The 144,179-nt window shown below is 38.8% G+C and overlaps 2 protein-coding genes, 1 long non-coding RNA gene and 2 pseudogenes across 4 annotated transcripts; 2 read left to right on the forward strand and 3 right to left on the reverse strand.

Moving 5' to 3' along the window:
- The first annotated feature begins 24,931 nt into the window (after positions 1-24,931).
- LOC140523610 (H-2 class II histocompatibility antigen, A-R alpha chain-like) lies at positions 24,932-27,781 on the forward strand (annotated as a pseudogene).
- Positions 27,782-42,218: 14,437 nt separating this feature from the next.
- LOC140525901 (DLA class II histocompatibility antigen, DR-1 beta chain-like) lies at positions 42,219-47,946 on the reverse strand. Its single transcript, XM_072641674.1, has 6 exons — positions 47,716-47,946; positions 44,884-45,153; positions 44,237-44,512; positions 43,549-43,659; positions 43,061-43,084; positions 42,219-42,572 (listed from the first exon to the last, which is right to left on the reverse strand). The coding sequence occupies exons 1-6, from the start codon at positions 47,813-47,815 to the stop codon at positions 42,559-42,561; spliced, it is 795 nt and encodes a 264-aa protein (XP_072497775.1). The 5' UTR covers positions 47,816-47,946; the 3' UTR covers positions 42,219-42,558.
- Positions 42,219-114,277, reverse strand: LOC140525900 (HLA class II histocompatibility antigen, DR beta 5 chain-like). 2 transcript variants are annotated; one of them, XM_072641673.1, is made up of 6 exons: positions 114,083-114,271; positions 111,389-111,658; positions 110,717-110,992; positions 110,050-110,160; positions 109,553-109,576; positions 42,219-42,572 (listed from the first exon to the last, which is right to left on the reverse strand). In XM_072641673.1, the coding sequence occupies exons 1-6, from the start codon at positions 114,180-114,182 to the stop codon at positions 42,559-42,561; spliced, it is 795 nt and encodes a 264-aa protein (XP_072497774.1). In that variant the 5' UTR covers positions 114,183-114,271; the 3' UTR covers positions 42,219-42,558. The 2 variants fall into 2 exon arrangements, with proteins under 2 accessions (XP_072497774.1, XP_072497773.1); XM_072641672.1 differs by lacking the exon at positions 42,219-42,572 and adding an exon at positions 108,715-109,063 and having other exon boundaries at positions 114,083-114,277.
- LOC140523611 (uncharacterized) lies at positions 52,409-80,113 on the reverse strand. The gene is made up of 4 exons (XR_011973427.1): positions 79,964-80,113; positions 64,344-64,421; positions 56,015-56,075; positions 52,409-52,441 (listed from the first exon to the last, which is right to left on the reverse strand). It is a non-coding gene; the product is annotated as an uncharacterized lncRNA (long non-coding RNA).
- LOC140530391 (H-2 class II histocompatibility antigen, A-U alpha chain-like) lies at positions 69,159-78,381 on the forward strand (annotated as a pseudogene).
- Positions 114,278-144,179: the final 29,902 nt, after the last annotated feature.

The raw sequence follows: 144,179 nt of genomic DNA on the forward strand, positions 1-144,179 counted from the left end.
TGTTTTTCTTTGCTTCCAGGTTAGAGGCGAGAACTTAAGATCTGGGGCAAGAGGCACCATTTCCCACACCTCAGGGCCAAAGGTGATTACAAAAATTACGTTATTATCATAAAAAAGGCACAGGTAAAGGAGGAAGAATCCAACCATAGGCAGTTATTATGGGAATAGAGATGACTGGAAATCATCTTCAGAGGAGAATATTGAAGAAAAGAAACCCCCAAAGAGTAATGTCAAATGATCACCTGCCCCCCCAAAATTATAGAAGATCTTAGACTTTAAAATTCAAATGACAGATGTGAGGAACAAGTCTCCAACTGTGAGAATCATGCTCACTTTAGACAAAGAACAGTACTTGTGAAATCAGGAAACCCTTTATTAATTTTTAAGTTTTTTTCCCCTCTGAATGAATAGATAGCTCCTAAGGGACTACTCAATTTGTTCAGACCAGTGCAAGCCCCTTCATATTATTCCAAATTGTAATCTCCCACATCACCATCTCTTGGCTAGATGAAGCCTCCTGAACACCTCATTTCATACTCTTCTCTCTGATAAGCTCTCACTCAAACAGTTCATCAAACATGGTCATAATTCTCTGATCTCTTCACTGATCATGATAGGTCATAACTCTGATTGGCTGCTGTCACTTAAAGCTGGGAGGAGTTTTAATCCTGAGGAAACAGAATTGCTTCTTTTGTTTCCCACAACAGAGATGGAGAAAAAACTAAAAAAAAAAAAAAAAAAAAAGAATAATCCAAGAAAAAACAAGGAGGTCATGAAAGGAAAGTCAACCAATTAGGAAAGAAGATCCAGAATCTTAAGGAAGAAAAGGAGACTTTGAAAAATAGAATTGGACAAAGTAAAGGCAGTGCAATTATAAGAGAACAAGAAATAATTAAACAAAATAGGAATAAGGAAAAAATAGAAGAGAAAGTGACACATTTTATATGAAAAACAACAGATTTGGAGTATAGATCAAGAAGAGAAAATATAAAAATCAGACTAACTGAAAGTTATGATAAAAAATCTTTGTACAATAATATGAGAAATAATTAAAGAAAATTGTATTGAAGCATTACAAGTGGTGGGGGAGTAGAAATAGAAAAACTCCATCAATCACCACTTAAAAAACATCTTCTGAGGAAAACTCATAGGAATATCACAGTCAAATTCTGAAATCCCCAGCTCAAGGATAAAATATTAAAGGCATCAAGATTAAAACAATTTAAATACAATGGAACCACACTTATAATCACACAAGACCTAGCAGCAGAGATCTTAAAAGACTACAAGTCTTCTAACGCAATACATGAAAGAGCAAAAGAACTGGGGCTTTGGTCAAAAATATCATAACCTGCAAAGTAAAGTACTATTCTGAATGAAAAAATGGACATTTGAGAAACTCTTGGACTTTCAAGACTTTGTTAAAAAATCCTGAACTTAATGGAAGATTTGACATCCAAGAACCAAGAGAAATATAAGGTATATACCAATGACTGATTATAAAGGATTTATAAGGATAGACTTTACTTTTTATATACGGAAAATATATGTCTAAGATTCTTATTAATAATTGTGTAGCTCATAAAAATCATTGGGGTAAAGCTTACTTTGATATTAATTTTAAAAGTAAAACCATTTAGGAATGTCTAAAAAGAGTAATTATTTTTTTACAAATGATGTGCAAGAGGGAGAATTGATACAAAGGAATTAGATGGGAGAGGAGGGATGGTAGTTCTGGTAAACTACTTTAATTGAGAATGGATTTAAGAGGGAACAATACGTATACATTTAGAAGAATGTTAAAATCTTCTGAGTTCAGAGGAAATAAAATGAGGGAGCTGAGAGGACAAGGGAGGGATCTTTAGAGGAGAGCGTGAGGGAAGAGGAAAAGGGAGGGTATAGAAGAGCTTTTAGATTTATGGGAATGGGAGGATAGAGAAAGGGATCCTTGGAGGGGGATAGGCAAATAATAGGAGGTCAAGGCAGTGGGTAGAAATAAAGTAGAAGAAGCAGGAGGGATAGAAAACAAGAGATCTAGAAAAACATAAAAGGAAAGATCAGAAGAATATTTTTGGGAAAGTATATGTCTATATATGTATGTATATGTGTATGTATATATCTATAACTACAGAGGAACATTTTCAAACTTTATTGTTGCCTTCAGGGCAGGGAGGGAAAAAAGAACAAAGTCAAAAATGTACACATCAGAGAACAAAAGAAAACTCACAAGGAAGCAAAGAATAAATGAACAATTCTCAACACTGCATGTATTATTCATCACAGGCATTCCTGAAATGGAAATTTATTGGTACATATTTGGAATCCTCTCTTATGTTCTGCTGTGCACACAATATGCTTTTTCCCCTTCTTTCTTAGTATTTAAGTTCCAGTATATAAGTTTATGATTTGTCTTGTTTCTTTCTCTATTCTGTATTTGTGTTTTGGCTCTTGAGTTCAAAATTTAAAAAAATAAAAATTAGTACCATAATGTTTTTAAAAATGACAGTTTTTTTTTTCCCACAGAGAGTACAACCAGAAAAACAGCAGCAACAGCAACAATAACAGTTAACATCTACATGTTGCTTTAGGATTTGCTAAGCACTTTACATATTTTATGGTATTTGACAGCCCACAACATATTTCCTGAAGTCTGGTCCAGAGGACTTTAAACTAATAGGGAGGGAAAGTGGGTGGAAATTCTCTCTCTCTCTCTCTCTCTCTCTCTCTCTCTCTCTCTCTCTCTCTCTCTCTGCATATATAGATATATATATGTATATGTATACATGTATATATATGTTTGTGTATACATGTATGTGTGTGTATGTACGTATGTATATAAACACACACATATATGCCAAGCCTGATGTTATACAAAGCAAGAGCTGCAACATAGGAAAAACAAAAGTCAAAGAAACCAACATAAATTATGGAATTCAACATCAAGGGGAGGGATAGCAATAAAATCCATGAATTCAGATATCTAAAGATGAATGTACAAGGTCCAGGGCTGAAAGTAACATCTGAAAATAAGGAGGCAAAGCACAAGCCAAAAGACATAATGTGATGGGCCTCAAGACTAATTTACTTCTTGAAGAGTATAATTTATTCAAAAGTAAAAGATCAGATGAGGAAGCTAGATAATGGAATAGACAGAGTTCTGGGCCTGGAGTAAAGAAGACTCATCTTCCTGAGTTCAAAGCTGACTTCTTCCTAGCTGAGTGAACTTGGGCACTTACCATCTGTGTGATCCTGAGCAAATCACTTAACTCTGTTGGCCCCAATTTCTCAATTTGTAAAATGAGTCAGAGAAGAAAATGGCAAACCATTCCAGTGTTTTTGCCAAAAATTCTAAATGGTGTCACAAAGAATCAAACACAACTGAACAACAAAAGATTACATAAAACCAATGGTGCAATAGTACTGAGTAATGAATTGGGCACGTAATTTACAAAAAAAAAACAAACAAACTAGAAAACAAACAAATTAAAACCCCCCAATTCAATAACACTATAGAAATCCTAAAAGAAAATTAACAAAAATGAAAGCAAAAGAAAACCCTATCAATGAATTAATAAATAGAAGGAGGAACTGTTTTTAAGGAAAAATAACCAAAAAAATAGATAGACTAGTTGACTTGGTTTCAAAGAAGTATAAAACTAAGTTACCAAGATTAAAAATGAAAAAAAAAATATTTTATAACCAATGGAGATGAAATAAAAGAAATTATTAGGAACAATTTCATTAAATTACTGCTAATACAACAGATGATCTAAATGAAAGGAAAAACTATTTATAAAAAATATAAAATATTTAGGTTAACAGAGCAAAATAATGCAGGAGTTAAATAATTCAGTCTTAGAAAAAGAAACTGAATAAGCCATAAATGGATTCCCGCAAAATACCACTGATTGTTAAGGAGATATATTTTTAAGAAGAAATTCAGGAAAAGAGGAAATAAACACAGTGGTGAGTATTAGGGTGAGGATCAATAGGGGAAAATCAGAAATACTCTATTGTTTGGGTACAGGGCAAAACACCTAGAAGGAAGGAGGAATTAGACAAGGAGTTTTGGAAACAGATTAGGAATCCACCTTAGAGAATTGCAGTGATATGGTCATAATGCATAGAGGCCTGTACTTGGATTAAGAAAGAATGGGGTTCAAACTCCACCTCTGAAATTTACTGACTCCTAACAATGGGCAAGTCACTTGATAACTCCCTGCCTCTGTTTTATCATCTTTAAAATGGGATAATAATACAGGGTGTTCCAAAGATTACTAAAGTAGATGGTACTGTACATAGAGTGCTTACTTCAATGGGTTATAGTATAAAATCAGTCATTAAAACATTGATTAAATATCTATTATGTGGCAGGTACCATGCTAAGCCCTGGATGCAAAATGAGGCAACCGACAGTCCCTGACCTTAAGAAGATCACAGTCTAATGGGGGAAGCAACAAGAAAACAATATTCACAAACGAGCTATGTAAAGGTTAAATAAGAAATAATTAAGAGAAGGAAAGGACTAGAAATTAAGAGGGTTTGGGATAGACTTCCTATAGCAGATGGAATTTTAGTTATCACTTAAATGAAGCCAGGGAAGCTAGTAGGTGGCGATGAGGAAAGAGAGCCCTCCAAGCATTAGAGAGAGCCAGAGAAAATGCCCAGAACCAAGAGGCCAGTGTCACTGGATCGAAAAATAGATGGTGGAGAGGAAGGTGCAAAAAGACTGGAAAGATAGAAAGGGTTAGGTTAGGAAGGACTTTAAATAACAGAATGATCCTGGAGGCAAGAAGGAGCCACTGGAACTTCTTGAGTGTATGTGGGGAGAGTAAGGGTTGACATGAAAAGACTTGCATTTTAGTAAAATCACTTTGGTGGCTGAATAGAGGATGGATTGGAGTAGCTGTAGATGTGAGGAGGGCAGATCCACCAGTAGGTTAATTTTTTGGAATGTATGATTTTTTAAAAATGCATTTATTATTTGTTTTTACATTTTTAAAAAAGATGTTGAGTTCCAAATTCTTTCCTTCCTGCCTGCCCATCCATCATCCACTGAGAAGGCAAGCAATGTTATATCATTTATACATGCAAAATCATGCAAACCATATATTCATATTAGTCATGTTGCAAAAAGGAAAGTAAGAAAAATGAAGTAACAATGAAAAAATATACTTCAATCTGCGGTCATACTTCATCAGTTCTCTCTCTGGAGATGGATAGCATTTGTCATCATGTGTCCATCAGAATCATCTTGTATTCCTGGGTTGCCAGACTGGCTGAACAGGAGGATGGTGTTGGCCTATAAAGTAATAAAAAAAAAAAACTAGGAACTACAGGAGGTTTCGGGGGAAAGATAATGAGTTTTATTTTGGGCATACTGAATTTCAGATGTCTACTGGACACCCAGTTCTAAATGTTTAAAGGGGCTGCAAATTTGGAAGTCAATTATGAAGTTAGGCCAGGATGTGCAGATGTAAGAATCATCATCATAAAGATGTTAATTCATCCATGGGAACTGATAAGATCACCAAGTGAAATATTATAAAGGATGAAGAGAAGAGGGCACAGAACAGAACCCATTAGGACACCTATTGTTAAAGGTATGTTCTAGAGAAGATCCATTAAAGGGAACTAAGAAGATGGTCTGATAGGAAGGAGGAGAAGTAGGAGAGAATGGTATCCTGAAAACCTGGAGAGAAAAGAGCATCAATGAGAAAAGGCAGCAGTGAGGTCAAGAGAAATGAGGACTGAGGAAAGGCCATTGGGTTTGACAGATCATTGGCAACTTTGGAGAAAGTATTTCAGTGTTATTATAAGGTTGTATCTTAAGCCTCTGAGAAAAGAGTGGGAGGAGAGAAAGTGGAGTCACCTATTCTAGATGGTGTTTTCAAAGAGTTTAACCAGAAAGAGCACTGAAGTAAAATTTATAAAGCAATTCACATACTTTCAGGTACCATATAACTACGTTGTTATTAATAAAATCTGTTGAGCACTCTCTTTGCCAAAAGGCAGAGTAGTTGAAGTTCATGATCATTTCATCCTTCTAAAAGTGAGGGAAAAACAAGGCCACTGTTACTTTGATCCTGATCCTAGTTGGTAAAGTAGAAATGATAAGAAACTTGGTGGTCAATGACCCCTGCCTCATATAGATGTCATAGAGAATGAGAGAACTATGCAGCCTCAAATTTGAAAGACTGAAAGACTGAAGAATTAAACAGATTCTTGGACTAGGAACTGCTGAGGAAGGCAGACTTAACTTTGACTATGTCTGTGAAGTTTATAGTTTACGCTCTGGTGTCTCTGCTGGCTAAATTCCTCTAAATGGCTTGTAGAAAAGGAAAGTCAGAGGAAAGCTCATGCCTAGAGCCGCCATCAAACACAAATCTTCTATTTATGGAACAGCCTTATCAGTACTCTTGAATGAGGTAGGTAGAGAAGTGTGGGATTGATTGGAAGGGATGAGGAGTACCTAGTACAAGTCCCCGTCCATGGCACAGAAGCACGAACATCATTAAACTTTGCAGATGAATCTGACTTTCTCTGTGTGTCTATTCTTTATCTCATCCATCCCAACTTTTCTTGGTCTATCCCCCAGCGCCTGATCCCCTGAATGTTGCTTCCCATGCAGCAATGTACCTAGCCCCTGTCAGGGACAAAGGAACAGAGTAGTTATCTTTTAATAGCAAAAAAGGGCTTCTGAGTTTCCAGATGGGAAAAGAGGTAGATTACAGAACTGGTTTTAGGGAAGACAAGCCAAACCCTGAAGAGGAATTGACTTGGAAATAGGAAAATTAGTCAACACCATGAGATCATCTCATGATGTGAGGTTTCTAGGGCATATCATGCCTAGTAATAGCTTCCCCAGTGACATGATAGCAGTGGTAGCTTCAGATTCACCCCTGAGGTGGATTCCAAGCAAGAATGTGCTGGTAAACTTAACCAACAGCTGTCTGAAAAAAATATTATTTACAAAAATTATGCAACACACTTTTAATTTTAATCTGCATTATTAAGATGTTCTTCATTACTTTCTTAAGTCTACACCATCAACAAAACAATAAATCAAGCCTTGATTTGTAGCACTTGCCAATTTCCAACTTGTACATATAGTGAATATTTAACAATAGACTTGAGAACAAATTTGAAGTGGCTCAAGCACACCCTCCTTTCCAGCCATCTTACTCTAATTTCTTTCCATTGCGATTTTGCACCCTCTGTGTGTAAAAAAGAAACAAACTTTTAAAATATTTAAATATAAACCCTTATCTCTTCACACATTCAGATCCCTCTGTTTTCCTGGATCTAGATCTTTATCCATCCATCCATCCTTCTGTCCCATGTACCATGTCCATCTTCTGAAATAATTGGCTTTTGTGGGTTTCTTGGGCTGGTGGGAGGTGAGACTTGTGACATCAGCCCAAGGTTAAGGGAATAAATGGAAGGGTGATAACTCAAGATCCTAGGAATTTTTCCCTAGTCTTTTGTCCTTCATTCATTGGCTTTTCCATCTGTTTCCTGAAATAGTGACCTAGCCCTCTGATAGACAGAAAATGTTTCTCTTTGGAATCTTGAACATCAAGTCACTCTGAACAAGAGTGCTGGTTCTGCCTTCATTGTGACCCCACACCCAAGAAATTTCCTTTAGAGTAAAATTCACCTCTTTCCTCCTCTGGGAACATCCTTCTACCTCTATTCTCTTCCTCCACCTAGAAAGGGAATACTCATCGGATTCTAGCCATCACCTAGTTTCATTTGTTCAAATTGCTATTGATGCTGAATAAAGCTTGGGACACCTTAAAATCTCAAAGTCTCTCTACCCTTATCTCATGAAGAAATGATCAGTGTCAATGATCAGTCATCAGAGAGGGTAGAATTAAATTCTACTTTGGAGCTGTTTCTCATCTGAGAGAAAACATATGTTAGAGAGATGAGGTGGAGGAGGGGTATCCAGTAGAAACATGACTGAAAATTCTTTCACCAATTATTTCACCTGGGGTAAAAACATTTAGGGGTGGGTGACTGGGGGAGCAGTGGGCCATAACACAGGGAGATGAGCTAGGTCAGGGGTAGAGAATGTGTGTCCTTCAGACCTTTTATTTTATTTATTAAATTAATTTTAAATTTTTTATTAAGTAAATTTATTTGATTAAAAAAGGATGTCTTTTCCAAAATTCATATTCAATCAAAAGGCCACATGTAAGGATCTAGAAGGACTTGTGTAATTTTAAGGCCACACGTTCCCCACCTTGAAGTAGGTCTTCTCACAGGGAGACTAGCTTATACCCACTGAGAGATTGGGAAGAGTATGTTGGGGTCCCCAGGAAAGGAACACCACAGCTGTGGAGATATGGTGGGGATAGGCAAGGAGGCTAGCAAGAATTATGAAGTCATACTAGGTGGTATATATGGAAGTCCCTGATGTACAGAGATGGCAGTCCTAGGGAAAAAGCACCCCCAGATGTCACAGTCTAAGAGAAAAGCCTCAGTTGTACCATCGTAGTTGCAACTATGGGATCTGAGAATCAAAGAAAAGAGTTGGAAGAAGTCTTCCTTTCCCAATGTGAAATGAAAGAACATTTTAGTCCCTATAGCTTCTACTTTTCCAGTATAAAGCTGCAGCTTTCCTAATGATCTGGAAAACTCTCTCATAGGAGCATAAATTTAGAGCTGGAAAGTCATCGAAGTCAACATCTTAACTTTGCACATGAGGCAGCTGAGTTCCAAAGAGGATAATGACTTGTGCAAGGTCAAACAGGTAGGTAGGAGCAGAACTTTGAAATGAAGTCTTCCATTTCTGAATCTCTTGGTCTTTCTTTGGTACCAAGCTGCTTCTTATCAGTCTTACTTTCCTTCTGTTTCTTCTTTCTGATTCCAATTTTCTTCCAACATCTTCAAGTTAAGCCTTTTAAAATACTATCTCTAAGATCTGTTCTAGCTCAAATACTTCATCCAATTCAACATTCATTAAGTATTAATTGTGTGCAGAGGACTGCCTACTGGAGCTTAGTAGATGAATATGATGCCATACAGAATAAAAGCTATAGGACAAAATGATGTATGATAATGTTTTAAAGATATGCAATAAAGTGCTATATGAGTTCTAAATGATGGAGATCAGGGAAGGTTTCCTGGAGGAGGTGATATTTGAACTGGGCTTTATAGACTACTAAGGTTGATGACCAACTATGATCGACTTATCTCTTCTCAATGATAGGATGATCCAAGACAGTTTTAAAAGACTCAGGGTGGAAAATGCTATCCACATCCAGAAAAAGAATAGACAGAGTGTGAATGTACATTGAAGACCTTTTGTCATGTTTTTTTTTCTTGTGTTCTATTTCTTCTTTCACATGACTAATTTACCCAGGTGCCTAGCTATCTCAGCTGCTCCTCTCCTGTCTGCCTCCCTGTCCCCTTCCTTCTGCTCTCCAAAGGAAGGTAAAATTTGGATGGCCAGAAGATGCCCAGTTGACTTGGGTATTACTGGCTAGGTTCCTTGCCTTGCCTTGCCTTGCCTTGCTTTTCCTTTCTTTTTCAAAAGCCTTAAACCTACTGCACTCTGAAACTTGGACAACACTGGAACTCTGCCTAAAGCTTCTCTTCTGGACCCTCCTGGCTTAAGACTGATTATCAGTAGTAAGTGTTACTGTTTTCCTCCCAGGCTGATGTCTTTCTCTTTCTTTTCCTCATTAAAGGGGCCATGCCCTGGCTACTTCTTTTACAGGCCTATTCAATGAATGTCCATTACCTCATTCTGGGTCATCTTCAGTCATCGTGATGAATTCAAATGGCTCTGGAGGAGAAGTGAGGCTAGTGACCTTGCACAACCTTCCCTCACTCAAAACAAAGTCAAGTGCAAGTCGTCATCATTTCTCTGATGGCATGGTCTTCTTTGGCAATGAAGGATGAACACAACAATGGAAATATGTTTTAGATTATTGCAAATGTATAACAAATATCAGACTGCTTGCCATCTTGGGGGTCGGGGTAGGGAGGAAAGGAGAAAAATTGAGAACTCCAAATCTTTCAGAAAAATAAATGCTGAAAAGTTTCTTTACATGTAATTGGAAAAAAATTAAATACTATGAAAAAATAAAAAATGGACAGGAATTCAGCAAGTATTTGGGGGAAGGGTATGAGGGAGAAATTGTGGCGAGTCAAAGTCATTTCAGGCATGGGAACAGTGTGAGGACAGAATCAGGAAAGTGCAAGATATGTATAAAAACCATGTAGTTCATAAAAATCATTCTTTCTTCTACTGTTCTCCCTGTTTCCCATATTTCTTCCCTTACCCATTGCATTCCTTCTCACTTTTCAAGGAATCTTGTCTTCATATAAATTAGTTTCTCATCTCCAGAGACTTGCTAACTGCCTTGTGATCCTGGAAAGTTAATCAATCTCTGTGGGTCTCAATTTTCTGATGCTTGAAATGCAGCTATTAATACTTGTACTAATTCTTGTAAAGTTCTATAGAATGTGAGCCATCCTGGTCAACTAGGTGCTTAATACTTTATTCATTCAATTAAGTAAGCTAGCTATTTTTCAGTATTTTAGCATCTTGGTTCTTCACACTTCCTCCTAGTAATAGATAGCATTTGTTGTCAGTCACATCCAACTCTTCATGACCCCATTTGGAACAGCAAAAATACTGGAGTAGTTTCCTTCTCTAACTCATTTTACACATGAGAAAAACTGAGACAAACCAGAGTTAAGTGTCTCGCACAGTGCTTTTATCCACTGTACCACCTAGCTGCCTCCAATAGCTAGCATACTTAATACTTATTACTTCATTTTATCCTTACAACCACCTTGGGAGGTAGGTGCTATTATTATCCTGACTTTTAATAGATGAGGAAACTGAGGAAAAGAAAGATTAATGGACTTGCCCAGGGTCACACAGCTGCTAAGTGTTTGAGGCTACATCTGAACTCTGGTCTTCCTGATTCGAGGGCCAGTGCTGTATCCACTGTGTCACCCAGCTACCTCTTCATTAATAATCCAATATGGACTCTTATCAGAATATTCTGACCTCCTCATTCCAGACTCTCCTTTTGCTCAGTTCTGGTCATTTTCTGTCTCCTAGCTCTGTCCAAAGTTCTGCCCAGTACTTCTCCACTGATTTTATTCAGACTTTCGCCTCAACAGTGGCCCGCCCATCCTAACAATCACCTCCCCTCCTCCTCTATTCTCACTACTTCTCAATCAAGTTTTCTTTCAAGTCTGCTAACTTTCCCTCAATATTATACTATGCCCTGCTAGGCAAGTCACATCCTTCCGCCGTAGATAGAGCTTTTTCAAATAATGGCTTCACCTGGCAACTGGTGATATCACAGATTTCTAGCTGCTAAATGGACAGAACTACCTCTAAGTTTTAAGGACTGGAAAGGCCCTGCTGAGATCTAATTAGGGAACTTAGAAGTGAATAAGGGCAGAGATGTAAATAATCCTTGGTTTCTGCAATCCCACACCCTGCTATCTGCTGCAGTAAGTCCCAGCTGTTTCTGAACCTTTCAGCATGAGAACTTACACCCCAGAAATCTGCAAAACTATGAAATCAGGGTTTGATTTATTGTTTGTTGATTTCTTAGACTTAACAAAGTGATGGAGAAAGTGCCAATGTAGATTAAATTTAAAAGTATGTCACATGCACATTATTTTTTAGAGAGGTAGTTGTCACACATTTACCAGCCCATCACCACTTGTCTTCCAGCTTCTTCCACCTGGTCTCTGGTATTTTCCAGATATTTGGAATTCATCCCCATTAGAGCCCTGACTTCTGAGCTCTGCTCAATCTGTTCTTGACCACTTTCCCACCCGACTCTGTCCTGGTGGTTGTTCTGACTCTGGGATGTGGGGCCTCAGAAAGTGGGGGAGAGTATTTGAGACCAACAGTGTAAGAAAGAAAGTAAGAGGGGCAGAGGCTCTAGAGATGGGGCATTTCAGTTACCCTGAGAAGAAGTGAAGCTCTTCTGTATGGGGCATAGCTCCACTTAGAATAGAAGTAGCTCTCCTTGGGAGGCTGGTGCAGGAGGAAAAGTACTAAATTTGGGATCAGAAAACTTCATGGTGAAGCAGACCTCCACTACTCAACCTCTGAGCAAGTCACTTGATGTGCTGTGTCTCCATTTACTTGTCTGTGTTGAACCAACAGACCAGCTAATAATCAGTTCTGAAGTTTGAATTGCTAGGTATTAGCAGTCATGTACAGGAGAAATTAGCAAGGCTAAAAATGTTTATTGAAGGATTCACAGAATCAAGTAGAAATTCATTCCCCCTAGTCCTGAAAGTTTAACCCTATTCAACACAGCATTTCTCAAGCTCCAGAGATTTGCTGTCATCACAAATGATTATGAAATACGCATGATGACAGTAAGGATAGCTTCGCAACACTAAACGAGCCAATGCCTGCCCTCCAAAGGGAGGTTTTTATTCACAAAAGAAGGGATGAAAAACATAGTTGTTCTCTCAAGACTCCTCCAGGGTTACTCTTAGGCAAGAGATTTTAGGGTGACACAGGAGGAATGGGAGCAACTCAAGACGTGAGTGCATTGAATGATTCTATCTTTGGAATGAGCCTGAAAGAACAAAGAATGACTGGCAAGTGCTTGATGCAAGGGGGTTCATAGACTCAGGCTTTGGCAGGGGTGTGTTGGATCAGGAGACATGATTATTAATAATTTTCAATAGTTAAAAGATCAGCAAATGATACAAATTGGGGCCTGATTGTTTTGGTAACTGAACTCAGTAAAATGATGGACAAAATGTTAGAACTGTAGATTAACCTTAGAAATGTGTCATATGCATTGTTTTTCAGAGAGTTGGTTGTGGAACGTTTATTAGCACACCCTTGGCTCTTGAGCTTATTTGCCATAAGACAATTATATAATGTGGTCATATCTTCTTGTTCTTATATCTGGTCCCTTTATCCCTCTTATCTAGTCTGTGACTCTTAGTCTGGCTTCAATTGCTTCCATTCACAGATTTGATCTTCTGCCTCTGACCTCCTTGCCCTCATGTTCCAATTCTGCTCAAGCCTTGCCTGAACTTTAATATCAGGTTACTCACACCATCTGTCTTCTTCTTTACTATATGCATGCTGCTAATGTCTCACAATTGTACTGACTGAGAACTAGGCCTTCACCAATGTGTGGAAATCCTGTTATTTTCCCCAGTTGATGTTCTATCATATTCCCCACAGTGGCTCTTCTAAATACTTTCTTCTTTGCCTCTAATGTCACACCTTTTCTTCCTTTTCAAGCAGAGAGTCTAACTTTCTATTTATTATTATTGTTGTTATTATTTGCTGTATATTATCTCCTTCTTTGATCTCTATGGGGACAGACTTTTCAAAGAGAATTACTCTGCCATCCCCATTGATCTGATCTTTCTTTGGTGTGAAACCTTGTGGCCCATCAGCCAGAAAGCAGATGGACTGAAAGTACTAAGCTAAGGGATGACAACAAGTCCTCACTCCCTCCTCCTCTATCCTTTATATAGGTTGCTTCTAAAGGAGCAGGGATTTCTCACTCCTCACAGTTAAATGCAGCCCATGTTCTTGGGCCAGATTCCAGTCCAGTCTACCTGCCTGAAAGCTAATGGACATCACGAGGAGATTCAGTATTACTCCAGAAACTTATGCCATGCTCACATACCAAAAAGGGCCTTTCTGGGATCAAGGTGCCCTGGCCTAGGTCTACTGGTCAATGGAAGACTTGACTGCCCTTGTAGATGCCTACTGCTACTCAGATTGCCCAAAAACAGAGTAAAAGACCAGGAGATCACAGCCTGTCACCCCGTAACACGTAGGCAACAGCAAGACTGAAACGACAAAAGCTTGACCCCTATCTCCTCTTTAGCTCTGTCATGGATTACAGGATCTGAAAGAGAATGAAGGAATAGCTACAGGACAAACCCCATAAGAAGAAAAGCCAGGATTGTGAAAGACAGTGGAGAATGCTAAAGTATCTCACTCCTGTAAAAGTTTGGGTCCATGGAGGAGAGTGAAAATAATCTATCTCTCTCCCTTCTTTGCAAAAGTGTGAGACTATAGATATATGAAAGTATATACACTGACAGTTTGTTAAGTGATTTTGGTGAACTGTGTTTTCTTCTTTTTGGTTAGGGAAAGAGAAAGTCAGAATTAAAGGTGGTATAAAAACAAGATTTAACAGGTGAAAAGATGACAGTCAGTTCACACAGACAGGCTTCTCTAATACAACCTCATCAAGAACTAAAAGTCCTAGCCTTCACTTAATCCTGACCATATAGTTCTATTTGCCTTAGGAAGAAAGCAATCTTCTTTCTGTCAGAGAGGGAAAGAAGGAAGGAAGGAAGGAAGGAAGGAAGGAAGGAAGGAAGGAAGGAAGGAAGGAAGGAAGGAAGAAAGGAAGAAAGGAAGGAAGGAAGGAAGAAAAAACAGTTATTAAGTGCTTTATAGGTATCAAATGATATAGAAAGGAACATCTGATTAGTGTATTATGAAATATTTAAATTCCCAACACCAGAGTGTGATTCTTTGCCCCAAGAACCCAGTTAGAACTTCTCACCCACCCAGATTCTTAGCAGCAGACCCCAGAAGGTATTGACTCTGGATGACCATGAGACCCCTTCCCCCAAGTTCAGATGACTTATTTAAAGAAAACATATTATTTGTTCATTTATAATATTAATATTTTAAAATTTGGGATTCAAAATTCTTTCACTTATTCCAGACCCTCCCCACTCACTGAGAAAGCAAGCAATATGGTATCAATTACACAGTCAAAATCTTACAAAATATATTTCCATATTAGCTATGTTACAAAAACAAGCAAGAAAAATAAAGTGAAAAAGTATGCATCAATCTGCATTCAGTATTCATCAGTTACATTTTTTTGTACACAACTATAGCAATACTGTATGATGATAAACTATGAATGACTTAACTATTCTCAACAAGAAAATTTCAAAGGACTCATGACGAAAAATGCTATCCTTCTCCAATTGATAGGCATCCTCCAATTTCCAATTTTTTGCCACTACATAAAGACCAGTCTTATTTTGATTCTGTATGTCTATTTTTGAAAACAACAGCTTTGTTTTCTTATGTATTCTGTCACCCTCTCACCTCATTAGACTATCTTATCCATTCACATTTAAAATTATTAGTGTTATTCTTGGAATATTTTAATTTTATATTAATTTAATTTCATATTAATATTTTAATATTTAATATTTTAATTATTTTAGTATTTTTAATACTTTAACATTTTTATCACCTTTCTCTTTTAAAATCAGTACTTTGTCTCTGCCAGTAGTTTTGCTTAAATTACTTGAACATTGCTCTGTTTCCCTGGATTCTCTCCTTTTTCTTTGCTCCTATCTGACTGTTTTTATCTTAGTCTTTGGGCTCTACATGAATCATAAATTTCTTTTATTTCGTTAGGTATTTTTGGAACTTGTCCCCCCTACATAAAGAAGATAGATCAGAATCTTCATTTCTCTCTTACCATAAAACTTTTTTTGACTTCACCTAAGAAATTTTTCTCTGATTTGTTCTCTTCGTTATTCTTCTTTCCTTCTAATCTGTTATAATTATGGCCTGTAATCAATATAATAAATGTAACAATCAAAAGTCTAAGAAAGGTAATTGAGACGTTTGTGCTTAGGTCCCCAGAAAGCTGTATCAGAGGTTCAGCCCTCAATCATATAAGTCACTTGAACCTCAAAGATAGCATCAATATGCTTTAAGGAAAAATCTAACCTCCCTACATGGATGGGATCTTAGGCTACTGATCCACCCATATTCCACCCCTTAGTGGCAAGGTCCTAAAAGTCTTCTCATGGACTTCCACCACTTAAATATCCTTAGGGCTTTTTATTAAAAGAAAACCTAGACTTCAGAGATGGGGAATATCGGGAAGACTGATGTCACTGAAATGGAAAGGAAAACTTGGAATAGAGTATTCTAAAAGGCAAAAGATATAGACTGGTAAAACTGAGTACAATCCTATATAGGAAAAGAAACAAAAAAAGGAAATAGAGGAATTCCAAAAACTACCAAAGAAAAGGTTAGAAATACATAGATTTTTGAAATGGAAACACTGGAGTTAAGAGAAGTGCAGAATGATAAATTGCAATGCTTGAAAGGGACCAGGAAATGAGGAAGAGTTTACATTCTAATAAAAAATGAAACAATAATCTAGTCAGAACCCTAATAAATTCAAAGGTCATAGAAGCAATTAAATAAGATAGGCAGAATGAGGGGAAAGTAATTTTGTTCTCTTTGGAAGGTCTTATAAGAAAAAAATAGGCACAGCCCAGGATGCAAGAAGCACAGCCTGACATGGCAGTGACAGGATCCTGAACAGACTTCAGGGAGCCACCAGCAGCACCAGTTCCCAGATTGCTCAACTCACAAACAGCTTCAAAGGTGAGTGGGAGGGCTTCATCACTCAAGACAGGGGAGCGCTCTCTGGAGTGGCAGCCCTGGGAGACATCAACCTAAAGCCCCTGGGGGAAGTGAGTATCTGACTTGAACCTCAGCCCTTAGTGGCAGCCCTAGGAAGGCTCTGCCTTAAACCCCTGGGGGAACTGAGCCACTACTCTGAATCTCAGCCCTGAGCTTGGCCCTGAAAAAGAACTCAAATTCTAGTACCTGACTGGGAAAATGCCCCAAAAAGAGAAAAAAGGTTACTTTCTTGGTGAGCAGGTATTTTCTTCCATCCTTTGAGATGAAGAGAAACAATTTAGGTTTTCATGTGAAGACCTAAAAGTCAAGACTTCTGCATTCAAAACCTCCAAAATAAATACGGAATGGTTTTAGGCCATGGAAGAGCTCAGAAAGGATTTTGAAAATCAAGTAAGAGAGGTGGAGGAAAAATTGGAAAGAGAATTGAGAGAGATGCAAGAAAACCATGAAAAGCAAGTCAATAGCTTGCTAAAGAAGACCCAAGAAAATGCTGAAGAAATTAACATCTTAAAAAGTAGAGTAACTCAATTGGCAAAAGAGGCCCAAAAACTGATGAGGAGAAGAATGCTTTAAAGAACAGAATTAGGCAAATGGAAAAGGAGGTTCAAAAGCTCACTGAATAAAATAGTTCCTTAAAAATTAGAATGGAGCAGATGGAAGATAATGACTTTGTGAGAAACCAAGAAATTACAAAACAAAACTAAAAGGATGAAAAAAATAGAAGATAATGTGAAATATCTCATTGGAAAAACAACTGACCTGGAAAATAGATCTAGGAGAGACAATTTAAAAATTATGGGACTACCTGACAGCCATGATTAGAAAAAGACCCTAGACATTATTTTTCATGAAATTATCAAGGAAAATTGCCCTGGTATTCTAGAACCAGAGGATAAAATAAATATTGAAAGAATCCACCAATCACATTCTGAAAGACATCCAAAAAGAAAAATTCCTAGGAATATTGTAGCCAAATTCCAGAGTTCCCAGGTCAAGGAGAAAATATGGCAAGCAGCTAGAATGAAACAATTCAAGTATTGTAGAAATACAATCAAGATAACACAGGATCTGGCAGCTTCTACATGAAGGGATGAAAGGGTTTGGAATATGATATTCCAGAAGTCAAATTAACTAGGATTAAAACCAAGAATCACCCACTCAGTAAAACTGAGTATAATACTTCAGGGGAAAAAATGGTCATTCAGTGATACAGAGAACTTTCAATCTTTCTTGATGAAAAGACCAGAGTTGAAAAGAAAGTGTGACTTTCAAACACGAGAATCAAGAGAAGCATGAAAAGGTAAACAGGAAAGAGAAATCATAAAGGACTTTCTAGAGTTCAACTGTTCACATTCCTACATGGAAAGACAATATTTATAACTCTTGAAAATTTTCTCAGTATTTGGTTAGTTGGAGGGATTATACATACACACACATACGCATACACACATTATATATATACATATACATATGCATATATATGTGTATATATATACACACATTATATATACACATATACATATGCATATATATGTGTATATATATGTATATATATATGTGTGTGTGTGTGTGTGTGTGGAGAGAGAGAAAGACAGAGACAGAGATGGAGACAGAGACATAGAGCACAGGATGAGTTGATTAAGAAAGGATGATATCTAAAAAATAAAAATTAAGGGGTGAGATGGGAGTATATTGGGAGAAGAAAGGGAGAAACAGAATGGGGCAAATTATATCTTATAAAAGAGGCAAGATTAAGCTTATTCAATGGAGGAGAAAAGGGAGGAGGTGAGAGGGAAAAAGTGAAGCTTACTCTCTTCACATTTGGCTTGAGGGAATAACACACTCACTCAATTTGGTATGAAAATCTTTTATACTACAAGAATGTAGGGGACAAGGGGACAAGGGTGGTGAGGGGGATGATAGAAGGGAGGGCAAATGAGAGAAGGGAGCAATTAGAAGTAAACACTTTTGAGGAGGGACAAGGTCAAAAGAGAGAATAAAAAAAATGGGGGGCAGGATAGGATGGAGGGAAATATAGTTAGTCTTATACAACATGACTCTTATGGAAGTCATTTGTAAAACTACACATATCTAGCCTATATTGAATTGCTTGCCATCTCAGTGGGGATGGATGAGGAGGGAGGAAGGGAGAGAAGTTGGAGTTCAAAGTATTAGGAACTAATGTTGAGAAATGTTTTTGCAATCTGCATAAAGCAAAGTAAGTAACATGAACCATATCTGTACTCAGCTTTAACTGTATACAATCTGTAGTCTGTTTCCTCTCATTGTTACAAAATTTACTTGTGTACTTAAAAAAAGAAAGAAATAGCAGTGAAATGGGAATACAGTAGTTAAGAAAGGAGGAAGAAAAGGAAGGACTTTATCTTACATACTAGTAGTACATGAGAATAAATGTACACAAACACAGTGGAAGAGATGATAAGAATGGGCATTGAATGAACCTAACTTTCATCTACAGACAAGGAATTCAGTGTAGAAATATGTGAAACTCAACCATGAAGTAGGTGGAGCAGGAGATGAAAGGTGAGTTTAAGGAGGAAGGGCAGAATTGTTGTTAGAAAAGTCAAAAGCAAAGCAAATTCCAATATTTGAATGTAGAACACTAAGGGGAGATTAAAAGACAAGAAAGAGAGAAAATAAAACTCCCTGTGTTGAACTCGGAAGAAATAGAAGAGGGATAGATGTTAGCCCAAAAGTATCCAATAGTGTTTTATAAAATGGTAATTTATGTATATGTGGGTCTACTCAGATTGCAAAATCCACGGTAGCTGTAAGGCATAAAACTAGTAAAAGCGTTTGAACCCATGGAACACCATTATCAGAGCACAAAATCCCCAGGTACAGATCATATAATAGGCAAGTTTTATTGTTTCTAGAATTAAAATATCGTTTTGGTTTTAGGAATAGGACAGTGGATGGAAGGAGAGCAATAGCTTTTAACTAGTAGATTAATTGAAAGTCATCCAAAAGACACTAACACAATATGTGGTAAGCATAAGTACAAATGTACCATATGACCAGCAATGACTTAGTATGGAAATTATATAAAAGCATCATCCAAGGAGTAGAAACACACAAAAGGTGATCTGGACATATAGTAAGAGTAAGCAATGGCAGATAATGATAATTTTCAAAGATTGTCAAGAATTTTCAAAGATTGTCTTCTGCATGGACAGGGGAACCTAGATAACATTTTTGGGAAATGCTTATAAGAAGAGATCAGATTTTCTTTTCTGTTTTGCAAAGAGTACTCATAATGAGAACCACATGCATTCATCAAAGTATCAAAGAATTCTTCAATGGTTCACAGTGGTTGAGTAGGAGTGTGATGAGTGACTAAAGCAATAATCTCAGAAGAAGGAAGAAACTGAATCTGAGCTGTCCTTACCCTTTCTGCCCTGAGCTGGGGCAGCTAGTGTCTTGAATATAAAACATGTTTGTACCCATTCTTACAAATCAATTCTCAGAATAGGTAGCTCAGATTATATTGTGAGGGTTAACATTCACTCCAACAATAATTCACAAAATTTCTTTACTTTTGCTCTGGTCAGACAGATGGGTGACTCAAATGAAAGCAAAGACATTTCAACTATGAAGAGGAAGATTTACAATGGAACTTTCTGCTATAAGCACAAGACATACTATCCCATGAAATACACATTATCAATAGTATGAGTCAGCCTATATGAGGGGAGACTTGTGTGTAGGGGACATTGATAACTCCAATGCTGCATCTCCCCATTGGTTCTATCACTGCTGATCCCAAGGTGTCTCCACTGGGTGGATTGATCCTTTGCTCCTTAGTTTCAGCTGACTACAGCTCTCAACTGCTCTTCCAAACTTTGCTTTCTACTTCTGTGTGCATCTCTTCCAAACCATCTCAGCTTTACTGTCCTAGGGTATAATGAACAGGACCTCTCTCAGATAAGGACAGACTGATAGCACTTTAGTGGTAATCTCTACCTCACTTTAAAAAAAAAGTGAGCCAAAGTGTCACAGACTAAGATTAATGAATACTGACAGATATGTAACCCTCAATAAATATGGAGTAAAAAGATTTATTACACAATACACTACATAAAAGACTGGCTGAAAATGTTGTTTAAGGGCTTGTGTGACTAGAACACATTAAAAAATCACCAGTCAGTGGCACCATTGCAGAACAAGATCTAGTGTCTTGAACTGCCTACTACAACTATACATACTCTATTTTGACCCTTCTGCTTATCCACACCACTGTATTAATACTTTCTTTCAATAACCTTGAGAAACTGGACTCTGTGGGGAAAAAGGGAGAGGGGTGGCTGGGACCAGGACAGAACAACATCAACACCTACAACAAAAAGACAAAGCATGAGTGAGAGTAAATTTCTACCTCCTGGCTCTCCTAACCCTTAATTCCTGATATTCTCCTGCTGGTTCGACAAGCAGGGCATTGGGGCAGAACAGAATCAATTTTTTGAACTGTTGTAGAATAGGAAGTGTAATGGAACCAATCATTATGAAATGAATGAATGAAGTCCAGAACTCAAGTGTCTGTGGAGATGCAGGACTTACACACTAGCCCACCTATGCCACCTGACAATGTTCACAGCAAAGAGCTGAGCCAAATTAAAACTGTTAGAGAAATCCAAGAGAAACAACCCCAAAGCCACAAGAAAACTGCTTGCATTTTTCTCAGTCACTGATCTGACTCCTATAGAGGGGTCTGATGACCTCTTAAAACTTTTTCCAGGTAGCTGCTGTGGAACAGGGTTCTGCACTCATTCAACTGTTTTCTGATGTTTTGTGGTGTTGGATGTGAATCCTAGAGAATTGTTGTGCCCCTCACTTTAACAAGAGCCAAGTTTAGAAAGTGCTTGTATAAGAGCACTGTCATTTACAGTCTAAATCATGTGAAGACTAGTTTTTCCAAATACTAACAGAAGCTTTTAAAAGGCTGGTGGACATATCTAAGTTGAAATTCCTGAACTCTTGCAAGGGAAAAAGCTAAACAAATGTGCAGGGGATAGTGTAAGACAGAAAGGTGCATGTGCAGGCTGAGTTTGTGTGGGGGTACAGAGACCCTTATTAATGAATCAGAGACTCAGAGATATTAGCAAAAAGAGTAGTTCATTTATTGACTTTCTCAAAGGCTCCCTCAGAGTGCCAGAACTGTGGCACCAACTGAAGAGAGTAGAGCTGTGCTTAGCTCAGCAGATTATATAGGTCTTAATTGAAATCCCCCTCCCTAACCCCCTTCCTTAGGGTTCATTGCTGCAAGCCCGGAGGGTACAATCTATTTGCATAATCTACCCCAGCAACACAGAACAAAGACAGTTTTCACACATTAGTCCTAAGAAAAAAGGAGGGAGGGGAAGGTGTTATTCCTCCTTGCTATGTATCTACAAACAAGGGAGAGAAAGACTGGGAAAATACAGAGGGCAGTCTGGGAAAGTAAAGAGGGTAGTCTTGGGAAAACATAGGGAATAGTCTGGGAAAGTACATAATACGTTGAAACATTTCTTGTACAAGGTCAACCTGCTGCAAATGTTTCAACAAGACAGGAAACAACCCCTTGAAGAGGCTTCACTCCTCAGAGACATCCTTAGAGATCATTTCTCACAAGTTGAACAGTACAGGTTTAGAAATTAACTATTTCTCATTGGGGTTGGGGGAAAGGGGGTGAGGAATACCCTAAGCAAATGGAGGACCTGTGTTTTGGGGTTTTTTTCTTCTTTATCTTTAGTAAGACCACGTAAAAAGGGAATGAATGGTATGGTTCTACAGATAACCAGCACAGGCATTGCCCACCACTCAGTCTGAGCACTAGATGAAGTGTAGCTGAGTATAACATGGTCCCTCCCATCCTCCCCCTCCTGACCACGTGATATTCTCAAAAAGATTAGGGTTCTTCTGGGAAATCAAATTGAAATTGCAGATTTGGTTACAACACTTGGAGACTATAAAGAAGTTGTGCTTTTGCCGAGTCTTTTTCAGAAATAGAACAAAAACAAAGAATTAGCTTTCACAAAGGTTAAAAGCAACAATGTGATATAATACTGTTATTCTTTTAAGAAACAAATTCAGGAGAAACTTATTTGGCATTTTCCCTGCTTAGTACTGAATATTTTAAGGCCCAGAGATTCATCTACTTTCTTCTTGGGACCACAGGGCTTATTTAAACCCTAATGCCTCAATTAATTTTCTCTTTTAGCCCTACCAAAGTTCCAGACTTTTAACCTCAGATTTGTTTCTTCTGAGATACGACTCAATTATTTTCATACAACTGAATTAGAAACCAGTCCAACTGACAGTTTTTTCTATATACCCCTATCTTGCCACCAGGTCCATCAGTGAAAACATACCCTATAACAGAGGTAGCAGTGAGGACAGTGAACATACAGATATTGACTAGAAAAGGCTTCCAGGTAGCGGCCATATTGTCTTCATCCTCTTCTGGGGATGACTTTTCTTCTGTGGATGTGGCATAGTGGTATTCACTAACAGATCTCATTGTAACTCCACTGTCTTGACTTTCTGTAGTCAGTGGTACAGTTAAGGAATTTATATTTTCTTCTATAATAGGGCCATCTTGTTCTTTAGCTTCCATCTCATTCATTTTCTACTGGTGGTTTGAGAAGAAGTCTTTTTTTTTTTTAATTAATTTATTTATTTAACTTTTAACATTCATTTTCACAAAATTTTGGGTTCCACATTTTCTCCCCTTTTGTCCCCTCCCCCCACCCCAAAACACGGAGCATTCTAATTGCCCCTATCACCAATCTGCTCTCTCTTCTGTCATCCCTCTCTGCCCTTGTCTCCGTCTTCTCTTTTGTCCTGTAGGGCCAAATAATGTTCTATACCCCTTTACCTGTATTTCTTATTTCCTAGTGGCAAGAACAGTACTCAACAGTTGTTCCTAAAACTTTGAGTTCCAATTTCTTTTCCTCCCTCCCTCCCCACCCCTTCCTTTTGGAAGGCAAGCAATTCAATATAGGCCAAATCTGTGTAGTTTTGCAAATAACTTCCATAATAGTCGTGTTGTATAAGACTAACTATATTTCCCTCCATCCTATCCTCTCCTCCATTACTTCTATTCTCTCTTTTGACCTTGTCCCTGGTTTGGGAAGAATTCTTTGCATTTTCCCTTGGTGGTACCAATATCCAATTTGGTGGTCTGGGTGGTGGAGGTACTCTGGAGGGGGCTCCAAATCCTCATTGGAGAGCTCTTTCCAATGCTCCTGAACAGAAGAGTCTCCCATAATATATTTGGTTTCTTCAAAAACAGCCAGATAAGAGAAACGCAGTTGGTTTGCTGTCTGAATCAGCCCCATTCTATATTTCCACATTTCTGAAAGTATTACATGTCTACAGAAGAAAGATCTTTCCTCTTGTCCATCAGCAAGAGACATGTGTCAGCCAGACAGAATGTTGCTGATCTCCAAATCCCCCACAGTTGCCAAGTGTTTATTTTTAATGCACATGTAAGACTATGTCATTCCTGGTTCAAGAAGCACTGTTGATCAGTGGGGTCTGACTTTCACTTCAAGGATTTGTCCTTGAGATTTTCTTGGCAAAGGCATTGGAGTGGTTTGGCATTTCCTTCTGCCATTTTGCAGATAAAGAACTGATTGCAAATAGTGGTTAAGTGACTTGCCCAGAGTCACACAGCTGGTTTGAACTCAGATCTTTCTGGTTCTGAGCCCAGTGCTCTATTCACTGTGCCAACTAGAAAGAAGCCCTAGACTTTTCCCATTTCTTTTGGATCAATTGCAAATTCTTCATTCGGCAGTCTGGCTCCAGTCTACTTTTTCAGCATAATTTTCATGTTCTCACATCCCACCCTGTGTGGTACAACCAAACCAGCTTATTTACCCTCTCCTACACCCTCCATTCCAAATTGTCTGTCCCACTTGCCTTGAATGCTCTCTTTTACTACCCCTAAAAGGTGAAAAACTTATAGAATCACTTCAAAGTTCTACAACCACCTCCTACCTAAGTCATTTCTTTATTCTACCCCTCCACCCCCCAGATATTTATGCCAACGACACCTCACAAATTGCCTTGTATTTACTTTGGAAATATATTTTTAATTACTTGTAGCATTTCTCCTCTAGCAAATTGTAAACTCCTTAAAGTCATGGATCGCTTGACTTTGGTCTTTGTATCACCAGTGCCCAGCATACAATACACATCTAATATATGTTTGTGATTTGGTTGGATGATTGATCCATAAGGACTAACTAGACAAAGTGAATTTCCTGAATTGCCCTACAGGTCTCTCCCAGTACCTTTTTACCCAGCAAGAGAGAGGTAGCTGAAAGAGATTTTTCTAATTGACATGGGCATGACTGATCAGGCTTTGGCTCCTCCCTGTGAAGTCTTGTCCCACCCTTTCCCTTCTACCAAATATCTGCCTCCCTCTTTTGTATCTCATTACTTGGGGCTATACGTAACTGCTAAGTCCCTGATGGAATGGTTGTCCACAGAGTCCTGATCTTAGGGACCCTCTCACTGACTATGCTTCCCAAGGAACTTCTGAGTCCATTGAAGGTAAGTTTGTGACCAAAGTCACTGATGGGGAGAGCAAGAATGAAGACAGAAGGATGAGGAGGGAGCTGTCAGTAAAGCAGATTGGAGAGACAGAGCCCCCACATATCCCTTTCTGTGGGTCCTGAGGTTCCTTAGTATTTGTTGACCCATGGGATGTCATTCCCTCAGGGGAGGCCAGGGCTGTGTGATAAACTCATCCCAGGCTCTTAAGAGGCAGATAGATCTTGATTGATTGAGATTAGGGATGTAGGGCATAGAAGGGTGGCTTAGCTCAGTCCCCAAATGGCCTTACATTCTACCACCAGTCCTAAAGGAGAGGCCAACATGAAACATGTGGGCAAGAGCACATAACTGGCATTCATTTTTCCAACTTCTTTGTTTTCAGTTTCATTTCATGCCCCGGCCCAGCCATTCCCCACTCATGGGTCATTTCAGGGTGGAAGGCATATCCCTCTACTGGAGTCTGAGCTCCATATGGGAAGGGATATTATCTACCCTTTAATCTTCAGTAATGACCAGTGAAATGCTCTATGCACAGAGACAACATAAAAGACAGATTTTTTGAGGATTAAATGACTTATTCCTTACTTTTCTGCCCCTCTGTCCTCCCTCTGACTTGCTCTCTACTGAGAAATATCATTCAAATAGCCCAGAATAGAATGTTATAGGATGAAAAGAAAGGAGCTACCTAGGCCATAGGACTGAAGGATCCAGGACAAAGCAGGGAAGGGAACAGGAATAAGCATTTATATAACACCCACAATGGGCCAGGCCCTGTGCTAAGCACTTTTGCAAGTATTATGTCATTTGAGCCTCATAAACAAGTCATGGAGGTAGGTCTGTTATCCCCATTTTACAGTTGAGAAAACTGAGTCAAACCACTTAATGACTTGCTGAGAATCACACAGCTAATGTCTGAAGCTGGAGTTAAATTCAGGGCTTCCTGGTTCTAGGTCCAGCACTCTTACCAACTGCCCCAAGTCATTGGGACATGACTTATGCCTGTCCCCAGGTGACAGGTTTCTTATCATCTACACCTATCTGGTTCAGGTGCTGTGGTAAACACCTTTCCTAGTGTCCTTATCCCAGAACTTGGATCCTTGATGTATTATGATCACAAGTATAATCATGTCTTTTATCTTCTCCCCTGTATTCCATTTTCCAAATGACCATCTTGGGGTCTACAGCACAGGTATGTACCAGTCCTATGGGCCTTCAGGCCAGTACACACAGGAATTTGATGAGGATGAGCTATTTTATGTGGACCTGCAGAAGAAGGAGACTGTATGGTGGCAGCCAGAGTTTAGCCATTTTGCTGACTTTGACCTACAGGGAGGACTGAGAAACATAGCTGTCATGCAGCACAGTCTGGACATCATGATGAAATGCTCCAACAGAATCAGGGCCATCAGCAGTATTGATCCCTTTCATTACCCTCTTTCCCTGTCTATCTACCCTTCCTATGGTTCTTCACTGACTTCATACCACTCTGCCACCATGGTTAGCACCAGCAGCCATTAGGGCACCTCAGACCTCCTCTCCCCATGTTCCATTCATCATTTCACCCCATCACAGTTGAACATCCTGACACATTTCCACCCTCTACAAAAGGCCTCCTTCCCCAGCATTCACACGGATTGTCTCCATGGGCCTTTAACTTATACAGAGTAGTACTAGCAGAGGGGTTGGGGAAGCAGAGGAAGGGATTACAAAATAAAAGAATTAAATGAAGCGTTGGAAAAGGAGCTTTCAGAATAAGTCTTATTTACAGGGTTCAGTGGGATATGGAAGCCCTTAGGTGAGCACCTCCCCTTCCTGGTCTCAGTGCCCCCTGAGGTGACTGCGTTCTCAGAGAATCCCGTGGAGATGGGCCAGCTGAACATATTCATCTACTTGGTGGACAATATCTTCCCTCCAGTGCTTGACATCACTTGGCTTCATAATAGCCAGTTGATCACCTCTGGTGTGTCTCAGAAAGACTTCTATTCTCGGCCTGACCACAAATTTCGCAAGTTCTCCTACCTCACCTTTCTCCCCAAAACACAGAATTTTTACAACTGCAAAGTGGAACGCTGGGGCTTGGAGCAGCCAGTCCTCAAGCACTGGAGTATATAGCTTTTGTTCTGGCAAAGTAAAAGTGTCCCTGGGGTAGGAATCCAAAGAGCTGAGCTCTGATCTTGTCCCTTCCACCAACCAACTACATGATCTTTGGCAAGATACTTAATTTATTTGTGTCTAAGTCTCCTCTTCTATAAAACAGAAGAAATGATATCTGCTGATCTACACAGGGTCACTGTCAATGTTGATGATAAAATTCTTTCTATACATACATATATGCATACATATTCATATATATATATATATATATACATATATATATATGTATATTACTGTAACTCCTCTTTTTCTTGTCTCTCCCTTTTTCTCTACTTCCCTCCAAGGACCCACTAGTCCCATCTGTACTTTTCCTCTCATGAATAGTCTTTCCTATGTGAATAAAGAGTCCTATATGAATAAAGTATCCCAATGCTACCTTCCTCCAAGAATCTGAATTCCTGTATTCTCTACATCTCAAAGATTAGATTCCTCTTGCCTCATGTTTACTTTTCCTCCTCAGAACCCCAGATTCCATCTCCAGTGCCAGAGACAGGAGAAACTCTGGTCTTTGCCCTTGGACTGTCTGTGGGCTTGGTGGGCATCATTGTGGGCACCATCCTCATAATCAGAGGCATGTGTTCCAGCAGGAGGATCCAACATCAAGGGCTTCTGTGAATCAACTGAGAGAAAGGGAGGGAGGAAGTAAGGAGATCTGGAGGTAAGAGCAAAGATAAAGCAATACTGTGACGATGGGGAGAATAAGGAATCACAAGAGTAGTGGAGGAGGTGTTGGAGGAATTACCATGGGAACACAGGCTGTTCTATAAATCACCTCTTGCTGCAGGTAACAGCTTTCTGAATGAGGAGAAACACAAGGAAGAGCCCAGCTCCCTGTCCCTGACCTTGGTCTGGCGGAAGAAGCTGCCTTCCATCACTTGTTCAAGCATCTCATCTATCTGTTCATCCCTCCATTTAACTGCCTGGACTTCTGATTGATTCCACCTATACCTTCTCTTTGCTGCCTTCCCATTAATGTCATCACTTTATGAGGGAGACAAGCTAGACTGGTCTCTAATTTTCCTGTAGACTCTTTAGGATGATTCATGTCTAGGGCCCCCCTTCTTCTAGTCCTGATATTTTCCCCAGGTGAGTAAACTTAGTCTTCTTGCCAACTTCCCTGGATTCAGTTATCACCTCTATACAGATGATGTGCATCCCTAGTCTCTTGCTGACCTGTAGTTTCCCACATCACTAACTGCTTATTTGACATTCCTACTGGATATAATCAATTTATACTCAACTTGCCCAAAAGCAGAGCACATCATCTGTTCCCCAGAGCCCACCTCCTTTTCCTAACTTCTCTATTTTTGTTAATGGCGCTGGCATCATTCCAGTCACACAGATTCATAATCCCAATCATCTATTTTTTTGTATTCCTCATTCCACACATTCAATCAATTGCCAAGTTTTGAAGATTCTGTCTCCCCAATATATGTTATTTCAGTGCCCTTCTCCCCACTCTTGTGGCTTACAGACTAGTTTAGGCCTTTATCATCTCTTACCTGGATGACTGCAATTAAATCCCTTCCTCCCCATTAATCTATCTTCCATACAGCTGTCAAATTTTCCTAAATCACAGGTGGGACCATATCCCTGAACTCCTCAAGAAACTCGTAATAACTGCCACCTCTAGAGGAAAAATACAAGCTCCTCGGGATTTAAAAACCCTTCACAATTGACATTATGTGCTTTGCTTTGCAGCCTAACAGCATTTTTTGCTGTTCTTTACACAAGACATTTAATCTATGATCAACATTTCATGTCCAGTCTCCATGTCTTTGCATAGACTGTTCCCTGTGCCTAGAAGCGTTCCCTCTCACCTTTGTCTCATAGAATCCTAGCTTCCTTCATAGCTCAGCTCATGTCCTCTCCTACAAAACCCTATCCTGATATTACCAGTTGCTAGTGCACTTCCTCTTCGAAATTAGTTTGTATATCATTTATATTTTATTCCCCACGTATATGGTTTTTCCTATCCCTGACCTCCCTCCATCCCCAATGAAGTAAGATTTTTTTTAGGACAGAGACTGTCTTGAAGCTTTTATTTTTGTTATCTTTGTATCATAAGACCCAGCAGAGTGCCTGACAGATAAATAAATAAGTAAGTTCTTGTAAAATTGAGTAACTTCCTGATTTGATGCAGTTACATATATATAGACTTCTGAGTCCTTCTTGGTAGGGTTAGATGAGATGACTATGGCTTAGGGATGAGGAGTACTTAAATCTTAAAGAGTTACCAAAGTAATTTATTGAGAACTAGGAGATGAGGGTTTATATCTACCCTGACTTTATCCTTGGGTAAGTATTACCCCAGTAAGCTGTAGCGGTATTCATGTTCTCACAGCTTCCCTGGAACCAGCAACAGTGCAGGGACCTCAGAAGAAGACCATCAGTTGACCACTGATGGATTGACATGGCATCTAGAATCCTCTCAGAGAGGAAGTTGGAAAGAGGAATTTGGGTCACAGAGGTGATCAGATGTAATAAACCTATTATCTTCCCAATTCAATCCAATTCAAGCATTTTCAATTTGTAGTCAATAATATAATTACATTTATGTTTAACTTTCAATGACTCCATATTTGCCATCCTATCAAGTCTGACCTGGGTGCAGTGCCTGCCCTCTCCCATCATTATCTTACCTTACCCTACTTAAATCATTGCTCCCTGACACACATCTCTGTTTTCACCAGACTGTTCTCATTCTCACCCATGCCCACTCCTTGTGCTAATTCCCATCTTACTGCCCTTGATCATGGAGTCCACTTGCCTGGAATTTCCCCTTCCTGTCTCATTCCACTTATCCTTCCCATCCATCTAGGCCCAGGTGCAATTTCACTTGCTTCCTGAAGCATTTCCTGACTAATCTAGTCACCCCTAAACTTTGGAATCCTACAGCTTTAACAAAACCATACAACATGATTTAACAATTAATTATATTTTGCACTGCATTATTTGCTGTTGTTATATCTTGGTTTTTGAGGCTGAACTCATGCTTCAGACTTCTGTTTCCTCCATTGCTCGTAGAGTAGAATGGAACATTAATGAAGATGCTTAGACATCTGGTTGATAGATTGACCTGTGTCTGCCCAAGAGTATCTCTAAACACATAAATTTTAATTAGATTTATACTTGAAGCTAATGGGAGGGATACCTGGATTCTGTAATTCTGTAATATTTCTCTATAATTATCTTGGTGACTACACTGTGTGCCTTACATCCTTACCACATGCAATAACATTCTTTAAAACTCAACTCAGTAAGACTGACCAGGAACAGTGTGTTTCTACTGCAAGAACTTACCATAAAAAGGGAAAGTGAAGTGTTATAATCCAAGGTCCACAGGGATAGGGAAAAGAATCCAATCTCTTTGTGAGTAGCACTGAAGGCAGAGAGGAATTTTGCTCTCCTGGTCATTGATGGTAAGAACTGGATTCAGGTAAAGAGAGCAGGGATAAGGGTCTTACACAAGGGATATAGAAAAGGAAGGTGAATGAATGGGGAGGAGAATGAGGAAAGTTAATAGATTTAGAGTAACGGAGAAGTATATATTGAAGGGATAGATATGATTTATCATAGCTTTGCTCATTTCTTGGTAGCATCTCATGGGTTTGTACAAAGCATTAGCAGATATTCTCTGCCTGCTGCTGATGCACAATGTGGAAGTCTGAGTGGCTGGCTTCCAGTCATGTATGGAAGGTCCTCTAATTGACTCCTCAGCTGAAAGAACTAATAACTCAACTGATGCCACACCTATTAAAAGAACACATTTTCTGGTCAGTCACCTCATGACTTCAGCACCCCTTATAGCAAGATATGACTCCAATGAGGGAGGGAAAGAACAGATCCTTTTAGATTCTACTCCATGGTGTTCTGTTCATTATGGTAACAGTGTGTTGGGGAGATAAGGGGAGAGGTTGTAACATAATCAGATGAGCTTGAGCTGGGACCCATGGTTGCCTTTGCTTGCATGGTTGCCTTTCCCTTAGCAAGAAATGTGGTTACCTCAAAAAATCTGGAGATCTGTGAATAATGGCACCAGATTTATGAACAACTACCTGAGTTGTTGCAATTCCAGAATGTTGAGTATTCTGGCATCAAAGACAACACGTGCTAAAACAGTTATTGTTATGGCAGCAACAGGAGAAAGCTGGTGCTCAGAGAAGATTTTGTATTAGAGAGAACAGCTGCTACTAGAGATGGCCCAAATCTGATGTTTTACCAGCAGTTTGATCAGATAATACTCAGGAGGTGAAATCTGACTGGCAGTCCTGGAAGTTTTTTAATATCCCTATAAGCCTTTCAGCTAATTATAAGTTACTGAATACTGTTTACATCATTCTCTAACACATGATATGATCCTTTCAGGCATATCTTGGCTATTTGCAAATAAATGACCAATCATCAGTTATTTTTGATGAAATACTTATTATGTCCCAGACACCATCCTTCACTTGCCTCATATTGTGCAATAGTACCTGTTTTACTTTCCTCTTTTCTTGAAAACCCCATCCCATAGTCAAAAGTAACATTATCTCTAGGATTCTAAGACTTTTTTAGCAAGTCCCTGAATGTAAGAATGAGAAGTCTTGTGAGGATTGGAAGCTCAATTCCATGTGGACGGTCTAGGGCGGGTAAAAGTGGGACTTCTAAATCTTAGAGTCTTACGAGGCCCTCCATGAACAGCGGGGATTTGAGAAGGTCAGACTGAGCTAGCTCGGCTAGCTCGGGTATTTCCGCCTCTCCCCGGGAGATACGTGATGGGTGGAGTCTCCCTGCCCTCGAGGTCGTCCCGGATCTGGGCACACTATTGTTATCTAACAGCACGGTATTTAGATGCAAACTGTGCGGCTGAATGTTAAGTAGGATTGAGGAAGCCTGAAAGCTCTCTTAGCACGTGAGGAGCCAAGAGGACAGTAGGCTCTACTTCTCTTCTTTCCTCTCTCCCCTCCCCCTCTCTCCCCGCTTGTACTTCTACTTCCAATCCCTTAAGATCTTAGCCTCCTTAGGAAATCTCCCCCTCTTCCTCCTAAGGAAGACCCCCCTGCACTTGTAACTAGACCCTGAAATAAAGCTCAACCCTTGTTCGTCTCTGGAACGTCCTTTCTCTCATATGTGCATCCGGCGTGGCCAGCCGAAGACCTCGGAGGTGAGGTAAGAAAGACTCGGGTAGCCCACACAGGCCTCTAGGCCTGGCAAAGTCTAATTCTCCTAATTAGAGGTCAGGGTCCCCCTGCAATGAACCCAGTAGAACTGAAAACCTGAGTATAAAGCAATTATTTTGGCAAATTATCTAGGCCACCATGAGTCCAAATAGGAGCTGGCTCTCTGTGAAATGCTTTTTTTTTCTTTTATTTAAAATATATTTTCTGGTTTTTAAATTTTTTTCTTTTATTAATCAATTTACTTTTTAGTTTTCAATACTCACGTTCACAAGATATTGAGTTCCAAATTTTCTCCCCATCTCTGCACTCCGCCTGCCCCAAGACCAAATGCATTCTGATTATGCCTTCCCCTGATTTGCCCTCCCTTCTATCACATAGCTCCGTTTTCTTATTCCCTTCCCCTCTATTTTCTTGCAGGGCAAGAAAGATTTCTATAACCCTTTGCCTATATGTCTCATTTCCCAGTTGCATGGAGGACCAATTTCAAACATTTGTTTTTAAAACTTTGAGTTCCAGCTTCTCTCCTTTCATCCCTCCCCACCCACCACCATCGAGAAAGCAAGCAATTCAATATAGATTACAGATGTGCAGTCATGCAAAACACATGCATGAGATTCATGTCAGTAAAGACTAATTATATTTGCCTCTATCCTATCTTGCCCCCCCCACTTATTCTATTCCTTCTTTTGACTCTGTCCCTCCTCAAAAATGTTTCCTTCTAATTACTCTCTCCTATGTTTTATGCTCTCTTCTATCATTCTGCCCACCTCCCACTTAACCATATCCCCTCTACTTTCCTGTATTGTAATATAGGTTTTCATACCAAATTGAGTGTGCATGTTATTCCCTCCATAAGTCAAACCCAATGAGAGTAAGGTTCATTCTTTCCCTCTCACTTCCCCTCTCTTCTACTCTCTTGACTAAGCTTTTTTTTGCCTCTTTTATGTGGTGCATAATTTATCGCATTTTCTTTCTCCCTTTCTCCTCCCAATATATTCCTTTCTCATCCCTGAATTTTGTTTTTCTTAGATATCATTCCTTCATACTCAACTCACCTCCTGTGCCCTCTATCTATATAATCCCTCCAACTCTCATGATACTGAAAAAAGTCTCAAGAGTTACAAACATTATCTTTCCATGTAGGAATGTAAACAGTTCTTCTTTACTAAATCTCTTATGATTTCTGTTTCTTGTTTACCTTTTCATGCTTCTCTTGATTTTTGTATTTGAAAGTCAACTTTTCTATTCAGCTCTGGTCTTTTCATCAAGAATGCTTGAAAGTCTTCTATTTCACTGAATGGCTAATTTTTTCCCTGAATTATGATACTCAGTTTTGCTGGGTAGGTGATTTTTGGTTTTAATCCTAGCTCCTTTAACCTTTGGAATATCATATTACAAGGCATTCAGTCCCTTAATGTAGAAGCTACTAGATCTTGTGTTATCCTGATTGTGTTTTCACAATATTTGAATTATTTCTCTCTGGCTGCTTGTCATATTTTCTCCTTGACCTGGGAACTCTGGAATTTGGCTACAATATTCCTAGGAGTTTTCCTCTAGGGATCTCTTTCAGAAATCAATCAGTGGATTTTCTCAATATCTATTTTATCCTCTGGTTCTAGAATATCACAGCAATTTTCTGTGGTAATTTCTTGAAAGATAATGTCTAGACTCTTTTTTTGTCGTGGCTTTCAGGTAGTCCAATAATTTTTAATTTTTTCTTCTGGATCCATTTTCTAGGTCAGTTTTTCTTCCAATGCGATATTTCACATTGTCTGCTATTTTTTCATTCCTTTGGTTTTGTTTTACAATTTTTTGATTTTTCATAGCCATCAGCTTCCATCTGCTTCATTCTAATCTTGAAGGAATTATTTTCTTCAGTGAGCTTTTAGGTTTCCTTTTCCATCTGGCCAATTCTGCTTTTTAAGGCATTCTTCTCCTCGTTGACTTTTTGGATTTCTTTTGCCATTTCAGCTAGTCTAATTTTAAAGGTTCCTTTCTTTTTATTTTCTTCCTAACTCTCTACAGTACGGTTTTGATCTCAACATTCAACCAAAACTTTCCTCTCCAAAGTTCCAATTGCCTCTTAATTTCCAAATCTAATGATTTTTTCTCAGTCTCCATCCTTCATGAACGTTCTGTAGTCCCTGACACTGTTAATCACCCTCTTCTTTATATTTTCTTCTCTCTGGATTTTCATGACAACACTCTCTCTTGTTGTCCTCCTAAATATCTTCCCATCCCTTCTCTCTTTTGCTGGTTCTTTACCTTTCCCTTGCACTGATTTATTTGGAATAATCTATTTGAGAAATCCACCAAATACACAAAATTTGGGAGGATATTTTGATTACAAATGAATTTGCTCAATGATTCTCATTATTACTAAGGAAAACAACCCTTTTATCTATGATCTCAAACACTCTGAAGCATTTTGGCACTAGAGAGCCAATGTGTTTGGAAGTAATAGAGAAGTACCTTCTGTTCTTCCCTCCCCCTCATGTTATCACACAACTTGTCTATTTTGAAAAATGAATTTTGCTACACTTGTAACAACTTGAAAAAGTATATATGGCTCCTTATATTTCTCAAGACAAGTGACTGTCTGTTAAAATGTAATAAGTTTGTAGTGTACAAGGAAATCACATTAAAAAATGGTTGCTGTTATTCTTTATTTAATATATTAAGATTTTCATTTTACATATACATTCTCATTTTTTCTTCCCAACTCTTTGAAGAAGCTATTGCTATTATCTCTATTTTGCTTATAAGAAAATTGAGATTAATTATTTAATTAATAAATTATTATTAAATGATCCAGGTAGAGGTTATTCAGAATCTAAAAATCCCATGCAAAAGCAGAGTTGGGGTGGAGAGTGGCTCTGTTAAAAAGCTGCAATTCAGAAATAAAGTTGGAGAGATGAATAAATCAAAGAAAAAACTGAACAGTACCAAATAGTACTGCAAATCTAGAGATTCCTGCAAATGGAAAGTGACTGAAACCACAACAGACTCAAATGAAGCAAAAAAGGGATTTTCCACAAGCACTAGAACATGACTTAGAACAAAGAAGAATAAGGAGCTAAGGGGAAAAAAGAATAAACCATATACATAACAGGACTACCATAAAATTAGATTAGTTGAATCAGAAATGAACGATTTTATAGCATAAAAATGTTAAAAAATGAAAAAATTCAGTTTCATAGACATTCTTGTTCTTATGTCCTTCTATGTGCATGGAAATATCTTTCTTTTGGTACTAAAATTGGCATTTTAAAAATTTTAACATCTAAAAACTACATTGGATCTGACTTATGAGTGCAGTCTTTAGGAATATGTGGAGTATGCGCCCAGGACAAAATCATGATGGGGAATTGAGTAAGCTTGGATATTCTGTAATTAATTCCAAATTAATACCTAGACAGTGGTAAGGAAGCTTTATGATTGGTTGTATCATTGAAAGTGGGGTGCATTCAAAACTCTCCAGTCACCCAGGGCCTGGATCTCTATCTTTCTTTCCCCTCTTTCTTCCCTTGCTACTATTGAAGGACAAACCACAATGTCGGGGGAAAGTTCGGGGCCTTTTTTTACCAAGGAAGTTATGTGACCCATGGAAACTAGTCTTAGTTCCTCGCCTTTGTGTTTTTTTCATCCGGGTTTTAAGTGAAGGAGATTAAAGAGCATATGACCTTATGAACTTTGAAAGGTCAAGACATTAAGCCATTAGACTCCTGGAGCCAGAGTCCATGCCAGGGTTTGCATGCCAAGGTTATGAGGAAAAAGGTTATGAGGAAACACCTTTGGGAATTAACTGGGAATTAACCCAGAAGTAGCAGAAATGGAGATTCATCCATCCCTCAAAAACGTCACATTTAGAAGGGAACTTGGTGAGGTAAATAGTGTGTAAGTCTAAATCCACTCTTTCAAGGGACTGAGGACTTACTAGGGAACATGCACCCTAAAGACTTTGAGGGTGTTTGTGTATGTGTATATGCTTGCGTGTGTGTGTTGGAGAGTAATATGCTAACTTCTCTTCTATCCCTGTAATGAAAATGTCCCTTTGAAAAAGCAAATCAGTGATCACTGAAGAAAAAGAAAAAAACAAATGAGGAATTAATTATGCTAGGAAGAGAAAAATACTGAGGAGCTTGGTTGAAACTATATTATTTTAACAACATTGTTTAACTTTAAATTGCAGTCCCCCTTCAAATGCAACTAGCAGCCTACAATAGCTCTCAGGAATGTTATGAGCTTACCCTGGGTAGCGTTGTCAATATTATTAATAATCCCATCATTATTAATCCCATCATTATTAATACACATCAGCTCAACTTTCACCAAATTATTTAGTAATGTATTAAATAGTCACTGGACTGCATTAACTTGGAGTAAATGCCTTGAGTACATTGAATTTTATTTGAATTTTGTTTGCATTGATAAAAGTGATAAGTAGGATATTAATTATACATTTATGTGTATACTAGAAATTAATATTGACCATTGTTTTGATTGTCCCAGTTTCTACACTAGAGGTCTACACTCTAAAATGAAACAGTTTGGAAAACTTTCTTCTACATTACTTCAAAACTCTGCTCAATATTTTGTCTCAAATGAAGCTTTTTCTGATGCTCCCAGCTGCTGGTGACCCCCAACCATTTACTGAAATTGTCCTGTATTTCTTTTCTATATATTTGGATTTGATTGCTATGTGTATGCCATGGGTGGAAATCATGAGGCCCCCTAATGTGCTCTGTTTAGAGTACTCCCCACTGGCACAAGAATGGAACTGAGCTGGGTCCTCCTGGCCACTGAAAGGAACATATGTTCAATACTAAAGAACTTTACAGTGACATAGACATCTCTTTAACGGCATCAGAGAGACAGGCTGTCTCAAAGAAAATTGACCACTGAGTAGGGAAGAACAGCTCACTCAGAAGAATGGAAAAGCAAGGACTGTATTGTCTGACATTCTCTCTTCTCATTAGGCAACATGTAGGGACACTTTTAAGTCTCTCTTTTGGACTGCCCATGGCGGTAAGAAGGTATGCTTTTCCTCTCCACACCTGTCCTATGACAACTGCTTTCACATGACAGAAAACACATAAGCTGCCTGGAGGCAAGGGGCTGAATGGGGACTGGACCTCCTGGCATCCTCTGCTTCTGTGTTTCTTTGTCTAAGCAGAGGTGGGGGGAAAGGTGGAGCCAAGAGGGTGGAGTAAAGGCAGGGACTTCCCTGAGCTCTCCTTGCAACCCCTCCCAATACCTTGAAATAATGACTCTAAACAAATTCTAGAGAAGGAGAATCCACAAAAAGAGAGACCAAAACAATTTTGCAGCCCAACACAGCTTAGAAAGTCAGCAGGAAAAGTCTGTTCCACCCAGGTGGGAGAGATGCATAGTCCAGTACAGATGCTTAGCTGTGCAATTAGCAGTCTTCATGTTACAATCATTTATTTTGTATGATGGAAATCATTTCATGTCCTGTGTCACAGCAACGTTATACACTGACTGCATGCCATATTTCACCACATAATTGTTGCGGATTTTATGATAAATTTTGGGGTGTGACCATTATGTGAAGCTGTAAAATTGTGTCTGTATTACTTAAAAATCATTTTTTACTAATCTGCCTTTGGTGCAAGATTAGGATGCACACTATGCTCATGAATATACATTAGAACTGAATACTTAATAGCAACTTTGCCTGCTCATTTGCTTCTCTTGAGCTTATGGCTCTTCAGTGAGTTGAGTGAAAACAGCAACATACAAGTAGGCTTTTAGAAATATACTGCCAAATATACTGCCAATTGATGTGCACTGAGAATCCTAGGCTCATGGCTTTCAATGTGGGAGAGATAAATGCAAAGCCATATGCCACTGGTGAATACATTGCTGCTCTGCTTACCTTTTAAGTGACATGAACAGAAATATACTATCTGATGAAAGGTTATAAACGAATTTTCTGACTAAAAAAATCAGAGTGTGATGACTATGTGGTGGAGACAATTACGCAGTGAAACATATTACTTTCTGCTCTTTTGGAGGGAGAACTTTGACTTATGTAAAACTTAAGATTGAAGTGATTTTACTTTGGGCTCCATAATGGAGCTTAGAGGCAGGGCAGTGAAGACCCTGACTCCTTCTTTCAAGGCTACACTACTCCAGGATCGTACCCAGTACGTGAGACAAAGCCCAGAAAAAAGGGACCCCTTTCTGGGAAAGCGCATCTGTAGGTTTCTACCTTAGCTCAGGTCTGTTGTTACTTCATCATGTTCTTTCCCTAGATAAATTAGAAATTTCTTCAGGACAGGGATTGCTTAATTTTTTTGTATCATTTTATTTATGGCAACTGTCACAGCAGAAGGGACACAGTAAATATTTAATAAATGCTTTTTTGATGAATTTATGGTCTAGTTCTGTGAAAATCTACATCCTTTCACAACAACTGAAGGAACTGGGGTCATAGAACATCCAGGACCACACAAAACATTTATTGCTGTGACTTTCCTTAATGCACAATAATACACTATTAACAGTTTTGCTGAAACTGAAGGAATTAGAATAGACAATAAGGAAACAAAGCCATCACTTTTTCAGATGATATACTTAGAGAATCAAGTAAAAAAACTACTTGAAATAATTAACTTCAGCAAATTTGCAGGATAGAAAGTAAACCCACGTAAATTATTGGCATTTCTATATATTACTAACAAATCACAGCAGAAAGATAAGGAAAGAGCAATATCACTTGAAATAAATGTAGACAATATAAATTATTTGGGAGTCTGCCTGTTAAGACAAATCCAGGAATTATAACTACAAAATATTTTTCATAAAAATAAACTGAGATCTAAATAATTGGAAAAATTGGAATTGCTCATGGGTAGGCCTAGCTAATATGATACAAATGACAATTCTACCTAATTAATTTACTTATTCACTACTATACCAATCGAACTACCAAATATTATTTATAGAACTAGAAAAAAATAAGAAAATTCATCTTGAAGAACAAAAAGTCCAGAATATCAAGGGAATTAATGGAAAAAAATGCAAAAAAATGCAAAAAGAGGTGGCCTAACTGTACCTGATCTAAAACTATTATACAGAAGAAATCACCAGAACTATCTGGTACTGGATAAGAAATAGAGTGGTGGATTAGTTGAATAGGTTAGGTACATAAGACACAGTAGTCAATAACTATAGTAATTTATTGTTTGATAAACCTCAAGAGTTCAGCCTCTGGGATAAGAAGTCACCATTTGACAAAAACTGCTGGGGAAACTGCAAAATAGTATGGCAGAAACTAGGCACAGACCAACATCTTACACCACATACCAAGATAAGGTCAAAATGGGTGCATGATTTAGTCATGAAGGGTGATACCATAAGCAAATTAGGAAAGCAAGGAATAGTTTGCTTGTCAGATCTATGGAGAAGGGAAGAATTTGTGACCAAACAAGAGACAGAGAACATCATGAAATGAAAAATTGGATAGTTTTGACTACATTAAAATAAAAAGGTTTTGATTTTATGAAATTAAAAAGCCAAAACAACCAAAATAAGAAGGAAAGTATAAAGCTGGGAAATAATTTTTACTGTCAGTGTATCTGATGAAAGTCTCATTCCTAAAATATATAGAAAATTGAGTCAAATTTATAAGAATACAAGTCATTCCCCAATTGATAAATGGTCAAAGGATAAGAACAGGCAGTTTTTAGATGATATTAAAGCTATCTATAGCCGTGTGAAGAAGTGCTCTAAATCACCATGGATTAGAGAAATGCAACTCTGAGGTACCACCTCACACCCACCTGATTGCCTAACATGACACCAAAGGAAAACGATAAATGTTGAGAAGAAATATGGGAAAACTGAACACTAATGCATTGTTGGTGGAGTTGTGAACTTATTCAACCATTCTGGAGAGCAACTTGGAATTAAGCCTTGAGGGATATAAAACTATGCATACCCTTTGATTCAGCAATACTATTACTAGGTCTATATCCCGAATGCATCATAAAAAATAGAAAAGGATTCACATATACAAAAATGTTTGTAGTAGCTTTTTGTGATGGCAAAGAATTGGAAACTGAGTGAATGTCCATCAAGTGGGGAATGGCTAAACAAACTGTGATATCTGAATGAAATGGAATACTATTGTGCTACAAGAAATGAGAAGCAGGTGGATTTCAGAAAAACCTGGACTTACATGAAGTGATGCTGAGTGAAATGAGCAGAACCAGGAGAACATTGTGAACAGTAATAGTCATATTGTGTGATGATCAACTTTGATAGATTAGGTTCTTCTCAGTCCTACAATGATCTAAAACAATTCCAAAAGACTCATAATAGAAAATGCTATCCATATCCAGAGAAAGAGCTATGGAATCTGAATGCAGACCAAAGCATAATATTTTCACCTTTTTTGTTGTTTTTTATTCTTTGAGGTTTTTCCCTTGTGTTCTGATTCTTCTTTCACAATATGACTAATATGGAAATGTTTCATATAATTATACATGTATAACATATCAAATTGTGTGCTGTCTTCGGAAGTGGGGAGAAGAGGCAAGAAGGGAGGATGAAAGAAACTTGAAACTCCAATCTTATAAAAATGAATGTTCAAAACTATCTTTACATGTAATTGGAAAGAAATACTATTGAGGATAAAAAAGAAAAAAAAACAAAAAAACTATTTTCTTGAAATTAATTGATTTCCATAACTGCCAATAAGGTATTAACTTTTCAAATAGATAAAATTTGGGGCATGAGGGCCAGTCCTAGACAACATGCAAAACTTATTTGTCTTTAAATTTACCCACACTGTTCAGTCTCCTTTAGTAGTAGTAACCTTAATTAAGGTTAATTTAAGATGGGTTAAAGTGAGAAATCTTGAGTAGTTTTTCATCACCTGCTATAAATGAATGACATGGCTGACTTCAGACAGTCCAGGTCTCTAAAATATAGTCCCAATATCTTTGTACCTTGAACATATTCCACTTCTCAAAACGCTGTATTCTAATCAAACTGGAAAACTTTTTAATCCTCATTCTTGTCCTATCCACAGGAAAGGCCATGTCAGTGTCTACACTGTTCTCCTTGGAGTGGAGGTCACCTTCCCTTCTCTCTGATCCCTACCACCTAACCCCAGCATATTCCCAAATCCATCTCTCTTCCTCCAAAAATCCACCTCAGATGCCTCCTCCTCCATGAAGTTAGCCCCAATCTCCCAGGTAAAAGTATCCCTTTCTGAAGGCAAAGACTGTCATTTTAATATGAGAATCTCTAAGACCTTCCTTCCTAAACTGAGCCTGAACAGTAGGTGCTTAAGGTTGACTGGATTTGAACTAATTCTATCAGTGGGGGAAAAGGCCATACCTAAGGGAAAGGAAGACTAAATAAACAAGGAAAAGATAGAACATGAGCTAACTGGCCAGAGAGAGATGGTTCACTGGTTTTACACATGAAATCCCATGTCCTAAGAGAACAGTTAATGAGACTGGGAGCATTCAGTTGAAACAGGGATGTGAGAGAGAAAAATTTTAAACCAACTTGGGTTTACTCAGTCCTCCCCATTTACGGGATCCCTCCCAATTTCACAGAATAACAAGGGAAATGTGGACAGACATAAAAGGGGGGCTCTCTTACAAAATCCTTTCATTCAACTAGCAATTCTTAAGCACTGACTGTATACAAAGCACTATGCTAGGAACTATGGACCAAGGCAGGGCCAGTTGCAGCTTGTGACACTTGAGGTAGTCCAAGTCTCAGTTCCAGATTCCTTTTATCAGATGCCTCTTCCCTCTCCTTGCACAGAGCATGGCCTGTTCCTAGCTCCTCCTCCTTATTTTTTTAATATGACTCCTTCAGGAGTCCCAGGACACAATGAATGATACAGATCACACCTTATTTATTAAGGACAAATATGAGAAAAAAATACAGTAAATGCAGAAAGGATAGCAGTATAACTAAGAGGGAGTCTGTATGAGGACAGCAGAAGAAAACTTCCTTCTCCCTGAGGCCCTGTACCAAGGGAGTGTAGAAAACATCCAGAACAGGAGGTGAAAATTACAGGGTCTTTTGGGAGAAGGAGGATGGTAAAGAGCCCATAGGTGCAAGAGAATGCTGGCTCCAGGACAATGACTGAACTGCTTCTCCCTCTTGGATGCCTGGGGTCCTTGGACAGGAGAGCAGGGAGGGGGGTACTCTCTTTGAAGGACAGAATCCTAAGGTTCATCTCAGCAGTCCTGCAGTGGGGAAGAGAGTAATTACAGGCTACAGGATCTATAAGCAGCATGTCTTCTAAGAGGATGAAGGAAAGCTTGATGATGCCTTGGAGGTAAAGTCCCCATTAATCTTTCCTTTTCCCTCAAAAAGAGATTTACTCATTTTTCTTATTAAAATGTAGATTTTTCCCTCTTCCCCTGCCCCCTGGATTCCTGAGGATTTCTCTGAAAATTCTTATCCCAAAGGGAAGGGATCCTGCCTAAAACAAGACTTCTGTTGAATCATGGGACATTTGGAGAGTAGTACTGGAAACTTCTCGGAGCAATAGGGTAAAATATCACAGATTCTACCACTCCCCCCCCATCCTAAGGAGCTGGGAATGCCCCAATTAGGGAGAAAAAGAGCCTAGTAAGAGAGAGACAGAACCAAAGTCACATCCATTCCTATAGTCTGTGAGTTCAGGGATGGAGAATTATGATCCTTGGTCACAAAGAAAAAGGGATATTACCTGTAGGTTGAGGCCCAGTGTGTCCTAAGGATGCAAAGGAAGTATGAGAAAGAGAAAAATATGAGGTCACAAACAGTGAAGTTCTAAGAGTGGGAAGTTTTCTACCCTAGAGTCAGGATGCTCACCTACCACTCCACCATGAGGGGTCCTAAACTTTAATCCCATTGTGTCTGAGGAATTCTCATCATAAGCAAAAGGAAGAAACAGTTCAGGGCTGTAAAAAGCCTGAGGAATCTCCTCTTTGTCAGCCCAGCACTTGGCTCTCAGTCCCCAAATCTGCCTACTTCAGGTTGGTTCTGGTTGGGGAAATATTGATAGCAGTATCTCCCACCCCTTGGCTTTGCATCTGATCTCCTGGGAGAAGTTCCCTTTTTGGGGTAAAGGGCAGGAATTTGTTCTAGAGCCAGAGCCCCTAGACTAGTGGTGATGGATCTTCCCTCATGGCCTGAGTTCTATGGAGCCAGATCCTCTCACTACATGCTCCTCACCTTTCTTGTTCTTCAGGTGGATGATCGATCCTACACCGAGGAAGATCAGCCCCAGGACAAAGCCTCCAATTCCACTCAGCAGTTTGCTCTGGGCAGATTCAGACTGTGCCCCTGCAGAGAACATGCCTTGGATCATCACTTATCAGTCCTCTCCATCCCATCCTCATCCAGTGACCTCAGAGCCCAGCCTGGTTTGGGGGACACTAAGACATGGAGAGGTAAGCAGGGGCAGAAGCCTGGATTCCTGCTCCAACTCCATCTGAAGGAAAAAATGCCAAGGGTGTTTGGGAGTGAGGTGAGAAAGAACGATTGCTTTTTTGAGGACACTTCCCATTCGTTGATTTCCAGAGACATATGTGAATTCCCAGAGGTAAAAATGATCTATCTCCTAGGGTAAGGGAGAGTCAAGGGAATTTGGGATCCCCAGGAGAGGACTGTCTAAGATTCTGCAAGTCCCTCCTGCTGAGGAGTACGTGTTTCCACAAAGCACCAGGGTTCTGTGGATGCTAGCTCGATGCTGCAGTCAGGAAGCTATGCTGGGAGAGGGAGGAGGATGCATATAATCCAAGGCATAGAAAGGGGGTCTGTGGGAACATTCACTGAAGGACCTCCAGAGATATGGGCCTTCCTGTCCTGGGGTTACAGGGAGGGGACAGGTTGGGGACAGGGTAAGGGAGTTGGCTCTCACTCCATTCCACACTGATGGGGCTCTGTAGGCTGGCATGCTCCACACTGCAGGTGTAGACATCTCTGCTCTGGGGAGCCATTTCCAACATGACCACGGTCTGGTAGGTCCAGTCTCCATGCTGTATCACACCCGTGGACACAATCCCAGCTGTCTCCTCCTGACCATTCTTGAACCAGGTGACCTTGATCTTGCTTGGATAGAAGCCAGTGACAGAGCAGACCAGCAGGTGCTGCAGGGCGTCTGTCTTGGAGGGGGCGATGGTCACTCTGGGCTGGACTGAGGGGGAGAGAGACAAAGTGTCAGGAGAGGGAGATGCTCCTACCTTGTGATGAGGGTCCCTGTGGCTGTCTGGCCCTGAAGGCCTCTCCCAGAGGTGTCCAGCACAGGCTCGGAGGTGCTCTCCCTTGTCCAGGGTGGGGGGTGAGGTCCTCCAGGCTCCCATCGTCCCCATCGGGACTGTCCAGTCTGCTCAGGGTCCCCTCGGCCCTGGCTTTGGCCCAGCCCCTTTGGACGGTCCTGTCCGGGGTCGGGGAGAGGGAGGGAGGCTGCGGGGCAGGTGGGCGGGGGTCCAGCCTCCTCGGGGTCAGCTCGGGACACACATTCAGGTCCGGGATCAGGGGGACCGCCCGAGGGTCGGGGTCACTCACCTCTTCTGTCCAACGCGAAGGGCTTGTGTACCCTGTAGTTGTGTCTGCACAGCGTGTCCACGTAGGCTCGTTCTTTCTCCAGGAGCTCCTCCTGACCGTTCCTATGCTCAGCCTCGCGCCGAGCCAGCTCCGTCACCGCCACGAACTGCCCCACGTCGCTGTCGAAGCGCAAAATCTCCTCGCCATTGTAGATGTCTCTAACCACAAACCGCACCCGCTCCGAGCCGTTGGTGAAGTAACACTCAGCCTTGTACTGATACACGAAATCCTCTGGGGACGGACCCGGAGCAGCGTCAGCCGGGGACAGACTGACCGACCGCCGCCCCAGTGACCAGGCCGGGACCGCCACCCGGGGTGCCTGAGGGATCACCTGCATGGCCTCGGTCACTGAGCCCCTTGCTCCCAGCTCCCCCTCCCTCTAAGAACCCGGGGGAGAGGTCGGGGTTCGGCCTATCCTGGGACAGCGAGGCCCCGCCCCTCCCCCTCTCTGTGGCAGTAATTGGGGAGGGGTCCTTGAGTCTGGAGGCTCAGAGAGTCCCGTCTCTCCCTGGAAACATGATCCCGGAAACGTGGCTTCCTATTTCCGGCCTCACCCAAGACACACACACACAGACACACACACACAGACACACACACACACACACACACATACACACACACACACACACACACACCCTTTACATACACACATACAAACCATGCGCACATACACACAATACACATTCACACAACCCTCACATACACATACACATACACAGGCACACACATTCACATAGACACACAGTCACTCATACATACAATCATCTCATGTAGAGAAGGTGGCAAAGGGAAGTGAGGGGAGCCACACAAAGTTGTATGTTAGAGGCACAGGCTGAGCTCCTTTCTCCTCCTGGGAAATCCCCATTGAGATCCTCCTCCTGCTGCTCCCTGTCCTGGGCAGAGCTGCCCCTCCCAGGCCATCAACACCTCAGTCCCTTCCAAGACCTTCCTCCTGCCTGCACCAAGCCCCCTGGGCCCTTGTGATATGAGCAACTTGCCCCTGTTTCCCAGAACAACTGCACAAGCCAGCAAATGTCCTTCACACTTACACAACTGCCCTACTCCAACTGTTTCTGTGCTACTTGAAAATTTTCCTACTTCTCAACCCAAGTTCAGGCTCACCTAGCCCGTTTCTCCACTTGTACACAGGATGGAACTGAGGAACAGCCTGCTGAGATGACTGACCCAAGGACACTAGGCCAGGAATTATCACAGCTGGGGGTGTAGCACAAGTCCTCTGACTACAGACAGTTATCTTTTCCCCAAAATCACTTTGCTGAATAACTTGCAGTCATTATCCCACATTGGTAGAAAAATCAACGAACGGTTTGAAAAAGAAAAATAAGTGAAGTTCAAGGAATGTCATGATCAATGAGACATGAGTGAAATCTAAGGCCAGTGCTCAAGAGAAGGCACTTTCAACCCAGAGTGATATCATTAAGTTCCTACTATGTGCAAAACATATTTAAGCTGTGGAAATACAAAAATACCCCACAGAACCTGTTCATTTCATCATTACAGTCCAAAATGGGGAGAAAGACATCTAGATAACAATAATACAAAAAAAAGGAGGCAGGCAAAGAAGAGGAACGTTCAAATTGATAAGAGAAATTTGAGAATTGCTTCATTTGTTTAAAAGTTGAGATTTTGTGGGTGGAATGGGCTGGACCTAAATATTTGGAAGGACAATCCAAGATTGACTGGAAACCAGGAATCTTGAAGAAATTCCCTAGTCCCAACATGCTATATATTCTAGGCCCTGGCCAGGTCTCTTCCTCCCTCCCTGCACCCCTGTTTCTTTTCAAAGTCCTCACATCTCACTTAGATTAGAGCTATGTCACTGCTCTGTGAACAGACAGAACAGTTCAGGTAAGGAACTGGGACACACATAGACAGGAGGGAACTGGGCAAGGGGATATTCACACTCATCTTTGGCTTCCTCTCACCTGATAGTCCCTGGATACTCCAGGTACAAGGACAATGAGTATAGAGTGACTCCCCATTAGATGTATTCCAAAGACAATTATATGAGGGAATCTGAGCAAAGAGAGAACACCATAACCTGGAGAGATCAAGGAAGTTCTCATGGCTCATGAGGCATTTGAAATGTTCTTTCAATGAAGTCCAGGCTCTGAAGGCAAAGATGAGGAGGGAGTACATTCTAAGGATGAGGAGCAGCTTATACAAGCACTTGGAGCAGAGAGATGAGGGTTAAATTTTGGGAAAAGCTGATTGATCAAGTGGAATGGGAAGTGTTCAAAGGAGAGTAAAATGAACTGGAGAGTTGGGATGGGCTTTAAATGTCATGTTGAGGAATCAGGCATTGATCCTAGAGGCAAAGGGAAGACACAGAAGGCTTGTAAGAAGTCTAGGAATATTGTTTGACATTAGTGTGAATGATGGATTTAAGAGAGAAATCAGCAGAACAGGGCTGACCTGAGCATTGAGAAAGTCACAAATGATGTAGTGCAGGTGAGAGATGAATTTTCTCTAGGGAACCTCCTCAGTCCTCAAACAGTCCCCTCATTCCCACTATCTTCTTCCTGATCACAGAAACATGTGTTGATGCCAGACCAACCTAAGGATGGCCTGAGTATCTTTGTAACTCTGACATAGCTCCCTGCTCCACTATCTGCCCCAAATGATCAGCTTGTTTTTCTGCAGAAGGAGCCCTATCCAGCCTCACCAGTGGCCTCTATTCCACAATAGAAGTAATTTTCCTCCCTCTTCTTGGGAGATCGAGGACTCCCCACCCTGTGTGGATGACTCAGGGATCTCTATTACTTCTCTTACCTGGGATGTCCCTGGCCCAAGAAGCAGATAAACTCAACAGCATTGAAGTCATTAACAGACCAATCTTCCAGCAGCCAGCAGAGATCCAAACATCAACCATGTCAGAGATGAGCAGGAAATCAAGGGAATGAGCAAGCAGGATGGATGGTCTCTGAGTCAGTCAATAGGACTCAGCACCTCACTTGTTGGAGAAAAAGTCTAGGCTGGTGTCTTTCAGTCCTCTAACATTGAAAAGTGACTAAAAGAGGAACCAATAAGTTTTAAAAGCTGAGCTGTGTCATCTGTCTCCAGGCAGAAAGTTATTGTGAAGGACCTGCTAGAACACTTTTCTTAGCAGGAGAAACAAGTGCCCTACATCTAAGCCCTTACAGCCTCCTAAATGTACTTCCTCATTCCTGCCTTGCTTTGCTCATATCTTCAGTTACCTTTTATCTTTAAAATGTTTCCCATTAGAACTTGAATTCTCTGAGAGCAGAAATGTATCTCCAGCCCTTAACACAATGCTTGGCACACAGTAAGATGTTGCTAAGTTCCTTATTCATACTTTCAATAATACACAGATTTATAATGTTTTCCATGAACTTAATGCTTTCAGATTACAAGGTGCTTTGCTTATAGTAACATCTCAAAAATTCAATGGTGGTAGGAGAATTTTAGCACAAGTATTCCATATATAGCATGCAAGACAGTTCAGAATTCTGCCATCGTAGCTTTTCTTGAACTCTCAACTGGGATTCCCTTCTGGACTCTCCATCCATATGACTTTAATCTGTCGCTGTATGTTCCTGCGACACTGGTCTAGACACAGATATGCTTTTACTCTCTGTCTTTACCTGGTAGAAGCTCCATTAGTTTATATTCATCTGACATAGAGGAGATAAGAACCTGGGCAATTGTCTTAGGTACTCAAACACTGATGAGTGTTAGTGAGTAATTAAATACGGTGTTAGATATCTTCTTACATCTGATCTAACAGTAAGTTTCTGAGGTTTCCTCAAAAACAATTTGGAAAATTCTTACCCAAGAAAGGAAACACCCCTCATGAAATATTGGAACATCTTCTCTATAAGTTACTTGAAATCTTTAAAACGTTCTCTTACAGAGAAACAATAGTAAATATACAAAGTAAAAAAAAAAATGAAAAGGAGTTACCTGTGAGGTAGATGGAGTTGCAAGTCCTCGGAAAGGTGGCAATACTTGATCATCTTACTTGTTTCCTGAAAAAGTTGAATGTGGATCAGGAAGCAACAGTTAGAACCAAGCATGGAACAACAGATTGATTTAATATTGGAAAAGAAGTTCATCAAAGCTGTATATTGTCACCTTATTTATTTAAGTTATATTCAAAGGACATGCACAATGCTGTGCTGGATGATTCAAAAGTTGAATTAAGCTCTCTGGGAGTAATAGTAAAAAAAATTCAGAAGTTCAGACAATGCCACTCTAATGGCAGAAAGTGAAGAGGAATTAAAAAGTTTCTTGATGGGGTGAAAGAGGAAAGTGTAAAAGCTGGCTTGAAGTATAAAATAATTAGTACCACCATGTACTGGCAAATAGAAGATAAAAGAAGATGCATTTTTATACTTTTGGGCTCAAATATCACTGAAGATGGTCACTGCAGCCATGAAATTAAAAGTCACTTGCTCCTTGTAAAGAAAGCTATGGCAAATCTGGTCAGTGTACTTAAAAGCAACAATACAGTTTGGTATAGTCAAAGCCATGATTTTTTCCAGCAATAATGCATGGCTGTGAGAGCTGGACTATAAGGAAAGCTGAGCATCTCAGGATCTACACTTTTGAATTGTGATGCTGGACAAATCTTTTGAGAGTCCCTGGGACAGAAAGAAGGACAAATCAATGAATACCTACAGAAAGTAATTCGGGCTATTTACTGGAAAGTCAAATACTAAAGCTTAAGCTTAATTATTTTGGCCATATATGAGATGGGACTCATTGGAAAAGACCCTGATGTTGGGAAAAATTGAAGAAGGCAAAAGCAAAATAGGATGGCAGAGGATAAGATGGATAGATAGTATAGTGGAAACAATGAACGTGAACTTGGATTGATTTTGAGAGATAGTGGACGATTAAAGGGCGTGGTATTCTATGATCCATGGAACAGAATAAACAGCGACAATGACAAGAATTTCATTCATGCATCTGTAGAGAAACTGATGGTTTTGTGTTGTCTAGACAGTAGCACAGAAAAACAATGGTTCTTTGAGGGGGATGAATGGGGAAAGTGGGGCAAGGTTCACAATCTCTTTTTATCTTCTTCCATTCTTTCTAGCCCTAATGATTTTCACAGAATATGAGAGGCATCAGGGGTATCTGTGAAAATGCTTTCCCTCATGGGATCATCAAATTATAAATTTAGCACAATAAGGGATCTTACAGGTTAGCTAGCCCAACTTCTTAATTTTACTAACAAAGTAACTGACATTCAGAAAGCATGGGACTAGCCCAAGGTCACTCACATTACATTCAAATTCAGGTCTTCTGATTGCAATGCTGTGTTATTTCCATTTTACCACAAAGCTTCCCATAGGACCCTTACTGATCTATTTTGCTATTTACTAAAGTGGAAACCAGGCCCAAGAGATTGATAAAACTATAAAGTACATTTGACTCAGATGCAAATTAAATCGAAACAGCAGACAATGGAAAGAGTACTGAATCATAACCTGGGTTGTTTTTTGCTTTGTTTTTGTTGTGTTGCTTTTAATTTTCTTAAGTTTATGAAATAAAACAAGCGTTTCCATAATGCAGTAGAATAAAAAGTTTTATTTCTCATAAAACTGCCGGTATACTATGCACAACTTGCTGTTCATTTTAAATTTACAACCAAATTATCAAGTAAATTTCTTTTTCATTATTATCAGTCTTTCTTAGAATGCAGATAGCAACCTTCTTCATATGTCCTTTAGAGTTTATTTGGGTATTTAAAATATGCAAAGTCACTTACCTGCTCAGTCACCCTTCAAACAATATTGCCCTTTCTGTACACAGTGTTCTCTGGATTCTTCTCATTTTGCTCTTTGTTATTTTGTTCAAGTCCTTCCATGTTTTTCTAAAATCACTGAGCTCATTATTTTTATGGCACAGTAGTGTTCCATCACAATCGTATAGCACAACTTGTTTAACCATTCCCCAATTGATGGCTATCCCTGCAATGTCCAGTTCTTTGTCCCTATGAAGACAGATGCTATAACCCTTTTTGGACATATAGATTCTTGCCCATTTTCCCTAATTATTTTCTGAAATAGGCCAAGTAGTGGCATTACTGGGTCATTTTTGAAAACACCAGTCTAGGTGTGACTGGTCATAATCCCAGACCACATACTTAACAAGATCTCAGCTCTCTCCTCCAAGAAAGAGGCTGACTAGAAGATGCTGATGCTCCAGTAGGTGGTAGCAGAGAGTAAAAGACACACTGAATAAACTAAAGAATAACCAAGGAGAAGAGTACTCTACACTCTTACAGGTATTTTCAGCTCTGAAACCTCACGACTGTGAACTGCTTCTGCATTACGTTTGCTTTGAAGTAATGTGTCTCCTGCACATCCTCCCCTTCTTCTAAGCCCTAGTCACATGTGTCCCTTATATGGATATCTCTCCATGGGTATTCACTTTCTCTATTGAAAATGTGGCAGTTGGGCCCTTGTGGATATGAGAATATTTCTTTGCCATTTAATTTGATATTCTTTTAAATTAAATGTTTTTTGCTTTAAGTCAATGAAAAGTACTTTTGTGTTGTGGGGAAAACACTGGATTTGAATCAGAGGATGTGTGTTCCTGTTCCAAAATTGTGATTCGAACGGTTATCCTTCCATCCTTCTGGGACTCAGTTTCTCTTCTTTAAGATGAGAGGCTTGTACTATATTATCCTTTGTCTCTTAATCTATGGTTCTGATGAATTCCCTCTGGTTAGCCTAGCAAAAGTGAATATATTGATGGGGACTTGTGATCATTGGTTTTAAATGGATGACACACAGAATTCCTAGAGGCACGTGTGTGAGGGTTGATCCAGCTGAAACAAACCCTTCTCTTCCTTCCTTCCTTCCTCCCTTTTTCCTTCCTCCTTCCCTCCCTTTGAAATCATTGAACTTAGAATCTAGAAAGCTTGAGTTTAAATCTCATCTCTGACACTCGATATATAACACTAGGATTCTCATTCTGCCCATAACGTGGTTCTACTTATAATGGTATTGCTTTGGGCATAAATTTGATAATGAGTGATTGAATAAAAAAGAAATGAATGAGTGCTTCCCACGTGCCAAGTGCTAGGGCAACGAACAGAAATTGCAAGACAGTCCCTGCTTCCAAGGAGCCCCCATATTTCTTGGGAGAAACAACCCCTAAGTGACAGTTTAGATGCAGGTGGATGACAGTGCTAGAGGTCTGCAGGGCAAAGAGGCAGGGCAACTGGTAAGGCCTGGAGAACCCTAGGAGTCAATGACAGGACAACCGGTGAAGCCTACTGGTTCTTGAAGGTGTTTTGCAAGCATTAAAGTACATAATGCCAATAAGTATATAAATGTCAATACGTATATAAATGCCAATTGTTTTTCTTCTTCCCCATGACTGCCTCAGTTCCAGGTGATCATCCCCAGTTTCTTCAGTTGCTCGGTGCATCGCTTGACCTCCGATCTATTCACTGCTTTTGTCGTCCTCTTCTGGACACGTGCCAGCTTGTTGATGCACTTCCTTGGATGAGGCTTCAGAACTGAGCACAGTATTCCATATGCGGTCCAACAAGGACAGAGAACAGTAGAAATATGCCTTAATTCATTTGAGCACAAGTTTATTTCAAAACAACATTTGCTAAATGCCTGCTATGATAGGGAGAACATTTAGACAGGCACTGGGAGAGATGCAAAATTTTCTTTTATTTTTTCTACTTAATCATATTTTATTTGTATAATTACATGCAAAGACAGTTTACAACATTCATCTCTATAAGATTCTGAGTTCCAAATTTTTTTCTCTCTCCCTCCCCTGACTCCTGCCTAAACGACAAAAAATACAATAGAGGTCATACATGTACAGTCACATCAAACACACTTACACATTAGTCAAGCTGTGAAAGAAGAATCAGAACCAAAGGGGGAAAACATGAGAAAGAAAAAAAAAGAGAAAATAACACACTTCTATCTACATTCAAACTTCATAGTTCTTTCTCTGAATGTGGATATAACATTCTCCCTCATGTGGCTTTTGGGATTGTCTTAGATCATTGTGTTCCTGAGAAGAGCTAAGCCTATGAAAGTCGGTCAAGATGCAAAATGTTAGGTAAGATGATATCATCTTTGTTTGTGTAATTCTTATAGTTTGCTACAGGAATAAGATACATATACTTGGGTAATTTGATAGAGCTGTGCTCTTAATAATGCTAGTACCACTCCACTGGTGCACACTGATACTCATTCATGACTTCATGGTGTGTGATTTATGTCTATATTTCTCCATAAATTCCATATTGAAGTTTGACCCAATATGCCAGAGACCTTCCCTTTTTAATATTTTATGACAAGCAGTCAGGAGCCTGGCTGTTCATCTGTAGTATGAATGACCATAGCTGACATTTAAAGTAACATTTTAAACTTAGTCAAGTGCTTTCCATGTGTTATCTCATGTAAACTCCCTATGGGTAGGAATTGTTTTATCCTTCATATTTGTGTCTCCAGTGACTAGCACCTGGCACACAGTATATACTTAATAAATACATATTGATTTGTTGATTGACTAATTGATTTTATCATCACAACCACCCTACAAGGTAGCTACAATAGACATTATTATCCCCCTTTACAATATGCAGAAAATGAGGCCCAAAAGTTACATGGCTCAGCCATGTCTATATTGCTAATCATTGTCAAGGGCAGGACTGGAGTCATCCAAACCCCAAATTCAACATGTCCTTATTTTCACTATTTGATTTCTGGATATGCATTTCCTTAATGATGTCTTTTACACTGTATTTTGCGTTTATTTGTCAATAAATCCCAACCTACTTATACCCACCATTTATCTCACTATTTTGCCTTGAATCACTCACAATTCTGATCATCCAGAGACAAGACATGTCATGATTGGTAGCCATTACTAGAAGACCATTTTGGCTGGGAAATAAGAGGTTTTAAGTAGATTTTCTGGTGTAGGCCTATAATCCCAGCTACTAGAGAGGTTGAACTTGGCAGAACTTTTCAGGTTGGGAGTTCTGACCTATAGTGTTAGCAGGGCCATGCTGATATACCATCTTCACCAAGTTCAGTATTAATATGGTGAGCCCTCCAGAGCTATCCTGCCACTCCAGAGTCTCTTATTATCTAGGCTTTTATTCATCTTTAATTTATTCAACCAGTCTTCATCTAATATGGACTCAAGGTCTTTCCTCATCCTGGTTGCCTTCTTTTGAACTCTCTGTAGCTTAGAGATGTCCTTTGAAAATTGTGGTATCCAGAATTGAATACAATTGTCCACATTTGGTCTGGCAAGGGCAGAGTACAGTGTGACTATCATTTCCTTATTTCTGAAAACTATATTTCTCTCAATATAGCCCAAGAGTGCATTAACTTCACATTAATGACTCACACTGAACTTGTAGCCTACTAAAAGCTTCCAAATTTCTGCAGACACCTGTTAATCAAGCTATACCCCATCCTCTGCTTGTGATATTGAGATTTTGAACCCAAACATATGATTTTATATTTTATCCCTATAAAAATCCAATTTTAAAAGATTCAGTCCAATGCTCAGGAACTTTTTTGGATCCTGAATCTACCTGCCCTTTGTTGGCTCTCTTGTTCAACTTTTTGTCATATGGAAATTTGATGAGTATATCTACATCTTCAACTAAGTCATTGATATAAATTTTGAATAGTGAAGGACCAATTGCCAATCTCTTGGGAACTCTACTGGAAGCTTCCTTCTAAGCTGATATTGAAACATTAATGACTATTTTTAATTTTTTTAAATTAAAATTTTATTTCTTGCGAGTTACATGTAAAAACATTTTAACATTCTTTTTTAAAGTTTTGAGTTCAAAATCTATCTCTCCTCTCCCACCCCAGAATGGTAATTTAAATGGGGAGATCTTTCCCATTCCTTAATAGGCTCATGTAACCTGCCTGGGTCACATGGAAGCTAGAGTCACATGAGTGTAAGTCACATGGACCCTGTGGTGGGAGAAGTTTGTTGAATTGGTGGATTGGGAAGGGTGGAATAGGAAGGGGTAGAACTAGAGCAGAGCTGAGAGGAAATTAGTGAGAGAGCAGTCAGAGCCAGGACGGTGAAGACAAGTAGGCTGCTGGGTAGCATGAGTGAAAATGATTGTAATTTTTTAAAGAGTGTCTGTTTGTGATTTGTTTAAGGGAGCTGGTTTGTGGGAAACCTAGCAGGGGGAAGAGTTGAGGATGGTGTTGTTCTCTGCAGTGTTATTGTGTATAGATTTTTGTTACTATGATGAATTTGGTTTCTTGTGTCTGAATAAACGTTTTGATTCTGTCTTCCATGTGGAGAATCTGTTGTATTTCTTGATTCAGAACTGCACCAGGATATTCATGGCCACCGTTGGTGCTGTGAATATCACATTGGCGGTACACTCCTACCCTGAGTTGGTAAGCAATCTCATACAGGTTATGCATGTGCAATAATTTAAAACAAATTTCCACATTAGTCAATTAGTGGAAGAATACAAGCAAGGAAGGAAGGAAGGAAGGAAGGAAGGAAGGAAGGAAGGAAGGAAGGAAGGAAGGAAGGAAGGAAGGAAGGAAGGAAGGAAGGAAAAGAAGAATGTTATGCTTTGGTCTGTTATTGAGATACTATCAGGTCTTTTTCTGGAGGTGTATAAAATTTTTCATCATGAATCCTTTGTACTGCATTGTTCTTATTGTACTGCATTGCTCTTATTGTGAATAATGTTCTCTGTTTTTCAAGGCTAGTCAATCAAACATATCTGAGTGAATTTATTTGTATCTTCAACTAATATCTGTCTAGCTTTTTCACAAGAATATGGAAATTTTCTTTCAAATGCTTTGTGAAAATTTAGTAAACTTTACCTACTACAGTCAACTTATGTTAGGTATTCTGTAAAAAATGAAATATAATTGACTTAGGATATATCAATGAGAATAGTTAACATTTATGTAATGTTAAGCATAAAATATATACAAAAGAAGTTAAAGTAATGAATACAATTTTAGAATATATATACATATGTAATAGATTGCACACATATACTAGATTTGCATATAATAGAATTCTAGAGATAATTAAATAGGAATAAAAAGTAACATACCTTTTTCTCAACTATATATGATACCTTAACAAAAGATGACCATGTGTTAGGCCACTAAAACCTGACAAAGGCAGAAAAGCAAAAATATTGATTGTACCCTTTTGTCACCTTAATACAACAAAAATGCATTCATTAACATGCCTTGTATTGCTGAACCTTGGAAGTATAGTCAAAAAAATAACTGGAAATTAAACTAATCCTAAAGAATGAATGAGTCAAAAAACAAATTGTAGAAATAACCAAAATTGTCAATAAAGATAACAACAATGAGAGAACATACCATATTTTATGGGATTTAACCAAAGCAATATTTAGGGGAAATTTCCTGTCTCCAAATCCTTATGTTAGTAAAAAAAAAAAAAAAAAAGGTAAAAAGCAGAACAATAAAATGGGCATGCAACTTAAAAACAAAACATATGTGACATCCCCAGTTTTACACTAAGATAAAAATCCAGAAAACCAAAGGAGAGTTTAACAGAATTGAAAGAAAAAGAAATTGAACCAATTAATAAAACTAGAATCTGGTTTTATGAAAGAATAGCTAAATTGATTTTTAAAAAGTTAGAAAGTCAATTAACCAATATTAAAGTCACTATCAATGAAGATGAAATTAACCCAACTATTAAAAGTTATTTTGCTCAATTATATTTCAATAAAACAAAACAAGGCAAATGATGAATATTTTTTTTTATTTTTTATTTTTTTATTTTTTTAATGTTTAACAATCACTGCCATACAATTGCGATTTTATCCCTCCCCACCCACCCCCCACTACCTCCCTCCCTCCCCACGACTGCATACAATTCTGTATAGATTCTACATATACTTTCCTATTGAGTATATTTTCACTATAGTCATGCTATGTAGTCAGACTAAGATAAATGAAAGAATCCGTATAACAAATCAGAACATGATACACAAACAGATACACATACACAAACATGATCTGCTACATTATGTGAGTGACTTCCATATTTCTCTCTCTGAGTGTGGAAGGCATTTTGCCTTGAGGTCCACCATTGGGATTTTTTTTTTTTTTCAGAAGTTCTTGTGTTATTACAAAAATCTAAGTCTACCAGAAAAAACTCTCACACACTGTGGTTGTTGCTGTGCATAAAGTTCTCCTGGTTCTGCTCCTTTCACTCAGCATCAGGTCATATAAGTCCTTCCAGGCCTCTCTGAAGTCTTCTTGTTCATCATTTCTTATGGCACAATAGTACTCCATTACATTCATATACCATAATTTATTCAGCCATTCCCCAATTGATGGACATCCCCCTGACTTCCAGTTTTTGGCAACTACATAGAGTGCTGCTATAAATATTTTTGTACATGTGGGACCCTTTCCCATTTTTATGATCTCTTGGGGATATAGTCCTAGTAGCGATATTGCTGGGTCAAAGGGTATGCACATTTTTGTAGCCCTTTGGGAATAGTTCCAAATTGCTCTCCAGAATGGTTGGATGCGCTCACAGCTCCACCAACAATGAATTAGTGTTCCAACTCTCCCACATCCTCTCCAGCATTTATCATTTTCTTGTTCTGTCATGTTTGCCAATCTTATAGGTGTGATGTGGTACCTCAGAGTTGTTTTGATTTGCATCTCTCTAACCAATAGTGATTTAGAGCATTTTTTCATATGATTATAGATAGCTTTAATTTCTTCCTCTGAAAATTGCCTGTTCATATCCTTTGACCATTTATCAATTGGGGAATGACTTGTATGATTATACATTTGGGTCAGTTCTCTATATATTCTAGAAATGAGGCCTTTATCCCCGAGCTTAGCTGTAAAAATTTTTTCCCAATTTACTACATCCCTCCGGATTTTGGTTGCATTGGGTTTGGTTGTGCAAAAACTTCTCAGTTTAATGTAATCAAAGTTATCCATTTTGCATTTCATAATGCATTCTATCTCTCCTTTAGTAAAGAATTCTTCCCTTCTCCATAGATCTGATAAATACACTATTCCTTGCTTCTCCAGTTTATTCATGGTATCAATCTTTATACCTAAATCATGTACCCATTTGGACTTTATTCTTGTGTACGGTGTCAGGTATGGGTCTATGCCTAATTTCCGCCACACTGTTATCCAGTTTTCCCAGCAATTTTTATCAAACAATGAGTTCTTATCCCAGAAGCTGGGGTCCTTGGATTTATCAAACAGAAGGTTGCTATATTCCTTGCCTACTGCATCTTGAGTGCCAAGTCTATTCCACTTGTCTACCTCTCTGTTTCTTAGCCAATACCAAGTGGTTTTGATAATTGCTGCTTTATAGTACAGTTTAAGGTCTGGTAGCGCTAGGCCACCTTCCCAGGCATTTCTTTTCATTAGTCCCTTTGATATTCTGGACCTTTTGTTTTTCCAAATGAATTTTGATATTATTTTATCCAGCTCTAGAAAGTAATTGTCTGATAGTTTAATTGGTATGGCACTAAATAAGTATATTAATTTGGGTAGAATTGTCATTTTTATTATATTAGCACGGCCTACCCATGAGCAACTAATGTTTTTCCACTTACTTAAATCTGACTTTATTTGTGCAAAAAGTGTCTTGTAATTGTGTTCATATAATCCCTGGGTTTGTTTTGGCAGGTAGACTCCTAAGTATTTTATACTGTCTACCCTAACTTTAAATGGGATTTCTCTTTCTATCTCTTGCTGTTGAACTTTGTTGCTAATATATAGGAATGCAGAAGATTTGTGTGGGTTTATTTTGTACCCTGCAACTTTGCCAAAGTTGTTTATTAATTCAAGTAATTTTTTACTTGAATCTCTGGGATTCTCTAGGTAAATCATCATATCATCTGCAAAGAGTGATAACTTAGTTTCTTCTTTGGCTATTCTAATTCCTTGAATATCTTTATCTTGTCTAATTGCTACAGCTAACATTTCTAGTACCATATTGAATAATAGTGGTGATAATGGACAACCTTGTTTCACCCCTGATCTTATTGGGAATGCATCTAGCTTATCCCCATTGCATATAATGCTTGCTGAAGGTTTTAGATAGATACTGCTTATTATTTTGTGGAAAGTTCCCTTTATTCCTACGTTCTCCAATGCTTTTAGTAGGAATGGATGTTGTATTTTGTCAAAAGCTTTTTCTGCATCTATTGAGATAATCATGTGGTTTTTGTTAGCTTTGTTGTTGATGTGATCGATAATGCTAATAGTTTTCCTAATATTGACCCAGCCCTGTAGTCCTGGTATGAATCCTACCTGATCATAATGTATTAATCTCATGATAAGATGCTGTATTCGTTTTGCTAAAATCTTATTTAAAATTTTTGCATCTATATTCATTAGGGAAATTGGTCTATAATTTTCTTTCTCTGTTTTGTCTCTTCCTGGTTTGGGTATCAAAACCATATTTGTATCATAGAAAGAATTTGGGAGGACTCCTTCTTCCCCAATTTTCAAGAATAGTGTATGTAGTATTGGAATTAACTGTTCTTTAAATGTTTGATAGAATTCACTTGTGAATCCATCTGGCCCTGGAGATTTTTTCCTAGGGAGTTCATTGATGGCTTGTTCAATTTCTTTTTCTGAGATGGGGTTGTTTAAGTATTCAACTTCCTCTTCTGTTAATCTGGGCAATTTGTATTTTTTAAAATATTCATCCATCTCATTTAGATTGTCGAATTTGTGGGCATAAAGTTGGGCAAAGTAGTTTCTAATTATTGTTTTAATTTCCTCCTCATTGGAGGTGAGTTCACCCCTTTCATTTTTAATGTTAGTAATTTGGTTTTCTTCTTTCTTTTTTTTGATCAGATTAACCAAAGGTTTATCAATTTTATTAGTTTTTTCATAAAACCAACTATTGGTTTTATTTATTAATTCAATAGTTTTCTTTATTTCAATTTTATTAATCTCTCCTTTGGTTTTCAGTATTTCTAATTTGGTATTTACTTGGGGATTTTCAATGTGTTCTTTTTCTAGCTTTTTCAACTGCAAGCCTAAGTCATTGATCTCCTCTTTCTCTATTTTATTTATGTAAGCATTCAGAGATATAAAACTTCCCCTAATAACTGCTTTTGCAGTGTCCCATAAGTTTTGGTATGTTGTCTCACTATTGTCATTCTCTTGAATGAAGTTGTTGACTGTTTCTATGATTTCTTCTTTAACCCAATCCTTCTTTAGAATTAGATTATTTAGTTTCCAATTGATTTTTGGTTTCTCTTTCCATGGCCTTTTATTACATGTAATTTTTAATGCATTATGATCTGAAAAGGATGCATTGATTATCTCTACCTTTCTGCACTGGATTGTGAGATTTTTATGTCCTAGTACATGGTCAATTTTTGTAAATGTTCCATGTACCGCTGAGAAAAAGGTATATTCCTTTCTATTCCCATTTAATTTTCTCCAAAGATCTATCATATCTACCTTATCCAGAGATTTATTTACCTCCTTAACCTCTTTCTTGTTTATTTTGAGGTTGGATTTATCTAGTTCAGAGAGGGGGAGGTTGAGGTCCCCCACTAGTATAGTTTTGCTATCAATTTCTTCCTTCAACTCCCCCAACCTCTCCTCTAAGAATCTGGATGCTATACCACTTGGAGCATACATGTTTAGTAATGATATTGCTTCATTGTCTATGGTGCCTTTTAGTAGGATATAGTTTCCATCCTTTTCCCTTTTGATTAGATCTATTTCTGCTTTTGCTTTGTCTGAGATTAGGATCGCTACTCCTGCCTTTCTTACATGAGCTGAGGCACAATATATTCTGCTCCATCCTTTGACCTTTATCCTATGTGTATCCCCCCGTTTCAAATGTGTTTCTTGTAAGCAGCATATTGTTGGATTATGGCTTTTCATCCATTCTGCTATCCGTCTCCGTTTTATGGGAGAGTTCATCCCATTCACATTCACAGTTATGATTACAATCTGTATATTTCCCTCCACCCTCTTTCCCACCATTTGTGCTTTTAACTCTCCCGTCTCCCTTCCCCTCCTCAATAGTATTCACTTTTCTCCCCCTCCTCCTGCAACCTTCCCCTCCTTCTTTTAGCCCCCCTCCCTTTTAGTCCCCTTTACTCTTATTGCTTCTTTCCTCCCTTTTAGCCACCCTCCCCTTTCTTCCCCCTTCCCCTCCTACTACCTATAGAGCTAGTTAGGATTATCTGCTTAAGATTATTGTTCCCTCCTTTGAACAAATCAGATGAGAGTACCTCTCAAACAATGCTCATCTCCCTCCCCTCCTTCCCTCTACTATAGTTTTGTACTTCTTCCTGTGATATAATTTGCCATTTTCTGCTTCCCCCTTTCCACACCTCCTATTACATTCCCTTCTCATACTTAAATCATATTTTTGACATGACATCATTTACTTTATGCCCGTTCCCTCTACATATATCCCTTTTATCATAATAGCTGCACAGTTCTCAAGATTAACAGGTATCATCTTCCCTTATAGGGAGGTAAACAGATTGCCCTAATTGAGTTGCAAGTTTTTGTTTTTGTTTTTTCCCCTCTGTTTACCTTTTTATGATTCTCTGGAGACCTGCATTTGAAGATCAAATTGTCTACTGAGTTCTGGTGTTTTGGTCAGGAAGCTCTGGAAATCCCTTATTTCGTTGAATGACTTTCTCCTTGCCTGAAATGGTATGCTGAACTTTGCTGGGTAGTTGATCCTTGGTTGGAGTCCCAACTCCTTTGCCTTACGGAATATTGGGTTCCAATTCTTTCGATCTTTTAATGTAGAAGCTGCAAGGTCCTGTGTGATCCTGACTGTGTGACCTTGATATTTAAATTGTTTCTTTCTGGCTGCTTGTAGTATTTTCTCCTTCACTTGATAGCTCTGGAATTTGGCAACTATATTTCTTGGGGTTTTGAGTTTGGGATCCCTTTCCGGTGGGGAACGGTGGATTCTTTCGATGACTATTTTGCCCTCTGAGTCTAGTACTTCTGGGCAGTTTTCCTTGATGATTTCCTGGAAGATATTGTCCAGACTCTTTTCTTCATCATGGGTTTCTGGCAGGCCAATAATTCTTAGATTTTCTCTCCTGGATCTATTTTCCAGGTCAGTTGTTTTTCCAATTAAATATTTTAGATTTTCTTCTATCTTTTCATTCTTTAGATTTTGTTTGACTGATTCTTGTTGCCTCATTGAGTCATTAGTTTCTACTTGCCCAATTCTAATCTTGATCGTATTGTTTTCTTCAGTTAGCTTTCGCATCTCCTTTTCCATCTGGCCAATTTTTCCCTTTAAGGAGCTATTTTCTCCATTTAATTTTTGTACTTCTTTTTCCATTCGACCAATTTTCCCAGTTAGGTTTTGGGTTTCCTTTTTCATCTGATCAATTTTCCCTATTAGGTTTTGAGTTTCCTTTTCCGTTTGATTAACTCTTCCTTTTAGGGAATTATTCTCTCCAGTTAATTTTTGAACTTCCTTTTCCATTTCTTCAATTTTCTTTTTCAGATTGATGTTCTCATCAGTGAATTCTTTTTTTATAGTTTTAAAATCATTGGCCAGTTTTTCTTTTATATCCTTCTTCAGACTTTCCAGGTAATCTAGTTGTGCTTGCGAGAAATTCATAGTCCCATCTGAGGTTTCAGATGGAAGTACAGTCTCAGCTCTGACCTCTTTGGTGTTTGTGTTTTGGTCCTTATCCCCATAGAAAGATTCTATGGTTTTTTCACTTTTCGTCTGCTTTTTCCGATTCATGATGTTGGCTGAGTGTTGTAGCTTTTGGTTCTTTCAGTCAGAAGATACAGATCTTTTAAGTTGAGTTGATGTTTGTCTAGGCTAAAAGCAGGCTTTTTTGTTGTTGTTGTTGTTGTTGTTGTTGTTGTTTCCCAGATCAACCCTGGGGTTAGCTTGATAGGTGTGTGGGAGGTGTGGTCTGGTCTCAGGATATCTCCTCAGCTGGCCTGAGGCAAAGGCAAGGTCCGGGGGGATGGTGATCCCAGCTTCCCTATTGTCTTCCCTTTCCCCTGGAGGGCTGGGGCACGCCTAGAGGCTAATGCGTGTTCCCGCCCCTCCTGGGGCTCGTCTCCCGGGATGAGGCTTGCTTGGGTCTCAGTGCGAATTTTCTCTGCCCTGGGTCGTCTGTCCCCCCAGATAGCCTCCACCACGGTGGGAAGAATCCCCCTTTGCCACTTTTCCAGCCTCTGGTGTTATGAGACCACCCGCCCCCTTCTGCTGTTCCCACTGATCCAGGATTAATCTGGGGAAGAATTTTATGGTTCCCTCACGGTCATCGAGGGGGAGGGGAGAGCACCCACTGATCACTCTGGCATCCCAGCTCCTGGATGTTCAAGTAGTGACCCACTGAAGTCCCGTCTTTAGGCTGAAGATTTCAAAGGCTGTTGCGCTGATATCGTTGGCTCGGCCTGGCTTATCTCCTGCTCCACTGGTCTCGCCCGCCACTCTTGGGCCCCTCGGGTCGCCTCCGCCCTGCCACGCCGACCGCGCTGCGCTGTGCGCCGGGGTCTTACCCCCGCAGAACAGATCCCTCCCGTGGACCTTCCAGTCCAGCCTGGGCTCTGAATCTGTCAAAGTCCGTCTCCCACTGGATTCTACACCTCCAAAGTCTGGTCAGACTCTCCCCCCAGAGATATCCAAAGGAGTTTTTCCAGGAGCTTAGGTGAGTCGTTGCTTTCACTCCGCCATCTTCTCAAATGATGAATATTTTAAAACAATAAATTGCCCAAAATAACAGAAGAAGAAATGGAATGCTTAAATAACCCTATCTTTAAAAAAGAATTAGAAAAAGCCATAAATGAGATTCCAAAAAAATAATACTTCCCAGGACTAGCTAAAGAACCTTTAAAGAATAGTTAATTCCAATACTGTATAAATTGTTTAAAAAAATAGAAAAAGGAATCCTGCCAAATTCCTTCTATGACACAAATATGGTCTTCATACCTTTAGTTTGATATATATTACTTTAGCAAGAGATCAGAAACAGAAAAAGAAAATGATAGCTCAATTTCTGTAATGAATATTAATGTACATTTTTAAACAAAATAGTAGTAAGGGGATTAAAGTAAAATACGAAAATGATCATGCAGTATGACCAGGTGGGACTTATATCAGTAATACAGGATAGGTTTGAAATTTTTAAAAAAGCATAACCATGATTGAGCATTTCAAAAACAAAAATGGCAAAATAATATTATCTTATCAGTAGATGCAAAAAAAAACTTTTGACAAAATACAACACTCATTTCTATAAAAAGGAAGACTAGGAATATTGCAATGAACACTTGCTGTGTTTATATGTATAGGAATAAATTAAGCTTTTCATAAAATAACAAATACTACCTATCTGAAACCAAGTGCAAATATTAAAATTAATAGGAATAAGGTAAAAGCCTTACCAATAAGGTCATGGATGAAGCAAGGATGTCCATTATCATCACTATTATTCAATATTGTACTAGAATTGCTAGATATAGCTATAAGAGAAGAAAAAAATAAAGGACTTAGAAGAGGTAAAGAAGAAACAGAGCTATCAGTTTTTGCATATGACATAATGCTATACCCCACAGAAGTGAAGAGAATCAAGTAAAATAGGCATTGAAACTTTAACAACTTTGGGAAATTTCAGGATATAAAGTAATCCACACAGATCATCAACATTTCTATATATTACCAACACAATGCAGCAGGAAACAACAGAACAGAAATGTCATTTAAATTAACTTCAGGCCATATAAAATATTTGGAAGTCTACCTTGTGAGAAAATCCAGAAACTGTATGAACATGATTATAAAAGTTTTCACACAAATAAAGACACATTTAAACAACTAGAGAAATATTAATTGCTTATGGGTTGGCAAAGTCAATGTAATAAAAATAACAACTCTGACCAAATTAATCTACTTATTCAGTATCAATCAAACCACCAAAGAATTAGACTTCAAAAGAATGATAACAAAATTCAAATAGAAGAGGAAAACAATCAAGAAGATCAATGGAGTGAATAAAAAGAATTTGAAGGAAGGTGGCCCAGCATAATCAGATTTCAGATTGTATTACAAAGAGGTAATCATTCAAATAATCTGCTTCTGGTTAAGAAATAGAATGGTGGATCAGTGGAACAGCTTAGGCATACAATACATGCAGTAGAAAATGATCGCAGTAATATAACATTTGATAAATCCAAAGATTCAATATTCTGAGGCAAGAACTCCCTATTTGATAAAAAATGATGGGAAAATTCAAAAGCAATTGAACAGAAACCTGGCATAGAGGAATGTCTAAAATTGTATACTAAGATAGGAGCAAAATGTGTTCATTGTTTAAATATAAAGTGTAATATCATAAGCAAATTAGGAGAACATGGAAAATTGTAACTTTCAGATCTCTGGATAAGAGAGGAGTTTGTGAATAGACAAGCAACAGAGAGGAATGATGATTATTTGTGGCATATTGATTATGATGGAATACTACTATAAGAAATGAGGGGGGTTGTTTCATAAAAAATATAGCAAGACTTACATGAACTGATGTAAAGTGAAACGAGTAGAACCAGGAGAACACTGTGCACAATAACAGATATTATAAAGAGATACTTATCAACTCTGAAGGACTTAGTTGCTGTAATTCATACAATGATCCAAAACAACTCCAAAGAACTCATGTAGAGAAGTGATACACTCAGAGTACATTTTGAAACATACTTCTTTTCACTTTATTTTTCTTCCCTTGCTTTTTATGACATGGCTAATATGGAAATATATTTAGTGTGACTTCACATGTAAAACTGATGTTTTACTTCCCTTCTCAATGAAGGGGGAATGACTGGATGGAGGAAGAAACTTGGAACTCAAAATAAAAAAGGAGGGTTAAGATAGATTATAACATAATGTCCTAATAAAGATAAATGTCATTTTTTGAACTCTTTCTACACTAACTTGTTCAACATCATTGGAAATATTTTGTATCCAAAAGGACACTCTGTTGTTAAAAATGGGTATCATTCCTAACTTCTAAATGGAACCATCTCCACATTTATACCAGACAATTTCTTCATCACATGGCAAAGTCAATTTTTCTCTAATATATGAGAGACTTCTTTTTTGGTAATTTGACAATTCACAGTACTTTTACAGCTTCAAATGTTTTCTACTTTTTTGTTTAGTCCAAAAATAAATGAATCAATAGTACATGTTTTCAAAACTTCTACTTAAAAGTGAACAGGTTTATCAACACAGAATTCATGTTTGGTTTGAAAATGTTGAAATAGAAGAGATGTTTTTAAGCTGACATTTACAAGAGCTTTTCTGTGCATTTCACATTGTGGTTGTGGATATTATCTCCAAATAAAACAAAACTAAATTTAAAATCTTCTCTATTATATTCTCTCTTTTTTAAACCCATCATGAGGGAGGTATCTCAAACAAAGTTTGTGCCAGTATTTCAGAACTGTCATCAATTAAATACTTTTTTAATAATTTCCTTATCTCAAGTGATGAATCTGGATGACTACTTTGAGATTTCTCAGTAACTAATTTTACTCATTATATAAACATTCTTTTTTTGGTACACTTTCAGTGTACCAAAGATCCATTGAAGCTGACATAATTTTTAAAATATGTATATACATATATATATGTATATATAAAGAAATTCTATATATATGTATATATATATATATATATATATATACATATATATAGAATTTCTTTATTTTCAGTTTTCAACATTCACTTCTACAAGAATTTGAATTCAAAAATTTCTCCACATCTCTCCCCAACCCAACCCCGGGACAGCATGTATGCCATCCACTCCTTCCCCCAGTCTGTATTCTCTTCTATTACTCCCCTACTTTCTACCATCCCCCTCCCCTCTATTTTTCCTGTAGGACAAAATTGATTTCTATACCCCACTCCCTGTACATTTTATTTCCCATTTGCATGCAAAAACAATTTTTTAACATTTATTATTAAGGCTTTGAGTTCCATATTCTCTCTCTTCATGCCTCCCCACACACCCTCATTGAGGAAGCAAGCAACTCAATATAGATCAAATGCGTAGCCATGCAAGATACTTCTATAATAGTTAGTTTGTGAAAGACTAAACACATTTCTCCTTGTCCTATTCTGTCCTCCATGTATTCCAATCTCTCCCTTCACCTGTCCTCCCACAATAGTGTTAGCTTCTGATTATCCCTTTCCCCAATTTGCTATCCATTCTATTATCTTCCCTCTGCTATCCCCTACCCCTCTGCCTTCCTGCAGGATACAATATATTTTCTGATGCAAATGAGTGTGTGTTATTACCTCCTTAAGCCAAATTCCATGATAGTAAGGCTCAGTTATTCCATTTCATCTTCCCCATCTTCCCTTCCATTGTGAGAAGCTCTTTCCTGTCTGTTTTATGTAAGATGACTAGCTACATTCCACTCCTCCCTTTCTCTTACTCCTAAACTTTAAACTCAACAGTAAATTTAAATTTTTTAGGTCTTCTCCCTTCATATTCAGCTCACTCTTTGCCCCCTGAGTGTGTATATATACACACACATTCACATATATATATATATACCTACACAAATATAATATACACATACATGTATTCCCTCTAACCACACTAATACTGAGAAAGGTCTCATGAGGACAAATATCATATTTCCTTGTGGGAATGTAAACACTTCAACTTTAACAAGGACCTTATGTCTTGTGTTTCCTGTTTACCTTTTCATGCATCTCTTGGTTCTTGTGTTTGAAAGTCAAATTTTCTATTCAGCTCTGGTATTTTCAACAAGAATGCTTGTAAGTCCTCTCTTTCACTGAGGTTCCATTTTCCCCCCGAAGTATTATAGTCTGTTTCTTTGGGTAGGTGATTCTTGGTTTTAATCCTAGTTCCTTTGATCTCTGGAATACCATGTTCCAAAAACTTCAGTCCCTTAAGTTAGAAGCTGATAATCCTGTGTTATCCTGATTGTATTTCCACAATACTTGAATTGTTTCATTCTGGCTGCTTGTGATATTTTCTCCTTGACCCTAGTTCTCCACAATTTGGCTACAATATGCCTAGAAGTTTTCTTATTGAGGTCTCTTTCAGTAGGTGCTTGGTGAATTCTTTTGATTTCTATTTTACCCTCCAGTTCTAGAATTTCAGGGAAGCTTTCCTTGATAATATCTTGAAAGATGATGTCTAGCTTCTTTTTTTCATTGTGGTTCTCAGGTAGAGCAATAACTTTACAATTATCTCTCCTGGATCTATTTTTTAGTTAATTGTTTTTCCAATGAGATATTTCACATTGATTGCATTTTTTCATTCTTTTGGTTTTGTTTTGTAATTTCTTGATTTCTCATAAAGTCCTTAGCTTCCATCTGCTCAGTTCTAATTTTTAAAGAACTATTTTCTTCAATGAGCTTTTAGATCTCCTTTTCAATTTGACTAATCCTGCTTTTCAATGTATTGTTCTCCTCATTGGCTTTTTGAACCTCTTTTGCCCTTTGGGTTGGTCTATTTTTAAAGATTTTATTTTCTTCAACATTTTTTTGGCTCTCCTTCAGCAAGCTATTCACTTGCGTTTCATGATTTTCTTGCATCACTCTTTTTTCCCTTGCTAATTTTTCCTCATTCTCTCTTAGTTGACTTTCAAATCCTTTTTGATCTCTTCCATGGCATAAGACCATTTCATATTTTGGGTAGGCTTTGGATGGAGGAGGCTTAACGTTTCTATGTTGCTCCAATTGTATGATTTCATCTTCCTCTGGTTCTATGCTTTGCTCTCCCTCATCCAAAAGAATGGAAGAAAATACCGTTTCATCAAGAAAGCAACCTTTGACAGTTTTATTTTTTCCCCTTTTTAAGCATTTTCCCAGCCAATTACTTGACTTTTGAATCCTTTGTCAAGTGGAGGCTATATTACCCCAGGTTTCAGAGATTTGTGCAGCTCTTCTCCAAGATGTCTCTGGAAACCTGTAAGTTCTTAGTTCCTCCAAAGTGGCATAGGCAATGGAGAGGTTTTTACTCCTCTCCTGGCCTGCCCTCTGGTCTGTGAGCAACCACAAGCAATTTTTTCTGACCTTAATCTGCAAATAAGATTCCCTCTTCACAGCTTCCACCAGCTCTCCACACTAGTGCTCCTCCTAACTCCAGAAGCACTACTGAAGACTGAGACCTAGATCAGCTGCTCAATTCCCCCAGGGTCTGTAGGCTAAAGTTCGAGAACAGGCTGATGATACAGCAGTGGCTGCCACCATCCTTGGCTGGGACTGGGGCCAGACTTATCCCCGTTCACTCAGGTGAGAGACCTTTCTCAGTGACCTTTGAAGCTGTCTTTGGCTTTTGTGGGTTGAAAAATTTGGAAATCCCCAGCAGTTCCCTGTGATTCAGCACCCTGAAGCCATCTCCACTCTTGTCTTCCAGCAGACCATGCTGAGGTGTGCTCCACTCTGAGCCTAGTGCCATAGACCCATCCTGTGGGCCTTCCAGGTTGTTTTGGGTTAGAAATTTGTTCTACTCTGTCATTTTGTGGCTTCTGTTGCTCCAGAATTTATTTACAGTAATTTTTTACAGGTATTTTAAGGGCTTTGGGAGGAGAGCTCAAGCAGGTAGGTGCTTCCATTCTGCCCTCCCACCTATAATTGATAGAATTTTAAAATAACATTTCCACCAAAAATATCCACAACCATAATAACTCAACAGCATTGCAAATCAGTTGAAAATCCTTCTGATAAAAAAGGAAATGTTAGCAGAAGTACAAGATGAGTTTAAATAAGGAGAAAGCCTGGAATAAGAGGTGATACAAAGTTTATTTATATAGAACATTTGGGGTGATCCATGATGAATGCAAAGTGGCTTGTAATACCGATATTCAATGATGTGGTTTTCAAACTGTCTGCTACAGTCACAGTATCTTAATTATATGATTACACAGCTAATGTGGTACAATTGCAGAGTAATAGAAAACTATTCTGGTGTGGTGTACAGAAAAAGAAAATGAAATTTTGTGCATGTATCTGACCACTTCTTGGGAATTCAAGTGTCAAACTGCAGTGGTAGATTGGAAACAATTTGACAACAAGCTGAATTCCAGAATATCAGGTCAGCTTCCTTTGATAAGGTCTTGAAAGGTGATATCTTCCTTTTATCATGGATTTCAGGCAGTCCAATAATTTTTAAATGATCTCTCCTGGATATATTTTCCAGGTCAGCCATTCTTCCAATGAGATATTTCACATCATCTTCCATTTTTTCATTCTTATTGTTTTGTTTTATAATTTCTTAATTTCTCACAGAGTCATCAGGTTCCATTTCCTCCATTCCACATTTTAAGGAACTCTTCTCTTCACTGAGCTTTTGGACCTCCTTTCCCATTTGGCCAACTCTGATTCCTCAAGCATTCTGTTCTTCATTGGCCCCCTGGACCTCCTTTGTCACCTGAGATTGTACATTTCCCAAGGTGCCATTTTCTCAACAGTCCTTTGGGTCTTCCTTAACAAGCTGCTGAATTGCCCTTCATGACTTTCTTACATCACTCCCATTTTCCTCCCAGTCCTTCCTGTACCTCTCTTACTTTATTATCATCAGCATTTTTCTTTTAGAGAGGGTCTCCTTTACTAAGCTCTTGACTCAATTTTCATGATTTTCTTGAATCACTCTTGTTTCTCTTCCCAATTTTTCCTCTACTTCTCTTAACTGACTTTCAAAATCCTTTTTGAGCTCTTCCATGACCTGAGACCAATTCATATTTTTCTTGGAGGCTTTGAATATAGGAGCCTTGATCTTATTGTCTTCTTCAGGTTATATGCCTTGATCTTCCTTGTTGAGAATATGAGAAAATACCCCTTAACCAAGAAAGTGACCTTCTGTAATACTATTTTTCCCCTTTTTGGTTATTTTTCCAGCCAATTATTTGACATTTGAGCTCTTTGTTAAGTGGAAGTGTACTACCCCAAGTTTCAGGGTTTTGTGCAGCTGTTTTCAGAAATGTCTACAGAAACTTGTAATTTCTCAGTTCCTCCAAGTGATATGATCTAAGGTTAGGTGTATGCTCTTACTCTGGCATGTGCTATAGTCTCTGAGCAGCCATAAAAACTCTTTTCTGCCCTAGATCTGTGAGTAGGATTCTCTCTTCAATGCCACCAGCAAATCTGCCACACCAGTCCTCTTTATTGCCCCAGAATAGCCACTCAGTACTGCTAGTCATATCAGCCATTCAATTACTCCATTATGCATAGGCCAAGGTCTTGAGAAGCAGCCACCAATACAGCAGTAACTGCTCCTGCTTTGGACCTGGGGATGGGGCTAGAGCTGGGGGTGGATGACTTTCCTCTCTCACCCAGGTTAGAGAGCTTTCCCATTGTCTTTTGAAGCTCCATTTGGCTTTTGTGGGTTGAGAAATTTGGAAACCACCACGGTTTCCAATGATTCAGCTCTCTGAGGTCTGCTCCAGTCTCTTCAGTGCCAGTGTAGTTCATGCTGGGCTTACTTTGCTCTGAGCCTGGTGCAATAGACCCTTTCATATTGTCTTGGAGTGGAAATCTGTTTCACTTGGTCATTTTTTGGCTTTTGCCACTTTAGAATTTGTTTAGGGACTTTTTTATAGGTATTTTGAGGGGTTTGGAGGAGAGAGCTCAAGCCTTTCCCTGTTTTACTCTGCCATATTGGCTCTGCCCCACTCTGATTTGATTTTCAAAATCCTTTTTGAGTTCTTACATGAGCTGCCACTAAGCCATATTTCCCTTGGAGTCCTTGGATGCAGGAGCTCTCTCACTATATGTGTCTATCTCCCATGTCACCAAAGTAAGATTGGATAATCTGAGGTTTTTTCTGCTGTTTCATCATTTTCTCAGCCAATATATGATTTTAAACTCTTGATTAATGCATATTCTGCTCCCAGCACATAGGGTGCACCATTGCAAGCTTCAGAGGGTTTGTGCAGCTGCCTTCAGATACACTTATTAGCGAGCTGGAAATCCTCAGTTCTTCCAAAGTGGTATCAAAAGAGAGGTGTCCACTCCTCTTCTAGTCTGTGTTCTGGTCTGTGAGTGATCACAAGCACTTTTCTGCCCTGGAACTGTGAGGAGGAGAATTCCCTCTCTACCACAGCCACAAACTCTGCCATGCCAGTTCTCCTTCTTGCCATACAACTGCCTCTAAGACTACAACCCAGATCCAGGTAGGGAGAAAACAAAAGAATGCTGTGCCAGGAAAGAGATCGTTGGAAGCCCCTGTGATAAACTACCTTATCCCTCCATGTCTGTGAGTCAAGAATTTTGAAAGCAGGCTGTGCTGCTGCTGCTGCAGCCACTGTAGTTACTGCCCTGGGGCTGCGGTTGGACACCCCCTCTCTCACCCAGGTCTGGGAGACTTTTTCTACTGACCTTCTAAGGTGTCTTTGGCATTTCTCGGTTGAGAAGTCTGGACACTGCCACAGCTGCTGGTGATTTGGTCCCCTGGGGCCTGCATCAGCCCTGTCTGTGCTGTCATGGCCCATGCTGCACTGTGTTCTCTCAGACTGGGGCAACAGATCCATGCTATTGACCTTTCAGGTTGTCCTGATTTTATTTTATGTTGGGTCTAAATTTATGAACATTGAGCTTCTAAAAAACAAACTACCTGTGTGCTACCACTGCCACCATCAAAAATTCCATTTCTAATTCAGAGTTGTCCTTCCATCCTTCACCCTATCTCACTGTCTATGGGCCAAAGTCAAGGAAGATTTCTGTCTCTCTGTATTTTTCTCTTTTCCTTCTTCACTCCCTCCATTTCTTATTCCTTCATTGTCCTTCTCTCCCCATCAACCCCATGCATAAGCCTCATACATTTTAAATAACATTTGGCTTCTGTAGGTACATGAATTATCAGCCTAATAAGGAAGAGAAAAAGTTACAATAGCTAAAACAAATCATTTTGATTACACAAAAAGCTTTTTAAACAAACAAAACTGATATACCTAGGACAAGAAAGGAAAGCCCTGGAGGCAGGGACAAGACAGAGGAATAACAATAGGTATTTTCTAGAGTACTGCCCCCAAGCCCAGTCAAACATCTGTAAAAATGTCTTTAAACAAATTCTGGAGCTGCAGAACCCACAGAATGATGAAGTGAAGCAAATCTTCAGCCCAAGACAGCCTGCCTGAAAGGGAACTGGAAAGTGTCTATCTTGCTGTGCTGGGAGCAGAATACAGTCCAGAGTGAGTAGTGAGTGCACAGAGGGAACCTGAGGAGGCCTTGGGGAGACTGAATCTCTATCACCTGTGGCAGTTTCCAGATTTCAGGACCCCCAAAATGCCGAAGATAAATTGGAAGGTCAGTGGAAAAAGTCTGAGGGACCAGCGTGGGAGACTAGAGTGGTCCAGCCCCAGGCCCAGGGCAGAAGATAGATAAGGATCAGAGGAAGTGGTGGCAGCCACAGCAGCAGCAGGGGCAGAGACAACGACTAGTTCTGGAGCTCTAGGTCCAAGAATGTGAGGGAATCAAGTGGCTGATAGTACACTCTCCTCCACCCCCACTGGAAGCAGAGAACTACCTAAACAAAGAGCTCAAAAGTCAAGTCAGTGGCTGGGGAAATGAGCAAAAACCAGAAAAAGAATCAGACTATAGACTCTTTGATGACAAGAAAGATCAAAGCATGAAAAACAAAGTCAAAGTTCCTCCATCCAAAACACCCAAGAGACATATGAATTGGTTTCAGGAAGGGCTGGAAAACTTTTTGAAAATCAAATAAGAGAAGTAGAGCAAAAACTTGGAAGAGAAATGAGAGTGATGAAAGAAAATCATGAAAAACGAGTCAACTGCTTTCTGTAGGACACCTCAAATTATCCTGAAGGAAAGAACACTTTAAAAAATAGACTAACCTAAATGGCAAAAGAGTTCCAAAGAGCCAATGAGGAGAAGAATGTGCTAAGAAGCAGAACTGGCCAGATGGAAAAGGAGGTCCAAAAGCTCACTGAAGAAAATAATTCCATAAAGATTGGAATGGAGCAGATGGAAGCCAATGACTTTATGAAAAATCAAGAAATTCTGAAACAAAACCAAAGAAATGAATAAATAAGAGAAAATGTAAAATATCTCATTGGAAAAGCAAGTGACCTAGAAAATTGATCCAGGAGAGAAAATTTAGAAATTATGGGACTACCTGAAATCCATGATCAAAAAAACAAGATTCTAGACATTATCATTCAAGAAATTATCACAGAACATTGCCCTGATATTCTAGAAACAGAGGATGAAATAAATATTGAAAGAATCCACCAATCGCCACCTGAAAGAGATTCAAAAAGACTAACTCTTAGGATATTGTAGTCAAATTGCAGGGTTCCCAAATCAAGAGGAAAATATTGCAAGCAGGAAGAATGAAACAATTTGAATAATGTGGAAGTACAATCAGGTTAACACAAGATCTAGCAGCTTCCACATTAAGGTATTGGAGGGCCTGGAATACGATATTCAAGAAATCAAAGGAGTTAGGATTAAAACCAAGAATCATCTACCCAGCAAAACTGAGTATAATGCTTCAGGGAGAAAAAATGGTCATTCAATGTTATAGAGAACTTTCAATCATTCTTGATGAAAAGACCAGAGTTGAATAGAAAATTTGACTTTCAAGCACAAGAATCAAGAGAAGTATGAAAAGGTAAACAGGAAAGAGAAATCATAAGGAACTTACCAAAGTTGAACTGTTTACTTTCCTACATGAAAAGATAATATTTGTCACTCTTGAGACTTCTCAACACTTAGGTGGTTTGAGAGATTATATACATATAGACAGAGGGCAGAGGGTGAGTTGAATAGGGAGGGAAGTTGTCTAAGAATTAAAATTAGGGGGTGAGAGAGGAATATATTGGGAGCAGAAAGGGAGAAATGGGATGGGTCAAATTATTTCTCCTACAAGAGGTAAGAGAAAGCTTTCTCAATGGAGGAGAAAAGGGGATAGGTGAGAGGGAAAAAGTGAATCTTACTATCATCACATTTGGCTTAAGGAAGGAATAACATGCACACTCAATTTGGTATGAAAATCTATGTTACACTACAGGAAAATAAGGGTGCAGGGGATAAGGAGGTTGTGGGGGGATGGTAGGAGGTAGAGCAAATGGGAAGAGAGAGTAACCAGAAGTAAACACTTTTGGGGAGGGACAAGACCAAAAGAGAGAATAGAATAAATGAGAGGCAGGATAGGATGGAGGGAAATATAGTTAGTGTTTCACAACATGACTTTTATGAAAGTCTTTTGCCCAACTTTACAGGTATAACTTCTATTGAACTGCTTGCCTTCTCAGTAGGAATGGGTGGAGAGGGAGGAAGGGAGAGAAGTTGGAACTGAAAGTTTTGAAAATGAGTGTTAAAAACTGTTTTAACTTGCAACTGGGAAATAAGAAGCACAGGTAACACGGTATAGAAATCTATCTTGCCCTACAAGAAAAATCAATAATTTTATGAAAAGAAAAAAATTTAAAAAGGAAGGGAAACCACTGACTAGGGAATATTCTCAAATATCTCTGATAAATGTATGATATACAAGCTATATAGAAGATTATGAGAAATATGTACACCCAAAAGTCTTTCTCTGGTAAAGAGGTGGTTAAAGGATATGAACAATTCTCTTTTTTAAGATTAAATTTATTTATTTTTAGTTTTCAACATTCATTTCCACAAGATTTTGAGTTCCAATTTTTATACCCATCTTTTTCCTCCACCACATCCTGGGATGGCATGCATTCTGATGACCCCTTTTCACACTCTAACCTTCCTTTTATCACCTCCTCCTCTTATCCCCTTCCCTTTACTTTCTTGAGGGGCAAGATAGATTTCTATACATCATTATCTGTATATTTTATTTCCCAGTTGCATGCAAAAATATTTTCTTAACATCTGTTTGTAACTCAATGAGTTCCTAATTCTCTCCCTTCTTCCTTCCTGACTAAACCCCATTGAGAAAATAATCAATTCAACATAGGCTATACATATGGAGTTATGCAAAACACCTCCATAATAGTCATGTTGTAAAAGATTTTTTTTCCCTCCATCCTATCCTGCCCCCCATTATTTTGTTTTTTTCCTTTGACTCTGTCTCTTTTCTAAAGTGTTTGCTTCTGACTACCCCTCTCTAATCTGTCCTCTCTTCTATCATCTTCACCCTCTTACTCTCTTCCCTCCTACTTTCCTATAGGATAAGATACCCCATTGAGTGTATATGTTATTCCTGCCTTAAGCCAAATCCATTGAGAATAAGGTTCACTTATTCCTTCTCACCCCACTCAACTTCCCCTTCTTTGTAAAACGTTTTTCTTGCATCCTTGATGTGAGATAATGTGCCCCATTCTGTCTCTCCCTTTCTTTTCCCAATATTTTTCTCTCCAATCCCTTTATTTTATTTTATAGATGTTACCCGTTCATGTTCAACTCGCCCTGTGCCCTTTATCTATCTATTTATCTATCTTTCTACTTCTCTCTCTCTCTCTCCCTCTCTCTCTCTCTCTGTATGCCTGCCTGTCTGACTGTCTATCTGTGTCTGTCTATTTGTCTATTTATCTATCTATCTATCTCTCTGAGACTGGATTTGAAATCAGGTCTTCCTGATTCTAGGCCCAGCGCTCTTAACAACTGCCCCAAGTCATTGGGACAGGACTTATGCATGTCAGCAGGTGACAGGTTTCTTATCATCTACATCTGTCTAGTTCAGGTGCTGTTGTAAACACCTCTCCTGATGTCCTCATCCCAGAATTTGGATCCTTGGTGTATTAGATTACAAGTTTAATCCAGTTTTTTTTTTTTAATTTTCTCCCCTGTATATCCATCTTTCAGCTGACCATGTGGGGATCTACAGCACAGGTGTATACCAGTCCTATGAGTCCTCAGGACAGTACACACAGGAATTTGATGAGGATGGGCTGTTTTATGTAGACCTGCAGAAGAAAGTGTGTGGCAGCTATCAGAATTTAGCCGTTTTAACAGCTCTGACCCTCAGGAAGGGCTGTGTGAAAAAGCGACATGCAAGTACAAGTGGAAATCCTGATCCAGCGCTCCAACAAAAGCAGGGCCATCAGTGCTACTGATCACTATCCTTACTCTGTTTCCCTAGCTACCCTTCCTATGGTTCCTCACTGACTTCAGACCACTTTGCCACCATGGTTAGCCCCAGAAGTCATCAGGCCATCCCAGACCTCCTCTATGCATGTTTCATTCATCATGTCACCCCAGCCCTGTGGGTCATCCTGACACATTCCCAACCTCCACAGTAGGCTTCCTGTCCCAGCATTCATACCGATTGTCTTCACAGGCCTTTTCCCCATACAGAGCAGCATTAGCAGAGGGGATGGGGAAGCAGTCAAGGCATTACAAAATGAAACCCTGGAGAAAGAGTTTTCAGAATCAGTCTTATTTAAAGGGTTGAGTGAGGTATGAAAGCCCTTAGATGAGCACTTCCACTTTCTGTTCTCAGTACCCCTGAAGTGAATGTGTTCTTGGAGAGTCCTGTGGAGTTGGGCCAGCTAAACGTACTCATCTGCTTGGTGGACAACATCTTCCCTCCAGTGGTCAACATCAAGTGGCTTCGTAATGGCCAGGTGATCACCACTGGTGTGTCTGAAACAGACTTCTACTCTCAGCCTGACTACAAATTCCACAAGTTCTACTACCTCACTTTTCTCCCCAACATAGAGGACTTTTATGACTGCAAAGTGGAGCACTGGGGCTTGGAGCAGCCACTCCTCAAGCACTAGGGTATGAAACTTTTGACCTGGTAAAGTGGAAATAACTCTGGACTAGAAATCTAAAAAGCTGAATTCTAATCTTGTCCCTTCCACCAACCAACTATATGATCTTTGGCAAGACATTTAATTTATCTGTGCCTAAGTCTCCTCCTTTGGAAAACAGAGACAGTGTTATCTCCTGATCTACACAGGGTCATTGTGAATGCTAATGATCAAATTATTTCTGTAGATATATTACTGTAACTCCTCTTTTGCTTGTCTCTCCCTTTTTCCCTGCTTCCCTTCAAGGATCCACTAGTCCTGTCTGTAGTTTTCCTCCCACAAATAGTCTTTCCTATATGAATAAAATGTCCTATATGAATAAAGTATCCCAATAATACCATCCTCCAAGAATTTGAATTCCTGTATTCTCTACATCTCAAAAATAACATTTCTCTTGCGCTGTGTTTACTTTTTCTCCTCAGAACCCCAAATTCCATCCCCAGTACCAGAGACAACAAAACTGTGGTCTGTGCCTTTGATGTGGTTTGTGCCTTTGATCTGGCAGTGGGCCTGGTGGGCATCATTGTGGGCACCGTCCTCACACTCAGAGGCATGCTTTCCAGCACTAGGATCCCACATCAAGGGCTTCTGTGAATCACCTGAGAGAAAGGGAGTGAGGAACTAGGGAGAACTGGAGGCAAGAGTAAAAGAAAAATTAATCCTATGATGATGGGGCGAATAAGGAATCACATTAGGAGTGGTGGTGGAGGTGATGGAGGAATTCCCACAGGAACAGAGGTTGCTCTATAAATCATCTCTTGCTGCAGATAACTTTCTGAATGAGGAATAACACAAGAAGATCCCAGCTCCCTGTCCTTGACCTTGGTCTGGCTGAAGATGCTGCCTTCTGTCACCTTTTTTGAGCCGCTCCTCTGTCTCTTCATCCCTCAATTCAACTGCCTGGACTTCTGATTGATTCCACCTAAACCTTCCTTTGCTGACTTCCCCTTAATCTCATCCTTTTATAAGGCAGACGAAGTGGTCTGGTCTCTAATTTCCCTGTAGACTCTCTAGGGTGATTCATGTCTAGGGACCCCCTTCTTCCAATTCTGATATTCTGCTCAGGTGAGTAAACTTACTCATCATGCCAACTTCCCTGGGTTCAACTATCACCTCTATACAGATGATGTTCAGATACAAATATCCATCCCTAATCTCTTGCTGAGCTGTAGTTTCCCATATCACCAACTGCATATTGGACATTCCTACTGTATATCTCCTAATCATTTCGTACTCAATATGTCCAAAAGCAGACTACGTTGACTTTTCCCCACCACTCCTCCTTTCCCTAACTTCTCTATTTTTGTTAAGGGCACTAGCATCATTCCAGTCACCCTGATTCATAATCCCAATCATCCTCTGCTCTTTTGCATCCTTCATTCCTCACATTCAATCAGTTGCCAAGTCTTGAAGACTCTATCTCCACAACATATGTTGTTTCAGTCCCCTTCTCCCTACTCTCATGGCTTATACACTGGCTTAGGCTTTTGTCATCTCTAACCTGGATGACTGCAATTGAATTACTTCTTCCCCTTTAATCCATCTTCCACACAGTTGTGAAATTCTCCTAAATCACAAGTATGACCATATCCTTGAACTCTTCATGAAACTCTAGTAATTGCCACCCCTAGAATAAAACACAAGCTCCTCTGGATTTAAAAGCCCTTCACAATTGGCACTATGTGCTTTACTTTGCAGCCAAAGATGTCTTTTTGCTGTTCTTTATACAAGACGTTTAATCTCTGATTAACCTTTCATATCTAGTCTCCATGTCTTTGCATAGACTGTTCCCTGTGCCTAGAGTGCCTTCCCCCTCACCTTTTTCTCATAGAATCCTAGCTTCCTTCATAACTCAGCTCATGTCCTCTCCTACAAAGCCCTATCCTGATATCACCAGTTGCTAGTGCACTTCCTCTTAGAAATTACTTTGTATATCCTTTATATTTTGTCCCCTATGTATGTGGTTTTCCCCATCCCTGGCCCTCCCCATCCCCAATGAGTAAGATTTTTTAGGACTGAGACTGTTTTGAGGCTTTTGTTTTTGTTATCTTTGTATCTTCAGACCAAGCACAGTGCCTGACAGATTAAATAAATAAATAAATTCTTGTAAAAGTGAGTAACTTCATTGTTTGATGCGGTTACATATATATAGGCTTCTGAGTTTTTCTTGTTAGGGTTGCATGAGATCACTATGGCTTAGAGATGAGGAGTACTTAAATCTTAAAGAGTTGCCAAAGTAATTTATTGAGAACTAGGAGATGAGAACTGGTATCTAGCCTGACCTTTTCCTTGGGTGAGTATTACCGCAGCAGGCTGTAGCAATATCCATGTTTTCACAGCTTCTCTGCAACCAGCAACAGTGCAGAGACCTTGGGAGAAGACCATCAGCTGTCCATTGATGGACTGATATGGCATCTAGAATTCTCTCAGAGAGGAAGTTGGAAGCAAGAATTTGGGTCACAGAGGGGATCAGACCTAAAAAACCTATCACCTTCCCATTTGATACAATTCAAGCATTTTGAATTTGTAGTTAATAATATAATTACACTGATGTTAACTTTCAGTGACTCCATATTTGCCATCCTATCAAGTGTGACCTGGGTGCAGTGCCTGCCCTCTCCCATCATTATCTTACCTTACCTTACTTAAATCATTGCTTCCTGACACACATCTCTGTTTTCATCAGACTGCTCTTTCGCACCCATGCCCACTTCTTCTGCTCATTCCCATCTTAGTGCCCCTTATCTGGAGTCCACCTGCCTGGAATTTCCCTTTCCTGTCTCATTCCACTTATCCTACCCATCCTTCTAGACCCAGGTGCAATTCCACTTGCTTCCTGGAGCATTTCCTGACTACTCAAGCCATCACTAAACTACAGCTGTTAGAAAACCCTATTCATGATTTAACAATTAATTATATTTTGGATTGCATTACTTGCTGTTGTTCCATCTTGGTCTTTGGGGCTGAAATCATGCTTCAGACTTCTGTTTCCTCCATTTCTTCTAGAACATAATGGAGCATTAATGAGAATACTTAGACATCTGGTTGATACATTGACCTGTGTATCTGCCCAAGAGTATCTATAAACAAATAAATATCAATAGGACTTATACTTAAAACCAGGTGGGAAACCTGTATTCCGTAATTATGTAATGTCTTGTGATTGTTCTGGTAATTACACTGTGTGCCTTTTATCCTTATCACATGCAATAACATTCTTTTAAAATTCAGCTCAGTAAGACTGACCAGGAACACAGTGTTTCTACCCCAAGAACTTACCATAAAAAGGAAAGGAGAAGTATTATAGTCCAAGGTCCACAGGGATAGGAAAAAAAAGTCTCTTTTGGAGTAGCATTGAAGGCAGAGAGGAGTCTTGCTCTTCTGGTCATTGATAGTAAGAAGTGGATTCAGGCAAAGAAAGCAGGGATAAGGGTCTTACACACGGGATATAAAAAAGAGGTGAATGAAAGGAGATATAGAAAAGGAGGAGAATGAGGAAAGCAATAGGTTTGGAGTAGGGGAGAAGTAAATATTAAAAGCAGAGATCATATTTATCATAACCTTGCTCATTTTTTGGTAGCATTTCATGGGTTTGTACAGAGCATTAGCAGGTATTCTCTGCCTTCTTATGATGCACAATGTGGAGCTCTAAGTAACTGGCTTCCAGCCATGTATGATTCCTCATAAGAAGTCCTCTAATTGGCTGCTTAGCAGGAAGAATTGATAATTTAATTGATGGCACAGCTATTTAAAGAACACATTTTCTGGTCATTCACCTCAGGGCTTCAGCACTCCACGTAGCAAGATAGGACTCCAGTGAGGGAGGGAAAGGACAAGGTCCTTTTAGATTGTACTCCATGGTGTTCTGTTCATTATGGTAACAGTGTTTTTGATAAGGGGAGAGATTGTGACATGATCACATGAGCTTGAGCAGGGACCCATGGCTGCCTTTGCTTGCATGGTTGCCTTTCCCTAGTAAAAACATGGTTATCTCAAAAGATCTGGAGATTTGTGAGTAATGGCACCAGATTTATGAACCACAACCTGAGTAGTTGCAATTGCAGAATGGTAAGAGTATTCTGACATCAAAGACAACAGGTGCTACAGAAATTATTGTTACAGCAGTAGCAGGAGGAAACTGGTGTCCAGAGAAGATTTTGTATTGGAGAGAACAGCTGCTACTAGAGATGGTCCAAGTCTGATGTTTTACCAACAGTTTGATCAGATAATACTCAGGAGGTAAAATCTGACTGATAGTCTTAGAAAGTTTTTAATATCCCTATAAACTTTCAAGCTAATTTCAAGTTACTGAATACTGCTTAAATCATTCTGTAAGGCATGATATGATCCTTTCATGTGTATCTTGGCTTTCTATTTGCAAATAAATGACCAATCATCAATTATTTATGATTAGACACTTATTACTTCCCAGATAAAATCTTTCACTTGCCTCATTGTGTGCATTAGTATTTCTTTTACTTTTTTTTTTGGAAATCCTACACTACCGTCAAAGCTAGCATTATCCCTAGGATTCTGAGGCATTTTTGGCAAGTCCCTGAATGTAAGAAGCAGAAGCCAAATTCTCCTAATTAGAGGTCAGGATCTCCCAGCAATGAGTCCAATAGACTGAAAACCAGAGTATAGGTCACTTATTTTGGCAAACTACCTAGACCACCATGAATCCAAATAACAGCTGGTCATCTGCGAAATGCTTTTTTGCTTTTTTAAAATATATTTTCTGGCTTTCAAAAAAATTTTTTCTCTTCTTACTTAATTCATTTTTCAGTTTTCTACATTCACTTCCACAAGATTTTGAGTTCCAAGTTTTCTCACCATCTCTCTACTACACCTATCCCAAGACTTAGTATATTCTGATTATCCCTTCCCCTAATCTGCACTCCCTTCTATCACATAGCTCCCTTCTCTTATTCCATTCCCCTCTATTTTCTTGTTGGGCAAGAAAGATTTCTATGCTCCATTGCCTGTATGTGTTATTTCCCAGTTGCATATGAAGACAATTTTAAACATTTGTTTTTAAAACTTTGAGTTCCAGCTTCTCCCCCTTCATTCCTGCCCTCCCACCCCCATTGAGAAAGTCAGCAATTCAATATAGGTTACACATGTGTAGTCATGCCAAACACTTCCATGACAGTCATATTATGAAAGACTACTTATATTCCACTCTATCTGATCCTATCCCCCATTTATTCTGTTCCTTCTTTTGACCCTCTCCTTCCTCAAAAATGTTTACTTTTAATTACCCTCTTCTCTCTTTTGCCATCCCTTCTATCATTCTGCCCACCTTCTGCTTAACCACATCCCCTCTGCTTTCTTGTATTGTAAGATAAATTTTCATACCAAGTTGAGTGTGCATGTTATTTCTTCCATAAGCCAAATCCAAAGAGAGTAAGGTTCACTCTTTCCCTCTCACCTCCCTCTTCTTCTACTCCACTGAAAAAAGCTTTTTCTTGCTTCTTTTATGTCATAGATAATTTACCCCATTCTATTTCTCCCTTTCTCACCACTTAATTTTATTTTTTTAGATATCATCCCTTCATATTCAACTCACCCCCGTGACCTCTGTCTTTAAAATCCCTCCAACTACAATGATATCGAGAAAAGTCTCAGGTGTTACAAACATTATCTTTCCATGTAGGAATGAAAACAGTTCAACTTTACTAAGTCCTTTACAATTTCTCTTTCCTGTTTACTTTTTCATGCTTCTCTTGATTCTTGTATTTGAAAGTAAACTGTTCTATTCAGCTCTGGTCTTCTTATCAAGAATGCTTGAATGTTCTCTGTTTCATTGAATGGCCAATTTTCCCCCTGAAGTATGATTCTCAGTTTTGCTGGGTAGGTGATTCTTGGTTTTAATGCTAACTCCTTTGACCTCTGGAATATCATATTGTAAGTCATGCAATCCCTTAATGTGGAAGCTACTAGATCTTGTCTTATCCTAATTGTGTTTCCACAGTACTTGAATAATTTCTTTCTGGCTGCTTGTCATAGTTTATCCATGACCAGGGAAGTCTGGAATTTGACTACAATATTCCTAGGAGTTTTCCTTTTGGGATCTCTTTCAGGAGGTGATCAGAGAATTCTTTCAATATTTATTTTATCCTCTGGTTCTAGAATATCAGGAAAATATCCTGTGATAATTTCTTGAAAGTAAATGTCTAGAATCTTTTTTTTGGATCATGGATTTCAGGAAATAAAATTATTTTTAAATTGGCTCTTCTGTATCTCTTTTCCAGGTCAGTTGTTCTTCCCAGGAGATATTTCATATTGTCTGCTCTTTTTTGATTCTTTTGGTTTTGTTTAAGAATTTCTTGATTTTTTTCATGTAGTCATTAGTTTCCATTGGCTCCATTCTAATCTTGAAGGAATTATTTTCTTCAGTGAGCTTTTGGACTTCATTTGGCCAATTCTGCTTTTTAAGGCATTCTTCTCCTCATTGGACGTTTGGATCTGTTTTGCTATTTGAGTTAGTCAAATTTTTAAGTTATTTTCTTCACCATTTTGGGGTCCCCTTTAGCAAGTAGTTGACTCATTTTCATGATTTTCTTGCATCAATCTCATTTCTCTTCCCCGTTTTTCTGCTACTTCTCTTACTTGATTTGCGAAATCCTTTTTGAGCTCTTCTGTGGCCTGAGATTCATTCATATTTTTCTTGGAGACTTTGAATGTAGGGTCTTTGAATTTTTTTATCTTCTTCTGTTTGTATAGTTTGGTCTTCCTTCTCACCAAGTAAGATTCTATAGTTTGATTCTTTTTTTGTTTTTATTCATTTCCCCATCCATTCACTTGACTTTTGAGCTCTTTGTCAAGATAGTTCTCTGCTTCCAGTGGGGGTGGGGAGTACACTGTCAGCTACTCAATCCACTCACAATCTTTGGACTTATATTTCCAGAAACAGCTGCTGCTGCTGCTCTACCTCCTGTACCACACTCAGGCTGGGGCCAGACCACTCTACTCTCTCACACAGGTCAGACACATTTTTTCCACTGACTTTTGAATTTTTCCTCACTCTTTTGGGGTCATGAAATCTGGAAACCAGCAAAAGTGCAGAGATTCAGTACTACTAAGGCGTGCTTAGGTCTCATCTGTGCCTGCATGGCCCACACTGGACTGCACTCTGCTCTCAGTTCTGAGTGATAGATGCTTCCATAAAATTTCCAGACTGTCTTGAGCAGGAGATTTGCTTCACTCCATCATTCTGTGGGTTCTATAGCTACAGAATTTGCTTAGACTGATTTCTTACAAATATTTAGCTGGATTTGGCAGGGAGAACTCTAGAAGTCCCTGCTTTTACTCTGCCATCTTGACTCTGCCCCCTCCCCCCACCCCAAGTATTTTTTTCAAGGAAAAATCTTTTCCTTCTGATTTTGTTTTTTATATGGAAAGGGTAGTGATTGAGATGAATTCATTTAATATCATGAAATTTTATTGCAGCTCTTTTTTCAATTAATTTTAGTTTACTTTCCAGAGTTCTCTAAGAAAACTATTATATCATCTGCAAAATGATAACAATAGTATTAGCTACAGTTTATTTTGTGTTTATTTTGTGCCAAGAACTGTGCTAAGCAGTTTACAACTATTATGTCATTTAATCCTTACTACAACTCTAGGAGGTCCTTTCTATTTAGCTCATTTTAAATGTGAGGAAACTGAAGCAAACAGAAGTTAAGTGACTTGCCCAGTGTTACACAGCTGGTAAGTGTCTGAGGCCAGATTTTAACTCAGGCCTTTCTGACTAAAGGGCTGGCACTGTGTCCACGGCATGCCTAGTTGCCTGATAATTTTGACACTGCTACAGTCTTTCTTTCTATCTTTCTTTCTTCTTCTTTTTCTTTCTTCCTTCCTTCCTTCTTTTCTTTCTTTGTTTCTTTCTTTCTGCCTTTCTTTCTTTCTCTCCCTTCCTTTCTTCCTGTCTTTATTATTTCTTTTCCATCTTCCTTTCTTCCTGTCCTTTTTCTTGCTTTTTCTTTTCCTTCCTTCCTTCCTTCCTTCCTTCCTTCCTTCCTTCCTTCCTTCCTTCCTTCCTTCCTTCCTTCCTTCCTTCCTTCCTGTCTTCTCTAGCTAGAAATTTTAGCATTGTACCAAATATTAAGGGTGATGATGGACCTCCTTACTTTATCCCTTTTATTGGAGAAATCTTTAATTATACCTCATTGTATATAATATTGGCTCTTGATTTGGTAGATGCTATTTATCATATAAAGGAAATATAAATGTATTCCTATATTTTCCAGTGTATCTAAGAAAAATGATATCTGCATCTTATCAAAACCTTTCCTGCCTTTGTTGATACGATCACATGATAATATGTGTGGTTCTTGTTACTAATATTGTATATTATGTTAACTGTTTTCCTGAGAGTGAATACACTTGGTATTTCCCTTGTAACCTACTTCAAGCTTAGAGTATTTTTTATTTTTATTTTTTTTATTATTTTTTACTTTTCAGTGTTCTGCAATCACAATCATATAACTTATATTTTCCCCTCCTTCCCCCTCCTGCCCCCTTCTATTTTATATATTTTCTACACATATATTTCTGTTAAATACATTTTTACCATAGTCATGTTACATAGAATAATTAAAATGAATGAGAGAAATAAAATAGTAAACTAAAACATAACACAAAAGAAGATAATCTGCTACGTTCTGTGATTGAATGCCATAGTGCTTTCTCTGGATGTGGAAGGCATTTTGCCTGAAGAGATTACTGGAAATTTTTTAGGTCCTTGCATTGCAGTGAAGTTCTAAGTCTACCAGAAAAATCTTCACACACTGTGGTTTTTGCTGTGTACAAACTTCTCCTGGTTCTGATCCTTTCCCTCAGCATCAGATCATATAAGTCCTTCCAGGCCTCTCTGAAGCATTCCTGTTCATCATTTCTTAGAGCACAATAGTATTCCATTACATTCATATACCATAATTTATTCAGCCATTCCCCAATTTATGGGCATCTCCTTGATTTCCAATTTTTGACCACCACAAAAAGGGCTGCTAGAAATATTTTTATGCATGTGGGATCCTTTCCCATTTTTATGCTTTCTTGGTGACACAGTCCTAGAAGCAGTATTGCTGGGTCAATGGGTATGCACATTTCTGTAGCCCTTTGTGCATAGTTCCAAATTGCCCTCCAGAATGGTTGGATCAACTCACGGCTCCACCAACAATGAATTAGTGTTCCAACTCTCCCACAATTTCTCTGACATTGACCATCTTCCTGTTCTATCATGTTAGCCTGTCTGATAGGTGTGATGTGGTATTTGATTTGCATTTCTCTAATTAATAGCGATTTAGAGTATTTTTTCATATGACTATCGCTATGTTTAATTTCTTCCTATGAAAAGTGCCTGTTCATATCCTTTGATGATTTATCAGTTGGGGAATGGCTTGTATTCTTGTACATTTGACTCAGTTTTCTATATATTTTATACATGAAAACATAGAGTATTTATATTACATTTTCTCCTTGTCAGAGAGAACAATGACTTGATGCTCTGTGCTTCTGTGAGGGGCATTGCTGATACAGATATATTACAGAAAAAAGATACTTTTTATTCCTTTTTCAAGAATAGACAGGAACACTTCCAGATACTCTACAAGGAGTGGTCATTTGGAAAGTTTAGTATTTCTTATCATATAAGACCTCTGAAAAAGTGCCAAGAGGTTTAATATTAGCATTATTTTTTTTCTTTTTGCCACCCCACAAAATGAACATGATATTCAGTTTGGAGAAAGTGGTATTTACAGAAAACAATACTGGTACATGGTGAAATAAGAAAGAGTAACAATAAACTTTGGAAGGCATCCTACAGGGGAATGCTAGATCTATCACATGTTCCTGTTAGCTAGATTTTCTCCCTAGAGACTTTGGATAATTTCCCTTTGGTGAAATTGGAATTTCAATGTCTTGGTTGACTCAAAATGTCATTCCCTTCAAATGAGCTCATTTAATCTGTATATTTTCTGTTATATTCCAATCTGTACAATTTATTTAATTTGTTTTATATCTGTTTCTATAAATGGCTTTATACACTGTTCACTAATTGTGATGGCATTTTGTGTAACTAGCATATGGTTAAAAGAAGCCAAGCCTGAAGTCGCAAGAATGGTTTTTGGCATTCCCCTTTAATAGAGAGCATCCCAAACACTGGGGTTGGTAAGAGGGGAAGCATCTCTGGTAGTTTCAGATGATTCAAGATAGGTTCTGGTATATCTTGGGATTGAGGGGTAGAGAAGGTGAGATGGTTAAAAATATTTTCATTTCAAAGTTTCTACTCAACTTTTCTATTTTCATCAGTAATGTCTGAAAGTATTTTATTGTATTAATAATTATGTCCCAGTCTATACTCAGTTTTGTAGGATAAGCTATCCCTCAGCTACAAGCTTTTGCCTTTTGTCTTTTGCAATATCATATTCTGACATTTTCTGTGTTTTATAGTAGTTGCTGTGAAAGGAGAGGGAGGGCAGAAGCATTTATTAAGTGTCTCCTATGTGCCAGGCACTAGGCTAAGCACTGAGCAAATATTGTCTCATGTGATTCTGATAGTAGCCCTGGGATGGTTGTGCTGGTATGATCCCCATTTTTTTTTGTTTTTTTTTTTTATATTTTTATTTTTTTTATTTTTTAATGTTTAACAATCACTGCCATACAGTTGAGATTTTATCCCCCCCACTATCCCCCTCCCTCCCCATGACTGCATGCAATTCTGTATAGGTTCTACATATACTTTCCTATTGAGTATATTTTCACTATAGTCATGCTATGTAGTCAGACTTAAATAAATGAAAGAAATCATATAACAAATCAAAACATGATACACAAACACATACACATACACAAACATGATCTGCTACATTTTGTGGATGACTTCTATATTTCTTTCTCTGAGTGTGCAAGGCATTTTGCCTTGAGAACCACCTTTGGGATTTTTTTTTTTATAAGAAGTTTTTGCGTTATTACAAAATTCCAAGTCTACCAGAAAAAACTCTCGCACACTGTGGTCGCTGCTGTGCACAAAGTTCTCCTGGTTCTGCTCCTTTCACTCAGCATCAGGTCATATAAGTCCTTCCAGGCCTCTCTGAAGTCTCCTTGTTCATCATTTCTTATGGCACAATAGTACTCCATTGCATTCATATACCATAGTTTATTCAGCCATTCCCCAATTGATGGACATCCCCTTGACTTCCAGTTTTTGGCAACTACATAGAGTGCTGCTATAAATATTTTTGTACATGTGGGACCCTTTCCCATTTTTATGATCTCTTGGGGATATAGTCCTAGTAGCTATATTGCTGGGTCAAAGGGTATGCACATTTTTGTAGCCCTTTGGGCATAGTTCCAAATTGCTCTCCAGAATGGTTGGATGTGCTCACAGCTCCACCAACAATGAATTAGTGTTCCAACTCTCCCACATCCTCTCCAGCATTTATCATTTTCTTGTTCTGTCATGTTTGCCAATCTTAGAGGTGTGATGTGGTACCTCAGAGTTGTTTTGATTTGCATCTCTCTAATCAATAGTAATTTAGAGCATTTTTTCATATGATTATAGATATCTTTAATTTCTTCCTCTGAAAATTGCCTGTTCATATCCTTTGACCATTTAGTATAATCCCCATTTTACAGATGAGGAAACTGAAGCAGGCAGTGACTCAGTGGTTTGTCCAGGATCATGTAACTAGTAAATGTCTGGGACCAGATTTTTAATTCAAGTCTTCTTGATTCCATGCCTGGCACCCTTTTTGTATCCCCAGGGCTTAATATAGTGGGTGCATAACACAGTAGATGTTTATTGACTAAATCTTTATGAAACCTCTGTTGTATGCCAGGCACTGGCCTTGGCAGTAGGGATACCTCTGTATAATGAGATAGGATACCGAAATGATGAGACATGTCTGAACTTAAATTTTAATGGGAGAAGACAATATGAATTAAAGGAGGTATGACCAAGGAGCAGTATTTTGGTCTGGGTAGAATGAGAGGTGAGGAAACTATTAGGAGATAGACATTTTACTGTAGGCTAGCCCTGAAGAATATACTGAGACCTCACATAGCAGAACAAAATGGAGATGGTTGTGTTGATTCTTAACAGACTACTTTTAGCTTTTAAAAATATTCTTTCAACAAAATGAACAAATTTTGTAGTTAAACACTACCAGAGAAGAAAACTCTTTCTTGTCTAGCCTCTAAGGAAAAAGAGGCAAGTGACTGATTATAAGCCCTCCAATTGGCTAGAAACTCCTTGGACGCAGATATCTTTGTGTCTTCTGAAATCAGGAGCAATGCTTTTAAAGTAGGGATAGAAGTTCAAGCTGTGATTTTGTTATTCTAGACTCCTGGATGAGAAAACTTGGCAACTTACAGCCTCAGAGTATAGCTGAGCAAAGGTGTCAAACACAGCCCATGGGCTTCCAACCATTTAAAAATGGAATTAAACATAAATAACATTACACTTAAGAAACTAAGTCACTATGTCAAACACTGAGCCTTATATATGAATTAGTAGCTTGTTTCTGTTTGAGTTTCACACTGCTGGCCTAGAACAGTAAAAGCATAAGTGACTTTCCTAGAATCCCACAGGCAGTAAGTGGTAGGACTGGAACTCTGGTCTTACTAGCTCCAAGACCAGCTCTCTACCCACTGCAACTAACTCTCTAGGCTTACTGGCTTTCATATCATATACCTTCAACGTAATATTAATGTCCACTGAATAAATGAGTGAATGCCTGGGGAAGGGGAAAGGCCACGAAAAGTATTTTCAAGTAGTAGTTTCACTTGGTAACTGATGACATTTCAGAATTTTAGTAGTTAATTGGTCAACACAGTACTACAAGAAAGTGAGCTTGGAAAGTTCCTGCTGACTTCAATTTAGGAAAAGGAACAAATACCAGTTCACCCTGTTAGGAAGGGTTCAGGGACTGGAACTGAACTTCCAAGAACCCACACTAGAGTGATTGTCCCTGCCTTCTGTTTCCACTTCCCATAAGAGACCAGCCATCAATTTCCCTGTGACAGTAATATAGGTACTTGATAAATGGCTATTTTCCCTAAACTGGTAGACATAGGTCACTTGCTAGAGTATAAAGAAAATTAGAGGAGCCAAGATGGCAGAGTAGAAACATACACATATGCTAGCTCCAAACCCACAGCACATAAAATATCTGTAAAGAAGAACTCTTAACAAATTCTGGAGTAGCGGAAGCCACCGAACAACGGAGTGGAGGAGATTTCTGTTCCAGAAGACCCTGAAAACAAACACTAAAGGTCCATCACACTCCGGACCCAGAGAGGAGCCCAGCCATGCCTTGGCCATGTGGTACCAAGAGGAGCAGATCTGAGCAGGCTTCAGGGACAGAATCTCCAGCAGCTACCCAGGTCCCTCCACCCACAGGTGCCTGGGGTGAGTGAGAGTGTCTTTTTGGCTCGACAGGAGGAGAGTGGGGTGTCTCCATGGCTCAGGCCCTTCTGGGAGGCAGCAGCAGACAGGGGCTCCCCAAAGCAGGCATGAGCCCAGATCCATTGTTGAAGGTCTCTGCATAAACCCCCTGAGGGAACTGAGCCCTGTGTGGCAGCCCTGCCTCCACCTGAGCACCTGAACTTCATCTCACACTGAATAGCAGCCCTGCCCAGCACAAAGCCCTGAGGCTGGGAAGCAGCATTTGAATCTCAGACCCCAAGTGCTGGCTGGGTGGATCTGGAGGGGAGGTGGGTGTGGAGAGGACATTCAGGAGTCAAATCACTGGCTGGGAAAATGCCCAGAAAAGAGAAAAAATATAAGACCATAGAAGGTTACTTTCTTGGTCAACAGATATCTCCTCCCTTCCTTTGGGGTGAGGAAGAACAAGGCTTACAATCAGGGAAAGACACAGAAGTCAAGGCTTCTGGATCCCAAACATCCAGAATAAATATTCAGTGGGCTCAGGTCATGGAAGAGCTCAAAAAGGATTTTGAAAATCAAGTTAAAGAGGTGGAGGAAAAACTGGGAAGAGAAATGAGAGAGATGCAAGAAAAGCATGAAAAGCAGGTCAACACCTTCCCAAAGGACATCCAAAAAATGCTGAAGAAAATAACACCTTGAAAAATAGGCTAACTCAATTGGCAAAAGAGGCTCAAAAAGCCAATGAGGAGAAGAATGCTTTCAAAAGCAGAATTAGCCAAATGGAAAAGGAGGTTCAAAAGCTCACTGAAGAAAATAATTCTTTTAAAATTAGAATGGAACAGATGGAGACTAATGACTTTATGAGAAACCAAGAAATCACAAAACAAAACCAAAAGAATGAAAAAATGGAAGATAAGGTGAAATATCTCATGGGAAAAACAACTGACCTGGAAAATAGATCCAGGAGAGACAATTTAAAAATTATGGGATTACCTGAAAGCCATGATCAAAAAAAGATCCTAGACATCATCTTTCATGAAATTATCAAGGAAAACTCCCCTGAGATTCCAGAGCCAGAGGGCAAAATAAGTATTCAAGGAATCCACAGATCACCACCTGAAAGAGATCCAAAAGCAGAAACACCTAGGAACATTATGGCCAAATTCCAGAGTTCCCTGGTTAAGGAGAAAATATTGCAAGCAGCTGGAAAGAAACAATTCAAGTGTTGTGGAACTACAGTCAGGATAACATAAGATCTAGCAGCTTCTACATTAAGGGATCGAAGGGCATGGAATAGGATATTCCAGAAGTCAAAGGAACTAGGACTAAAACCAAGAATCACCTACCCAGCAAAACTGACTATAATACTTCAGGGGAAAAAATGGTCTTTCAATGAAACAGAGGACTTTCAAACATTCTTGATGAAAAGACCTGAGCTGAAAAGAAAATTTAACTTTTAAACACAAGAATGAAGAGAAGCATGAAAAGTAAACAGCCAAGAGAAGTCATATGGGACTTATTAAAGTTGAACTGTTTGCTTTCCTACATGGAAAGACAATATTTATAACTCTTGAAACTTTTCAGTATCTGGGTAGTTGGTGGGATTACACACATACACACACACGCACACACACGCACACACACACAGAGACAAAGAGCACAGAGTGAATTGAATAGGATGGGATCATATCTTAAAAAATGAAATTAAGGGGTGAGAGAGAAATATATTTGGAGAAGAAAGGGAGAAATGGAATGGGGCAAATTATGTCTCATAAAAGAGGCAGCCAATAGACTTTTCAATGGAGGGAAAAGAGGGGAGGTGAGAGAAAAAACATGAAGCTTACTCTCGCCACATTCAACTAAAGGAAGGAATAAAATGCACACTCATTTTGGTATGAAAACCTATCTTACAATACAGGAAAGTGTGGGAGAAGGGGATAAGCAGGGTGGGGGAGATGATGGAAGGGTAGGCAGTGGGAGGAGGGAGCAATTTGAAGTCAACACTTGGGGAGGGACAGGATCTAAAGAGGGAATAGAAGCAATGGGGGGCAGGGTAGGATGGAGGGAAATATAGTTAGTCTTACACAACATGACTATTATGGAAGTCATTTGAAAAACTACACAGATATGGCCTATATTGAATTGCTCCTTCCCAAAGGAAATCGATGGGGAGGGAGGCATGAAGAGAAGTTGGAACTCAAAGTTTTAGGAACAACTGTTGCGTACTATTCTTGCTACTAGGAAATAAGAAATACAGGCAAAGGGGTATAGAAAGTTATCTGGCCCTACGGGACAAAAGAGAAGATAGGGACAAGGGAAGGGAGGGATGATAGAAGAGAGGGCTGATTGGTGACAGGGGCAATTAGAATGCTCGGTGTTTTGGGGTGGTGGGAGGGGACAAATGGGGAGAAAATTTGGAACCCAAAATTTTGTGAAAATGAATGTGAAAAGTTAAATAAATAAATTTTTTAAAAAAAGAAAATTAAATGATATCAGAAGGATTATGTCTTCAATGGCAAGTGAACTGAATTTAAGGGAAGCAGAGCTGTGCAAAGTCATCCCCTTACTTTCTCCTCCAGAGTCATCCAGTAAGAAGAGAAATGCTATTTCATCAAATATTCAGGCTGGCGTCTAGCCTTGGGCCAAAGGGAGTAATTCCATTCCTTTAGCTCCCAGCAATTGTCCCTCACCTACCCCACACCCTTGATTGCTTCTGGTTATGAGAGAACTCCAAACTGAGGTAAAAATCTGACCCATTCCTCAGTGCCTGACAATGTTCCCCCATATCTTCTTTAACTCAATAATTCTCAACCCCAGCTGGTCAAGCCCCATCCTCAGTCTCCCACTATCTGGTACCTTATTCCCACTCTCTTCAGCCGGGGATGCACTGGAGCCAACTCTTATGCAATCGTGAGATTCAATCGCTAAATTTTCAATGTAAGCATTTACCCCTTTGGAAATCATATGAGCCTGATATGCTTTGTTGTTTGTCTAGACGTAAAGTGCTGTAGAAAATGTTCATAATGCAGTTTATGCTTAAAAGTTTATTGTCCAGCATACCTCATTCCAGTCTGCTGAAATTCCCACTCTAAAGGGATCCAATGTGCTTGACCTTCAGGCAAAATCTTTTTTTCTCACTCCTTCCATCTTTTGGTTCTCACTGAAATCTGGCTCCTTCCTGGAAACACAGCCTGTATGACTCCCCTTTTCAGCACTGGCTGCACTTTACTCATCCTCTTCAACTCACCACTTGAAATGGAAAAGTTAGAATACTCCATTTTCCCTATAGCTACTTTCAGGTTCTCTCTCTACCACTATCCTCTCAACCTTTGAGGTTCACTCAATCCACATCTACAACCTAATCAAAGTTCTGGTAGCTGTTGTGTACCAACCTCTAGAACATTCTCCTTTTCTACTCAGTGAGTTCAATGCTTGTCTCAGTGTTTCTCTCCTCACTATCTACCCTTATATGGGGGAGACTTCAAGGTACATATTGATATTCCCTCAAGAACACTTTCTCACAGTTATTCATTGTACTAATTTCACATAGCTTATTCCTCCACCCACCTTAGCCAAACACAGAGATGGTCCTGATCTTGCAAGTGATTATTCATTCCAACCCATCTTCTCCAGCAGAATGCCTTCTTTCTCGTATTCATTGAGTTATATGTCTTCAGCTCTCTGTCTACTCTCCGTGTCCTCATGGTCTACAAACATGCTCATGTACCCTCTATCCTCAAAAAACTCTTGTATGATCTGCACATCACTGTTTGCTATAAATGTGTACTTCTCCTCCCTTCTGGTGTTAAACTCATTGGGAAAACCATTTACATATGAACTTTTATTTCCTTTCTTTTTATTTTCATCCTAACTCTCTACAATATGACTTCTGATCTCAACATTCAACCAAAACTGCCCTCTCCAAAGTTACCAATTGCCTCTTAATTTCCAGATCTAAAGATCTTTTCTCAGGCTCCATCCTTCATGAACTTTCTGTAGTCTCTGACACTGTTAATCACCCTCTCCTTGATATTTTCTTCTCTCTAGATTTTCATGACAACACTCTCTCCTCTTCTCCTCCTAAATGTCTGCCCATCCCTTCTCTCTTTTGCTGGTTATTTACCTTTCCCTTGCACTGATTTATTTGGAATAATCTATTTGAGAAATCCACCAAATCCAGAAAATTCGGGAGGATATTTTCATTACAAATGAGTTTGCTTAATGATTCTCATTATTATTAAGGAAAAGGATCCTTTTTTCTATGATCTCAAACACTTTGAAGCATTTTGGCACTAGAAAGCCAATGTGTTTGGAAGTAATACAGAAGTACCTTCTGTTCTTCCCTCCGCCTCATGTAATCACACAACTTGTCTGTTTTGAAAAATGAATTTTGCTACTCTTGTAATAACATGAAAAGCTAGGTGTGGCTCCTTATATTTCTCAAGACAAGTGACTGTCAGTTAAAATGGAATAAGTTTGTGGTCTACAAGGAGATCATATTAAAAAGTGGTTGCTGTTATTCTTTATTTAATGTTGTAAGATTTTCATTTTAAATATACAATCCCATTTTTTTCTTCACAACTCTTTGAAGAAGCTATTACTATTATCCCTATTTTGCTCATAAGTAAACTGGGACTAATTATTTAATTCATAAATTATTATTAAATGATCCAGGAAGAGATTAATCAGAAAAATCCCATACAAAAGCAGAGTGGGGGTGGAGAGTGGCTCTGTTAAAAAGCTCCAATTCAGAAATAAAGTTGGAGAGATGAATAAATCAAAGAAGAAACTGACCAGTACCAAATATTACTGCAAATCTAGCGATTCCTGCAAATGGAAAGTGACTGAAACAACCACAATTAGCACCTCAAATGAGGGAAAAAAGGGATTTTTCCATAAGCACTACAACATTATTTAGAAGAAATACAGGAAAACATTGAGAATGAAGTAAAATCTGGGCAAGAAAGAATTGAAAGAAGAATAAGGAGCTAAGGGGAAAAAAAGAGTAAACCATGTATATAACAGGACTCTCATAAAATTAGATTAGCTGAAACAGAAATGAATGATTTTGTAGCAGAAAAACATTAAAAAAGTAAAAAAAATTCAGTTTCATAGACAACCTTGTTCTTATGTCCTGTGTGCATGGAAATGTCTTTCTTTTGGTACCATATTTGGCATTTTAAAAATTTTGACATCTAAAAACTACATTGGATCTGACTTATGACTGCAGTCTTTAGGAATATGTGGAGTATGCTCTCAGGACAAAATCATGATGAGGAATTGAGTAAGCTTGGATATTCTGTAATTAATTACAAATTAATAGCTAGACAGTGGTAAGGAAGCTTTATGGTTGGTTGTATCATTGAAAGTGGGGTGCATTCACAAGTCTCCAGTCATGCAGAGCCTGTGCCTCTATCTTTCTTTCCCCTCTTTGTTGCCTTGCTTGAAAGAGAAACAACAATATAGGGGGAAATCTGGGGGCCTTTTCTTATTAAGGAAGTTATGTGACCCATGGAAACTAGTCTTGATTGCTTGTCTTTGTGTTTTTTCATCTGGGTTTTAACTGAAGGACATTAAAGAAGCATATGACCTTATGAACTTTGAAAGGTGAAGAGATTAAGCCATTAGAGTCCTGGAGCCAGAGTCCATGCCGGGGTTTGCATACCAAGGTAATAAGGAAAAAGGTTATGAGGAAACACCTTTGGGAATTAACTCAGAAGTAGCAGAAATGGAGATTCATCCATCCCTCAACTACGTCACATTTAGAAGTGAACTTGGTGAGGTAAATAGTGTGTAAGTCTAAACGCACTCTTTCAAGGGACTGAGGACTTACTAAGGAACATGCACCCTAAAGACTTTAAGGGTGTTTGTGTGTGTGTATGTATGTGTGTGTGTGTGTGTGTGTGTGTGTGTGTGTGTGTGTGTGTGCTGGAGAGTAATGTGCTTACTTCTGTTCTACCACTGTAATGAAAATGTCCCTTTGAAAAAGCAAATGAATGATCATTTAAGAAAAAAAAAAAAACAACTGGGTCATTAATTATGCTAGGAAGAGAAAAATACTGAGAAACATGGTTGAAACTATATTATTTCTAACTTCACATGAACATTGCTCAATTTCAAATTGCAGTCCCCCTTCAAATGCAACTAGTAGCCTACAATAGCTCTCAGGAATATTATGAGCTTACCCTGAGTACTGTTGGCATGGGTCAACAAATCCCATCATTATTAATATACACCAGCTCAACTTTTACCAAATTATTGAATAATGTATGAAATAGTCACTGGACTGCATTAACTTGGAGTAAATGTATTGTATCAGTCTTGAGTATGTTGAATTTTATTTGAATTTTGTTTGCATTGATAAAAGTGATAAGTAGGATATTTATGTATATACTAGAAATGTACAAAATTGTAACCATTGTTTTGATTGCCCCAGCTTCTATACTGGAGGTTTATACTCTAAAATGGAACAGTTTGGAAAACTTTCTTCTACATTACTTCAAAACTCTGCTCAAGGTCTTGTCTCAAATGAATCTTTTTCTGATGTTCCCAGCTGCTAGTGCCCCCCTACCATTTACTGAAATTGTCCTGTATTTCTTTTGTATATGTTTGGATTTAATTGATATGTGTATGTTATTGGTGGAAATCATGAGCCCCTCTAATGTGCTCTGATTAGAGTACCCACCCCCCATTTATACAAGAATGGAACTGAGCTGGGTACTCCTGCCCACTGAAAGGGACATATGTTCAATACTAAAGAACTTTACAATGACATAGATATCTCTTTAATGGCATCAGAGAGACAAGCTGTCTCAAAGAAAATTGGCCACTGAGTAGGGAAGAACAGCCCACTCAGAAGAATGGAAAAGCAAGGACTGTATTGTCTGACATTCTCTCTTCCCATTAAGCAACATGCAGGGACTGTTTCAAGTCTCTCTTTTGGACTTCCCATGGTGGTAAGAAGGTATGCTTTTCCTCTCCACACCTGTCCTATGACAACTGCTTTCACATGACAGAAAACACACAAGCTGCCTGGAGGCAAGGGGCTGAATGGGGACTGGACTTTCTGGCATCCTCTGTTTCTGTGTTTCTTTGTCTAAGCAGAGGTGGGGGAATGGTGGAGCCAAGAGGGTGGAGTAGAAAGATACACATGTGCTAGGTCTGAAACCCACAGCCCATAAAATTCCTGTAAAGAAGAACTCCCAACAAATTCTGGAGCAGCAGAAGACACAGAACAATGGAGTGGAGCAGATTTCTGTTCCAGAGAGGCCTGAAAAACTGACCAGAAAGGTCCATCATGCACCGGACCTGGAGCAGAGCCCAGCCCTGCCTTGGCCCCAAGGCACGGAGAGGAACAGATCTGAGCAGGCTTCAGGGATAGAATCTCCAGCTGCCATGCAGGTCCCTACACCCACAGGTGCCAAAGGTCAGTGAGAGAGTCTTTTCAGTTTGCTGAGAGGAGAGCGGGGTGTCTCCATAACTCAGGCCCCCTGGGGAGGCAGCAGCAGAGGAAGCAGTGGACAAGGGCTCCCAAAGCAGGCAGGAGTTGGGATTCATTGTTGAAGGTCTCTGCATAAATCCCCTGAGGGAACTGAGCCTTGTGTGGCGGCCCTGCCCCCACCTGAGTACTTGAACTTAATCTCAACGGAATAGCAGCCCCGCCCCCACTGAGAACCCTGAGTCTGGGGAGTAACATTTGAATCTCAGCCCCCAAGCGCTAGCTGCGTGGATCTGGTGGCGAGGTAGGTGTGGAAAGGAAACTCAGAAATCAAGTTACTGGGTGGGAAAATGCCCAGAAAAGGGGAAAAAAAATAAGACCATAGAAGGTTACTTTCTTGGTGAACAGATAGTTACTCCCATCCTTTCAGAAGAGGAAGAACAATGCTTACCTTCAGGGAAAGACATAGAATTGAAGGGTTCTGTATCCCAAATATTCAAAATAAATATTCAATAGGCTCAGGCCATGGAAGAACTCAAAAAAGATTTTGAAAATCAAGTTAGAGAGGTGGAAGAAAAACTGGGAAGACAAATGAGAGAGATGCAAGAAAAGCATGAAAAGCAGGTCAACACCTTGCTAAAGGAGACCCAAAAAATGCTGAAGAAAATAACACCTTGAAAAATAGGCTAACTCAATTGGCAAAAGAGATTAGAGAAGAATGCTTTAAAAAGCAGAATTAGCCGAATGGAAAAGGAGGTTCAAAAGCTCACTGAAGAAAATAGTTCTTTAAAAATTAGAATGCAACAGATGGAGGCTAATGACTTTATGAGAAACCAAGAAATCACAAAACAAAACCAAAAGAATGAAAAAATGGAAGATAATGTGAAATATCTCATTGGAAAAACAACTGACCTGGAAAATAGATCCAGGAGAGGCAATTTAAAAATTATGGGCCTACCTGAAAGCCATGATCGAAAAAAGAGCCTAGACATCATCTTTCAGGAAATTATCAAGGAAAACTGTCTTGACATTCTAGAACCAGAGGGCAAAATAAATATTGAAAGAATCCATCAATCACCTCCTGAAAGAGATCCAAAAAGAGAAACTCCTAGGAACATTGTGGCCAAATTCCAGAGTTCCCTGGTCAAGGAGAAAATATTGCAAACAGCTACAAAGAAACAATTCAAGTATTGTGGAAATACAATGAGGATAACGCAAGATCTGGGAGCTTCTACATTAAGGGATTGAAGGGCTTGGAATATCATAGTCCAGAAGTCAAAGGAACTAGGACTAAAACCAAGAATCACCTACCCAGCAAAACTGAGTATAATACTTCAGGGGAAAAAATGGTCTTTCAATGAAATAGAGGACTTTCAAGCAGTCTTGATGAAAAGACCTGAGCTGAAAAGCAAATTTGACTTTCAAACACAAGAATGAAGAGAAGCATGAAAAGATAAACAGCAAAGAGATATCATAAGGGACTTTACTAAAGTTGAACTGTTTATATTCCTACATGGAAAGACAATATTTGTAACTCTTGAAACTTTTCAGTATCTGCATAGTTGGTGGGATTACATACACACACACACACATGCACATGCACACACACATAGAGACAGAGTGCACAGAGTGGATGAAATAGGATGGGATCATATCTTTAAAAAAATGGAATTAAGGGGTAAGAGAGAAATATATTGGGAGGAGAAAGGGAGAAATGGAATGGGGCAAATTATGTCTCATAAAAGAGGCAGGCAATAGACTTTTTAGTGGAGGGAAAAAGAGGGGAGGTGAGAGAAAAACATGAAGTTTACTCTCATCACATTCGACTAAAGGAAGGAATAAAATGCACAGTTATTTTGGTATGAAAACCTATCTTACAATACAGGAAAGTGGGGGATAAGGGTGGGGGGGATGATAGAAGGGAGAGCAATGGGAGGAGGGAGCAGTTTGAAGTCAACACTCTTGGGGAGGGACAGGATCAAAAGAGGGAATAGAAGCAATGGGGGGCAGGACAGGATGGAGAAAATAAAGTTAATCTTACACAACCTGACTATTATGGAAGTCCTTTGCAAAACTACACAGATATGGCCTATATTGAATTGCTTGCCTTCCCAAAGGGAATGGGTGGGGAGGGAGGGATGAAGAGAAGTTAGAACTCAAAGTTTTAGGAACAACTATCAAGTACTGTTCTTGCCACTAGGAAATAAGAAATACAGATAATGGAGTATAGAAAGTTATCTTGCCCTACAGGACAAAAGAGAAGATGGGGATAAGGGAACAGAGGGATGTTTGAAGAGAGGGCAGATTGTTGATAGTGGCAATTAGAATGCTCGGTGTTTGGGGATGGGGGAGGGGAGAAAAGGCGAGAAAATTTGGAACCCAAAATTTTGTGGAAATGAATGTTGAAAGTTAAATAAAGAAATTTAAAAAAAAAAATGTGTGTACTCTTTGACCCAGAAATACCACCTCTCGGGTCATATTCAAAGAGATCATACAAATGAGAAAAAGACCAACATGTAGAAAAATATTTATAGCACCTCTTTTTGTAGTGGCAAAGAATTGGAGATTGAGGGGATGACCATCAATTGGGGAATGGTTGAACAAGCTGTGGTATATGAATGTAATGGAATACTATTGTGGTATAAGAAATGATGAGCAAGCAGACTTCTGAAAAAACCTGGAAATACTTCTATGAACTGATGCTGATTTAGGGAAACAGGACCAGGAGGACACTGTACACAGTTATAGCCTAATTGCCATGGGCTGCCCGGGTCCTCTTACCTATCTCCAGGTCTTTGTTGGCCAGCCGGATAAACGTATGAGAGAAGAGTAAAACAGAAGTGTAGGCTTTATTCTGGATACAAGCTACATGATGTCAGCATGCAGTGCTAGTACTCCCTGTGGGAGCTCCCTTCTCCCTCCCGAGTAGCAAGGAAGAACAATAACCTCTCAGGCTTTCCTGTACCCATTTAAGCTCTCCCCCTGCTAGTTAGCTCGTGGACACCGTGCATGCTCTCAGCCCCTTAGCTAATTCACAACAGGTGTGCTCATGCCATGGACCAATCTCAAGGGTAGGATACTCTCCCCAGCAAGTTTCCACTGAGAAGAGGTGGAAAAATGAGATAGCTCGTGTCTCACTCCTCAATTCCCAGCTGTTCTCAGGGGGCCCTCTTGAGAGTTCTGCGGTTTAGAAGCCCTCACCTTCACCTGATCTGAGACTGCTCACGTGAGAACTGAGCTCACCCCAACATTGTATGATGACTAACTTTGATAGACTTGGCTCTTCTCACCAATGCAAAGTTGTAAGACAACTCCAAAAGATTCATGATGGAAAATGCTATCCACATCCAAAAAAGGAATTATGGAGTCTGAATGCAGATTGAAGCATACTATTTGATTTCTATCTTTTTTGTTTTGCTTCTTCCTTCTTGTAGTTCATTCGATTGGTTGTGATTCCCCTTTACAACATGACTAATGTGAAAATATGTTTAATATGAGTGTGTATGTGGAGCCTGTATCAGATTGCATGGCATGTTGGGGAACAAGATGAAGGAATTTAAAACCAAAAGTTTATGGAACTGAATAATGCAAACTAAAAATAAATTAATCAATTTGAAAAAGCTTGAAACTTGGGAAGCAGAACGCTTCTTTCACAAAGAATTAAAAGTCAAGAAATAGCCTGGAAAATGAAGAAACAATAGAAAAAAATCTAAATGTAGAGACTTACTATGGTGACAACGAAGATCAAAACACACTCAGAAGATAACAAAGTCAAAATTCCTGAATCCAAAGCCTCAAAGATAAATATGAATTAGTCTGAAGTCATGGAAGGGCTCATAAGGGATTTTAAAAATCTAGTAAGAAGTGGGGAGAGAAATGAGAGTGATTCAAGAAAATCATGAAAAACATATCAAGAGCTTCGTAAAATGGGCACAGAAATAGAGAAGAAAATAAAACTTTGAAGAATAAAATAGGCCAAATGGTAAAAGAGGCACAAAATACCAACGAAGAGAAGAATATCTTGAAAAGCAGGATTGGGGGGGCAGAGCAAAGATGATGGAGTAGAAGGATGGACCTGAGCTCTACCCCCTAAAATATGACTCTAAATGAATTCTAGTGCAGTAGAAGCCACAAAACGACAGAGTGAAAGATATTTCCAGCCCAAGACACCCTGGATGACTGATAGGAAAGGTCTATCGAACTGGCTGTGGGGCACAGACAAGACTACAGGAGGTTTTAGGACACCAAATCAGGGGTAGTTGCTGTGGTGTCCAGATTTCTCAGCCCACAAAGGCCAAAAATAGCTTCAAAGGTCAGTAAGAAAGCTCTTTCACCCTGGGTGAGAGGGGGAGCACAGCGCTGACCCTAGGATGGTGGCAGCCATTATAGCAGCAGCATTCACTTTTGGAGCCCTCAGACTTGCAACCCTAGGGGAATCAAGGGGCTGATCTGGGTCTCAGTATTGAAGTCCCGAACGGCAGTCCTGGTTTGAGAAGGAGCACTGGCAAGGTGGAGCTTGTGGCAGCTGTGGAGAGGGAATTCCACTCATAGTTCCAGGGCAGAAAAGAGTGTTTTTGTGTGCTCACAAACTAGAGTACAGTAGGCCAAGAGAAGAGTAAACACCTTTTCCTTGATTGTGCTACCTGGGAGGAATTGAGAACTTACAGGTCCCTAGAGGTATGTCAGACAACACCTGCACAAAACCTATGAAGCCTGGAGTAATATACCCTCTAATTGACAAAAGGACTCAAAAGTCAAGAAACTGGCCGGAAAAATGCCCAAAAAGGGGAGGCTAGTGGAAATAAGACTGTAGAAGTTACTCTCTTGGTGAAAAGGAATTTCTTCCATCCTTTTCAGATGAGGAAGAGAAAAGCATACTATCAGGAAGATGTATAACTTTTGTCAAATTGTTTGCCTTCTCAGTGGGTATAGAGGGGAAGGAAGGAGAGAATCCGGAACTTAAAATTTGAAAAAAAAAAAAAAAGGATGCTAAAATTGTTTTACATGGAATTGGGAAAAAAATAAAATATCAAATAATACTAAACAAAGGCAGGATGTACTTTTGTAGAGTGAGACACCTCGTATAGAAGTGAGGAGAGTTGCCAATGAATACCTGCGTATTATCATGAGGTTTAAACCCGTTTGAAAGTTTGTATACAAAACAATAAAAGTCATCTATTGTGAAAGCCATAATTTTGTATCTCTAAAATAAAACATTTCTCTTTAATACATCTATTATGTACAAATATCATATGAACTAGAAAACATTATAAAGACCAGAGAGATTAGCTGTTCCAATTTCATCTATAGAAGTTCTGACCAACATATCCTGCCCAGTGCTTAGAACATTGACAAAGGCCTGGGCAGGCATGTACTCTCACCCCAGGACCTGTTGCCACTGGAGACAAGCTCCCAGTGTGGGACTTCTCACAACCAGCTTTTTCCAGCATCAGCAGGATGAGGTTGTAGGGCTGCCTTCTGGTACTAAATCTCCTTGGTGATTGAAACATTCACTCTTGCCAATAATTTACACTTTATTTTATGATCAGAAAAAAGCAGCAAGCCCATGACTTCAGCATGTCTAGAGCTGCTGTGCTCTTGTGTCAATTCTGAGTGTACCTTTGGAAGAGCCTCTGGAACATGTTCAACCTTTCCTGGAGAAGTTGATCAGCCATGCTAGAGATGAGTGGTCAGACCCTGGCAGGCTTGTCTAATGACCTGAGACTTAAAGAGTTGTTTAGCTGTGCAACTAGGAGTCTTTATGTTACAATCATTTATTTTGTATGAAGGAAATCATTTCATGTCCTGCATCACATGAACATTATACACTGCATGCCCTATTTCACCACATAATTATTGCAGATTTTATAATAAATTTTGGGGTGTGATCATTATGTGAAGCTTTAAAATTGTGTCTGTATCACTTAAAAATCATTGATTACTCAACTGCCTTTGGTGCAAGATTAGGATGCACAGTATGCTCATGAATATACAGTAGAACTGAATATTTATGGCAACTTTGCCTGCTCCCCTGCTTCTCTTGGGTTTTTGGCTCTTCAATGAGTTGAGTGAAAACTGCTATACTCTAAACAAACCATACAAGTAAGTTTTTAGAAATATACTGACAATTCATGTGCACTGAGAATCCTAGGCTCGTGGCTCTCAGTGTGGGAGAGATAAATGTAAAGCCATATGCCACTGGTGAATACACTGCTGCTCTGCTTACCTTTTAAGTGACATGAACAGAAATATGCTATGTGACGAAAGGTTATAAACTCATTTTTGGACTAAAAAAATCAGAGTGTGATGACTATGTGGTGGAGACAATTACGTGGTGAAATATATTACTTTCTGCTCTTTTGGAGGGAGACCCTTGACTTATGTAAAACCTAAGTTTGAAGTGATTTTACTTTGGGCTCCATAATGGAGCTTAGAGGCAGGGCAGTGAAGACCCTGACTCCTTCTTTCAAGGCTACACTACTCCAGGATCATACCTAGTACCTGAGACAGCCCAGAGCAGAGGGGCCCCTTCCTAGGAAAGGGCATGCGTAGGCTTCTGCCTTAACTCAGGTCTGTTGTTGCTTCATCCTATTGTTTCCCTAGATAAATTAGAAATTTCTTCAGGACATGGATTGCTTGATTTTTTTTGTATCATTTTATTTATGGCAACTAGCACAGCAAAAGGAACACAGCAAATATTTAATAAATGCTTTTTTGTTGAACTTATGGTCTAGTTCTGTGAAAATCTACATCCTTTCACAACAACTGAAAGAACTGGGGTCACAGAAAGTCCAGGACTGGAGAAAACATTTATTGCTGTGACTTTCCTGAATGCCTTACAATAATACATTATTAACAATTTTGCTGAAATTGAAGGAATTAGAATAGACAATAAGGAAACAAAGCCATCACTCTTTCAGATGATATACTTGGAGAATCAAGTAAAAAACTACTTCAAACAATTAACTTCAGCAAATTTGTAGGACAGAAAGTAAACCCTCTTAAATTATTGGCATTTCTATATATTACTAACAAATCACAGCAGAAAGATATGGAAAGAGCAATTTCACTTAAAATAAATGTAGACAATATAAATTATTTGGGAGTCTGCCTGCCAAGACAAATCCAGGAATTGTAATCACAAAGTTACTAAATATTTTTCACAAAAATAAACTGAGATCTAAATAATTGGAGAAATTGGAATTGCTCATGGGTAGGCTGAGCTAATATGATACAAATGACAATTCTATCTAATTAATTTACTTATTCAGCGCTGTACCAATCAAACTACCAAATATTATTTATAGAACCAGAAAAAATAAGAAAATTCATCTTGAAGAACAGAAAGTCCAGAATATCAAGGGAATTAATGAAAATTCAAAAATAGGTGGCCTAACTGTACCTGATCTAAAACTATTATACAGAAGAAATCATCAGAACTATCTGGTACTGGATAAGAAATAGAGTGGTGGATTAGTTGAATAGGTTAGGTACATAAGACACAGTAGTCAATAACTATAGTAATTTATTGTTTGATAAACCCAAAGAATTCAGCTTCTGGGATAAGAACTCACCATTTGACAAAAACTGCTGGGGAAATTGCAAAATAGTATGGCAGAAACTAGGCACAGACTAGCATCTTAAACCACAAAGCAAGATAAGGTCAAAATGGGAGCATGACTTAGTCAAAGGGTGATACCATAAGCAAATTAGGAAAGCAAGGAATAGTTTGCCTGTCAGATCTAGGGAGAAGGCAAGAATTTGTGACCAAACAAGAGACAGAGAACATCATGAAATGAAAAATTGGATAGTTTTGACTACATTAAAATAAAAAGGTTTTGATTTTATGAAATTAAAAAGCCAATACAACCAAAATAAGGAAAATAGAAAGTTGGGAAATAATTTTTACTGTCAGTGTATCTGATAAAAGTCTCATTCCTAAAATATATAGAGAATTGAGTCAAATTTATAAGAATACAAGTCATTCCCCAGTTGATAAATGGTCAAAGGATATGAACAGGCAGTTTTTAGATGATACTAAAGCTATCCATAGCCATGTGAAGAAGTGCTCTAAATCACTATGGATTAGAGAAATGCAACTCTGAGGTACCACCTCACACCCACCTGATTGCCTAACATGACACCAAAGGAAAACGATAAATGTTGAGAAGAAATATAGGAAAATTGAAACACTAATGCATTGTTGGTGGAGTTGTGAACTTATTCAACCATTCTGGAGAGCAATTTGGAATTAAGCCCTGAGGGCTATAAAACGGTGCATACTCTTTGATTCAGCAATACTGTTACTAGGTCTTTATCCTGAATAGATCATAAAAAATAGAAAAGGATTCCCATATACAGAAAGGTTTCTAATAGCTTTTTGCGATGGCAAAGAATTGGAAATTGAATGCATGTCCATCAAGTGGGGAATGGCTAAACAAACTGTGATATATGAATAAAATGGAATACTATTGTGCTATAAGAAATGACAAGCAGGTGGATTTCAGAAAAACCTGGACTTATATGAAGTGATGCTGAGTGAAATGAGCAGAGCCAGGAGAACATTGTACACAGTAATAGTCATGTTGTGTGATGATCAACTTTGATAGATTTGGTTCTTCTCAGTACTACAATGATCTAAGACAATTCCAGAAAACTCATGATAGAAAATGCTATCCACATCCGGAGAAAGTGCTTTGGAATCTGAATGCAGACCAAAGCATAATATTTTAACTTTTTTTGTTGTATTTTCTTTCTTGTGGTTTTTTCCTTGTGTTCTGATTCTTCTTTCACAATATGACTAATATGGAAATGTTTGATAAAATTATACATCCATAACATATCAAATTGTGTGCTGTCTTGGGAAGGGGGGAGGAGAGGGAAGAAGGGAGGGTGAAAAAAAGTTTGGAACTCAAATCTTATAAAAATGAATGTTCAAAACTATCTTTACATTAATTGGAAAAAAATGCTATTGCGGATAAAAAAAAAAATTATTTTCTTGAAATGAATTGATTACCATAAGTGCCAATAAGGTATTAACTTTTCAAACAGATAAAATTTGGGGCATGAGGGCCAGTCCTAGACAACATGCAAAACTTATTTGTCTTTAACTTTACCCACACTGTTCAGTCTCCTTTAGTAGTAGTAACCTTAATTAAGGTTAATTTAAGATGGGTTAAAGTGAGAAATCTTGAGGAGTTTTTCATCACCTACTATAAATGAATGAAATGGCTGATTCCAGACAGTCCAGGTCTCTAAAATATAGTCCCAGTATCTTTGTACCTTGATCATATACCACTTCTCAAAACTCTGTATTCGAATCAAACTGGAAAACTTTTTAACCCTTCATTCTTGTGCTATCCACAGGAAAGGCCATGTCAGTGTCTACACTGTTCTTCTCCTTGGAGTGGATGTCACCTTCCCTTCTCTCTGATCCCTACCACCTAACCCCAACATATTCCCAAATCCATCTCTCTTCCTCCAAAAATCCACCTCAGTTGCCTCCTCCTTCATGAAGTTAGCCCCAATCTCTCAGGTAAAAGTATCCCTTCTGAAGGCAAAGATTTTCATTTTAATATGAGAATCTCTAAGACCTTCCTTCCTAAACTGAGCCTGAACAGTAGGTGCTTAAGATTGACTGGATTTGAACTAATTCTATCAGTGGGGCAAAAGGCCACACCTAAGGGAAAGGAAGACTAAATAAACAAGGAAAAGACATAACTTGAGCTAACTGGCCAGAGAGAGGTGGTTCACTGGTTTTACACATGAAATCCCATGTCCTAAGAGAACAATTAATGAGACTGGGAGCATTCAGCTGCAAATACAGAAAAACAGGCACGTAAAAGAGAAAAATTTTAAACCAACTTGGGTTTACTCAGTCCTCCCCATTTATGGCATCCCTCCCAATTTCACAGAATAACAAGGGAAATGTGGACAGACATAAAAGGGGGGACGTCTTACAAAATCCTTTCATTCAACTAGCAATTCTTAAGCACTGACTGTATACAAAGTACCATGCTAGGAACGATCAACCAAGGCAGGGCCAGTTGCAGCTCGTGACACTTGAGGTGGTCCAGGTCTCAGTTCCAGGCTCCTTTTATCAGGTGCCTCTTCCCTCTCCTTGCATAGAGCAGGGCCTGTTCCCAGCTCCTCCTCCTTATTTTTTTAATATGACTCCTTCAGCCGTCCCAGGACACAATGAATGATACAGATCACACCTTATTTATTAAGGACAAATATGAGAAAAAAATACAGTAAATGCAGAAAGGATAGCAGTATAACTAAGAGGGAGTCTGTATGAGGACAGCAGAAGCAAACTTCCTTCTCCCTGAGGCCCTGTACCAAGGGATTGTAGAAAACATCCAGAGCAGGAGGTGGAAACTACAGGGTCTTTTGGGAGAAGGAGGATGGTAAACAGCCCATAGGTGCAGGAGAATGCTGGTTCCAGGACAATCACTGAACCACTCCTCCCTCTTGGATGCCTGGGACAGGAGAGCAGGGAGGGAGGTACTCTCTTTGAAGGACAGAATCCTAAGGTTCATCTCAGAAGGCCTGCAGGGGGGAAGAGGGTGATTACGGGCTAGAGGATCTATAAGCAGTATGTCTTCTACGAGGACGAAGGAAAGCCTGATAATGCCTTGGAGGCAAAGTCCCCATTAATCTTTCCTGTGCCCTCAAAAAGAGATTTACTCATTTTTCTTATTAAAACGTAGATGTTTCTCTCTTCCCCTGCCTCCTGGATTCCTGAGGATTTCTCTGAAAATTCTTATCGCAAAGGGAAGGGATCCTGCCTAAAGCAGGACTTCTGCTGAATCATGAGACATTTGGAGAATAGTACTGGAAACTTCTTGGAGCAATAGGGTCAAATATCACAGATTTTACCATTCCCCCTCTCATCCTAAGGAACTGGGAATGCCCCAATTAGGGAGAAAAAGAGCCTAGCAAGAGAGAGACAGAACCAAAGTCACACTCATTCCTAGAGTCTGTGAGTTCAGGGATGGAGAATTATGATCCTTGGTCACAAGGAAAAAGGGATATTACCTGTAGGCTGAGGCCCAGTGTGTCCTGAGGAGGCAGAAGAAGAATGAGAAAGAGAAAAATATGAGGTCACAAAGAGTGAAGTTCTAAGAGGGGGAAGTTTTCTACCCTAGAGTCAGGATGCTCACCTACCACTCCAATGTGAGGGATCCTAAACTTTAACCCCATTGTGTCTTAGGAATTCTCCTCATAAGCAAAAGGAAGGAACAGTTCAGGGCAGTAAAAAGCCTGAGGAATCTCCTCTTTGTCAGGCCCAGCACTTGGCTCTCTCAGTCACCAAATCCTCCTACTTCAGGTAGGTTCTGGTTGGGGAAATATTGATAGCAATATCTCCCTCCTCTTGGCTTTGCATCTGACCTCCTGGGATAAGTTCCCTTTTTGGGTTAAGGGGCAGGAATTTGTTCCAGAGCCAGAGCCAGAGCCCCTAGACTAGTGGTGATGGATCCTCCCTCATGGCCTGAGTTCTATGGAGCCAAACCCTCTCACTACATGCTCCTCACCTTTCTTGTTCTTCAGGTGGATGATCAACCCTACACTGAGGAAGATCAGCCCCAGGACAAAGCCTCCAATTCCACTCAGCAGTTTGCTCTGGGCAGATTCAGACTGTGCCCCTGCAGAGAATATGCCTTGGATCATCACTTATCAGTCCTCTCCATTCCATCCTCATCCAGTGACCTCAGAGCCCAGCCTGGTTTGGGGGACACTAAGACATGGAGAGGTAAGCAGGGGCAGAAGCCTGGATTCCTGCTCCAACTCCATCTGAAGGAAAAGACGCCAAGGGTGTTTGGGAGTGAGATGAGAGAGAAGGACTGCTTTTTTGAGGACACTTCCCATTCCTTGATTTCCAGACACGTGTGAATTCCCAGAGGTAAAAATTATCTATCTCCTAGGGTAAGGGAGAGTCAAGGGAATTTGGGATCCCCAGGAGAGGACTGTCTAAGATTCTGCAAGTTCCTCCTGCTGAGGAGTACGTGTTTCCACAAAGCACCAGGGTTCTGTGGATGCTAGCTCAGTGCTGCAGTCAGGAAGCCATGCTGGGAGAGGGAGTAGGATGCATACAATCCAAGGCATAGAAAGGGGGTCTGTGGGACCATTCACTGAAGGACCTCCAGAGATTGTCCTGGGGAGGGGACAGGTTGGGGACAGGGTAGGGGAGTTGGCTCTCACTCCATTCCACACTGATGGGGCTCTGTAGGCTGGCATGCTCCACACTGCAGGTGTAGACATCTCTGCTCTGGGGAGTCATTTCCAACATGACCAGGGTCTGGTAGGTCCAGTCTCCATGTTGTATCACACCCGTGGACACGATCCCAGCTGTCTCCTCCTGCCCATTCTTGAACCAGGTGACCTTGATCTTGCTTGGATAGAAGCCAGTGACAGAGCAGACCAGCAGGTGCTGCAGGGCGTCTGTCTTGGAGGGGGAGATGGTCACTCTGGGCTGGACTGACGGACAGAGAGACAAAGTGTCAGGAGAGGGAGATCCTCCTACCTTGTGATGAGGGTCCCTGTGGCTGTCTGGCCCTGAAGGCCTCTCCCAGAGGTGTCCAGCACAGGCTTGGAGGTGCTCTCCCTTGTCCAGGGTGGGGGGTGAGGTCCTCCAGGCTCCCATCGTCCCCACCAGGACTGTCCAGTCTAGGCAGGGTCCCCTCGGCCCTGGCTTTGGCCCAGCCCCTTCGGGCGGTCCTGTCCAGGGTGGGGCAGAGGGAGGGAGGCTGCGGGGCAGGTGGGCGGGGGTCCAGCCTCCTCGGGGTCAGCTCAGGACACACGTTCAGGTCCGGGATCAGGGGGCCCGCCCTCCCCGGGTCCTGAAGTCAGGGGGTGAGGGTCGGGGTCACTCACCTCTTCTGTCCAACGTGAAGGGTTTACAAGCCTCGTAGTTGTGTCTGCACAGCGTGTCCACGTAGCCTCGGTATTCCTCCAAGGAATCCTCCTGACCGTTCCAGTACTCAGCATCGGGCCGCCCCAGCTCCGTCACGGCCACGAACTGCCCCACGTCGCTGTCGAAGCGGACATCCTCCTCGCCATTGTAGATGTCTCTAAACACAAGCCGCACCCGCTCCGTGCCGTTGGTGAAGTAACACTCAAACTTGTACTGATACACGAAATCCTCTGCGGACGGACGGGAGCAGCGTCAGCCGGGGACAGACTGACCGACCGCCGCCCCAGTGACCAGGCCGGGACCGCCACCTGGGGTGCCTGACGGGTGACCTGCATGGCCTCGGTCACTGAGCCCTTTGCTCCCAGCTCCCCCTCCCTCTAAGAACCCAGGGGAGAGGTCGGGGTTCGGCCTATCCTGGGACAGCGAGGCCCCGCCCCTCCCTGCCCCTCCCCCTCTCTGTGGCAGTAATTGGGGAGGGGTCCTTGAGTCTGGAAGCTCAGAGAAGCCGCTATCTCGCTACAAACATGATCCTGGAAACATGTAATAGCTTGTGGTTTCCTACTTCTGGCCCCACCCAACACACACACTCACCCTTTACACACACACACCATACTCATGTACATGCAACACACATTCACACAACTCTCACACACATTCACATAGACACATACACACATACACAGTCACTTATACATACAGTCATCACAAGTAGAGAAGGTGGCAAAGGGAAGTGAGGGGACCCACAGAAAGTTGTATCTTAGAGGCACAGGCTGGCTCCTTTCTCCTCCTGGGAAATTCCCATTGAGATCCTCCTTCTGCCTGCTCCCTGTCCTGGACAGAGCTGCCCCTCCCAGGCCATCAAGACCTCAGTCCCTTCCGGGATCTTCCTCCTGCCTGCACCAAAGGCCCCTGGGACCTTGTGATATGACCAACTTGCCCCTATTTCCCAGAGCAAATGTCCTTCACACTGACACAACTGCCCTACTCCAACTGTTTCTGTGCTACTTGAAAATTTTCCTACTTATCAACCCAAGTTCAGGCTCACCTAGCCCATTTCCCCACTTTTACACAGGATGGAACTGAGGAACAGCCTATTGAGATGACTGACCCAAGGACACTAGGCCAGGAATTATCGCAGCTGGGGGTGTAGCATAAGTCCTCTGACTACAGGCTCAGTCATCTTTTCCCTAAAACCACTTTGTTAATAACTTCCAGTCAATATCCCACATTGGTAGAAAAATCAATGAAGGGTTTGAAAAAGAAAAATAAGTTCAAGGAATGTCATGATCAATGAGCCAGGAGTGAAATCTAAGGCTAGTGCTCAAGACAAGGCACTTTCAACCCAGAGTGATATCATTAAGTCCATATTATGTGCAAAACATTTTTAAGCTGTGGAAATACAAAAATATCCCACAGAACCTGTTCGCTTCATCATTACAGTCCAAAATGGGGAGAAAGACATCTAGATAGCAAAAATACAAAAAAAAAAAAAAAAAGGAGGCAGGCAAAGAAGAGGAATCGACATATTGGTAAGAGAAATTTGAGAAGAATCATTTCATTTGTTTAAAAGATGAGATTTTGAGGGTGGAGTGGGCTGGACCTAAATATTTGGAAGGAGGATTCAAGATTGACTGGAAACCAGGAATCTTGAGGAAATTTCCTAGTCCCAACATGCTGTATATTCTGGGGCCCTGGACAGGTCTTTTCCTCCCTCCCTGCACCCCTGTTTCTTTTCAAAGTCCTCACATCTCACTTAGATTGGAGCTGTCACACAACAGTTCAGGTAAGGAACTAGCATACACATAGACAGGGAGAGAACTAGGCAAGGGGATCTTCACACTTATCTGTGGCTTCCTCTCACCTGGAAGTACCAGGATACTCCAGGTACAAGGACAATGAGTATAGATTGACTCCCCATTAGATGTATTCCAAAGACAATTATATGAGGGAATCTGAGCAAAGAGAGAACACCATAACCTGGAGATATCAAGGAAGTTTTCATGGAGCATGAGGCATTTGAATTGTTCTTTGAAGGAAGTCAAGGCTCTGAAATCAGAGATGAGGGTTAAATTCTGGAAAAAGCTGATTGATTAGTTCAAGTGGAATGGGAAGTGTTCAAAGGAGAGGAAAATAAATGTGAGAAGTGGGTTGGGCTTTAAATGTCAGGTTGAGGAATCAGGCATTGATCCTATAGGCAAAGGGAAGGCACAGAAGGTTTGTAAGAAGTCTAGGAATATTGTTTGACATTGGTGTGAATGATGGATTTAAGAGAGAAATCAGCAGAACATGGCTGACCTGAGCATTGAGAAAGTCACAGATGATGTAGTGCAGGTGAGAGATGAATTTTCTCAAGGGAACCCCCTCAGTCCTCAAACAGTCCCCTCAGTCCCACTCTCTTGTTCCTGACCACAGAAACATATTCTGATGCCAGACTGGGTATCTTTGTATCTCTGGTTATCTTTGTAACTCTGACATAGCTCCCTGTTCTACCATCTACCCCAAATGATCAGCTTGTTTTTCTGCAGAAGGAGCCCCCTCCAACCTCGCCAGTGGCCTCTATTCCACAATAGGAGTAAATTTCCACCCTCTTCTTGGGAGATCGAGGACTCCGCACCCTGTGTGGATGACTCAGGGATCTCTGTTACTTTACTTACCTGGGATGTCCCTGGCCAAAGATGTAGATAAACTCAACAGCATTGATGTCATTAACAGACAAGTCTTCCAGCAGCCAGCAGAGATCCAAACATCAACCATGTCAGAGATGAGCAGGAAATCAAGGGAATGAGCAAGCAGGATGGATGGTCTCTGAGCCAATCAATAGGACTTACCACCTCACTTGTTGGAGAAAAAGACTAGGCTGGTGTCTTTAAGTCCTCTAAAAGTGGAAAGTGACTGAAAGAGGAACCAATAAGTTTTCACAGCTAACCTGATTCATCTGTCTCCAGGCAGAATGTTATTGTAAAGGGCCTGCTAGAACACTTCTCTTGGCAGGAGAAACAAGTGCCCTAGATCTAAGCCCTTACAGCCTCCTAAATGTACTTCCTCATTCCTGTCTTGCTTTGCTCATATCTTCAGTTGCCTTTTATCTTTAAAATGCTTCCCATTAGAACTTGAATTCTCTGAGAGCAGAAATGTATCTCCAGCCCTTAACACAATGCTTGGCACATAGTAAGAAGTTACTAAGTTCCTTATTCATGCTTTCAATAACATACAGATTTATAATAATAATGTTTTACATCCACTAAATGCTTTCATATTACAAAGTGCTTTGCTTATAGTAACATCTCAAAACTTCAATGGTAATAGGAAAAATTTAGCACAGGTTCAGAATTCTGCCATTATAGATTTTCTTGAACTATCAACTGTCTCGGATTTACCTTCTGGACTATCCATCTGTATGACTTTAGTCTGTCCCCCTAGGTTCCTGAGAAACTTTGATCTAGACACAGAGATGCTTTTACTCTCTGATTTTAGCTGGTAGAAGCTCCATTAGTTTATATTCATCTGACATAGATGAGAAAAGAATCAGGGCAATTGTCTTAGGTAGTCAAATATTGACGAGTGTTAGTGAGTAATTAAACATGGTTGCAGATGCCTTCTTACATCTGATCTGATAGTAAGTTTCTGAGGTTCCTGTAACGGGACAGGTTAGAACCGACCCCTGTCCATCACAGGACGCCACACTGAGAGCCTGCCTAGATAACCTGGGGGCTTGTCAGTAGGGGTGGAACTACATGGATTTCAGGAGGAATGGTCTTGTCTTTGTTTGCAACATAGCAGTTCCTTGTCCAGTTCCGGATGTCCAGTGGAGAAGACACTCATATAAGGAATAGTGTTAGGTGATAGGTTCAATGTATAGGGTTAGGAATGTTCATGTAATTAAGGCTATAAAAGTGTGTGAGCTGGCTGGAATAAACGGAGTCCTCACCACCTTGTCTCCTGCCTCATTTCATTACTCACTAGATCAAGGCCTCTTGCTGGACAAGAACCTTGGGTCGGGGTTTAGGGATCCCTGTAATGGTCTAGGGGACCCCAACAGGTTCCCTCAAGAACAATTTGGAAAATGCTTACCCAAGAAAGGAAACATCCCTCATGAAATACTGAAACATCTACTTCCATATAAGTGACTTGGAATCTTTAAAATGTTCTCTTACTGAGAAACAGCAGTAAATACACCAAGTAACAAAAAATGAAAAGGAGTTACTTGTGAGGTAGATGGAGTTGCAAGTCCTCAAAAAAGATGAGATTGCTAGATCATCTTACTTGTTTCCCAAAAAACCTGTATGTGGGTCAAGAAGCAACACTTAGAACCAAGCTTGGAACAACTGATTGATTTAAGATTGGGAAAGGAGTATGACAAGGCTGTATATTGTCACCTTATTCATTTAAGTTATATTCAAAGGACATCATGCAAAATGCTGGTCTGGATGATTTAAAACTTGAATTAAGGTTACTGGGAATAATAGTAAAAAAAAAAAATCAGATATTTTGACAATGCCACTCTAATGGCAGAAAGTAAAGAGAAATTAAAAAATCTCTTGATGAGGGTGAAAGTGTAAAAGCTGGCTTGAAGCTTAATATAATTAATACCATCACATCCTAGCAAATAGAAGGTTAAAAAAGATGCATTTTTATATTCTTGGGCTCAAAGATTACTGAAAATGGTCCCTATAGCCATGAAATTAAAAGTCATTTGCACTTTGTCAGGAAAGCTATGGCAAATCTGGACAGTGTACTAAAAAGCAACAATACAAATTGGTATAGTCAAAGCCATTTTTTTTTTATTTTACATAGCAATGCATGGTTGAGAGAGCTGTACTATAAGGAAAGCCAAGCATCACAGGATCTACGTTGTTGAATTGTGGTGCTGGACAAAACTTTTGAGAGTCCCTTGGACAGAAAGGAGGACAAATCAGTCAATACTTAAAGAAATTAATTCAGGCTATTTACTGGAAGGTCAAATACTAAAACTGAAGCTTAAATATTGTGACCACATAATGAGAAGATGGGACTCATTGGAAAAGACCTTGACATTGGGAAAAATTGAAGAAGGCAAAAGGAAAGGGGGACATAAACTTGGACTGATTTTGAGAGACAGTGGAAGATTAAAGGGCCTGGTATTCTGTGGTCCATGGGGTCATAACAGAATCAACGGCAGGAACAACAATTTCAGTCATTCATCTGTAGAGAAACTGATGGTTTCATATTGTCTAGAAAGCAGCACAGACAAGCAATGATTCTTCCAGGGTGATGAATGGAGAAAGTGGGGCAAGGTTCACAATCTCTTTTTATCATCTTCCATTCTTACCAGTCATAATGATTTTCACAGAATGTGAGAGGCATTAGGGGTATGTCTGAAAATACTTTCCCTCATACAATAATCAAATTATAAATTTATCCCCGTAAGCCATCTTAGAGGTTACCTCTTCCAACTCTTAATTTTAATAATAAAGTAACTGAGACTCAGAAAGGGTGTGAGTGGCCCAATGTCACCCACATTACATTCCAACACAGGTCTTCTGATTGCAATCCTGTGCTATTCCACTTTACCACAGAGCTTCCCATAGGACCCTTACTGATCTATTTTGTCGTTTGCTAAAGTGGGAACCCAGGATCAACAGATTGAGAAAAGTATAAAGTATATTTGACTATAACTCACATGAAAATTAATTTGAAAGAGCAGAGTCAATGGAAAGAGGGTACTGAATCATAACCTGAGTTGTTTTTTGCTTTGTTTTTGTTTTGTTGTTTTTAATTTTTTTTTAATTTATGGAATAAAACAAATATTTCCAAAATGTAGTACAATAAAAAGATTATTTCTCATAAAACTACAAATATACTATGCACAACTTGCCATTCCTTTCAAATATATAACAAAATTGTCAAGTAAATTTCTTTTTTGTTATTATCAGTCCTTTCTCTGGATGCAGATAATAGCTTTCTTCATATGTTTTTAGAGCTAATTTGGGTATTTATAGTATTCAAAGTAACTTGTTTGCTCAAAGTCATTCTTCAAACAATATAGCTCTTTCTGTATACAACGTTCTCTCAGTTCTGCTCATTTTGCTCTTTGTTATTTTGTACAGGTCCTTCCAAGTTTTTCTAAAATTATTGAGTTCACCATTTTTATAGCACGGTAGTATTCCAGCACTGCGGGGCCATTTTTGAAAACATCCGTCTAGATGTGACTCATAATCCTAGACCACATACTTAGTAAGACCTCTGCTCTCTCCTACAAGAAAGAAACTGACTAGAAGATGCTAATCTTCCAGTAGATGGTAGCAGAGAGTAAAAGATACACTGAATTAGCTAAAGAGTAAGGAAGGAGAACAGTGCTCTACACACTTAAAGGATATTTTCAGCTCTGAAGCATCACAACTGTGAAATGCTTCTGTATTATGTATGCTTTGAATGAATATGTCTCCTGCACCCCTTCTTATAAGCCCTGGTCACATGTGTTCCTTATATGGATATCTCTCTATGGGTGTCCCTCCATGGATGATCCCTATTCCCACTTACCTCTTACACATATCATTTTCTACTGAAAATGTAGTAACTGGCCCCTTGAGGATATGAGAATATTCCCTTGGCAATTTATTTCATATTATCTTAAATTAAAAGTGTTTTCCTTTAAGTTAATGAAAAGCACTTTTGTGTAGTGGGAGAAACACTGGATTTGAATCAGAGGATGCGTGTTCCTATTCCAAAATTGTCATTCCAATAGCTGTCATTCTATCCTTCTGGGGCTCAGTTTCTGTTCTTTAAAATGAGAGGCTTTTACTATATTATCCTTTGTCTCTTAGTCTACTATTCTGATGTATTCCCTCTGGTTAGCCTAGCAAAAGTGAATATATTGATGGGTGCTTAAGACCAGTGGTTTTAAGTGGATGACACACACAATTCCTAGAGGCACATGTGTGAGGGTTGATCCATCTGATACAAACCCTTCTCTTCCTTCCTTCCTTTGAAATTGTTAAGCTTAGAATATAGAAAGCTTGAGTTTAAATCTCATCTCTGACATTGAATGCATTACACTTGGATCCCCATTCTGCCCATAACATTGTTCTACTCATAATGGTATTGTTTTGGGTATAAATTTGGTAATGAGTAAATGAATAAAAAAGAACTGACAAAGTTCTTTCCATGTGCCAAGTGCTAGGGCAACAAACAGAAATAGCAAGACAGTCCCTGCTTCCAAGGATCCTCCATATTTCTTGGGGGAAACAACTCCTAAGTGAGAGTTCAGCTGCAGGTGGATGACAGTGCTAGAGGTCTGGAGGGCAAAGAGCCAGGTCAAATGGTAAGGCAAGGAGGACCCTAGGAGTCAACGACAGGACAACTGGTGAAGCCTACTGGTTCTTGAAACTGTTTTTCAAGCCCTCAAGTATTATATAAATGCCAGCTATTTTTCTTCTTCCCCATGACAGCCTCAGTTCAAGGTGATCATCCCCAGTTACTTCAGTTGCTCGGTGCATCGCTTGGTCTCTGGTCTACTCAGTATTTTTGTCATCTTCTTCTGGATGTGTGTCAGCTTGTCGATGCATTTCCTTAGATGAGGCTCCAGAACTGAGCACAAATGTCATATGTGGTCCGACCAGGACAGAGAACAGTAGAAATGTGACTTCCCTCATCTGAGCACAAATTTACTTCAAAACAGCATTTGCTAAATACCTACTGTGGGGAGAACATTTTGACAGGCACTGGGAGAGATGCAAAATTTTGTTTTATTTTTTCTACTTAATCATATTTTATTTTTATAATTACATACAAAGACAGTTTACAACATTCATATCTATAAGATTTTGAGTTCCAAATTTTTTCTTCCTCCCTCCCCAGACCCCTCCATAAAGTGACAAATAATACAATATAGATCGTACATGTACCATCACATCAAACACACTTACACATTAGTCAAGTTGTGAAAGAAGAATCAGAACCAAAGGGGGAAAGCATGAGAAAAAAAAGAGAGAGAAAATAGCATGCTTCCATAGTTCTTTCTCTGGATGTGGATATAACATTTTCCCTCATGAGTCTTTTGGGATTGTCTTAGATCATTGCGTTGCTGAGAAGAGCTAAGCCTATGAAAGTCGGTCAAGATGCAAAATTTTAGTTAAGAAGATACCATCTTTGTTTATGTAATTCTTGTAGTTTGCTACAGGAATAAGATACACATACTTGGGTAATTTGATAGCTCTGTGCTCTTAATAATGCAAGTACAACTCCACTGGTTCACATTGATATTTATTCATGACTTCATTCTGCATGATTTGTGTCCATATTTCTCCATAAATTCTGTATTGAAGTTTGGCCCAATATGCTGGAGACATTCCACTTTTAACATTTCATGACAAGCAATCAGGAACCTGGCTGTTTATCTGTAATATGAATGAGCACAGCTGACATTTAAAATAACATTTTGAGCTTAGTCAATGGTTTACATGTGTTATCTCATGTAAACTCCTTATGCATAGGAATTATTTCATCCTTTGTGTTTGTGTCTCCAGTGAGTAACACTTGGCACACAGTATATGCTTAATAAATACATATTGATTTGCTGATTGACTAATTGATTCTATCATCACAACCACCCTACAAGGTAGCTACTATAGGTATTATCATCCCCCTTTAAAGTATGCAGGAACTGAGGCCCAGAAGTAACATGACTCAGTCATGTCTATATTGCTAATAATTGTCAACGGCAGGATTGGAGTCTTCTACACTTCAAATTCAACATGTCCTTATTTTCACTATTTGATTTCTGGATATGCATTTCCTTAATGATGCCTTTTACACTGTATTTTGCATTCGTTTGGCAATAAATCTCAACCTACTTGTACCCATCACTTATCTCACTATTTTGCCTTGGATAACTCACAATTTTGATCATTCAGAGATAAGACATGTCATGATTGGTAGCCATTACTAGAAGAATATCGTGGCTGGGAAATAAGAATTTTTAAGCAGATATAATGGTGTATACCTATAATCCCAGCTACTAGAGAGGCTGACACTGGCAGAGCTCTTCAGATTGGGAGTTCTGACCTGTATTGTTAGCAGGGCCATGCTGATACAAAATTCTCACCAAGTTTGGTATTAATATGGTGAGCCCTCCAGAGCTATCCTGCCACTCCAGAGTCTCTTATTGTCTAGGCTTTTATTCATCTTTAGTTTCTTCAATCAGTCTTCATCTAATATGAACTCAAGATTTTTTCTCATCCTGGTTGCCTTCTTTTGAACTCTCTCTAGCTTACAGATGTCCTTCTAAAACTGTGGTACTCAGAATTGAACATAATTATCCAGATCTGGTCTGGCAAGGACAGAGTACAGTGTGACTGTCATCTCCTTATTCCTGAAAACTATACTTCTCTCATTATAGCCCAAGACTTCACCGACATCACATTGATGACTCACATTGAACTTTCAGCCTACTAAAAGCTTCCAAATTTCTACAGACACACTTTGTCAGCCTATACCCCATCCTCTACTTGTGATATTGAGATTTTGAACCCAAACATATTATTTTATATTTTACCCCTATTCATATCTAATTTTTAAAGATACAGTTCAGTGCTCAGGAACTTTATTGGATCCTGAATCTGTCTGCCCTTTGCTGACTATCTTGCCCAACTTTTTGTCATATGGAAATTTGATGAGTGCATCTACATCTTCAACTAAGTCATTGATACAAATGTTGAATAGTGAAGTATCAATCCCCAGTCCCTTGGGAACTCTACTGGAAGCTTCCTTCCAAGCTGATAATGAAACATTAATGACTATTCTTAAATTTTTTAAAATAAAATTTTGCTTTTTGCCTGTTACATGTAAAAATATTTTAACCTTCTTTTTCAAAGTTTTCAGTTCAATATCTATCACTCCTTCCCCTTCCCCCAAAGGTAATTTAAATGGGAAAATCTTTCTCATGCATTAATAGGCCCATATAACCTGCCTGGGTCACATGGAAGCTTGAGTCACATGAGTCTAAGTCACATGGAACCTGTGGTGGGAGACGTTTGCTGAACGGGTGCTTTGAGAATGGTGGAACAGGAAGAGGCAGAGCTAGAGCAGAGCTGACAGGAAATTAGTGAGGGAGCAGTCAGAGCTAGGAAGGATGCAGGCAAGTAAACTATTGGCTAGCATAAGTGAAAATGATTGTGATCTTGTTTAAGAGAGTCCTGCTTGTGATTTGTTTAATGGAGCTGCTTTGTAGGAAGCCTAGCAAGGGGGAGACTTGAGAATGGTGTTGTCTTTGCATTGTTATTGTGTATAGATTTTTGTTACTATGATGGATTTGATTTCTGGTGTCTGAATAAACGTTTTGATTCTGTCTTCCATGTGGAGAATCTGTTGTATTTTTTGATTCAGAATTGCACCAGGATATTCATGGGCACTGTAGGTGCTGTGAATATTACATTACACACCCCTGACCTGAGTTGGTCTCATACAGGTTATGCATATGCAATAATTTAAAACATATTTCCATATTAGTCATTTTGTGGAAGAATACAAGAAAGAAAGGAAGGAAGGAAGGAAGGAAGGAAGGAAGGAAGGAAGGAAGGAAGGAAGGAAGGAAGGAAGGAAGGAAGGAAGGAAGGAAGGAATAAAGAAAGAAACAAAGAAAGAAAGAAGGAAAGAAGGAAGGAAGAAAAGAAAGAAGGAAAGAAAGAAGGAAAGAAAGAAAGAAATGAAAGAAAGAAGAAACAAAAGAAGGAAGGAAGGAAGGAAGGAAGAAACAAAAGAAGGAAGGAAGAAAGGAAGAAAGAAAGAAAGAAAGAAAGGAGGGAAGGAAGGAAGGAAGAAACAAAGGAAGGAAGAAAGGTAGAGAGAAGGAAGGAAGGAGGAAGGAAGGAAAGAAAGAAAGAAAAAAGGAAAGAAAGGAAGAAAGAAAGAAGAAACAAAAGAAAGAAGGGAGGAAAGAAGAAAGAAAGAAAGAAGGAAGGAAAGAAAGAAAAGGAAATAAAGAGAGAAAGGAAGGAAGGAAGGAAGAAATAGAGAAAAAGAAAGAAAGAAGAAAAGAAGGAAGGAAAAGGAAGTAGAAAAAGGAAGGAAATTCAGAAAAGGAAGGAAAGAAGATAGGAAGGAAGAAAGAGAAAAAATAATACGCTTTGATGTGTTATTGAGACACCATCAGTTCTTTCTCTGGAGGTGTATAAAATTTTTAATCATGAATCCTTTGTACAGCACTGCTCTTATTGTGGATAATGTTCTCCGTTTTTTGAGGCTAGTTAACTAAACATATATGAATGCATTTAATTGTATCTTCAACTAATATTTGCCTAGCTTTTTCACAAGAATATGGGATTTTTCTTTCAAATACTTTGTGAAAATCTAGGTAAGTACTATAACTACTACATTCAACTTATGTTTAGTTATCCTGTAGAAAAAGAAATATAATTGATTTAGGATATCATTCATAATAATACTTAACATTTATGTAGTGCTAAACATCAAATAAATATAAAAGAAATTAAGGAGATGAATATAATTTTAGAATATACATACATACATAATGGACAGCATATATATATATATATATATACATATATATATATATATATATAATAAGTTTCCATATAATAGAATTCTAGAGTTATTAAATGGGAATAGAAAGTAACATATCTTTTTCTCAACTACATATGACACCTTAACAAAAGATGACCATGTGTTAGGCCACTAAAAGCTCACAAAGGCAGAAAAGCAGAACTATTAATTGCACCCTTTTCATACCATAATGCAATAAAAATGCATTCATTAACAGGCCTTGTTTTGCTGAGCCTTGGAAGTATAGTCAAAACATTACCTGGAAATTAAACTAATCCTAAAGAATGAATGGGTCAAAGAACAAATTGCAGAAATCACCAAAAATCTCAATAAAGATAACAATGAGATAACATACCATAATTTATGGAAAGCAACCAAAGCAATATTTAGGAGAAATTTTCTATCTCCACATCCTTACATTAGTAAAAAAAAAAAAAAAAAAGTAAAAAGCAGATCAATGAATTGGGCATGCAACTTAAAAACAAAACACATTGCAAATCTCCAATTATACAACAAGATAAAAATCTAGAAAGTCAAAGGAGAGGTTAAGAAAATTTAAAGTAAAAAAATATTTAACCAATAAATAAAGCTAGAAGCTGGTTTTATGAAAGAATGGATAAATTTATTTTAAAAAATAAGGTAATCAATTAAACAATATTAAAGTCACCATCAATGGAGATGAAATTAACAGAGTTATTAAAAGTTATTTTGCTCAATTCTATTTCAATAAAACAAAATAATGTAAATGATGAATATTAGAAAAATAAATTGCCCAAATTAATAGAAGAAATGTAATACTTAAATAACCCTAACTTTAAAAATGAATTTGAAAAAGTCAAAAATGAGAATCCAAAAAAAAAAAAAAATACTTCCCAGGACTAACTAAAAAACCTTTAAAGAACAGTTAATTCCAATATTATATAAATTGTCTGAAAAAATAGAAAAAGGAATACTGTCAATTTTTTTCTATGACAGAAATATGGTCTTCATACCTTTACCTTGATACCTTCTACTTTAGCAAGAGATTAGAAATAGAAAAGAAAATGATAGATCAATATCCATAATGAATATTGATGTACATTTTAAAATAAAATACTAGCAAGGAGATTAAAGTAAAATATGAAAATGATCATACAGTATGACCAGGTGGGATTTATATCAGTAATACAGGATAGGTGTGAAATTTTAAAAAAGGCATAGCCATGATTGACCATATCAATAACAAAAATGGCAAAATAATATAATTTTATCAATAGATGCAAAAAAAACTTTTGGTGAAATATAATGCTCATTTCTATAAAAAAAAACTCTATGAATATTACAATGAACACTTACTACATTTATGAGCATAGGAATAAATTAAGCTTTTCTTAAAATGACAAATGCTATCTATCTAAAACCAAGTGCAAATGTTACATTTAATGGGTATAAGGTAAAAGCCTTACCAATAAGATCATGGATGAAGCAAGGATGTCCTGTGTCAACACTATTATTCACTATTGTACTAGAATGCTAGGTATAGCTATAACAGAAGAAAAAAATAAAAGAATTAGAATAAGTAAAGAAGAAACAAAGCTATAAGTTTTTGCATATGACATAATGATATACCCCAGAGAAGTGAAGAGAATCAACTGAAATATTCATTGAAACATTAATAACTTAGGGAAGTTTCAGGATATAAAATAAATCCACACAAACCATCATTTTTACATATTTCCAACACAATGCAGCAGGAAACAATAGAACAGAAATTTCATTTAAATTAACTTCAAACCATATAAAATGTCTGGGAGCCTACCTGGTGAGAAAATCCAGAAATTAGATGAACATGATTATAAAACAATTTTCATACAAATAAAGACACATCAAAACAACTAGAAAAATATTAATTGCTTATGGGTTGGCAAAGCCAATGTAATAAATATAACAACTCTCCCCAAATTAATCTACTTACTCAGTATCAATCAAATCACCAAAGAATTAGAATTTAAAAGAATAATAACAGAATTCAAATAGAAGAGAAAAAAGATCAAGAAGATCGATGGAATGAATGAAAAGAATGTGAAGGAAGGTGGCCCAGCATCATCAGATTTCAAATTGTGTTACAAAGAGGTAATCATGACAGCAATCTGCTTCTGGCTAAGAAATAGAGTAGTGGATCAGTGGAACATCTTAGGCATACAATACATGCAGTAGGAAATCACCACAGTGACCTAACATTTGATAAATCCAAAGATTCACTATTCTAAGGCAAGAACTCACTGTCTGACAAAAATTAATGGGAAAACTCAAAAGCAATTGGGCAGAAACCTGGCATAGAACAATGTCTAACATTGTATACTAAGACAGGGTCAAAATGGGTACATTATTTAAATACAAAGGGTGATATCATAAGCAAATTAGGAGAACATGGAAAATCATAACTCAGATCTCTGGATAACAGAAGAGTTTATGACTAGATAAGCAACAGAGAGGAATGATCATCAATTTGCGGTATATTGATTATGATCAAATACTACTACAAGACATGATGGGGGCTGGTTTCATAAAAGATATGGGAAGATTTGTATGAACTGATGTAAAGTGAAATGAACAGAACCAGGAGAACACAGTGCACAGTAAGAGAGATATTATGAAGATTATCAACTCCGAAAGACTTAGTTACTCTAATTAGTATAATGATCCAAGACAATTCCAAAGAGCTCGTGAAAAATGTTATCTGTCTTCATATAGAGAACTGATATACTCAGAGTACAGTTTGAAACATTCTTCTTTTCACTTTATTTTTCTTCCTTTTTTTGTGACATGACTTTGTATGACTTCACATGTAAAACTGATATTTTATTTTCCTTCTCATTGAGGGGGAAATGACTGGATGGAGGAAGAAAATTTGGAACTCAAAATTTAAGAAAGGGTTAAGATAGATTATAACATAATGTTCTAATAAAGATAAATGTCATTTTTTAAAATCTTTCTACACTAACTTAATCAACATCATTGGAAATATTATGTGTCCAAAAGGACACTCTATTGCTAGAAATAGGCATCATTCCTAACTTCTTAGTGGAATCATCTTCATATGTATACCAGACAATTTCTTCATCACATGGCAAAGTTAATTTTCTCTAAAATATGAGAGCTCTCTTTTTTGGTAATTTGACAGTTCACAGTACTTTTGCAGCTTCAAATGTTTTCGACTTTCTCGTTTAGTCACAAACATAAATGAATCAATAGGACATGTTTTCAAATCTTCTACTTCAAAAGTGAAGAGGTTTATCAACATAGATTTCATGTTTGGTTTGAAAATGTTGAAATAAAAGAGATGTTTTTAAGTTGATATTTACAAGAACTTTTCTATGAATTTCACACTGCAGTTGTGGATATTATCTTCAAATAAAACAAAACTAAATTTACTATCTTCTTCATTATATTTTCTCTTTTTTAAACCCATCATGAGGGAAGTCTCTCAAACAAAATTTTTGTAGTATTTCAGAATTGTCATCAATTAAATAATTTTTTAATAATTTCCTTATCTCAATGTGATAAATCTGGATGAATAGTTTGAGATTTCTCATTACATAATTTTGCTCATTACATAAACATTCTTTTTTTGTTACACTTTCAGTGTTCCAAATATCTATTGAAGCTGATACAATTTTTAAAATGTATATAATTTTTTATTTTCAGTTTCCAACATTCACTTCCACAAGAATTTGAATTCAAAATTTTCTCCCCATCTCTCCCCAATCTCACCCCAGGACAGCATGTACCCTATCCACTCCTTCCTCTATTCTGTATTCCCTTCTATTACTCCCCCCCTTCTACCATCATCATCCCCTCTATTTTTCCTGTAGGGCAAAATAGATATCTATATCCCACCTCCTGTACATCTTATTTCCCATTTGCATGCAAAAACAATTTTTAACATTCATTTGAGTTTCATATTCTCTCCATTTATCCCTCCCCACCCACCCTCATTGAGGAAGCAAGCAATTCAATACAGATCAAATGCATAGCCATGCAAGATAATTCTATAGTAATTACATTGGGAAAGACTAAACACATTTCTCCTTGTCGTGTCCTGCCCTCCATTTATTCCAATCTTTCCCTTGACCTGTCTATTTGCTTCTGATTAACTCTTTCCCCAATTTGCTGTTGCTTCTATTATCTTCCCTCTGCTATCCCCTTCCCCCCTGCCTTCCTGCAGGGTACAATATATTTGCCTATGCAACTGAGTGTGTGTTATTACCTCCTTAAGCCAAATTCCATGATAGTAAGGCTCAGTTATTCCCTTTCATCTTCCCCTCCATTGTAAGAAGCTCCTTCTTGCCTCTTTTATGTAAGATGATTTGCTACATTCTACTTCTCCCTTTCTCTTACTCCTAAAACATTCCACTCAACAGTAAATTTTATTTTTTAGGTCTTCTCCCTTCACATTCAGCTCACCCTTTGCCCTCTGATTATGTATATATACACACACATTCACCCACATACATATATATACCTATACAAATATAACATACACATACATGTATTTCCTCTAACTATACTAATATTGAAAAAGGTCTCATGAGTTACAAATATAATCTTTCCATGTAGGACTGTAAACAGTTCAGCTTTAGTAAGTCCCTTATGGCTTCTCTTTCCTGTTTACCTTTTTATGTGTCTCTTGACTCTTGTATTTGAAAGTCAAATTTTCTGTTCAACTCTGGTATTTTAAACAAGAATGCTTGGAAATCCTCTATTTCACTGAAGTTCCATTTTTTTCCCCTGAAGTATTATAGTCAGTGTTTTGGGATAGGTGATTCTTGATTTTAATCCTGGCTCCTTTGACCTTGGGAATGTCATGTTCCAAAGCCTCCAATACCCAGTGTGTCTACAATCACATCTCTTAGTTCGGACATATAGTCAGTAACTGCCTAGTTGAGACTAAGAATATCATATCTGTCTATAGCTATGTTACTCCCATTCTTCCCCAAGATACAATCCCCAGGTCCATCCAATTCTGTTGCAGAGATTGGTAAATCTCCCTAACAACAACAATGCAGCTACATAGTAACCCTGAATAGCCTGGGTCCTTCAGCATCCAAACCCAGAGAGCATCAGAGCATTTGTCGCCTATCTTAGACAGGGACCTAGGATAATTGATCCTAATACCTTCTCTCTAGAGGACGTTTAGACTACCCCAAATCTCCTTTTATTTTTTTATCTCCACTATTTTTAAACACATACATATTAACTATTTTGTCTTCATTCTGGCATTTTCTGAGTCTGAGATCTGTACCACTGGAATGGGGAATTAATATTTTACCCTATAGCAGTGTATGAGAAAGATAAGGGACACATATCTCTGTACTGGATAGGTAACCTTATAGACTGTGATAGGATCACCTACTAAGCCAGTATAAACCACAAAGAGAAAAATATCTCCTACTTACCTATCCAAGTCTGGGGGATCTGAGTCCTGAGTTGCCATTAGAAATAACTGTATATGACTGTATCTCAGGCACAATCATTTTACACTTTCTTGGGGTGTCTGTGCCTCAAGCCACAGGCAGATTCAGAACCAAGAGGGTCCTTATTGGGACAAGAACAAGCACACACACCATCCTGGATACTCAGGGACAGTGAGAGAATAAGGGAAATAATTGTCAGGATGGTCCCCACCCAGTAAGACCTTATATTAACATCTCGGAAAATAAATAAAAAAACAAAAACATGGGATTATACAGAGATCCCTAGGAGTGATTTGGCATATGAGTGATAGGAGTATTTGAGGGAAAGAACCAATCAGCTTTGGACTTCTCAGCACCATTTGTCCTTAGGCAGAAGGTATTTTCCAGATTCTCATGAGATTTAATGTCAGTGACTTTGGCAATTATTTTTTTTTTAAATACCTACACTGTGATTCACAGTGTTTCTTGAACTAATGTTTCAGCTGAGAGTTGTGAAGAATGTGAAATCTCCTTTTATATCAACTTCTGGAAAACACTTCCTTGATGATAGGGCTGAAAAGCACATTTTATCAAATATATTCATTGAAACTCTCTAGCTTGGGTACAGAGTGAGAGACCTGGTACAGAGGGGGAGTTAAGAGAATTACTTTTGCTGGGAATGATAATTTCTATATTCACCTCCAACCTTACTGACAGTCAACATGAACTCTCTCTCTCTCTCTCTCTCTCTCTCTCTCTCTCTCTCTCTCTCTCTCTCTCTCTCTCTCTCTCTCTCTCTCTCACCCTGGCCTTGGAGATACAGATTTTCTGTGGATTTGTGGAGAAGGAACAACTTTGAAGCTATTCTGGAGGCCTCTTGTCTACTCTTTCAGAGGCAATCCAGTGCTAGGGACAGCCTTGGCAGCAAAGCAACTCTTATGGTTGCTTCTTCCTGGATCTATCCTCTTGTGGGAGTAAGTACTCCATAATCCAGGTCTTGCTCTATCCTTTTTCCAGTCTGAACAAAGCTTACTTTGTTTCTTTGTGATCAATTCCGCTTCAAATTATTATAAACTGACTTTGAATAATTTTTCCAGAGGTATTTGTATTTTCAAGGAAACCCAGAAATTATGCACCTAACCCAAGAGACTGAATCTTTAATATTGAAATTTCAGGCACCAGAACAACCCAACAAGAAGGTACTTCTGGTTGGGAAAGTGGGTGCCTTCCCTTAATCCTTCTTACCAAATAGTTATCAGTTTACAAATCCTATAAGTGAGGTTAAGGCTGGCTTTACCCAGTAAGAATTCTTCTCTACTATGTAGGGAGGAGGAAGAGAGGCACCACTCTACTCCAGGGGAAAAAATCCTTCAAATCTTCCTCTAGTTTATGCTATTTTGTCTGGCTGAGATCCAGAAAAGTACACCATCTCTTCATACAACCCCCTCTTTGCAGATAATATGATGGTATACTTGGAAAACCCTGGAGAATCAACTAAAAAAGCTAATTGAAATAATTAACAATTAAAAATCTATCAACTTTCTATGCTGTAGAACTAAATTTGATCTGGGGCTTTTTGTCCACCAGAGCATGCATTTCCTACCTGGAATGAGGCTAGAGCTGTCAGGTCATTTGTTCTTTCTTATTCCTTTTCCTCCCTTGTTCTCTGTAGGGACAGAGTGAAGAGCAGTGTCAGCAGAGTATAAACAGCCTGGCTGGATGAGAAATAGATGTTTCTTCTAATCCCCAGGTTCCTTCAGCAGCCTGGCAAAGTCCTTACACAGTCAAATCTTGCTTCACAGCTCTATCTGGTGGCTACAAATGTTAACGTCATCTGGGATTTGCATTTATGATTAAGTGGATTTCTTTTCATTGGTTGGAAGCTTACATACCATAATTTATTATTGTTATTATTATTAAAGCAGAAGAATCCTTTACTTTTCCTGCATGCATTTAAAGCTCCTTTTTGGAAAAATTCTAATTTTAAGTTTTTAAAATTATATTAATTTATTTTCCCTTTACAGTTTGAGTGTATATCTGACTATAATCAATATTGAATGCAATTAATGATGATTACTTGATATTGAATTTCTTTTTAATTTAAATTTTACATTTATTGGATTCTTTTTCCTATCAATTTGAAAATATTTTCCTTTTGAAATACACTTTTAGTTTTTGTTATGAAACTCCCATCTTCCGTCATGCTATGTCCCATGTTTGGATCACAAGCCCTCTTCACCTCTGCCTTACTTCCTTTCCTTCAAGTTGAATCTCCTGTCCTTCAAGTATCACCTTGTACATAAACTTTTTCCTGATTCTCTCAGCTGCTAATACTCTATCTCTTACACTATGCTGTGTTTAACTCTTTTGTATTTATTCTTTTGATACTTATTCCATTTATATATAAATGTGTTCTTGTGATCACCTTGGTCAGTTAGTGAATTTATCTTAAACAAATACTGACGTTATGGATTAATATGATGGGAAGATGAACACTATACTCCAACATGGCTCATTATACACACTAAGATGTCAATAAATTACATAGTGTGTATTAATAATCACTAAGTCAGTCTAAAATCATCTATTAAGTGCTGACTACACACCAGGCATCAGACTAATTGCTGGGAATACAAAAAAAGGCAAAAGTAGTCTCTGACCTCACAGACCTCACATTCTAAAGAAGGAGACAACATATAACTAAACAGGTACCTACGTTATATGGACATAAGATATAGACAGTAATCTCCCAGTGGAAACCCTGGTACTTGGGGGTAATGAGAAGAGGTTCCTACAAAAGGCTGAATCTGAACTGAATCTTGAAAGAAACCAGAGAAATTACAAGGCAGGAGGGAAGGAGAGAACTCAAGGCATAGGACCATGAACAGAGAAAGAGACTGAGATGAGATACATAGTGCTGCGTGCAAGGAACAGCAAGGAAACTCACATAGAGGGATTGTAGAGTGAGCGCACAAAAGTTAAATGTAATATTACTTCATATGACATAATATTTATTTTTTTCTTCTCATTCTGATACATTCTCTTTATTTTTTCATTAAATCATTTCCTTATTACTCTTTACAAAATAAACAGAAAAATAAACTTGAAAACTTACAAGAAAACCATTTAGATCTATTAGAAACAGAGGACAGTGTAAAAATAGAAAGAATTCAATGATTACTTCTTGAAAGTAACCTCAAACTGAAAATAGGGATGGGGGGCCTTAAAAGTAGAAAGTGATTTGAAGCATCCCAGAGGAAAAGAACTTGAGAACAACAACAAAAAACTTTGAAAAGCAAACACAAGAATCAAAAGAAACCCAGAAAGCTAAGTACCATAGGAATAGGAAAGAGGAACAACAATAGGACGGGACAAATGATAAAGTGTACATATACATAGGATTACAATGTTCCTGGGCACAGCCAGTTGTTCAGTGGACAGAGTGCTGGGCCTGGAGTCAGGAAGACCTGAGTTCAAATCTGGCCTCAGGCAATTTCTAGCTGTATGGTCCTGGCCAAGGCACTCAACCCCGTTTGCCTCAGTTTCTTCATCTATAAAGTGGACTGGGGAAGAAAATGACAAACCAGTCTGGTATCTTTTCCAGGAAAACCACAAGGAGGTCAAGAAGCGTCTGATTCACCTGAACAAAAACAATCTTCCCAGGACTTCCTAAGACATTTCAGGCCATGGTAGAGAACCTCCCAAGACTAATCCAGGAGACTCATCAGTCCCTCATTGTGATTTATGTAAGAGTAAAGGATACCACCTGACAAAACAAAAAATATTGCTAGAGATTGTGAAATCTTTGGTGGTGGGTAACACCAAACAAAAACATCTCTACTCCTGATTTAATAACTAATGTAGAAAAAGGTAATGCAGATGACTCACTAAAATGGTGTATCAGAACAGTATTTAAAATTTAGTAGCATCGCACTTCAGGGTGGACAAAGTGTGGGTGGAGATAACTAAGAATAGGGGCACAACTGGGGTCTTCCTGGAACAATTCAAGAAGATTGGAAGAAAAATCCCAAGACAAGGTTTGGTCCCTGTAAGCAGCAAACACCTCTAGGGTAGGTTCCATTTTAACAGCAAACCAGAAGCAGCAAGCACTGTTAGTTTTTTTTTTTTTTATTTGTTTGGAGACTGCGTCAGCCCCAACAACAGGAACTTTTGCCCCCAAATTGTGAGGAGCATTGGGCATTTGATCCTGGAAAGACTGAGGGAGTCTCTGTTGCTAAGAAATGGCCAGACCCACATGTGCTGCAAAGAGCAGTGGGTGTGGGGGGAGGGGGTTGAGAAGGAACCAGCACATGCCTGGTGAGTGAAGCCGCAGTGGGGCAAAAATCCTCTGGCTGCAGGCACTTCCAGGAGATTAGAGGTTTGGCTTTGGTTCCAGGTTAGAGGGGAGAACTTAAGATCTGGGGCAAGAGGCGCCATTTCCCACACCTCAGGGCTAAAGGTGATTACAAAAATTCAGTTATTACCATAAAAAAGGTACAAGCAAAAGAGGAAGAATCCAACCATAGACAGTTATTATGGGAATAGAGAAGACTGGGGTTCATCTTCAGAGGAGAATATGGAAGTACCGAAACCCCTAAAGAGTAATGTCAAATGGTCACCTGCCCCCCCAAAATTATAAAAGCTCTTAAAAAAGACTTTGAAAATCAAATGACAGATGTGAGAAACAAGCCTCCAACTGTGAGAAACATGCTCACTTTAAACAAAGAACAATACTAGTGAAATCAGGAAAGGCTTTATTAATTATTAAGTTTATTACCCCCCTGAATGAATAGCTAGCTCCTAAGGGACTGCTCCAATTTGTTCAGATGATTGCAAGCCCCTTTATATTACTCCAAATTGTAATCTCCCTCCTCATCATGTGTTGGCTAGATGAAGCCTCCTGAACACCTCCCTTCATACTCTCCTGTCTGATAGGCTTCCCCTCAAACAGCTCATCAAACATGTGCACAACTTTCTGACCTTTTTCCTGACTATACTAGGTCACAACTGTGATTAGCTGCTATCATAAAGCTGAGAAGAATTTTAATCCTGTGGAAACAGAATTTCTTCTTCTGTTTCCCACAAATTCCTCCCCCATTTTTTAATCAAAATTTTTGTTTCCATAAATCCAATCAATACCTTCTCACCTTCTTTCCCATATGAATTCTTCTCCTTTTCTATCTCCCCTGCAGGTAAATATGGGAAGGGAATAAAGTTGATCTACACAATGACAAATTACAAGGGGGCAGTCCCTTTTTATAGGTACAGATACAGAGATTCAAAAGAAAAAGGTAAATCAATTAACTCGATTTAGAAGTTTCATCTCATACAACAGTATGGGAAGTAACATCATCTTATGCAGTTTGCAGGTCTGGATATCCATTTAAGCTGTCTTCAGCACAGTATCTCAGCATCTTCCTTCCAACTTCCTGTAGAAATCCACTTTCTTTATATCCATTCTCCCATAAAACTGACTTTGGCACAATTTTAGATTACCATTCCTAGGTCTTATACCCTTATCATTCTTAGAAAATCAAATTGGAATCTTTGTCAATTGTCATGTTTAAGAAATTCACCTTAGAGCCCAAATTTTACATTTTATGTTAATCCACTATTCATTCCCACACTAGGATGATGAGATATCACTAAGGAATTAATAGCAAGCTCTAATACATACACAAATACAATAAGTAATCACTTTTTTAAAAAACAGTACATATCAAGCCATAAAACAATTCCATCTTCTGCTCATGTTATGCTTCTTCAAAGGCATTTACAAAATAGACCATATACCATTCTTCTTTTAACATTAACTGAGACAAATACAATATAGACTACGTATGCCAACTTCACAAGTCCTCAAAATAATTGTCTCCATACTATTACTGAGAATTAAAGGACCCTAACTTTTACAAGAATATATACATATACAGATATATACACATGCACATATACATACATACACATATATATGTATGTACCTACACACATATACATTTATACACACACACATATATACAAAACCACAAACATATACATGCATGTATATATGTGTATGCTTGTGTATATATGTGTGTGTGCACATATGTGTATCTCTGTGTATATATGTTTGTGCATATGTGTGTGCATATGTACACACACATACATATATACACACGTGTTGGGTTAAAATCTTAAGCTTAATAGTTTAATCTTAGACTTACGTCTTAACTTCAGATGTTCCTCTACCAACATATTATTTAATAGATCTGGTATTATGCTTACAAAACTTTTGATTATAGAAATTTGCCACTAAGCACTGAGACAGCCATATCAAAGGAACAATATTTCCCTAACTTCATGTCAATTCCAGGCAGAAATTGTGTAGATTTTCAACTGGCGTTTAGCCAGGTTTAAAGTCTGACAGGTGTCAAGGGGGAAATTGAGTCAGGAGAATCCTACCTCAGCTCAGGTGGAAGTTGTTCTCCCAACCTTCCCATGAGATGCCCATTTTGCAGTTCATATCTGCTAAGGGTAGCTGGCACTATGGTTCAAATAGCCTTTCTTGCTAAACACACCTGAAGTTAGACTCAGAAAAAGCAGTCAGTTAGCAGTCCAAAAAATCATAAAGTATTAAGCTCCAATAATCAATGTCAGATATGACTATCATTTCACACTGGCTGAGGAATATCTTTAAACCAAATCTTATTAAGTAGCTTGTATGTCTTTCTGTACTTGCTCTAGTTCCTGATTAAATAACACCAGAAAATCAAATATACCATTAATCATAAATTATTATCGTAACAGATTTGCATCTGTTTCCCAGGCTTCTGTATCCTAATCAGGTTCAGTCTAAAAGAACATGTTACACATGTGATAAGTTCAAAAAGTAACTTCAAGTTATGTTTAGGTCATGGAATGAATTCAAAATAAAACAGAAACATTTAACTTTTCCATCAGTGCAAAAGTTACTATCACAGGTTACCTGCCTCTAAGAAACTTACTCTGAAATTCTTTGCCCCAAATTGAAGATGTCTCTGATTTAGTCTCAGTAATTAATTCAGTCAATTTCACTAATACCCAATTGCTCCTACATAATTTTGAGACATGTCAGTACCTTATTCCACATGTACACACATACACACACACACACACACACACACACACACACACACCATTATTACAGTTAACTTTAAATCCCAGTCTTAGTCTATGTAACAGTGATTCAACCTCACATCTGTATTTTTCTTTCCTTTCCTTTATCTAATTACTCCTATATCATTCAAAACCAATGTTCTATTCCAGGGATTTTATCTTTCACAAGATTACAAGAGTACCAGTTCATCCAGTTATTTGAAAACAGCAAGACTCCATATGCTTGCATTGTGGTCACATCTTAAACTACCTGCTTTGATTACAGAAACATTCCATAAAGACAAAAAGCAAGGACCTGATTAGATGTCATCTCCACCTTATAGTCAAGCTCAGGAAGAGTCCAGTGGGAAAACATTCCTTTTCAGAGGAACACAATAAGAAAACTGAGCCAGAAGGATTCCATCCCAGACAGAGGCCAGGATTGTGCCCTGAGACAAACCTCTACCTGTACCAGTCACATTCTTCTCTATGTAGCCGAATACAATTTGTTATTGGCCCTGAAACTTTTACATCAGATGGCCAGTTTCACTAATCCAAAATTTTACCATTACTTACATCTTAAATTTTAAATTTGTCCTAAAAGCCAATTACTCAAAATCCATTTTGTTAGTTTTAAAACTTAGGTTTGGAGGCCAGCTAATTTCTGACCCAGTTGTTGCCTCAGTAAGAATTCCTAGGCCTTCCAGCCCAGGTGGGGCTTGTGAGGCTGTTTCCCTTAATTTTCATACACAGTAATCAATGAACAATTTTAGGCTTTAACATTAAAACAGTAACCCAAAAATCTTAGGTAACTATCTTACATCTTGACCCACATGTTAGGAGGTGAGCTATATTAAAATGAAGTCTTGAACAGTGACCTGAGTCACTTGATCCTGACCAAAGAGATATCCATTTCCACATCACTTGACAATAAGAAAGAATCAGCATGTTCCCAGATCTGTCTGGGCAGCTCTGTGAGTCCAGATTAGATCTTAAGAAGTCCTTCTGTAATAATGAATGAACTTTGAAAGGAAAGGGGAATGGGGAATGATGAGACTAGCTGTTTATCTTAAAATACCACAAAACTTTCTGGAGCCTTAAAATTCCTTGTCTGCTCCCCCCATCCTGGAACCACAAAATTCCTTGTCTCCCTTATCTTGAAACCCCCATTGCCAGGCCTAGAGGCCTGTGGGCTACCCGAGTCTTACCTTACCTCTATCGGAGGTCTTCGGCTGGCCAAACCGGATACTCGTATGAGAGAAGAAACCTATCAGAGTCGAACAAGGGTTGAGCTTTATTCAGGGTTCTGGTTACAAGTGCAGGGGGAATTCTTCCTTAGGAGGGAGCGAAGAATCTCCCAAGGAGGCAAAGATCTTACAATAAGAGATTGGAAGTAGAAGTGTAAGTGGGGAGAGAGGGGGAGGGAAGAGCGGAGAGAGGAAAAGCGGAGCCTTCTGTCCTGTCCGCTCCGTGCCCCTCCCGCCTAAGAGAACTTTCAGGCTTTCCTGACTCCAATTAAGCTCTCCAGCCGCATAGTTTGCATCTGAATACCGTGCCTGTTAGGTAACAATGGGTGTGCCCAGATCCGGGACAATCTCGAGGGCGGGGAGAGCTCTCTCCCATCACGTTTCTCACGGGAAGAGGCGGAAATACACGAGATAGCTCAGTTCACCTCGATTCCCAGTTGTTTCCTGGGGGGCCTCGTGAGAACTCTAAGATTTAGAAGTTCCCACCTTTACCTGCCCGAGACTGTCCACATGGAATTGAGCTTCCATCCCCAGCACCCCATAAGCATAATTTACTGTAGGTGTGAATACAAATTTCAGTATCACATTATCACAACAAATTAGCTTTCAAATAGAAATTGGGTAGGCCTTCCAAAAATCATACAAAAGATTTTACAAAACATTTTTCTAAAAAATGGATCCATTCCTTAAAAAGTTTTCAATTTATTACAAAACCCTCTTGAACCCAACTGACAAAAATTACAAGAAAGGATTTAAAACCAAGGCTTTTGCAGTTTCCTTTCACAAACATAATTTTGTAATTGCTTGATTTATAGCAAAAACAATTTTAATCAAAACATCCTTCTTAATAACAAAAATAAACTTTTGACATACTTAATACACCCTTAAATGAAAAAGGCTTGAAAATCACACCCCTCAATATCTATCTATATCTAGATATCTATATCTATACATATTTTAAAAGAATTCTCATTTTCTCAATAAGAATTCTACAACATAGAACCTCTTACACACACTTCACAGCAGCGTCTTTACTCATTAATCATTTTTTGAACAATGAAATTCCTAATATAACAATACTTGGATAAGAGAATTTAAAAAAAAAAAATATAGCTTGTTGTATTTTCACAATCCATTTTCAACTTAGGTGAATACATTTCCAAATCACTTTGCACAGAAAATCATTCATCTCATTGATGTGGATAGAAACAGTGCCCTAAGAGTTAAAAACAATATTAAGGATTGACTTTGTGAAGCCCCTGGTTTATTTTCTAGCCTAAATGTGCCCTAAATGTCCCCTTCCAACAAAACTTCCCCTTATCCTGGGAGAACCATAAAATTCCTTGTCCTCACCCCTCATTCTGGGGAGTGGGATTTCCTTATCTCCATTATCTTATGTCATCCATAGTCCTCACCCTGTGACTTTATAAGGTTGACCCTTTTTCTGCCTTTGTTTAGCTACTTGCTAAATCTCAGGCCCAATGCTCTTGTGTCAATAACACTCCCAAGTGACTACAGAGAAGGTCTAAGTGAATTCATTCACATTTTGAACCAGCTCTCCCATCTCTCTCTTCAACATCATCACCAACACATGGAAACAATAACCCTAAACCACTCTAGGCACATTTTCATGATAACCAAGATTTCATGTGGAAAATTTACCATCATAGGAAACATTAATAGGCTTATTGCATTATAATCAAACATAATGGTTCCAAACTATCAAATTTTTTTATCATATCCTTTAAAACCCCAATCCATATGCAACGAAATACAAATTTAAAAACTGTGCTAATACAATTTCTAGCTCATAGTGGTCTCAAATTTTACAGTCTTTAAAAACCACTTCAAAGTTAGCAATTACATTAGAGATAGATAAAATAATGTTATGTTAACATATGCCCATCCTTATGTCAAACATTTTACCATCAAAAATGCCAAATTGTACTTAATCATGATAAGAAGAGCACTCTCAGATGCTCTTGTGTATTTCTTCAGGATAGATTTTTACCTGAATCATATCAAATCTCGATTTATAATCACTAATTGTAAAGAATTTACTCCACCCCTCTTTTTAAATCAAATATTCTTGGTACTAAACAGAAAACATCCGTAACTTCACATATTCCCTTGAAGGAACACGCGGTGACAATTTCCAGCTGTGAATTCAACTTTTTCCTTGCTTCTCTGAAGAGCTGATGTCCTGTCTACTTTTTGAGGCTTCAGATAAAAAAATAAAACTGCTTTAGGCTCTTCAATTCCTTACTTCAATTCTTACCAAAAAAAGTTCAGATTAGCTAAAGGCATAACCCAGACAAAAAGACTTGAATAATTTGAATCAAAGCTGAAAAGGTACGACTTCCAAGCATGAACTTTGGGAGCTTAATAAATAATAGCAATAATTACAAATCACAGTAGACAATAACTTTACCACAATACCCATTTTTAAGTTTAATAAAACTTTCCATAACTTTGTCTATTAGTTTTCAAATCAGGCCACAAATTTTCTGAAGTGAGATACTGGGAAAGGGAGTGACTGACAGCACAGGATCCTGAGGGGCCATGGAGCAGCTGCCTTCTCACCCAAATCCTTCCTTTTTCTTCTTCCAAATCTATACTCCAGACAACCTCAATTTTCCTTATCAGGTAAATGCCTAACAATTTACAAGTCAACAGCCACTTTGTTTGGTTAATTTTCACCAACTTACAGCAGAGTTCCTCCCTGCTTTTAATAAATTCTAACTTCTCTTAAGCATTAATCTAAGAAGGGCACAATTCGCTTTTCACATTTCCAAATACAACCAGAGTGAATTCAATCACTTTTTGATTATATCCCATCACAGGAAAAAACAAAACAAAACACTCTCCTTTAAGTGAGGCAGGAAATGGCCTAATACCTGTTAGCCTGTCCCTCCCCACCTGAGGGAAAAAGAATCCTCCACTTCTTTTATCTTTATGTTTCTTTCCACATTCAAACACTTGGCCAGAGTTTAGAATGCAGAAAAAAAGATTTATTTAAAAATAACCAACTTTTAAAAAAGTTTTCAAACTCACTACGAACACTGTTACTGTAACCAGACAAAGCCAAACAGCAAAATAGTTTGCTCTCTTTCTCTCTCTCTCTTCCTGCTCCAGAAGGGAGTGGAAGAAAGGGAAGATAAAAAGGAAGGCTTTCCTTGCTGGCTGGCTGTATTTACCACCTTACACCTCAGATATGAAACTCTTCACAAACAAAGAAGACATTTTGATGGTGTTCAGACTCTGGGAACCTCCTTGAGCTACCCTTGAACCTTCCCACTTCATCTGACCTTTCATACTCAAATCTGATGCCCTTGACCTAGCCTGGCCTTCCATTGTCTGTTAACTCTTGATTGCCCCGCTGGCTTCCCATCCAAGCCCTGAATTATCTGATGTTCCCAATTGCCTTCACCTGTTTCCCACCCTAGATTACATTACTAGTTACCCCAGTCTCATCAAGACCCTCTTCCCAGACTAGACTACCTCTAGATCTTTCCCATGGACTTTCTGTATAGAAGTTCCATGTCACCTCCATCAAGGTACTCAGATTCAATCCAAGTCAGACTCTGTCTAGCTGAGATTCTATCTGGCCCACTTGTCAATACAAGTGTCACAAATGCTTTGACTCCTTAAGAGTAAACCAATATGGCAAACCTTTCATAAAATTTGTTTTACTTTGGCTGGAAGAAGTCTTGAGTCAAATTCATTCAGCAGCACTCGGAGTGTTGGTATTTTGGGGTCCTGAGCACCCCAAACCTCATGTGGTTCCCCAGACCTCAGCAGTTTGACAAAGCATTATGGAGTGCACACAAATTTCAAATTTGAATTCAGACTGGTCAAAGACTCAGAGTTGGAATTTACTTTGATTTCTAGCCAATTTCAAAAGGATCCTTCTCAAAATCTGGATTTAGTTCTGCCTACTCCTTTTTCCCCCTCCTCCCCTTCACCGCCTTCCTTTTCTGAGGAGCAGGGGGGAGGAATAAGGACAGGGTTTTATCTAGTATTCATCCCCATAAGCTCTTTGGAACAAACACTCCAGGATTTCAACCTCACTGGTACCAAACTTTTTTTTTAGAGTTTCCGTTTCCTATTCTAGGCAACCCTTATTTCTGAATCCAGAATTCGAGGGGAGACAAAGCAGTACTCAGATTCTGCATTTCCTGCTCTTGATCAGGTTGACCTGATTATGCTCCCTCTGGCCATTCAATCTATTATTTTACCTGCATTCCTGGGTTCACAATGATTCTAAACAGTTCCAGGGAAGTTAGCAGTCCAAAGAGGGGAAATTTCTCCATGGGTATTGGGTTGTTGAAAACCAACGTGGTGTGCCTCCCATCCTCCGTAGTGAATTTCTCTTCTTCCAATGCTACAGATGCTGAGATAATACCCTAATTGTGTGAAACAAGCCCCCAACTGTGAGAAACATGCTCACTTTAAACAAAGAACAATAGTTGTTGTGAAATCAGGAAAACTTTTATTAATTTTTACTTTCATTTCACCTTTGAATGAACAAGTAGCTCCTAGGGGAGTGCTCCAATTTGTTCAGACCAATGAAAGCCCCTTTATATTACTGCCTTGCCATCTATTGGCTAGATGAAGCCTCCTGAACACCTCACTTCATACTCTCCTCTCTGATAGACTCCCCCTCAAACAGTTCATCAGACATGTGCACAACTCTCTGATCTTTTAAGTGATCATGCTAGGTCATAACTCTGATTGACTGCTATCACTTAAAGCTGGGAGGAGTTTTAACCCTGTGTTAACAGAATTCCTTCTCTTGTTTCCCACAAAAGAGATGGATAAAAATTAAAAAAAAAAAAAAGAAAGAATACTCTAAGAAAATACAAGAAGGTTATGAAAGGAAAGTCAACCAATTAGGAAAGAAGATCCAAAATCTTAAGGAAGAAAATAACACCTTGAAAAATAGAATTGGACAAAGTAAAGCCAGTGAAATAATAAAAGAAGAAGAAATAATTAAACAAAATATGAATAATGAAAAAATAGAAGAGAAGTGACACGTTTTATATGAAAAACAACAGATTTGGAGAATAGATCAAGATGAGAAAATGTGAAAATAATCAGGCTGACTGAAGGTATCATAAAAAAATTTTATACAATAATGCAAGAAATAATTAAGGAAAATTGTCCTGAAGCATTAGAACAAGTGGTTGGGAAGTAGAAATAGAAAAAATTAATTGATCACCCCTTGAAAAACATCCTCTGAGGAAAACTCATAGGAATATCATAGTCAAATTCCAAAATCCCCAGCTTAAGGATTAAATATTAAAAGCATCAGGATTAAAACAATTGAAATATGATGGAGCCACAATTAGAATCACACAAGACCTAGCAGCAGAAACATTAAAGGACCACAAGTCTTGGAACACTATATATCAAAGAGCAAAAGAACTGGGGCTCTGGCCAAAAATATCACAGCCTGCCAAGTAAAGTATTATTTTGAATGAAAAAGATGGACATCTGAGAAACTCTTAGACTTTCAAGGCTCTGTTAAAAAATCCTGAACTTAATAGAAGATTTGACATATAAGAAACAAGAGAAATACAAGACATATACCAATGACTGATTACAAAGGATTTATAAGGACAGATTGTTTACTTTTTATATATGGAAAATATAAAATGTATGTCTAAGATTCTTATTAATAATTGAGTAGCTCATAACAACTATTGGGATAAAGTTGACCTTGATATTAATTTAAAAAGTAAAACAATTTAGGGATGTCTAAAAAGAGTAATTATTTTTTACAAATGAAGTGCAAGAGGAAGAACTGATATAAAGGAATTGGATGGGGGAGGTGGTATGGTAGTTCTAGGAACCTACTTTAATTGGGAATGGATTTAAGAGGGAACAATATACATACATACATATATATATACATATATATATGTTCTGAAGAATATAAAAATCTTCTGAATTCAGAGGAAATAAAATGAGGTAGTGGAGAGGACAAGGGAGGAATCTTTAGAGGGGAGGATGAGGGAATAGGCGAGGGGAGGGTGAGGGAATAGGCAAAGGGAGGGTATGGAAGGTTTTTTAGATTTATAGGAATGGGAGGACAGAGAAAGGGATCCTTGGAGGGGGTAGGCAAGTGATAGGAGGGCAAAGCAGTGGGTAGAAGTAAAGTAGAGGAGACAAGGGGGATAGAAAATAAGAGATATGAAAAAACATAAAGCAAAGATCAGGAGTAGAATATTTTGGGGAAAGTATATGTCTATATGTGTATGTATATATTTTTAAATATAGAGGAACATGTCTAAACTTTATTGTAATCTTCAGGGGATGGGGATGGAAAAAAGAACAAAATAAAAAAAACTATACAGGAGAGAATAAAAGAAAACTCACAAAGAAGCAAAGAATAGATGGACAATTTTCAGCACAACACATATTATTCATCACATAGGCATTCTTGAAATGAAAATTTACTACTACATATTTTGAATCCTCTCTTATGTTCTGCTATGCACACAACATGCTTTTTAAAAATATTTTACTTAGTATTTAAGTTCCAATATTTAAGTTTATGATATGTTTTGTTTTTTCTCTATTCTGTATTTGTGTTTTGACTTGAGTACAAAATAAAAAATAATTATAAATTAGTACCATAGTTTAAAAAAAAAAGGAATGACAGTTTCTTTCCCAATGATAGAGTACGGCCGGAAATAACAACAATAACAGTTAACACCTACATATCGCTTTGGGATTTTCTAAGCACTTTACATATTTTATGGCATTTGACCGTCTCAACAACTTTCCTGAAGTCTGGTCCAGTGGACTTTAAACTGACAGGGAAGGAAAGTGGGTCGAAATTCTCTCTCTCTCTCTCTCTCTCTCTCTGTATATATATATATATATATATATATGTTTACGTGTATACATATGTGTATGCATGTATGTATGTATGTGTATACACAGACATATATGCGAAGACTGATGTTATTCAAAGCAACAGCTACAACACTGGAAAAACAAAAGTCCAAGAATCCAACATAAATTGTGGAATTCAACATCCAAGAAGAAGGATAACAATAAAACCCATGGCCTCAGATATCTAAAGATCAGTGTACAAGGTACAGGGCTAAAAGTGACATCTGAAAATAACAAGGCAAAGCAACTTCACAGGCCACAAGACACAACAGGATGGGCCTGAAGACTAAATTACTTCTTGAAGAGTATAACTTATTCAAAAGTAAAAGATCAGATGAGGAGGCTAGGTAATGCAGTAGACAGAGTGCTGGGCCTGGAGTAAAGAAGACTCATCTTCCTGAGTTCAAAGCTGACCTTTTAGTAGCTGAGTGACCTTGGGTACTTACTATCTGTGTGACCCTGAGCAAGTCACTTAACTCTGTTGGCCCCAATTCCTCAATCTATAAAATGAATAA

The sequence above is a fragment of the Notamacropus eugenii genome, chromosome 2, assembly GCF_028372415.1.
Source record: "Notamacropus eugenii isolate mMacEug1 chromosome 2, mMacEug1.pri_v2, whole genome shotgun sequence".
Taxonomy (NCBI): domain Eukaryota; kingdom Metazoa; phylum Chordata; class Mammalia; order Diprotodontia; family Macropodidae; genus Notamacropus; species Notamacropus eugenii.

What these genes read in the sequence shown, in the direction of transcription:
- LOC140525901 (XM_072641674.1), bottom strand. Translation starts at nt 47,815, where the DNA reads ATGGTTGATGTTTGGATCTCTGCTGGCTGCTGGAAGATTGGTCTGTTA. An exon ending in TTGGGCCAGGGACATCCCAG is followed by an intron (nt 45,154 to 47,715) that starts GTAAGAGAAGTA and finishes GTCCGTCCCCAG; the next exon opens with AGGATTTCGTGTATCAGTAC. An exon ending in CTTCGCGTTGGACAGAAGAG is followed by an intron (nt 44,513 to 44,883) that starts GTGAGTGACCCC and finishes TCTCCCCCTCAG; the next exon opens with TCCAGCCCAGAGTGACCATC.
- LOC140525900 (XM_072641673.1), bottom strand. Translation starts at nt 114,182, where the DNA reads ATGGTTGATGTTTGGATCTCTGCTGGCTGCTGGAAGACTTGTCTGTTA. An exon ending in CTTCACGTTGGACAGAAGAG is followed by an intron (nt 110,993 to 111,388) that starts GTGAGTGACCCC and finishes TCTGTCCGTCAG; the next exon opens with TCCAGCCCAGAGTGACCATC. An exon ending in CCCCATCAGTGTGGAATGGA is followed by an intron (nt 110,161 to 110,716) that starts GTGAGAGCCAAC and finishes TATTCTCTGCAG; the next exon opens with GGGCACAGTCTGAATCTGCC.